Below are 140,772 nucleotides of genomic sequence, written 5' to 3' on the forward strand. Positions count from 1 at the left end.
CGCGATGTGGGCACAATTTGCTGGGGCAGAGTGCCGACGGTAACTTCTTTTTCTAGGTTCTAAAAACTGTTATGCATGTTATTGACGGTGGGCTGCATGCCTTTCAATAAATAAGGAGGCTAACAGTAATAGCTGAAAGTTAACTACTATGTTAAACAGCCTACTAGTTAGCACGTGTTAGCTGTATTGTGACGCGCTATGCCACTGACAATAAATGGTAGGCCAAGAAAAGCGCCCTTTTAACTCAAAAAGCCTATTTTTACGAATTTCTGAGCAGTTTAGGAGAAGCGCTCAGTATATCCGGAACCTTGTGACGCTGAAGAGGTACCAAAGATTATTAGGCGTCCAAAATCGGATCCCTCTTTTGGCTATGGCAACATAAATGGTAGAGCTATTAAAGCTTCTTCAGCAGCCCTTTGAGGTCATTAGCACATATATGAAGTCACGTTCTAGTAACCAGTGTTCTTTTATATATGAAAATGGCATGAATTATTTTGCTGCTTAAATCGGACCAGCAAATGGCTGTTATAAATAAATACCGCTACTTGCGCTTATAACGGTTTCTTGTGCGCTTGTTGTGCACATTATTTTGTTACAAAAGCAACACTACGCGAGTCGCCGAGCCATTTCGCGGAGCTGAAGAAAGGCCATACTGCGCATGCGCGAGGAGCAGTGACGTCACACGGCGCACAGCTGGCGCGTCGCCGCCGTCGCTGCGCGGGTGACTCAGAGATGCCGCCGCCGCGCTCGCCAGTTGCGCATGCGCAGTAGCGGCGCATAGCTAGCGTGCCGGGGCCGCCGCCGCTGCCGCGCGCTCTCCATCGCCTCTCTCTCTCCTCGTTGCTTTCGCAATCCTCCAGGTTTAGCCAGAGCTAAACCACTGCCAATTTTTTAAATGCCTGTTGAGTGTTTTTCGCAACGTAAGATACATAATAACAACTACTGAGGTTTCCAAAAGCATAAACCAGCCAAAGACCCACTTTTGTGGACGAGAGACAGACTGGCTAAAAACTCAGAGGAACAGAAACTAGCCATACGCATCTCTTTATGCTCTAAGAAGAACTTCGATTCCTTTAAACACAAATTCTACTGAAGAAAATATAAATTTAGATCATTAAAAGCAGATCACTGCGATTAAGAAATACATAACTCTGGAATCGTCCTTAAGTTCGTGAAATTACTGGTGTACGTTTAATCTTCGCATTTATGAAATACGGGGGGGCCTAAGGTTTCAATAGTGAATCCGCCCCTTTTTTGTTGTACAATAACGTTTTGTTTGTTTTTTTTGTAATTCCATTCGAACAAGAGCTCATATTACATGCGAATAGCACAAATGTATTTTCATCTCAAGAAAACTCCTAAGGCCTGTAATGAGAGTGTATGAAGCTCTTGCTTCTTTTGCCGCTTGTTCTGAGCATTGTATCGGGTGCTTGGGCCCCGTCAGGCAGAGTGCATCTGCCTTTTGCCCCTGTATCCGAGACCTTGTTGTCTAAATAAATAAAGATCTATCTATCTATAAACGCATGATTGTAGAAGCATGGCAATTGACGAACGCTTATCAGCTGCTGTTAAATTCATTGAAAGTATACAGGTGTTATTTTATGATCGTAACAAACTAATTAATTAAGGAGTGTTTTATTATCAGCTTCGAGTGAAACTGTTTGGAAGAAAAAAAATCAAAAACTTCTAGCGGTCATTTTCTATGCCCATCCTTGTTGTAGAGAACATGTAGCTAATTTAAAAACAACGCTCTCTAGATGCCTTGGTATTATCAACGAATATTGACGGCAGTTGCACGTCTGGTTCAAGATACTCTTTGCATATTGAATCGTTTCGCGTATTGAGCATTGTTTGTTAGATTCTGATTTGTTGTGGTGCACCAGACTCACTAGTGTTTACTGTAGAAGAAAACGGCGATGGATCTTTTTTTTCCGAATTCAAAGCTACACATTGCCTTAGTTCTTAAACTCTTAAGTATTTTGATTACAAAACGCGAGTTTACACAGATTTTCTCTCTTGTTTGCAAAAAAATAAACATAATACTCTATTCTTTAAAATGCCAAATTCAAAAAACAATACTCTTAGATATACACGATATGTCGCTCATCGGCACTAAGTACGCTACACTATCTCTCTTTTCATTAATAAACTCCCATTCACATACATCGTATGCCTGGGTTTTATGTCTTTGTTCATTTATTAATGTTATTCTGCTTTACCTTCTTTCAGTTGCTGGTACATGATATTTTTATGATGCTGCCTTATTCAGCATGTTTTTTTTTTCATTACTGAAGTGAGTAATTTTCTTTACAACAGACGCATTGATTCTTGCTTCATACTGCTGCATTCATTCATTCTGTAAACATTGCCCTACAGTTTTACTGTCGTAGTGTTGGTGCTGTTTTTACTCCAAGTCTAGGCGAATGCCAGGTAAGCGTATCTCCCAGTTCCAAACCAGCTTGACATTCATTCTCTTGGCCGTTTTAACACCTTCTCAGACGACCCCGCTATCTAGTGGGCCGAATATCCAGTCTCGTTTAGTCCGGCTACCTGCATGTCAAGGTCCTGGCTTCCCGCGTCACGGCAACGCACGATCAAGGCTTCCCTAAAGCCGGGCACTCAATTTTACAATCTCAAAATCAAAGGCCTGAAATCCAAATAGCGGCCTCGGTGAACGGGGGCAGTAGATCCATCAAGCATAGGTCACTGCTGCGTTATCTTCCAGCGTTGAGCCGCGCTGTATATAAAGTGTGTGATCACGGAATAATTTAATAATTTCGTGACTGCTGCACGATAACGGTCGCCATTTATAATATAAGCGTGGCTCATTATGAATATTCCGAAAGAACAATAGACGTGCAAGGATAGCACTGCACTGCAATCTTTCTTGCTGCATCTGAAAGTAATGTATACTGCATTTCTAATTTTTTCGCATAAAAATCAAGACAGCGAATGTCGCCACACTGAATACCAGCTTCACCCTATTTATATCTAATACATCTGCACGATTTGCACGATCGAATGCAAGGTTCTTTACCATGGCTCTTCGCGGCCGTTGCTGAAGGGAAAAAACGCAATACGATTTAAAAGGGGTTTCAAATTAGCTATTTTAGCGAGAGAAATAAAAAATCACATCGCCCTATCGCTATCCGCTTTATACGACGGTGGCGTTGTGCTGACAACCGCCGTTTTTCAGATATCGCCAAGCATTAGAGAGTATTGCCAGTGTAGTATATATTAAACGCTTTTTACCGAGCGGGAAATTACTAACGTATACAAGGGGCGAGGCCTCAATGCACCATCGTCTAGTTGCCGTAGCTTTATTGAAAACAAGTGGTTTCGTTTAGGTTTGGTTTACAGGGTTTAACGTCCCAAAGCTACTCAGGCTATGAGGGATGTCGTACTGGACCTGGGGATCTGACTAACGTGCACTGGCAGCGCAAATTCAGCATTTCACCTCCATCAAAATGCGGCCGTCGAGGCCGGGGTCGAACCCGCATCTTACGGGTCAGCAGCCAAGCACCGTAACCACTGAGCCACAGCGGCGGCTTAGTTCTTTCGTTTAAACATCGTCGTGTTATTAGACGTGTAGATATTACGAGCAACGAGCTGCTTCCAAGGCGAGGAAAGCTGTAGTTGCGGGCTTTCCAGGAAAACAACATGAGACAAGCTATCCTTTCGGATTAACAGCTAGAACCTATTTAATGCATGACACGTGGTCAACAAATGTTACTTTGTTTCTTACATGCGTGGTATGACGAAATGCTGAAGTATGGATGATCAGATGAGGGGGAAAATTGCTCAAGATTAATAGCACGGCACCCGTAAACATTGATACAAGCATTCCATTGCTTCAGAGTGGTAATCTGAGTCATTTAATTGTAAAAAAACCTTCAGAAGATCTAGAAAACCGAATGGCTGATCACGGCTGGGAAACTACGTGAGCTGATAAGACTAATTTACTTTCCCAATTTTAATTTGCGGTACAAAAGTTGGCTACAGTCCTAAAACATACAATATGAGAAAAAAAAAGCCGCTGCATTAGAAGAAAAGGAGCGTGAAGTAAGACATACTCCTGAAAGAAAGCTCAGAGAACAGGCATCATTTTGGCACTAAAAAGTCTTAATAATCCCCATAGAATGAGCTGAAAGCAACCAGAAGAGGTCAGCACACACTCGGAGTTGCTAAGCAAATCGTGACGAAATTTTTTCCTGGTTGTTCTTGCCTTGTTGTTTGTGCAAATAAATTTATTACATCGTTTAAATAGTTATTTCGTAGAACATAATTCTCACAGTTCTTATATTCACCGTGATGTTTAAGATATTATGAGGTGACCTCCTACTTGAGCATATTACTAACGAAACCACTTCATTAATGAGTGTTTTTTTTTTACAATGGGTCCCTTAACTAGTGTGCACTTTAAAGAAGCCAACACTCGCAAATCGTCTGCCCTAATTATTATACACAGAAAATGCCAGTCTTTTCTTCTGTTTTTATTCCTATCAGATCTGAAAGCTTTGGATGGGGCTGTCATCGGAACAGAATGCAGTTTACAAAGATTTAATGATGACCTCCTGAGATGAGACTAATTTTTCGCCTCTCACTGCACCGCTCAAAAAGAACGCTGAAGTGCGTTTAAGAAAAAGTCGTTCTCATTGAAAAAAAAATCAAGCCACGCCCAAGATTCGGTCATAGTTAATTGATTAATTTTTTTTCGAAATCGGCCAGGAAAAATAAAGATTCGACGGCAAAAAATGGGCACAAGACTGCAATAAACATAACAGTGGCTTTGTTGTCTCATGACGTCGACAGCACAGACCTGTTATTATGTTCTTCAACCACGCGAAACGACTGCACTTAAAATGATCAGCTGAAAGATACACACTGTAATCTGATAACAAAAGGTAACAGTGCTTTCAGCTAGGAATTCTCATATTGTAATAACATTCGTTACTATATGAAATAGTTAACTTCAACCACATCTGCTCGCTATAGGACCAAGGCGCCAATGTAATTGTCTGTTCCCCATGATTTCCGCGCTGCCCTTGTTGTCTCGTCTAGACCTCGTCTCCTTGAGCTGCTATTTATTTGTTCAAGCCATGATTTCCCTTTGTGTTCTGTAGGGTATGGTAGCCTTTATCATTGACCTGCCCGTTTAGTCAGAAGCTATGACCTACTGTCGCCCTCAACATCTTTCAGCAATGTTGTCGCACTTCCAGCACTCTTTCTCTCAAGTATGGTGGCATTTTTTCTCTCCTTTTAGGTGCCACACATGTTGCTCTAACAGTCTGCGACGCTGTCTCCACATAGAGCACCTGGAAGGTCCTCAGCCTGTAGCCTCAGGTGCAGTCGTTCGGCCTCTGCGGTACGGTACACTACGGCTGCTGCCGTAAGCACGGCTCAAAGTCCTTGATGGGAACAAGACTGAGGTTAGCGCGGTGGGCAAGAGAGGGCGTAACGAGGTTTTCCTGGTCTCGTTCAGTAGATGTGCGGGGTTCGTCCTCGTAGACACTGCTCATGCGGGCCAAAGCCCCCATCTTTAGGAAATAAGCGCACGTCTCCAGTCGGTCCCACGCTGAAGACCTGCGCACAACGACTTACGTCAAATTGAATTTTTACTTTCCAAAACCTGGTAGTTACATTAGACAATACAGCATCGTTATTTACTTATTGCACATTTATTGTTCACTTGCCATCAACAGACCGCTGTGCTTCTGCGTTTTTTCGCATTGAGCAGCATAGCACTCTATGGATGAATTAAAATAGCTGCCATAATTCGCTTAAGTACTACGCTCTAGGTAAAGTTCCCACAGAAGACATCAGCACATTTCGCGCAAGTAGTGTTTGAAGAAGACAGCACCTTCCTACAGCAATGGCTAATACGTTGGCCACTTCACCGCATTAGCCATTGTCTCATACAAGCTTTGTAAAATGCTCAATCGCTCCAATCGTGCCCTCGCACAAAACAGTGCTGTAACAATTATTCAGCCCGCATTGCCTTCCAAACAACAGGGGAGTGACCCATGGAGTGATCTTCATTTTCTGGACCTCAAGGTTGTCTTACACACGAGAGAAGCACGCTCAAGTGCTGCTGAAGCCTTACTAATAATATGTAGAGTGTCGTATGTACAGGTGCCCACAAAAATTTACCGAACATGGAAACCATGAAAAAGTTTTCTTTGAACGCTGCCTAGAGGCGAGGCCAAATATTAACGGTTGAACTCTCCAGGTTGCGGAGAGAAATGCAGAGCGCAGTAGTCATTCTGCGCCCTCATGTTCCCGCGTATTCAGAATATTTGCGGGAACTTGTGCCTTTGAAGAAGTCTGTGCGTTGCTTCATGGAAAGCGGTCGCAAGCTTCTTCCAGACCCAGCAAAAAGGCTACGTCTAAGAATCATTGCTGCAATCTTTTTTAACGTTGTCCGGCTCTCATGATGCTTTTCTGCCGTGAACATTACAACACCTCGCGCCCTTAACGAAAAGAAGGCGAGCCACCGAGAACAACGACATAAAAAAATTTTCACTTCTTATTGTTACCAACTAAACGCTTTTCATTGCGTGCACTCAAGTGGTCGTCTTTCAGTGGACCCTTGTAATTCACACTCGCCCACAGAAGCTATATTATCACAGCGTCCTACAATTCTTCCCGGATCCCCTTATATCCAATTAGACGACGGGGCAATGGGCTGGCAGCCGTTGCGGCCCAGCTAAGTTGGACGTTTCAAGTTGGACGCTTCAAGAGAAGTTTGCTGCTGCAAAACTCGTAGTCCTAGTAGTGCAAAACAAATGAGAACTACAAGTATTGCCGAAACGATGGCAAGTTTGGTTACGCGTAGACTCAAGGATGCTTTGCGTTGCAGCAGGTGTTGTTGGTGTATCAGCTCTAATATGCCGAGCTGCCCGATCTCTGTGAGAAACAACGCTATAAAGCACTCCGGATTAATTGTGACCACCTGCGGTTATTTAACATGCATGGATACGCACAGCTTAGGGACGTTCTCACATTTCACCTCCAGCGAAAAGCTGCCGTCGCAGCTAGAAATCGATCCTGCTGCCTCAAGCTCGACAGAAGAAAGCCTCAGCCGCTGCACAACCACGACGAGTGATGCAAACGAAGATGTCACAAAAATTTTCCTTTATGGGAGTTTCTTAAGTCTACTGACTTCTACGACTGGCATCGTGTTGCGCTGAGCCCAGCTGTTGCTCGCGCAGTGTGCATGCGCACAAACGCTCTTGCGACTGTGCTTGTGGTGAGCGGAGTAAGAATAAATCTATCTCAAACACGTACACTTACGCGTCAAGTCCATCGTCCGCTTGGATGTCGCGGGCAGTGGGTGGAGGGACGTGGCCAAACACGTCTCCGGGCTGGCTAGAGAGCTGAAGCATCCTCTTCATCAAGCCCTTTGCTTCCACAGCTACGTCGTCACGTGTCCACAACACGAGCCGTGTTAACTGGGCGTATTGTGGGGCCCATTCCAACATCATGGCACGTGTCGAAGAGAGGCGGTGTGCCTCAACGGCCATGTCCAAGTGTTGGTTCGCCTCACTCTGCAATGGGTGAAAGAGATTGTAATGTGATCTGTACAAGGCTTGTGTTAACCAAAACCAAGATGTGCGTGAGACATCATGAGCTGGCGCACGTCAGGCATTTTTGGTGGTTGCGCCGAAGTATGCACACCGTTAAGAACGCCCTCAATTCACTTGTAATAACCAAGCGTCTCCGTAAGAGAAGTTTTTCATCGTAGCGAAAGCCCTCTGTTTTAGCCACAAAAAAATACCACAAAGCTTGTTAGCTTTACTCCTGTAAGAGATGGATAGATCATGAAAAACCTAAGCCCTTGGGGTGTGCCGCGGCTGTTCGCGCAGCCGCCAACAAATAAAGAAAACACCGACATAGATAATCATAAAGAGCTACAACACTGGTAGCTAGGGACCCCATAACCGCAGTATGCAGCACAAGAGATAAAAGGCACAAGCGTGCATGAACCAGACACAAGCGTTGATTTGCCGTCGTTGAAGCTTCAGTATGAACATTTATTAACTGCATTTCAATTCAATTCAATTCAATTCACTTTATTCACCAGATATTTCTGCATGGTTTCCTGGATAAAAGCTGCTCACGCGGCTTGACGAAGTCCAGGAAACCAATACAAGGCAAAGCGCACAGCCTGTGACAACTAGTTTTAAGCCATCAGTAACTATAAATGATAATATAACAATAAATGGTAAAAACACAAAGCATATAACAGAGGCAGTAAAGTAAGAATGTCATGAAACTCCTAGCTGTACAGAGAGAAAAAAAACGAAAAAAAAAACGTAAGAACAAAGAGACAACTGAAGATGGCAGATGTTCAATCAACGAAGCAAACACAAGTAGCACACTGAGCCAAACAACACAGCAAATAATAATAACAATGGTATTAATAGCACACAAGTATTTACAACGTTACAAAGTAGTTCCGTAGTTCCTTTCTTTTATAGCCAGTGGTGTTTTGAAATGCGTTTAAGGTACATGGAACGTTATGAGCTACAGACTGTAATTTACAGTTGGTACGAAAAAATGGTACGGCCCATACATCCTGATTTCGTGTGTGCATTAAAGCATGGCGTAATTCTAAGCAGGACAAAGTAGATAAATTATTTTTTCATGGGTAACGGAAAAATACATTAGTTGAAGAAGTCGAAACTGGTATAGGTTATCTACGCGGATGATGGAATGTGCTTGGAAGGCGTTGTTTATTGGACTCGATTTTTCGGATTTGCAACATGACGCAGAATTCTCTTCTGTATTATGAACAATTTGTTCATGTTAGTCTTTGTAGTTGTTGCCCATACTAAACTGCAGTAATTTAAATGTGATTGGAACAATGCATACCTATTTTCCCTCCACCCAGTATCAGACCTTGCCAGAAAGGAAAGTATTATTGGTGGTTGCCGAATACTGAAATCTCCGTAAACAGAGCGCACTTTCGAAGAACAGTAACGAATGGGCAGTTAGAAAGGAGTGTCAGTGTACTGGCCCTCTGAAATATTTCATAAAAATTAAGTGATCACTGTGATGTGCACACCACACTGTCGAGGGACTTTTGGAACGCGGCAGTGGTGCGTCGGACATCGGAGCGCCGTGCGTGCCAGCCCCGCGTTGCGCGTGTGCGCGTGCGAGTGGTGTGCGCGAGGCAGGCACGAGGAGCGTAGAGCTACGTGTCAGCAAACCGAGGTGTTGAGGAAGACACCGCAGCACAAGTCTAGTCGTTCCAGCGTGGAAGTGGCAGCGGTCGGACGTTGGGTTCGAGCTGCCAATGACTTCCCTTGGATCACCGTCGCAAAACCTTTTAACCTCATTCAACCGTAGAGGTGGCAGCCGTCAGACTTCGGGTCTGTGCTGCCGTGGACCTCCCTTGAATCAACGACGCCGGCCTACTGCGATCGCCACTTTGCTGCCACGGTTTCCTTGGATAGGCTGCACAAGCCTACGGTGTTTACGGAACGCCATCGACAGGACACGGCTACAGTTCTCCTGCTGCAGCTGCCCAGTTCTTGGCGGCGACTGACAAGAGTTCGTCAGCGCCTCCCGTGTCATCTCCGTTCCTCATCTCCTGGCTCTCTACCACCGCCTCCCTGAACGCAACGCCAGCGACGCATCGCAACTCGCCAACCCGCGTCTGTGCTATACCTGCAAGGCATGTCCGCACCACCTGGGACGCTGTGTAGCCGGTGAACTCTCTCCTTTTTATCTGTTGTGTTTTACGCGTGCTAGTGTGTGTTTTCCTTGTGTTTTCGTTCTTTTCATTGGCTCCTTTCCTTTAAAATATAAACACGGCTTCGTTTTGTTTTGTTTAATTCGTTTCTTTTCTTTCTTCGAACCTGCACGCGAAAGCGTTCCCCTTCAGCAGTTGGGGACGCGTCCACCCGATTCGCGACAATCACATATAGCTGCAGTGTTCAGCAGCTGTGTAATTCGGCCGCTGAGTACTGGCTGGCAGGCAATTTCGCATGCAACCGAGATCGAGTTCGCAGTATTGAGCCCATGCAGAAAACATTCTGTAAGGGACAGTCTGCCGCAGTCCACGAAGATTTCATGTTCCACCTTAACATGTTGGTTATGTGTGCATAATTGACGTTTGTGCACCTAGTCTGTTATGAAAATGTATGACCTGTGTCATACGGTGATTATATATACATACATACATATATATATAGAGAGAGAGGTTGCGAGAGCATGAAGTGCTTGACTGCTTACAGGAGACTGCTTACTCCTGAAGAAGATCGGTCTTCCGATCGAAACGTCGAGTCGAACAAGTTTCCTTTAACGAAGCGTATACTTCGCAATATATATATATTGCGGGACGAAAGAGGGGGCACACAGGGCAGCGTTCGTCCTATATATATATATATATATATATATATATATATATATATATATATATATATATATATATATATATATATATATATATATATATATATATATATATATATATATATATATAGGACGAACGCTGCCCTGTGTGCCCCCTCTTTCGTCCCCGTCTTTTGCGGTGTTGCCCTCAAGCACACCGGGCCCTCAAGAAAGTTTGCAGCCTTCCTGCCTCGGCTGCCGTTTTCTGCAGGAAGAGAGTAAATCTAATTTACAAAAAAAAAAATTGGGCATTGGCTTAGCTCTGGTTAAGCCTGGATATAAAAGCGAAAAGCTGCAGTTATGCTTGGTTTGACGTCATGGTTGTCGCAGTTCGCGCACAATGCACTGGGAGCACCACGATAACGGTGGAGGCGTTCGGACGTCCACATACTGCCTGTGCGCAGGCGGAGGAGGAGATGCTAATCGGCGCGCGCGGTTAAAATTCAGGGGGCATTTTGGGTCTCTGAAGTGCTGCAAGGCGGAAGCGTCTCCTGGCGCACTTTTTTTTTCATGTTTTATTTTTTCCCATTTTTTTGTTCTTTTTCCTATCTTTATTAGTTTTTTATATTTTATTTCTCATATTTTCTTTTTTTCATTTAATTTTTATTTTCGTTTCGTTCATTATTTTCTCTATTTTTCCTATTTTATTTTTCATTTTATTTTTATACTTGTTTCTTTTCCTGTTATTGTTTTTTAATCTTCCTTTACGTACTTTTATTAGTTTTTTTACTTTTTTTCTTATTTCTACTTTTTCATTCCTTTTATTTTATTTATGAAACCCATGCATTCGCTAGATGCGCCGTTATTCATGCTCAAACCCTGAGCCTTCGTGGCGAAGTGGTAGCGTATGCGCTTCAAATGCCGAAGGCCATGGCTCGACGCAGTTTCCTTTCTTTAAGTAGTGACGAGTCGGCGGCGACAGCTGCGGCCACCTGCGCCGTGCGTGACGTCACTCGGTTCGCGCATGCGCAGAAGTGGCAAATCTGGGCTCCAGCTCATGCGAAGCGCGGTGTTGACTATAGTCGGATACAACTTAAGAACGAAGCGGCTTTTCCCCGTCAAAGGACCCCCCTCCAGCCAATGGCGTCGGCCGATTCCTATGACTCTGCTAGTGTGACAAAGCAGGGAGTGGCAGATGAAAGGGGATAGTCCCCTCCCTCCATAGTGGGGGACAGAACCCTCTCTCCGTTGTGGCACCGCTCCCTGCATTGTGACCCTAGGAAGGTCATGAGAATAGGCCGACGCCATTGGCTGGAAGGGGGTTCTTTGAAGGGTATATGCTTGGGCTTGTTGGCAATGCTCCCTGCATTGTCACATTAGCAGGGTCATGAGAATCGGCCGACGCCATTGGCTGGAAACAATGCAAGAGCGGGGGCTAGTTGGTGCTTCATACTGATCAATTCGCACTACAAGAAACACACACACGGAAACACAAACGACGAAGCGCTTCGTCCGTTTGTGTTTCCCTGTGTATGTTCCTTGTAGTGGTTTGGCTGGAAGGAAGTGCAGGAAAATCCGCTTCGTTCTTAAGTTGTATCCGATTATAGCCTAGTGAAGCTTTTCGCTTCAAAAGCACCGGAGGAATCATCCTGGACTTCCTTACCAGAAGCATCTCGGTCATCTCTTTTCTCTTGGCATCAATCTTTGGTGGTGCCGTGAGGAAGAAGATGAGCCGGAAAGCTCCGGGAGGGTAGCGCGTGGCATTTCCCCACCCCTGGCGGATACGCCGCCGCCGGGCGGTGTTCTCTGGTCGGGTGGAGACCAGCGCCAGGAAAGGACCGTAGAAGGGCACCACTGCCTTATGGGGCCACCAGTGAAGCTCGAGCGGGTGCGACAGCACGGCGGCCAGCGCGTACGAGGCGGCCTGCAGGTCTTCCTTCGGGTTCAAACCTCGAGGAGCGCGCCACACGAGTGCACGCCCTCCCCGTTCAGCGGAGTCGCACGGGGCCACGCAGTGCACCAGCTCGCCGGCCATCACCCCGGAGGTCACGTGTCGCTCAAAGGTAGTAACGCTAGCTTGAAGCACAAGACAGGGTAGAAGGCCGAAAGGTTTGGTGTTAGGTTTAGTTTATGGGGTTTAACGTCCCAAAGCGACTAAGGCTATGAGGGACGCCGTAGTGGAGGGCTCCGGAAATTTCGACCACCTGGGGTTCTTTAACGTGCACTGACATCGCACAGTACGCGAGCCTCTAGAATTTCTCCTCCAAAGAAATTCAACCGCCGCGGCCGGGATCGAACCCGCGCCTTTCGGGTCAGCAGCCGAGCACCATAACCACTGAGCCACCGCGGCGGGGGAAGGCCGAAAGAAGCCATTCACAAAGTGGAAGTAAAACCGACCACATTTCTACCAAATACGTCCGGAATTGATTCTAGACCCTTTGCAAATGACTTCATTCTGTTCACAAATGTCAGCAATGCTGCCGGGCAAGAATGCTTGTAATCAAATCTGAATGTTGTCCTTGAGCGGTGCAACCTGTGGGTTAACGAAATAGTGCCAAATCTACTCTTCGAATTACAAATAAAAAGGTGTCATGCAATTTCAGTAGCATAACACCTATTCGCCGGTGCAGGTGAATAGATATAAATATTTCCGCGCCGCCATAAAAAATCTGCTTTCATGGTTCAAATCCCATACGAGGGGGTACCCAAAAGAAACTACTTTTTTGAATCGCACAGCTTCTGTGGTACCGCGTTTTGCCGCCAGGAGCGCATAGAACAAACATTTCAGAGTCAGTAAGCCGAGTGCCGTCGCTGAAGGAGGTCATACTAGTTTAGGCAGAGTTTTAGAGTGACGACTGTTTTGTGTGAGTGTCGTTTTTGCAATGGCTGATTTTCGTGAACAGCGTGCGCCGGTGAAATTCTGATTTTTTCTCGGAAAAAGTGGAACGGAAACTCTTGAAATATTCAGAAAGGCGTTCAAGGACGATGCTATGGGGACAACTCAAGTGTTCCTGTATTAAGTCCTGAATCAAAGCAACAGTCATGCCAATGGAAAACTTCAAATTCACCTCGCCTCAAGAAAGCTCGTCAGGTGAAACCAAACCTCGAAACAATGCTGATTTGTTTTTTCGAGGTGAGAGGAGTCGTCCATTCAGAATTTGTTCCGCAGGGTCAGATAGTTAACCAGGCTTTCTGCTTGGATGTTTTGAAAAGATTGGGTAACAGTGTTCGGTGGAAGTGGCCTCATTTGTGGCAGACGGGTGACTGGTTTTTCCACCATGACAATGCCCCTGCTCACACAGCCTTGTCTCTACGAAAAATTCGGACCAAAAATGGCATGACCTCTGTTCCTCAACCCTCATACTCACCCGACCTTGCCACGTGCTACTTTCTTTGTTTCGTAGAATGAAAAGACAGGTGAATGGAAAGCGTTTCGCTGATGTTGCTGAGGTGAAGAAAAAAACGACGGAGGGACTGCAAAGCATCACAAAAGATGAATTTAAGCAATGTTTTGAAAAATGGAATGAAAGATTGGACAAACGTATCATTGTAAGTGGAGAGTACTTTGAACGATATTGAAGGTCTGTGCTGAAAATGTGAACAAATAAGTTCAAACGAAAATAAGTCCGGTTTCCTTTGGGTACACCCTCGTAAACGATATTTGCTCGTCTGCGTCAAGGTGTCTTCTTTTCAAACTCCAATTAGGAGAGGCTCCGTTCTAATTTAAACTGCTTACCTTCACCTGCCTTATTCGTCCAAAACTAAAGTTTGCTTGAGTTAAATCGGATATATTTCTAAAGAAGGATGGTCCAGTGAAAGCCTATCCGCGCCATCTTCAACCCTCATCTTAGCTCTATGTCTCCTTCTCTTCTGATAATTACCAATAGCATATGCACTTTAAAAAACAGGGGAGCAGTAGTAAGGCTTAATTTTTTTCCTCAGTGCACTTCAGCCAGTTTAGTACAAGTCCTGCGCCCAACCTAAGCTTCCGGTTCGCATAACAGACTCACTGTAGCCATACCCATAATCTTGTCCCATACTTTGCGCGCACCAATCAATTCAAATGCTTAATTTTCCGCAAGCAATGCTACCCTGGAATTAATTGCATGGAGATGTTTTTTAACCCGTGATGCCGCTGCTTTAGAAGTGTTTTATCTTATGTGTGTGGTTAGTGTTGTCGGCGAATCCTATTCCTGTTTGTATTCATTGATTGTTACCACAGAGAGTTGAAGTGCAATGATTGTTTCTTTTTTTGCGAATATTTTACCCCTGCGTAGTCTGAATAACTGCAGCGTGTGTAAATAAATAAAAATAAATCTTCCGTGTAACTAAATAGTGCCCCAGAGCAGAGCTAGTCCATTTCTTCGAACGCAACCAACTATGTACTCGTCTGTTAAACTGCCACATGATATTCAAAGAAATCAACTCACTCATCTCTAGGCTTACATGCAAGCACCGAAAACTATTCAGCGCTGCTGCGCCAAACAGTGAACAGTTCTAGGCAAAGCTATCCTAGATTCGTGGATGTGCTTAGAAGAAACGAACCGTTTTTCTTGCTGTTGCGAGAGCTTGCATCAATTAGCTTAGTTAAAAGGACACATAATAGTGTTTGCATAGCAATGAATTATAAGACGGGCTTTTCAGTAGCGTTTGTTTCTGGCAGGTGAGCACGTTTGAGGAAAAGGGAGACTCAGAAGTGTACCTGGCAACCGACAGTGAACGCGTCAGATCGTTCTACCCACATGCAGCTTCGAGGTTTACAACTACAGGGCTGAAGCAGAAATTAAATATCTATATGAATTGATTAGCTGCCCTCTGTTTGTGAAATGGAGAGCGACAGGCATAAATAACGTCATGCCTATGACGTGGAACGCGTTTCAACCTTGGAAGATTATCAGCTGGACGCCCCACTCCAGCTGTAGTGTACAGTGTGTTGTGTGCGCGCGCTCTCCTTCCTTTAGATTATGCACATCCCACGCGCCCGACCTGTACATATGCTAATTTGTAAATTGAATACTTGTATATGGTACCTCTGTCCCCATATCCTTTTTGCCTGACCCCTCACCTCATTCATTTCATTTCTCCAGTCTGCCTGCCATCCCTCTATTTCCGCTGCCCCAGCTCAGGTGCTTCCCGTCGTTGTGGCAGATGCCGCGGCTAGCACAAATCTTTTCCTTACTTTTATTGCGAAAGCAATACTAGGTGCACTTTCAGCCCGTCGCGTAGCAAGGCCAATAGCTACCATATTAGTATATTGGATTTGATTGGATTGGATTGAATTGGATTGAATTGGATTGAATTGGAATGGATTGGATTGTATAACCGATGCATCCCCACAAGTCTAACCACAAGCACCACCACCAGCTACACTATCAGCTGAACCATGGTGTAGCTACGGATATTGCTTTCGCAATTACCGGGCTTAACCAAGCTAAGCCTCAGCCATTTTTTTATTATTCTTGAATAAACCACTACTACTATACGTGCAGATATTCATAAAACAAAACAAAGTGAAGAAGAGATGAGGCAAAAAGAAGAGGGGGAGGGCAGTAGGCTTAGCGAACGTTTCGACAAGAGGATAAGCGACGAGGTTCTGCCCTCAACTCTTGTTCAATTTGCGTTGTGTTGTTAGAATCCCATCTTGCTGCCCTGCTGTTTCCCATGCACTGCAAGTGTTAATAGGGAGTTTCATTTCTGAACCACAACTTTGCACTTTCATGTTACAAAGACCTATATCCCTGCAATTCTCAGGCATTGAAAACCTCGGATAAATGTTAACTTCCAAGGTTTCGTCGATACTGATACCTTCATTGCTAAAATGTAAAAAAATCTCAGCTTTTTAAGGGTGACACTGAGGAGAATTTGAAGTTGGCTTGTATCGACAGAATACCAGCTCCTGATTACAAAAACGCTACTCATACTGACAACAAAGGTCTTGTAACGTAGAAAAGAGCAAGAATCAAAATGCAGGTATCGCCGCCACAAGCCAAACTCGCAAGTACAAACGTGATGACGTCATAGGACAAAACAGTGTTGCTAGAACCGATGGTTCTAGTAACACTGGAACACGAGGAGCTACGAATCACTGAGGCGCAGCCAAAGCATGCATAATTCTCCTTCACGTCGCCAGATGGCGCCACGTATCCGGCAGCTACGCACGCGCCTGCAGCATCGGGACCAATCAGCGCCTGCTCATTGGCTGTGGGCGGGCTCCCGGTATTCCGCTAACGGCATGGCTAACGGTAACAAGGTACACGTTATGCTAAAGGTGTTTATTTGCGAGAACTTCGCTGACGACTTAGAGAACAGGATCCATCGTAACGCTGGCAAAATGCCGGTGCAAACGTGAGCGAAGCGACGGTAGCGACGGCCGCAATAGCCGATAGATGCCTTCAACGTGCGGCCGGCGGTAGCTTTCATTTCGGCTGCTGCTAGGCCGCTCTGCTGGCCATCAGAAATCACGGAGTCTGCGTTGCGTCATGTGCACGTCATGTTTCACGTCACTTAGTCCTGTGTCGTCATAGGAGAATCCCAAGTTTGAATCTGAGCGGCGGGAAAAATCTTTTCAACTTCGAATCCAAATTTCTTAGAAATAAATGCATCTTTCGCGGCCGGCCAAGTGGCAACGAAGCCATGAAATGCCGAACTATTGGATTTTGCTATAAAAAAATATTAATAGAGCTCTCCTCACTATCCCTTTAAGGAAAAGATCATTAGGATATGAATGAATTTGGCCAACATTTTGATGGTTTTTTAAAGCCTAAGGCCGACAAAGCTCGACACTAATATGCAGGTACACAAAGCAAATCAAAATAATAATTCAAAACTGCTCCGTCACTTGCCAATGCAGCATTACAACCCCATTAATTTTAGGCTGCTGTGACGTTACGGTTATCTTTGCATGAGTGTCTTTCAGCGGGCATCCATCTTTGGAAGCTAGCACATCGACCTTTCTTTGTGATAAATATTTTTGTACATGACCGCTTCTGCAATCATGTTAGCAATTTACCTACTTCAGAGCGCCAAATTTAAAATTAACGACACTTTTGCCTTCTTTATCATAGGTGACACGTTGTTCATTACAGAGATATGCCGAATGTTTTTCAGCAGGGCCGCGAACCACGTGATGCATAACAAGTTAGTGCATGCACACCTGCACGGCTCACATATAAAAAGTTAATTGCTACATACTAGAAAACGTAAGCGACCCATAACACAAACACTACTGGGAATGTCGCGTTAGCAAGTAGATATATCGCGAAGAAACGAAAAAGAACAGCGATTGGAAAGGAAGAAACATTAAGTATGAAACATGAAAATTGAAATGACAAACTGTGGGAGCAGTTTTAACCATTGCAAAGCACTCGATAAATACTTACGATTGGTGCGTGGTGTTGCGGATGGATAATGTCCACCACCCGGGTTCCTAGGCACGCCATGTTTCTTGTCGATGTGAACGGATGACTTCTTCGTGACGCAAACGATGATCGCTAGTAGCGCTAGTGAGCACAGGCTGACGAAGCACGTCTTCCTGCAGCACTGCACAGTCGGCGACTGAGTTAGTCTACGGATTGAATAGAGAACGCCTCCTCAAAAAATGTTCTAGCACAGACCTACTGCAAGATTGGTGCCATCGGCATCAAAGGTGCACACGCAAAAAAAAAAAATTCCAACGCAAACCAGCAATATGATTTGTTTCAATGAAGTAAGCAGATGCCTTGTAGCACGTTTCAGTCGCGCGGCATTGAATGGCACATATTTTATTATGATTTTGTATGTTGTTCGTGTAGCCGCTCGGCATTTTTACCCTGAATCCAGTGACGTCACGGAGCACTTGTCCCAATTACTCTGACGTCATGGTTGTACAGAGGAACAATCAGTACTTGGCGGAGACGCCGACGTCACCGGAATGTCGTTGCCCAGGTTCGCAGGTCGACCCTGGGGTCGACAGCTGGCGCCGACTGAGACCGAAAATGCATGTATATCATCGTTTGCAAATAATTATTCAAGCAACTCACTGGCGCTTTTGGCTAATTTCCATGGTTACTACGCCCGCCGGCCTCTTTCAAGACAAAAATCAAATGAACACCAAAAAAAATTTGTCTCTACCCCTTTAACCCTAACACTACACAATGCCTAAACGTTCCTGCACCACGTGGTACAGTGGAGGCCATCAATCACACGCATTGTATATGACGTCACATAGAATTACGTCATCAACCACTTCGAGCATCTGCTCTTGGAGTTTCTGCTCTGTGAGCATCAGATGCATGGTATCGTAAGCACAAACGCAGATACGTTTGCGTTCAAAAATGCCACGGAGCAGATGTGTTTGTGCTCACAACACTGCACCTTCTCAAACTGATCGTTCTGGGCGCAGCCATATTCAGGATTCCGATTGGCGAATTTCACAGAGGTAGCTTAGTGCACATGCGCAGCACAGTCCATTAAGAACGTGCGCTCTATCAAGTTGTAAAGAGTGAAAAGGTCTGTAGCAAGTCAATCAGTATGCGCGCTGTAAATGCCGTTCAGCAATGCCGTTCAGCAATGAGCTTTCCACCTGCTTGTGCACATTCACGCAGCTTCCATCACTACACGTTAGCACAACAGTGCGTAAAGTTTCCGAGTTTTTTTTTGTAGCATATTGGAGTAAGTTCGCTGAGGGAAGTACATTTCTCAAGCGCACCGTGACGGAGGCATCGCGGAATGCACGTATCGGTAACCTGACGTCATCCGATACTATAGTCAGGAACGCGATTCCCGATGCGATTGCGACTCACGTCGCCGATCCTAGTGCGACTGAGTCTCCATGTCGTACCGATCCTTGGCCTATGTGTATCCTTGGCCTATGTGTTCGGGTAGAGTCTAAATACTCTACTCGAACAGTTTTAAATTGGTTTGTACCTAAGACCCGCAAATTACGGGTATCAAATGCTGAACTTCACTCTCCCACATTTATTAAATAAGAAATCCTTATAAATGTATACCTAAATAATGCCAACAACTGTTATATGTCTTGTGTGTTTCTACGTTTTTTTTTTTCTCTGAAAGTGCCCTCGTATTGTTTCTTTCGTTTGTTTTGTTAACGTGAACAAGTGTATCACTGCCAAGCTTCTGTAGGGTGCGCCGGGCTCGTCAAGCGTTGCCACTGGCTTTTTGCCGGTGCACCCAACATCGCCATGATGTTAAATAAATATATTCTGATTCTGATTCTGATTCTACCAGAAGAGACTAAAGAGACCAACGTAATTTCGGTTCTAGGAATCATGCTGATGCACCACTGATTTTGAAGGAACAAAAGAGAGCTTGACATCCCTGGTGCTAAAGTTCAAGTTATCCCGGATGAGGTTAACAAAGAGGATTGAGCTTAAGTTAAGGACAACGCAGCGAGCTATGGAAAGAAAAATGATAGGTATAACGCTATGACATCGGAAGCGGGCAAAGTGGGTGAGGGAACGAACGCAGGTTATAATGACATCCTAGTTGAAATCAAGAGGAAGAAATGGACTTGGGCCGGGCATATAATGCGAAAGCAAGATAATCGCTGGTCCTTAAGGATAAAGGAGTGGATTCCAAGAGAAGGCAAGCGTAGAAGGGGGCAGCAGAAAGTTAGGTGGAGGCATGAGATTAAGAAGTTTGCGGGGATACGGTGTCCGCAACTGGCAAAGAACAGGGTTAATTGGAGAGACTTGGGAAAGGCCTTTGCCCCGCAGTGGTCGTAGTCAGGCTGATGATGATGATGATCCCAGATGAAAAACGCGTCGTTGCGCCTTACGCAGGGAGTGAACTTAAACTTCTCTGTATTTAAGATGATTTGCCGACCCCTGAAGCTAACATAAGGCTAGCAGCTCGACTCAAAGTGTATTTATAAAAATTGTAGACAAAAATTTTTAGTCAAGACTCAGTGAAACTTTTTAGAAACTGTAGCTTCTAATGTCATGTGTGTGGCAAATTCGAAGAAACTTTATAAATATGCCAAAAGAATGTGTGGAATAACAAAGATATACCTGCAGAAAACATATGTGGATCGCCGAGCCCTGAATATTTTTTAAGGGCCGGTAAATTCCTCGCAGAGTCATCCACGACCGCAGAAGCAATAGTGGGCAGTGCGCTCTTCGACACCGAGGTACGTAAGCGGAAGGTTGAGAACCATTCTCTTTTCCTTGAGCCAACCGTGGAGTGAAAAGAATCTTGTTTTTCTGCGCACATCTTATGGCTCGACAACATGCAAAACGTTTTCAGCGTCAATCGAAAAAAAAAACGACGAAATGCAGTCTAATCTGCTGCGGCTAAATTGGTCTGCTGCAAACTGCATTTTGTTCAGGAGAAAGCAAATACAAACACGTGTATAATTGCACCTCGCGCACGGTGCATGCCCGTAGCGCGCAGCGATAACCCGAGCTAGCAGTAACGGATATGAGGACAGGAGAATCAAGAGGACACAAGAGGATCATTCGAGAGCACGCGCACGTTCTTGGCGCGCCGCCAGAAAAAGGGCTCGAAACACGCATCTTCGCTGTTCACACATCATCTTAATTAGTCCCTCAATATGTCATGCATGTATAATTCGAAGCTTAATATTATATATTTAGAGAGTGGTAACACTGTACTTTATCAAGATACTAATTACGGCCACTTTTCTCACTTTCTTCTATCTATGATGAGGGTTCAAAACGAGAACACTTTTCGAAATTTCTGCTCTAGAACTGCGGACAAGAAAGCTCGTGGAGCGGCCCTTTAATGCATTTGGAAATAAAAGCGTTCTTGGGAGAACTGAAAGGCAACCGCAGCCTTGTGGCGCGGCGGGGGTGACCTCTCCCTCTCCCATCCGCCTTGACCGCCTTTGCGGCGCCGACAAAATTCGAGAAAGCGCTGGAAGACAATGCGCCTTTATCCGAGCATCACAGCGCACCCTTCTCCTCCCCTCATCCCTTCTCCGCTTTTAAAACTTTCCAAATTAACGTCCCGACTTTGTACAGTGGAGAGCAGGATATGCGAGCTCAGAGTTAGCGACGGAAAAACGTTGCGCAGTCCAAAAAAATAAAGGGAGCACAGCGTACTTCCGAGACGCTCTTTGCATGGTTCGTGCTGAGAGCTAGACAGACCGCGGCATTTACATCCTCTTTATGAAGCTGCTATAAATAAAATATGAATTTTCTCGAACACAGTGGCAGTGAATCAATTACTTGTTCATTCTTCACGCTTATATTGCGAGCATTGTTGGCGCGAGTTGTGCAGAGGCCACCAGTCGTCTGTCCTCCGCGACAACGTTGTCCCTTTCATAAATTAACGCGAAAAAGGAGCCTTCTATCCCGACGTCCACCGCCAAATAAATAACGCACTAAAGAGAAGGTAAAGAACGTCTTTACTTGGTCCTCTGTTAGTCACTACGCCATGTTTTTAATTTATTTTGAGATTCATAATTACGTTATCACTAAGATGCTGTAAAGCCATAATACTGCTGAAGCTATCCAATAAAAGTGGATCATTCTTGCGGAGGATTAAGACAATGCGAAATGTGATTAAGGCAATGCATTAAGGCAATGTGAAAGCATTTGATAATTCAGTTTTTTCGCTTTCTTTCCATCTTTCTTTCTTTCGTTCTTTCTTTCTCTCTCTCTCTCTCTCTCTCTTTCCTTCTTCCTTTCTTTCTTTCTCTCTTTATTTTTTCTTTCTTTCTTTCTTTCTTTCTTATTTTGCAACCGGCCCCGCTGGCTCAGTGATTACAGCGCTCGTCTACCGAGCCAGAGTTCCCGGGTTCGAACCCGACCACGCCGGCCGCGTTTCGATGGAGGCAGAACGCAAAAGCCGCCCGTGTGCTGTGCGATGTCAGAGCACGTTAAAGATTCCCAGGTGGTCGAAATTATTGCGGAGCTCTCCATTATAGCATCTTTTCCTCTTTCTTCTTCCACTCCCATCTTCCTCTCTACCCTTACGGCGCGGCTCGGGTGTTCTCCACAATGTGAGAATTACTGCGCCATTTGCTTTCCTCAAATACCAGTTTCCCAAATTTCAGTATCAATGCCACATGGCATACCTCATCCAACGTAAAGTTCTATATACTTTTTGTAAACACAGTTCACGAACTATGTTGAAATTTTATGTTCATCTATGAATACGGACGCCCATAACTGATTAAAGAAATGTATTGACAATAAGTGAGCGTAAATTTCCTGAAAAAAGAAATGTATTTTGAGGGTTCAATCCTGAAAAGCGGCGAAAAAAATGCGAATACAGCTCCCGTAGTGCGTGTGCAACCCTGCGAATCGTTGCGATGCGATCATAATCAAAGCACGAAACTTTTCTTCTGAAAAGCAGGGCAGCATTTCTCATGAAGCATTCATCATGAACATACAGCAAGGCAGAACCCATTCGTTTAACTAGGCAAAGAGCTCAACGCTCCACTTATCCCAACGGGCATCAAAAGACGGCAGCGGAGCCTACACGCCCAGTTCTTCCTTCCCCTTGATGAGCGCTTCCATCTCGTAGATTAATGGCGCGGAGCGCCTCTCGCGCGGCTTCCCTACTTTGCACGCTCTTCAAATAGGTTGACACAGATGACGATGTCTTGGCGCCTCTTGACTTGCCCGGGAAACTTAGTCGCTGCCTTCTGCATTTGTCTTTGTCGTGTAGACGCCATCGCCGGCAGGGTTTATGTTTTTCGAGCGCAAAATTTATTTTTGGCTTTCCTTATCGCTTTATTTTCATTTATAAAGGCTCCACTTCGTCGTACTTTTACGGGATGTTTCACGCTCTCAGCCCTCACTGAAGCAAGAACACCTTTTTTTATCATTTTCTTAGTGCTCTCCCTCGTTCCGCTTGCTTGGTTTTCCCGCCTTCTTTCTCTCTTTTTTACGCTTTTTTTTGTTCCTGACACAACAGATGATTCTTCTCGTCGCCTTCAGTCAACACACTACTACTCCTCCTGTTTCCACTACCCTCGTTTAGTTTCGCATAAAATGTACCGCCGTTAAATAAGGTGGTATTAAGAGGGAATGCATGGTGTCCTAAACGCCAAAAGTTATTCAAAAACCATCTCACTTGTTTTTCACGGCCACAAATTGTGTTGTACGGCCCGAACGGGGAGCGGCACATAATGTGAATATAACCGCAAATGCATGTCGTATCATATATCATATAGAAGGAAGTACCCCGTTCACCATACATTCTGGTATTTGCCGCGCCGCAAAGGTATCATAGAACTACAAAAAATAAACTGCTGTATAAGCTTATATTTTTAGGCCGCCACCTTATGTTAGACTAAGCATTTTTTCCCTCACCGAAATTTTCTGAGACATTCGACGTACGTTTAACGTCAAAATCATATGGGAGTAGTTCTGTGTGCTCGGACGTATCTGGCTGCTAGGCATCATACGGTTTCATGCTAAGTAAGCAGCTCTCATACAGCTTATAATCATATGCGCACCGTGTTAAGTATGATGCAATATACGCTAAGGGGTACTCCCCACAAGAAATTCCTTCAGGGCGTTCTAAGTAGCGAAGTTTAAGTATTTCAGCTATGAGGAATCGATTCTCCACAATTCCATAAAACCCCTAAAAAACTAAAGAAACTGTTCTCTGATTACAAAAAATGGCTGTGGCTTAGCATGGTTAAGCCCGGTAATTGCGAAAGCAATATCCGTAGCTACGCCATGCTTCAGTTGGTAGTGTAGCTGGTGGTGGTGCTTGTGGTTAGACTTGTAGTGATGCATCGGTTATACAATCCAACCCAATACAATACAATACAATACAATACAATGCAATGCAATACAATATGCTAATATGGTAGCTACCGGCCTCGCTACACGACGGGCTGAAAGTGCAAGTAGTATTGCTTTCGCAATAAAACGCGTGTCTCTGACATCAAACGCGTGCGATACTGCAGCAATGATCCTGACACTACTTGTGATAGCACAGCAGTAGGTCTTTTCGAGAAATTTCTGGAAAGAAAACCAAAAGGCTTCATACTGAAAACCTAATCCGTGGAAGACTACTTTAAGTGAGCGGCCAGAGAGCCCGAAATGTTGTTTGCTTGCAGCAGACCCGGGCGTCAACGGATCGATTAGCAGTCCCCTCACCACGAACTGTTCGCGTCGACTCGCCCTGAGGAGCCGAATCGCTCTGCGCTAGGTTCCTTCGCTTCAAGTGGGCCTCCATCTCGTCGGGTGTTGAGCATGTCACGTGGAACATAGACCGTAGTGCCGAACTCCGATTCGTTTCGTTGCGTTCGTGCAGTCAGGGGCCAGTGCAGATCCCAACCATTCCGGGGCAGGGCTCTAGAGCTGGACGACCACTGTCAACTGACTTTCTCCGTGTTTTGGTGGCATCCATTAGCTGATTGCGCCGCCTTGTTTTGGGGCATGCGGTTCGCACTCGTAAAGGTGATAAACACGTCTTGCGACGCGCACTTTCGGGCCTCATCTCGTAAACTCTCTGCACTTCAGAGAACCAGCATAGCGAATCCAAAAAGCACCAGTGGTCTGAGATGGCGAGCTAAGCCAAACAAAAAAAAATGTAGCACATCATAGATAATTACAGCAAACAGCAAAATCACTGCCGAGCTCATAATCGACGGATGGTAAGTTATAGCACGGTTTGTGTCTCATTAAACGAAAGCTTGTTAATTATGCAACGCGCGTTTTCCATGCAACCACAGTGAACAACACAAGGGGTAACAACACAAGGGGGTCCTATGTAAATAAGTCAAACTCAGCTTCTTCAAGATTATTACGGACCTAACTGATAACTACTACTGTTAGAAACTGCCGCACCTTGCTTTCAAATGACACTGATTATGTCAGCACATGGATTCAAAGGAGTTTGGCGCTAACGCGAACGCCTAGCCATGTTGAATTTTATTATTCGCTAACTGTTGAACAAGGGTCTTAAATGACAGTTTCAAAACTATTTCCCCTCGAACGGTGCTTACGTTTCTTGACAGGCTTTTTGGGAATACTATATGCCTGCAGAAGCAGGCTGTAGTGTTGGGAGAAAGTGTTGCATATCACGCACTATTGCGTGGCTCACTACTCTTGCGATTATACATAGAATAGAACAAACTGGCATGCCTTAAAATAAAAGTGGTCAGCCCATCGACTGCCTAAGCTGCAGGCGCTGCTGAAAAATGGCACGAAAATGGAATGGTACCCAATTTTGCTTCCCGCAGTACCTTTGATATAATAATATCGGGACGTTCAATATTCAAAATTCGTTTGAGTAATTTGGCCCCTAAGAGGCGTTTATAACTATACGAACGTATTTGCCTGTGAACTGGCCTTTTTCTGTGGCAAAACTTTCGTCACCGTAAAAAAAAAAAAAAAAACACATTTTTTTTTCGCATCGTATCTCCTATTCTCTATTTCCCAGTATAAGGGGTGTTCCACCGAACATTTAAAAATTTTTTAAAGATAGGCTTTTTGATTTAGTTAAGCGCTTTTTTCGACACAGCATTGTCAGCGGTGTAGCACGTCAGAACACACGTAAGAAGTGCTAACTAGCAGGATGATTAACTAACATTGAATAGTTAACTTCGTAACTATTACTATTAGTCTCCTTATTTATCTAGAGGAGTGTAGCCCACCGTAGGTAATATCCATATCAGTTTTTTAGAACTTCGAAAACGCGGTTAGCCTCGGCGCTGCGGCCCATGAAATTTTGGCTATTTCTATGCGTTACGTTCACTGAAGAGGTCGCTTTGCCTGCAAGTTTCTCGAAAGCACATGTATTTTGGCGCGATGCAGATAAAATTTAGCATGTCCTAGATTTATTCTTACATACTACACGCTGACAATGCTATGGCGAAAAAAGCGCTCTTCTAAATCAAAAAGCCCATTTTTTGTTGCGAAAGCAACACTACGCGAGTCGCCGAGCCATTTCGCGGAGCTGACGAAAGGCCATACTGCGCATGCGCGAGAAGCAGTGACGTCACACAGCGCACAGCTGGCGCGCCGCCGCCGTCGCTGCGCGGGTGACTCAGAGGGGCCGCCGCCACGCTCGCCAGTTGCGCATGCGCAGTAGCGGACGCGAGCACGCGTCCTTTAGTCTCTTCCCTCGAGGCTCGCTTTCCCTCCCCAGAGCCCAATGTCCTCTCCTCTTACACTGTAGTCGGATACAACTCAAGAACACGGGGGCTTTTTCCCGTCAAAGCTAATGGCGTAGGCCGATTCTCATGACCCTGCTAGAGTGTCAAAGCACGGAGTGGTAGATGACAGAGGGTAATTCCTTCCCTCTCTGGTCGGGGTTAGACCAGTTAATCTCGGTGGTGATGGTTAGACCACCTCTCCCTTGTGGCACCGCCATGTCACGATAGCAGGACCAGGAGAATGGGCCGACGCCATTGGCTGGAAGGGGCTCCTTTGACGGGGGAAAAGCCGCCGCGTTCTTGAGCTGTATCCACCTATAGTCATCGTTCTTGCCTTCTCGCTTTGCTTCCCATTCTCGGAAGTTCAGCACCTCTTCAATTATTTATTCGCTTCCTCACACTTTATTCCTTAAAAAACAAGGCGCGAGAATTATCCGTACAACCATCAAGCAGCTGGCAAGAGCTGTCCCCGTATGAACTTTGCCTCCTATAAATTGTGAACGTTCGAAATAAACATTGGTTGTGGTTTAGCTCTGGTTAAACCTGGAGTGACGCGATAGGTACAGCTGGCCGAGTGGAACTCACTCAGTCGAACTGCAGAGTCAGTCTTTCGCCTCTGCGTTTCGCTGGACGTTCCTTCATCTTAATTCATCCCTGGACGTGGATTCACTCTCACCCCGACGCCTGCAGCTGCTCCACACCACGTGACCAACCACGCGACCAGCCACGGCGCCGCCACGCTGAAGGCTCGAAATGCTAGCGTAAAGTAGGCGCGCCGCGCACACCAGCTGCGGTATGACGTCAATCCGCGCATGCGCACAGCTGGCGGAGCGGTGGTGCCACGGCTCAGCGTGAAACCTCGCTGACCTCTTGAAGCGGCTGGCGCAGTGTAGCTATCGCTACAAAACAGATTAAATATAGCCAGTGTCATGAGCGCCGGTACCATGAGGACGGCCATGAGACACGGCGTAGTCTTCTTTCTTGTGCTTGCTCGGACAACCAGGTGACGCAAACATCGTTCTAGTGTACGCGGCCAGGCCCTGACATGCGGAAGCAGCTAGTTCCTTTAGGTTATCATTGCCCTACATGAGTTCATTCAGCTCTTCATCTATGGATTCATGCGATGGATGCATCATTTTAATGCGAAAGCATTATATAGGTCATCGGCCACCCGATGTCCTAATTTCTTTCTAGAGTGTGGGGAATTGCACCGACGACCTTCAGAATGCCAGGCGATCACACAACCCGTAGGCCACAAAACCGCATCGCCTCTTGGCGAACAAAGTTAAACCCAGTATATGTGTTGCCTTACGAACGTATGCTAACGAGTACCTATGATAATAGATAGGAAGAGAAAATTTTTGTATTAAAAAAGTAAAAAGAAATAAAAAATAACAACAAAACCTCGCCTTCGTGGAAAACTCGCGAAAAACTCGCCTTTTGCAGAAAAAAATTGCCACATATTTCGAATTTCTCATGACGCACCATACTCTTCAGGACCCCAAGCGCACGTAGTGCACGTGCGTCGATGCGTGGTTGCCCTGCATGTTTCCTGGTGCAACGCCAGCCCTCCTTCAGCCACGCCCGATACCTGGACACCATACCCGTGGCCCAAAGGGGGTGCCGACGGCGGCCTCCTTGGAGGGAAGCAAAACAGCAACGTAAGTAAGGTACAGCATCTTGAACAGACCCTGAAGATAACTGCACCTAATTTATTATGTGGCTCTTTCCCGGTAAGGTCACGTTCATCCACCAAGCAAAAGGCTCATTTTTTGCTGAGGCAATTGCCCTTACAAATTTTTCCTCCATTTCACTCAAACTCGCCTCGTCGTGACCGAAATTAACTCCGTGATGCCCGCTTAAAATGAATGGTGCTGAAGCCTAGCCTCCTAAAATATGCGAAAGAAAACACCTGTGCTTTAGTTCTTTTGCTTTTCTGTCCAGCAAAAGCTCCATTTTTTATATAAACTTGCGTATTTGTCGTCACATTGCTGCAGTCTGACGGACCCCCTCACGGACGTGGACGAGCCAGCCTCGACATACACCGACTGTCATTTCTTGGGTGTTTGGGTGTTTTCAGGCACTCTGTATCTGGTTTGAGGTGATTAGTGCTCTTCCAAAGCATTTTTGCGGTTGCCGACAGGTGGAAGCAGGGGCACTAAAGGGCCATTTTTGTACTATTTTCGAAAAAAAAAATTGTCCACTTAGGGGTGAAGTGTAGTGTAGCATAGCTGGCATGCACTGCGCGCAGCGGCTGCAGAAGAGCCGTTCAGTACCTCTGAAAAATGTCCTCAAACAAAGTGTGCGAGTCTGCTAGCACTGACGAGTACCTTTCAGTACTGCACTCCATTACGTATTTGTAATAAGAACCACTACAAGGCTATGTACCTCGGTGCTATTAAATAGGTGAGAGAGGCTAAGGAACGTCTGACAGTGACGCTTTTTTAACGACGTTGAAATATTTAGTAATGCTCCCATACCTTGACGAGTGTGCAACTATATACACCACAGACTGTAAGCTTATGGGCTGGAGTAACATATCTTGACTAGAAGCATCTCTGGCACAATTCCTTTAATAACTCATTCGCAAAATTTAGGTAACCCAAGAAATGAAAAAAAAAATCAAATTAGCCTGCTCAATTGACCACTCTTCAGGTGTAAAATGCTTAATGTCCTCGATAAGCAAGAAGCATTGAATAATGCAGTTAGAGTGTAGAAGCTTGGGCATGTTGCTTGAACATGGACATAACTGACGCAGCACGAAACACGAGAACAAGACGAGCACACCGACACAGCGCTACATCCGTATGTTCATCTTGTCATCGTCTTTCGCGCTGCGTCGATAATAATAATGCATCACTCACATTTACTACTTTACTTATGGCAAACAGTGTCCTTGCCGTTAGTTCATTTCACCGCTGTATCATACCATCGATCACTGGCCATCACTGTATGGCTTCGGTCAAACTATGGTTCAATGTAGATGATTTTCGAACTTGAATAAAATAAAAGTGTCAATAGTTGTTCATCAAGCGGCTGAAACAAGTGTCTTCCGAGCTCTGTGGTGCGAATAAAGCAAACACGCGATTGCTTGGTGCACCACTCTTTTCACTCAATTTTTTCTCTGGTTTTTCGTTACGAAGTTGCGCCAACTCCCTTCTGCCATACTTCTGGACTTGGTTGTTTTAATGCTTGAACTGATACATAATGCGCGCGTCCGTGTGCATGAATCGAAGACAGCGTAGTTCAATCTCAAAGCCCCCGCACACGCCTCCGATGAAGGACATTCAGTCTCATGCTTGCCTCGAAGACGGAAATCATTTGCGAAATGCGTCAGATTACGTATTGAGCGGGTTTGGTTACATTCGCCTGATATGATTGGGCGTGCCATGGAAGGCCGCTAAAATGCATCAACAACACTTACCTGAAGGCGGCAGAATAAAAAATTCGCTCACAAGAAGAGGGGCGATCCACCAGGTTTCCAGGTCAGCGAAAGGAGAAACTTCATTCATATACAATTACTGTTCTTTCGTTGCCTGAGCGGCCAACATACGCCTACTTCTTATTCTTCTTCTTCGTCCTCTTTATAATGGCACATACCCACGTGGGGGGATTGGCCAAGGTATAGTGGTACAAATAAGGAAATTTCCATAGGATTACGACAAAATATCGGAACCAAGCATGAATTTTGAAAAATAGATTCATGAAAAACGACAGGAGAATATTTGAAGTGAAATAACAAAGAACATTTTGGCGAAAAGAAAAGAAAGAAAACTCCAAGGCTTTTAAAGGAGTTAGCAAATCAACCTACCAGTTGCAATTATGTAATCATGGAGATTCCCACAAATTGAACCCAATGCAAATCCTTTGGCGCTCGCACCGAACGATAATAACACTGGCAGAGATAACGGGAGCCCTAACCTGCCTGGAGAGAGGGACCTCCAGGTAAATCTTTCTCTGAAGTGCGAACTTTGGACAGTAGAGAAGGAAATGGTCCACAGATTCAACGTCCCCGCATGAGTCACATAGGTTTGTCGGTGACCACCCACATCTGCATAGGTATAAGTTTAAACTGGGAATCCTGCACCGCAGTCGCGTCATTGATACCTCACACTGCCTGGTTTTACACGAACGGACGTTCCATTTATACGCTAAGTGCTGATAATCAGTAGTATTTAGTAAGGGATCGCGTAACCTGGCTGATATGTGTTGGAACCGCTGAAACCTGGAGATCGCCAGTAGACTGAAATTCGGGACGGGATGCGTTACTGATCCGTCAAGAGCTGACCTTGCTGAATAATCAGGCACCTCGTTTGAACGAATGCCTGCATGACCAGGAACCCAGACAAAGCGGACCTCCTTTAAAGTGGACGGGACAAAAAAATCGCAGGAAACGGCACAAAAAAATATTTCTGGGAAGTTTCAAGGGAGACTAAAACTGACAAACAATCAGCCAGCATGATAATGTGAGATACATGACACGGAATTTTGTGCCGAGCCATTCCAAGAGCCAAAAATTCTGCAAAAATAATAGGGATATAATCTGGGATGCGGACAGAATAGCTCCATGCCAAATCCTGCGAAAAGATGCCAACTGCAGCTTTTTGGCAGCTGACGGAGGCATCGGTAGAAAGCACCACATGATGGGGGAATTGCGCTATATGACCAGAAAGAATACCTATATGAGACACTTCTTCTTTCTCTTCTTCCTCTTGATTCCCTGGGAAGAAGAAACAATTTAGGTTTAGGTTTTATAGTTTCAATCATTTCACTGTTGAACTTCGCCGCCTCATGCCCTTTTTTTCCGCGCTTATAATATATGATTTTCCTCCGCATTCACCACCTTGGCCATTCATTCCGCGTGGGTATGTGCCATGTTTACTGAGGTAAACAACAACTCCTTTTACTCCAACACAAATGGTGTAAGGTGCAATTAAATAAAGCAAGATGTCGTGAAGCGACCATTTCGGAAACGTGCTCGAACAAAAAAGGTTCGTAGGTAATGTAGCCGCTTTTAACTGCGCATGGCTTTTAATTTTTGAACGCGGTTGATGGACCCAGTGAGGACTAGTACATGAAAATATCGGAGAAATGTTCACAACTTCGAACATTTCGCCGTTACGGGCCCCCATTTCACATAAATGTTAAACATAAAATTATTTCATAGAATTATTCTTGCTGTATAAATGACATTATTGCAGTGAACCAATTTTTTAACATAACCCAGCAATAATCTGCGTAACTTATTCCAGAACTAACCACAACCTTCCAAATAGCACGATTCCAAATCATACCGTCTCCTGCTGACATGGCAGCCCGCACGGTAAAAGTTTCGGTTGTTTTGCGTGGAGGTTTGGCTTTTGCCGTGAGGTATCTTACAGCAGGCTTCCTGCACCTCTGAGAAGGTGATATTTCGCTTTCAGAAATGTTTGTAAATGCGGATACTGTAACACAACACGGATTTGATATTTCTTTGCAAACGTAAACGCAGTACTTATATTTTTGCAGTGTGTACCAAGTTATGAGCCACACATTGTAAAAAAGAGAATAGGGCATGGCCTTCTTTACTTTTTATTTTAATTTTGTAGTTTTTATTATTATAAAATTCATCAAAACATAAGAAAAAAGGTCCAGCATTGTAGTGTTACATGAACATTTTCCAGCCGAAAGGACAAGCCAACTCACAAAACGCGACGCTGTGCGGTATATGGCCTTGTATTTCGCAGGCTTCACATATTTTGGGCGGCCAGTATTCCTGAAAAGGCTTGAGCGGCTGTAAATACTCCGAAAATTGAAATGAAAATTGTTTTTTGAGGAAAGGAAATGATGCAGTAGCTGTCTCACATATCTCAGCGGACACTCGAACCGCGCCGTAAGGGAAGGAATAAAGGAGAAGTGAAAGAAGAAAGAGGTGCCAGAAGTGGTAATGGTGAAAAACTTTATTATTGGCGGAGCCCTTATAGTTCCCAATTTCATAGGTGGGCTGGCTCCTGGTCGTGGGAGGTGGCCGGCAGCCCGTGTCTGACGAAGACCTTCTCCGCCCACTGCACCAGCCTCAGTTGCGAGGCCGCTAGAGACCACGACCTCCAATCCCTCCACGACCGCGAGGGCCCATTGGGCCGGCGGTTGCAGTTGTCGGCAGATGTACATAATGTGGTCGAATTTGGCTCTAACCCGCCGCGGTGGCTCAGTGGTTACGGCGCTCGGCTGCTGACCCGAAAGACGCGGCTTCGATCCCGGCCGCGGCGGCCGAATTTCGATGAAGGCGAAATTCTAGATGCCCGTGTGCTGTGCGATGTCAGTGCACGTTAAAGTACCCCAGGTGGTCGAAATTTCCTGAGCCCTTCATTACGGCGTCCCTCATAGCCTGAGTTGCTTCGGGACGTTAAACCCCAACAAACCAAACCAATTTGGCTCTCGGTGCCCCACAGAGGCTCTCGGGGCCCCACATTCGGGGGTGTGAGTAGAAGGTAAGAAAAACGCAAGGAGTGCTGGGGAGGGAAAGATGCGAGCCTGGAGTTGTCGCCAGGTCATCTGCTGTTGTTTTGTCTGCGATAGGATATACCGCGCACTCGGGAGTCAGAGGTGGCGGAGTGGAGGTCTCCGGTAATCATTTCGACCACCTGGGGATCCTTAATGTGCACTGACGTCGCACAGCATACGGGCGCCTATTGCGTTTCGCCTCTATCGCGAAATGCGCCCATCTGCTGTGCGACATCAGTGTATTACAGTATCAATCACCGCGCGGATGAGGTCGCGCGAACTGCTCACGACGACGGCGATTTTGTGTCGATCCCCATTTCGAGATCAGACGCAGCGAGCAGGCTTCGCGCACTTGCGCGGGACACCACGCTTGCCGCGTGGAATTCCGGCCAATTTTGCAATTCCCGTTTAAAATCCTTGGACCCAGATCTGAAGCTCCGGCTACCATCAGGCCTACCACGACGAGAAGAAACTTTGCTTGGTGTAGCTTTCACCAACCACTACTCATTCTTAATAGGTATGTCTGATAGCCCTGCATGTGCCATCTGCGGGCATGACGAGACTATAACCCACATTCTTTGTGGCTGCCCTGCCTACACCATCGAAAGGCAGTCTCTCAGCCGTGCACTGGAGCGCCTAGATCCACGCCCACTCACGGAAATGAAGATTCTCGGCCACTGGCCGCGGCGGTCGTCGGCGGAGAAGGCCTGCAAGGCACTGCTCCGCTTCTTGAGAACTTCTGGCTTGCACGATAAGCTGTGATTTCAACGAACAGTGACTTTTTAGAGTGACTTCAATTTTCTGTTACTCCCCTTTCTCTATCTTTTTTTTATCCCCTCACTCCTCCCCCCCCCCCCCCCCCGTGTAGGGTATCAAACCGATTATTCTTTCGGTTAACCTCCCTGCCTTTCCTCTTCTACATCCTCCTCCTCCTACAGTATATTTGTATTTCACTTTCAAAGAACAAGCAGAAAACTAAACACCCTAGTCCGTACAGCACATCATTTAAATTATTTTGAAATAAACGCATGTTATATTCCAAGTACCCCAGGAGCCCGCCTAGACCGCAATCAGCGCACTGAGATATCCGAACCAAATAGTGCGGGCTAAACTTTCATTGCACGGCTGAAGACCTAAGCACTTTGAGATCCCAGAAATGAATGATAGCACAGTAACGTACCTCAGTCACCGAAGCTTACAACCATACGACGGCGGTGTTTCAGAAGCTTCTGACGCCTTTTTCCATCCGCTGTTGCCTACTGCAAACCCAAATTGAAGGCGTGCATCGTTAAAATAATAAAAAAAACTATTCAGCCTCGGTCAAATTGCTTTCACTGCACTGTTTGGTGAAAGAATGAGTGCCCTGATCTAGTGCAGTGCAGCGGTGCTGCGCCGGGTGCTAGAATTTCAGTCAACCATAATCTCCTACAATGTGTGTATGATTCGTTGCTACAAGCGTGTCGTGCCGGTAACATTTTTATGAACCATATGCGTAATTGATTAAGCGCTGCAGTGAAAATGACATTTTACTAGAAATGATATTCGTCGTTGCCACGCTGTCGTTACCAGAAGTCGTTTCGCAAGCACTTTCTGGGCCTCCCGAAATGCCTGTTTTGGCCCGCAGAAAAATTAGCTGCAAGAGATCAAGATTATAGCCTTTGGGTGGGCCTTTTGAATTGAACTGAATTGAATTGAAATTTATTCCACAACAAAAAGATGCTGCGAGGAGGACAGGAGAAAAGCTGTGTGAACAGCTTGAAAAGCCCTGACCCCATAACACACGGGGTAGGATAGAAACGTGCGGCAAGAGAACACAGTCGGATATGGCAACATCGTTGAAAAAGTTAGTATAAAATAGGCAAGAAGAACTAGAAAATCATATCACAACATTATACAAACAATAAACGCAGTTCTTTTGGTGTTATATCTGATATGTCAATGTTAGCATCCTTTATCATGTGATTCAGAAGTGTAGGCAATTTAAATTTTATCATTTGATTTCCATAATTGGTTCTGCATTTTGGAACATACCACATCTCAGGATGGCGCACATTATAAGCAGAAATGTTTTTCTCTAGCCTTGCTAGGCTAGTGATGGCATCATTATTTTTTATTAAACTGAGTTTATATAAGCGGCACAGTCTGTGATTGTTCATCGATGAAACTTGTATTATGTGGTACTTCTTGAATAGGCCTGCTGTGTGGAAGCGATATGGAACTTTACAGGCGAGGCGTAAAGCCCTTTTTTGCAAGACAGTAAGTTTGCTAATGTTTCCAGCTGTTGTTGTTGCCCATACAGAAAACGCGTAATTTAATGAAGAGGAAAATAAAGAGTTATATATGAGCATGTTAACAGGTATGGGAAAATTGTAGCAGTAACGGCGCATAACGCCAGCTGTCCTGGATAGCTTACCAACGATATAGTTTACGTGATCATCCCATGTCATGTTTTCAGAGAAATACACGCCCAGTGATTTAAAGCTCTTTACCACTTCAATTTCAGTGTTATTTAAAAAAATAGAAGGTCGCTGGACATGTGTGTGTCGGGGGTGAAATAAAATAGCCTTCGTTTTATTAATGTTTAGCTTTAGGCAGTTAATTTCTGCCCAGGCATTAATCTCGGACAACGTTCTATTCGCTCGGATACCTAGATCAACACACGATTTGCCTGAAAAGAATAAACTTGTGTCGTCAGCATAGATTATATAATGTGCCGTTGCATCAACGCGAACTATCTCGTTAATATAAAGAATGAAAAGAAATGGTCCCAGGATGCTTCCCTGTGGGACACCTGTTTTGATTGACTTTGATGTGGAATGTTTTCCTTCAATGACGACAAACTGAGTACGGTATTGTAAGTAAGACGCAATTAATTGATGCGAAATGCCTCTTATGCCATAGTGATCGAGTTTTTGAAGGAGAATTTCATGATTAATGAGGTCAAAGGCTTTGGAAAAGTCCAGAAACAGCCCAAGTACCATATTTTTACATTCAAAGTTTTCGAGAATGAACTCCTTTTGGGCCAGCAGTGCGAGTTCCGTAGATTTGTTCCTGCGGAAGCCAAACTGAGCAGACGTTATTAAGTTGTAGCGTTCAGTGAAAGAGGTCAAGCGTTTCAGAATTATTTTCTCTAAACCTTTGGAGAATACAGGTAAAACGGATATGGGGCGCTAGTTTGACATGTCATTTCTATTTCCCTTCTTAAACACAACTGTCACTTTTGCTCGCTGCATTTTTGAGGAAAGCATCCTGTGGACAAACACATATTAAAAATGTGGGTAAGACAAGGTGCTAATACATCAATGGCAAATTTTACAGGTTTCACTTGAATATCGTCCGCGTCAGCAGCTCTACTATTACTTAGGGTTAAAAATGTCGCTACAAGCTCACTATTAGTGACTGGGTCTAAAAATATAGTTGGATTACTTCGCTCCTTCATATATCTTAAATCAGGGTTTCTACTGGTAGCACCACCGATTGATAAAAAGAAGACATTAAATGCGTCAGCTAACTTAGTGCCTTGAAGTTCTATCCCATCTTTTACGATTGTGGTTACCGCTTCTGAATCATTACCAAATACAGTGTTTAGTGCCTTCCAAACGTTGTTTGTGCGTCCTTGTGTTGCTTCGAACAGGTTAGAGTAATATTGCTTTTTTGCATTACGAAGATGTTTTGTGACTGAATTCCTGTACTTCTTAAACACTTTGAGGGCTTCAATAGACTTACTCTCTATCTGGAAGCATCTGGAAGCACCTCTACGCACTCTAGGCTGCTTACTGTTTTCTCCTTGCTTTTTCATACCAACCTGTTCGTTCCCGTCTCATCAAATCTCACTGGGTGATCTGAGCACCGCGGCTGCGGGCCTGCCGCTTTGCAGTAATAAACGTGTGAAGCTTGTGAGATTTCACGAAATTTAGTCGATACAGAACGCCTAATTCTGCTATCGCATCCATAGAGAATGAATGTTTCATTACTGCCCAATGGATAACCTCTTCTATTGGGGGAACGTTAATTTCTTCACCCAACTGGTCTGCTGTTGTCTTGGAGCGAGTAGATTTTGAAAAACACCTTAAGCCTACGCCGGCAAATCACTGCTGGTTGCGAATGAAATAGATTTTTGAGAGCTCGAAATCGACAAAAATACTGAAATATTTCGTTTAATTTGTCGATGATTGTTGAGACGTAGAACTGCGTACTGTAAACGACTTATTTTTCGCGAGTTGAACACTTCGCGAAATCGGCTAAAGTTGCATTTGAAGAATATCCTCCGGTTAGTGCAAAGCAGATGTGGGTTCGACAGTCGTAAAAAAAAGTAGTGGAAAATAGCAGAACAAAGCGCTCTCCTTACACGAGCGCATACGGCAAGCTATTCAACCACAGAACCGGGGGGGGGAGGGGGGGGTTAAATCGAATTCGCAGCGTACGTGAGCATACAGAGTTAGGTCTTGGCACAAGGTGTGCGGCTAAGGTAGAAGTGCTAAATGAAGAAGCAGTTAAAGAACACAAAGGATGGAAGGGCGAATGGAAAACAACATTATTGAGAGAGAATGTCTGGCGCTAATCGGAACAAAGGCCTCCTGCCTGTCCTCGCCCAGCGTGCCCTTGATATCAATGGGAGCGAGCCGAACCGGATTAACGAGGTTCTGCGGCTGTGCTAGTCCGACAGTGAACGAGGTTGAATAAATGAAGCATACTGAGTGTCGTAGGGTAAGCAAAATGCCGATATCAATGTCCGTTTGTCTCAAGGGTCAGCAAAAGCTTGGACTTTTGTTTCTGTCTATTTTTTTTTTCTAGAAAGCCCTTCGAGCGGCCGCAGGGAGATGCAAGGGCAAGCGATGTTTGCATTCGTCCAAAAGGGGGCTTCTACTGATCGGTTTTCCTTCTCGGTGAGCTTCTCACTGGAGGACTTGATATGGTGGCCGCAATTGTACCTGCTCTTCAGCGCGTATACAGGCTGTGCAGCTGCCGTTCCACGGGTGTCTAGTATTTTCGAGCAACACTTTCAAGCTAATAATAGACCTCTTTAACCAAGTGGATGTGTTAAAGCCAGAAGTGAAGTTTTCTGTCTTTTTCCAGGAACCAGCCATTCACTCTATGATGTTTCAAGCCTACAGTTTGGGCGGATTTATTGCGGTATTATGGTGGCTGTGGTTAATCCGTTAATCGGTGGGCTCTCTTACCAGTAACCGCTACTCGTTCGCACGCGCTCCTATTTTATACCAGCGGAAATTACCGAAGCATTCAACCTAGATTTAGAAGGTGTGGAGGCCTTATATCCTGTTTCTTACTGTTGACCTCCAATCCATGACACGGATATGTCTGCATGTGCGTTGCGAATGAATTTGTTGGTTGAGAATAGCGTTGAGCATTGTTATGTTAAACAATGTGCGATAATACCGAGTTTTCCAGCATCTCTTAAGAGTGAAACCTGCAAACATCGAATTGAGTTTGATCAGTAAGGTGACACTCTGGGCACCAATATGCCCAGACTGCCACCTTGGTGAACCATCCCTCGTCTGTATTTGCGCTGTGACTTTCCATTCTCGTCTGTATTTGCGCTGTACATTTCCCTCATGAGTTTGATCCTTCGATACTATTCGAGATGTCATCAAAAGTTATGGTTGTCAATGAGAAATCAAAATATTCTGCACAGGCCTAAGCATTCCCGAGAACGCAGGCAAAAAGTTTGTGAGCTGAAGTCGGGAAATTCATTTTAATTTTACGGTTTTCCTCCCTGCTCTCTTTCTGGGCTTCTGCGCCTTCGAAACCATGCAACAACTTAGGACACATATTAAATTTAAAACAATGCAAAAGAATACTTTATTCCTGATCATTTCTTGAAAAAGTGCCCACGTAAAGCTTGATGAGTACTGTAGTGATTTCTACCTAGTTTTAGGCTACGAAAGTGCGTGTATAAAAAAGAATCCCTAAAATACGCGCATGTTTATTACTGCACGCGCGGTTCACGAGGTTAAACTGCATTTGAATGAAGAAAATACCTGTTTGCGGTAGCGAGTGTTTTGTGTGACCGACATTAGGTTGTGCAGAAGTGCTGAGGTTTCGAACGCTTCATTACAGGTCGCTCCAAAAATACAAGGGAACAAAGTTAAAGCGTTCAACTAATTATTACTGTGTAATTATTTCCTGCAAGCACGTTTTGTTTTGTGTGCGTGTGTTTTAGAGCAAAAGCGCTAATACGCCCACCAACACCGACCAAGAATCTTGTCATCTGGTGGCTGTGTGCATCACAGCGACCCTGGTGGTTGTGATGGTAACAGCCACCTGCCAGTGCAGTGGCGCACCTCTTAACCGCTGCGCCTATGCGCTGGTAGTGGTATATGGGGACTCGCCGCGATCTATGACTGTTAAGTAGAGAATGACCAATTCAGCATACATGGGCATTAACCCACTAAAGATATCATATCGTACCCCTAAGGCAGAGCTTAAGTGCCCCCTCCAATTGAAGCCGCCGCGGTGGCTCAGTGGTTATGGTGCTCGGCTGCTGATCCGAAGGACGAGGGTTCGATCCCTGCCGCGGCGGTTGAATTTCTTTGGAGGAGAAATTCTAGAGGCCCGTGTACTGTGCGATGTCAGTGCACGTCAAAGATGCCCAGGTGGTCGAAATTTCCGGAGCCCTCCACTACGGTGTCTCTCATAGCCTTAGTCGCTTTGGGAAGTTAAACCCCATAAACCAACCAAACCAAACCAACCCTCCAATTGAAGAATGAGCACCTGCTTTCGCACGTCTACTCGGTTTAACGACGTTAAATCACTACTAATTTTTCTAACTAGTTTTCTCCTTCTTGCATGATATCCAAGACGCATTTTCAACTTTAGTAAAGAAAATACCCAAAATTAATTTTTCCGTGTGCGAATCGATTTTTCCCTTTGATATTAGAAGGAGCTGTACGTCTGCGCCGGCTAATGAGTGAGTGAAACGAGGAAGCGATGCAGAAGCACGACGCATTTATAGTGCAGTATCCCTATAGGGCTGAAGTGTTCGTGGAGGCCTTCTAGGGGTGGACCGAACAAGTTGTTTGGCGTAGAGGTTCTGTTATGTCTGGACACGTGTTAGACACATGTTCAGTGAGTCTGTTTACGTTAACTTCTGTGAAATGAATCTCTGATTGCTTATGCAGGCCGGTTGTCTGGCAGCTTGGGGACCGAGCTATTGCCGTTGTGTCTCGTTAGGGTGAAGAATAAGCATTTGCTGGAAAATTTTCAGCGCAAAAAGAAGAAATACACAAGAAGAAACAAAGCCCTGCACAAGCGCTGTGGCGCTGTGCTTGCTAAAAATGTGTTCCCAATAAACCGGCTCTGCATAGTAGGCGCAAATAGAATTGTTTGCCGTATTCAACTGCTGTACTCTAGATGAATCGCTGCGCGTTTGGAGAGGTACGCTATGAATTATTAATATGAATTGTTTTAAGCGCTGCTCTCGATGTATTCTGTCAAGAGGTTGTGAGCGAAAATTTTACAGAACGCGAAAATTGTCCACAATTTCGATTTTCATCAGTAGCCGAAAGGCACTCCTACCCAAAAGGGCATAATCCACAAGAAATATGTGGGTGGGGTAATGGGTGCCCCGACAATGTGGCACTTCAGATGTACCTATTCCTGTCGCCTGCATTCCATGACATGGGTGAAAGGCTTCGAAATATTCCCCAGTGGTCGTCTTTCTTTTCGGCATCTGGAGATAGGCTTGGCGCGGCGTCTCTGCCATTTTCGTGTGGATAGTCCGCAGCGCACGTGGTTGCGGGGAAGAAGGGAAAAAAAGGTGCAGATCTTCTGTCCTACAATCTGACTGTTCAGATTACAGAACAGAGCAGGAGGTTCCAGTTGGGCTCATTCCACCTCTGCTGTAGAAGTGAAGATTGGAACCGGTCCAAGGTCCTCTTTCGATGGGCTTGTTAACAGGACGGCGGAAGCGCTCTGTGTATTAAAGTACGTTCGAGGTTTCATACCCGGATTAATCGCAGAGTTATGCATGAAATAATTTGAAGTCATTTATTTGTGCTTTCAAGTTTATCGCCGTCAGAGTTTTTTCCAGGGGAGCGAGGAAAATTTCGGTACTTGGAGTTTCTTAAGCAACTTCTTGCTACGCCATATTTATTTGCAGATGTCGGCGCTACGAAGAGATCATAAGTTTCACACTTCTCGCACCTTTGGCCATTGTGCCTTCAGCTTTAAAAAATTCAGCAGGAGTACAGAAGCGGCTACACCTTAGGAAGGCTCATTCCTCGCCAACTTCCCCGTTCAAGAGGTTCATTAGCGTCGTCACACACTGTCACTGAAGTGCGCGACGAACGGTGGGTTTTCCAGGACTAGTTTGAGCTGCTGGCATGAAGTCATTAGTTGCAATAAAAAGCTATTCTAGACATCGGCAACTATCTTGAGTTGTCAAGCACCATGCGTCAGAGCAGAAAAAGCTGTCAGCGAGTCCGACTCATTGACTCACTCTACACCCAGATTTACCGCCAGCAGCGGGGCACCCACGCCCATCCTGTTTTGAACAAGAAGCAGCTCTTTATTTAGCCAGCATAAGGGAGGACTCAGAGATCTAGTCACCATATTTTTGCACCGTTAGCTCTTATTAGACCTTGCCCCTGTTGCATGGTGCAGGGCGTCCACAGATAAACAAAATATGTGGTTCAAAGTGGCTCGAACCCATTTACACGAGCGAAAGCTCGGTTAAGAGTAGTCTCCGCTGTCTAAAATGAAATGGCAAGGACGAGGGTCAAGGCCCAGTACGGTACCCAATCGTGATAGTCATAGGCGGTGGCTGAGTAATAAAGAAAAAAATAAGGCGGTGGCTGAGTAGTTAGGGCACTCGGCTGCTGGCCCGAAAGACGCGGGTTCGATCCCGGCCGCGGCGGTCGAATTTCGATGGAGGCGAAATTCTAGAGGCCCGTGTACTGCGCGATGTCAGTGCACGGTAAAGAACCCTTTGTGGTCGAAATTTCCGCGGCCCTTCACTACGGCGTCTCTCACAGCCTGATTTGCTCTGGGACGTTAAATACTCATAAACCATACCAAACCGACCCAAACCTCAGGCCACGACTTCCACCCAGAATTCCTCGTCATCTGGAAACACTTTATCACCGACTTCGCCTGAACACCGCATTCACAAACGGTTTGCGATACCGTTTCTGTCAAATGAACAGTCCGCTTTTTGATAACTGCGGCTCGATCGAAACTGTGGAACATATACTGATTGAGTGTCCTGCATATACTGACGAGCGTACTTACTACGAACATTCCATAGAGAACTTTCCCCAGTGCCTCCAACAATGTACAGTATTTTATGTCCCTTAGCCTGCTGAGTGGTTAGGGCACTCGGCTGCTGGCCCGAAAGACGCGGGTTCGATCCCGGCCGCGGCGGTCGAATTTCGATGGAGGCGAAATTCTAAAGGCCCGTGTACTGCGCGATGTCAGTGCACGGTAAAGAACCCTTTGTGCTCGAAATTTCCGCGGCCCTTCACTACGGCGTCTCTCACAGCCTGAGTTGCTCTGGGACGTTAAATACTCATAAACCATACCAAACCGACCCAAACCTCAGGCCACGACTTCCACCCAGAATTCCTCGTCATCTGGAAACACTTTATCACCGACTTCGCCTGAACACCGCATTTACAAACGGTTTGCGATACCGTTTCTGTCAAATGAACAGTCCGCTTTTTGATAACTGCGGCTCGATCGAAACTGTGGAACATATCCTGTGGAACATATCCATGTCCTGCATATACTGACGAGCGTACTTACTACGAACATTCCATAGAGAACTTTCCCCAGTGCCTCCAACAATGTACAGTATTTTATGTCCCTTAGCCTGCCCTAGGAAACAGAGACATGCAATGAACTTTTTGTTTGCATATTTAAAGGACGTTGGACATCTTGACAAGCTCTAATTTCACCTTGCATGTTATTCTCAGCCATTCTTCACGCAGCGAACTTTGTTAGCTCATATGTCGGGTTATGCACTTCATCATTTATTATGTAACATCATTGCTGGTCAGTGCACCTTAGTACGCATTTAATGAACGAGTTTTATCTTCTATTTTTATTTTACCTTTTCAGCACGGCTCTCCTTCCGTCTTTATCTCCCAAATTCCCTTCCCCACCGATTTTAAGACACCGGCCAATTTTTTTTTTATTAAAGGGCTTTTCTCTCTCGCTCTCTTCGTCATTCCGCTTGTGTATTATATACAGCAAAAACTTAGCCCCCACAAAAGTGCGACGCTGTTGCTTCATTTGTGCTGCGTGTGTTTGGGCGTCTGTTAACTCCAGGTCTGGCTTGAAAGCCTCAAAAGGGATGCTGCAGCCTGATTTCTTCCTTCCGTTAGCCTACAGAAACCAGTGCTTCTTCTCCCCCTATGAAAATAAGCGGATAAGCACGTTTGCCATATTTTTCTCCCCATATAAGTAGCAGTCTTAAAGTGACACTGAGAGTAACACTTAAAGTGTTACTTTGGCGCAGCCTTTTACACAACAAATAATAATATATCGCGGGTCACGCTGCCTAAATGCTGCAACTGATGCGGCGAGCGCTACTTCTAGACTTCTATGTGCAAGATGACACCGCGGGTATGATTTACCTGAAAAGATTGTGGCTCCTCCGCTCCGAGACTAGGTCCCTGATAAATGTGACCGTACACCGAAGAAACTTGGCGCTTCATCTTGAACTGCAACGGAATTAATTTTAATCTGAAAAACACTTCATGGTTAAGCTTATAAATAAGTCAGTAGACAGTCCTGTGGGCGCCAGTGAGCCTGCGGACGATTCCCGCTTTCTTCAACTGCTAAAAGAGCGAAAACAGCACAACAAAAAGCTACCTCAGCTCATGGAAAAACCTCATCACTGCGATCAAGTCTTTTCAAACAGCCCTTTTTAACAAAGTGCTGCATCGCATAGATGTCGTTTATAAACTTACAGGGAGCAACACGCCGACTGTGTATTCGATCGCCACTTAGGGCTTACTATGATTATTTCGACAGATTTGTGTGCACCATGGCAGTATAGGTGCCGCGAAGTACCAACCTTTATTGCTTCAGCACTAGATATTGGTCGCCCTGTACTATTTGGGAGCAGCACGTCTCTGGTACACTTCCGGTATGCGTCCGTGGTGCCATCCATAGTCAGGTTTTCGTTTTTGCGGAGCATGTGTGACATACTTCCCTGGTTTGTTGTCATGCCCGTCCAGCAGTTTTCCTTGCAGGCACAAATACTGCGAATTCTGTGGGTGATAAACACTAGGAATGAGTCTGGCAGATACCAAAAAAAGACAGTCATTTTTTTTTAAGTGAGATTATTGTTGCTTTATTTTCTGAGCTGTGAAGTCTGCAGATAGTTTCACTGCAGTAACACAAGATAGAAGGCTTCAAAATGTCTTCGAATATACATGATGGAGATTTTGACTAGCAGTTTCTGCATTCAGCACTACAGGTCTTCCGTTTTTTAGTAGGTTCCTTATATAAAGAAGAGTGTAGTGATTGTTACATTGCAGTCCGGGAGGTTCCAGTTGTCAGAGTTCTTGTTGAAAATGATGCTTATCCACGACAACCTAGTAAGATAGACAGGAGCCCCTACTCTGCTGATAAGAGTGGGTCAATTCTGCTACATAAGAGAAAGCTTGGTGGGGCGTCTGGTAAGAGGCGCTCGTATTTGGCTGCGCCGTCACTCCTGCTGTACTGGGGTCCGTGTGCCGGACACTCCCCATCACCTCCCCCCGTCCCCCACCGCCACATTATTTTACAAGCGCATGCATGCGCCACATGCGTAACAATTGCCTGTTTCGTGGCGCTGCACTAGCGGGTTGCCTATGTCTGCCGCGCCGCTAGTCGCCACGCAATTTCGTTTCTCGCCCGTTCCGACAGGTGGCACGTCAGAATGGTTATTTTTAAAGCCCTCAATGAATTGCTTCATTGAGGGGCTTTAGTTATTTTTCCAGTTGAGAAATGAAATTTTTATTTAAACAAATGCGGCGAATTTATAGGTTTTACCGCTAAGTTTGACGGATTGCTTAAATTATATAACAGGAAAAAGCCGAGCAAGTTTCACGGATTCCTTAAAGAAATATAACGGAAAAAAGCCGAGCGTGGAGGCAGCTATCACCACCCGGTTTGAAAGAGGACGCTCCTAACCTACGTCCATCAATATGCAAGGAGGATACACGAGCACAAAGCCACGTCGGTGAGGCACAAAGGGAGCGCAGAAAGTAAAGCGCATCGCTGAGCGTCAGACGAGCGCTGGGCGTTCGTGTCGCAAAATTGTGCATGCCGAATGCATTGCGGCACGCCAGAGTCGGCGCTCCTCTCTATCCTACTGCGTGAACTAAACAGTCTGCAGTATGAACCAGGCTTTCAATGTCTCATATAACCTTTCCTTTCCAAAAAGAATGTGAAGTATATCTTCTTGCTTCTTTAGGGAAGCAGGCTTGACCGAGCTGACTATTAATCGCAGAGATCTAATGCCACGTGCAAATGGTTTGGTTTGGTTTGGTTTGGTTTGGTTTATGGGGTTTAACGTCCCAAAGCGACTGAGGCTATGAGAGACGCCGTAGTGAAGGGCTCCGGAAATTTCTACCACCTGGGGTTCTTTAACGTGCACTGACATCGCACAGCACACGGGCCTCTAGAATTTCTCCTCCAAAGAAATTCCAGCCGCCGCGGCCGGGATCGAACCCGCGTCTTTCGGGTCAGCAGCCGAGCACCATAACCGCTGAGCCACCGCGGCGGCCCCCACATGCGAACGTTCAGCTGCTGTTGAGGCTTTCGGTTTTCTGTATGTGGTTCGTGTTTGAAAAAAAAATATGCAGTAATGCTAATTGGATATTCGTGGCCGCTGCGGAAAGGGCAGAATTTTATACTACGCGTAAAGGACAAAGGTTAAAAAAATATGTATAAGGAATATACCCTGCGTGTCAGTGTCTGCCTCACCAGGCAACGAAGGCTATCTCAGCATTAGCCTGTCTGCCGTTTGCGAAGCGTCTGAACATCCTTCGGTAGATGTCAAAGAAATTCTCTGATTGTTCTAGCTGTTGCATTCTCCGACAAGAATATTTTGAGCATTTTTCAGGCGCGGAGCGGCATCTCATCTCTGTAACTTCTATCATTTCCCTTACTGTGCGTTATAGTGCGCTGTGAGAAATTTCGATTCATGAAAGGTTAATATGTTCCTTGTAAAAAGAGAAGGTGAATTGAAAATTATCACAATGCTGGCAGAAGAAGCTTGCATCAGTGAAAGGTTAAAGCATAAAAAAGTGATATAGAGCTTTAAGCAATGAACTCACATTTCGCAAAATATGCGGATGTCACACCACTGCTTTCTGTCCGTGCTTGCAGACCTTATGTACATAAGCAAATCCTGACATGCTTGAGCTACTTTTGACGCAGTAACGCAGCAACAATACTCAGCCCGACTAACCATAAAACCCTTGTCTACTGATCTGTAGTTCGTTCATTGTCAATTCGGTTATTATAGAATGATTGGTATCTAGTCCAGCCGACATTGTTATCTGTTCCAGATTCAATGAGCCCACGGACAGTGAGAGCACATTATTATAAATATTTCCTAGTTGAGCCAACGTGTCACAGGTACTTGTTAGAACTTTGAGCCTATTAGTACCATGTTGGCCCGAGCTCAGGTGTTAATTGCCAGCAGTTCAGCCCTACGCCGGCAAGTCGGCCATGTACGTTGTGCCAATGTCAGGACCAAGGTTCTGGTAGTGTGAGGGCATTGTCCAACCCTGAGCTCGCCCAGGCTCATTAGGAGTGTATGCTCAGCATATGCTCAGCTGATGTACGTAGTGATGACTGAAGGCCAAGCTTCCTTAGTCTCTTGGGTATAATCTGACTATTCCTGCAATTTACTTGGCCCACTGGAGCTGCAAAAGGCTTGAAGTTTTGCTTCTTGGTACAGACACACGCTACTTAATAAACAGCCAACACAGTTTGCCACTAAGCGCACGACAAAAGGTTTCACTTGGGGGCCAATACAGCCTTACGAAAGTTCCAAAAAATCAACAACGTCCACATCCGCCTTTAAAGTGCAGCTGCCATCGATTTGTCTTCTACACGATACTATGTTATTTCGTGCCTAGAGCTCACTGATATTTCGTAGAATGTCATAAGCACTGGAGCATGAACTACAACCAAGCGTTTCACTTTTAGCTGCCCTAATCACAAATCAGGCTCTAGAGCACCCCGCGATCACCTTGCTGAAACGGGGCTCCCGAATCTAATCAGCCCCCTATCACCACAGCTCACATTCCGAACAGGGATCATTCACGTCCAAATTCTACAACAGGTAAAAACGCTTTATTCGCGGGACAGTTTTTTGGCACATAGAACGAGGACAAAAACAAACCAAACGAAAACAGTCACAGCCTTCACTTGCCATCACAAGCAACGGCATTCTGCCACCAATAGCAGCCGCGTTCGTAAGACTATGACACCTCGCTGGAGACTTGGCAGCGGGCGGATCGGCTAAATATACAACACGCGGGGGCTGGGTGACAAGTTGAAAGACCTATTTGTCACGAGTGGATCGCGAGGAGTCTCTTGAATCACTCGAGGCAGTCCGTCACTAAGGAAAGCGCTGGCAACTTGATACGGCAGCGCAGACTTCTGCGCCCCTAACCCGCCGACGCAATCAAAACACCGCAAATAATTAGACCCTGCCAACACAGCTTGATAGAGTGGGGCTGCCCGCTTGTAAATACAATACGGTGGTCGACGTTATGCAAAAAACCTATATCCTAAATGAGATGTAAATGATGGACGGAGTATGACACAATCCCTAATACATCAAACTAGCCCAAGTCTACTGAAAGACAGTCCACTCTGGGAAGGCGCGAGTGAGCGTACAAGGTTAGCTCTCAAAAAAAATTGGCCGCCATTGCGACTGAAGTATGCAGCAAAACGAAAATAACCTTATTACACAGGCTGATCCAGAAAAAAAAATGCAATTTTTATGGCGCCAGAAGTATATAGGCAGTGGAGCGGTGCGATTTTCACAGAAACACGCAGAAAAAGAGGGAATATTTTAAACCGCAATTTTTTTTGCCAGAGTTCGTATATAATTCACCAACAGCGCCTCTGTTCTAACTACTGACAAGTGAAGCGCCACCTGTCAGTGGAAAATGTACGAATTCCGGCAATAAACTTTTTGTCACTCAAAAAAAAAAATCTGATGTCATTCTGAGCATATGAGTGAACATCACATCATGGTATTCTATGCTTTTCGGGTTACTGAATTTTTCCTTTCCTGTGAATTTTGAATCACCCTGTTGTTTTAGTTCCATTAAATAAAATTAATCCGTTCGAAATGAGCCCTCGCGGTTGGGACAAAAATTCGCGTTCTTGACATTTCAGCAAGATATACTAAGCTATTTGTGCATGTGGCCGTGATTGTCCTAAAATTTAATGGAGTCAGAACTCGGTCTGAGAATGACGTTACCAAAAGCATAGGTGAACGGCAGCACAATATTTAAATTACCATCACTTCGTGCTATGTGTCTCCTAATGCCACAGCTAACGTGTCATTATGTGTATCCCCCGATAGGGTAGGCAATACTCAACACCGTTGTAATGCGCATCCCAAGGACATACCTCAAAGCTCGTGTGTCAAGGCGTAAATTAAGTACAAACCAATGCGCTTTAGCTTTCATTAGTTTCATATGTTCAGTGGATTCAAAGGGCGTCGATGTAGGATGACATGATTTGAAAGGACATGAAGGTTTCACTGCCAGGCTGCAGTATGAAACGTGAACTGCAATTGCGCGGCAGCTCGCATAGTTGCTAAAAGTAGACGCTCCGATGAGGGAGAACGCAGCCTGTCCAGAACATTGCTACCGTCACTTCGATGAAAATGCCAAGACATACAAAGAGCGACACCGGACATTGCACAAAAGGAGAAGAAAACAAAAGTCGCACCCAAGCATTGAAAAAAAAAAAAAACAAGATATCAAGGCCATCTGGCCACTGTCAGAGAAGCAGTACAGTCTGAGTCAAACTAGTGCACAACGCCCGAGCAGTGCGCAGAAAACAGTAAATATACTACATTAGCAGCTCATGTTTTTTCAGGTACGTGCTCATTCCCGCTTGGCTTGTAGGTCTGCATGGCTCGACCTTAGCACAAGCGTGCTTAGGTCAAGAAGCTGAGGCAAGGTGTGTTTGTATTGACAGGGCAGTACACTGGTCGAGCGGCCTGCACATATTTCACCCCAACTGCACAGCATATTTTGAATTATGAAGGTAGCCATTAGCTAGCAACAGTACTGAAACTAAGGCAGAACTGCAATGTACCCTTACGTCCACAATTGTTTCATTGTCCAGTTCCGAACCGAACCACCTTTGATTAGTGCAGCAGTTGGTCATGCTTTAGCACGCAGAGAACATCAGACTGATTTCCATTGAACGCAATAACCGCTATGGCACAGCACCTGCGGAGAACGCGTAACGAGTATTTCGCAGTATCACAACCTTGCACAGATATAACGGCAAGGCAATAATAAACAGTACAATACACTTTCATTGTGCCTGTAGCAAAGATCTCTCTAACGTTTTTCACGTACGAAAATTTAACATCGCCGCAAGTCGGTCTCTGCGGCAGTCGGTACAAGGCCACCAAGTATTCGCTGCCTTCAAAGTCAAAGTTAACACTCAGCAAAACGAACCTTACTTCGCAACCATTCATTCGCTGGTTATCACGATCAGGAGCACTATTTGAAAACATGTTTCAAATTCCGCCTTGTCCGTGACGCAAACTCCAGACAGTCAGTGAAGTCGCTGCAGATACGCTCTTCTGCTACACGTCAATATTCAAATTGCAAACAGCACTCGGATACGCCATAACGTTCCTTTTTTTTTCCTTTTATGTGCCTACAAGTGGCCATTATGCAAGGTCCCAGAAAAGGTGCCACGTGATTTCAAAAATGGGAGTAATATCATTCATTCCTATAGGCGCCCCCATAGATATACGTTAGAACGAGTAGCGCAGGCCAGGAGAATAGTGCAATACTCTGATCCTGGGGGCTCTACACCGAAAGCCCAGGTGGAGTCGCACTGAAGACACTGAGAAACTTGTGGCGACAGCCACAATACAACTCTAGCCTCAATCTAAACGCATGACGTTGTGTTTACAACCGCAGAAACTTCCCACCACAAGGCAAGTGGAATGGTTTTCAGAGCCTGTGGCCCCTCGACCGGTTAATTACTGTGCACCAACCCAATGCTGCATCTGACGTCATTTTCAAGGTGCTTTCTCTCTCATGAGCAAGACGAGCGCCCATTTGGCGTCAAAGTGAGCGAAGAAAATCAGTCCCGGCCGTAGATGCCCCAGTAGATGAGCGCGTGCAGAAGGAACGCCGCGGGGAAGAGCAGCCGGGCGACCCAGTCGACGAACACGGGCTTTGGCCACCTGCCGGTGCCTTTCTTGTGGCCGGCCGTGCAGGCGACGATGAGGGCGGTCTCCACCAGGCCCAGAAAGACGAACAGGATGCTGACGATCATCCACACGTTCATGGCCACCACGTAGGAGACGCCCGGCATGCTCGCCTGGTACTGGGCGGTGACCAAGCTGAGCAGTGACGTGACGCTGAGCGTGACGCGGGCGGGCAGTGCCTCGCAGGGCATCCAGAAGGCGGCGAACGACATGAACACGATGATGGTGCTGGGTGCGTACTTGTTGATGAGGTAAAAGCCCGCGCGACGACGCAGTTCCACGCGGCCGTACAGGCAGCTGAATGTGCCTGCGAGGAGGAAAGGAACAGCAGGTGGGTGGGTTCTCCGAGCACACATAATTCAAGATGTAGCCAGAGCAAACGGTTTTGTTTGTTAGCCGCCAGTGTCCAAGCAACATATGCCCCTGGAAGGCTCTACGATAAATATACGCAGAAAAGTGCATGAGGGTAAAAAAATTCATATACCTAATTACTTTTTGCGTTGCCAACGCGACAGCATTATAACTTCTTGATGCCTTTACAGGAAGTTCCGGAAATTCCAGAGTAGAGACATCATGTCCGGGGTGAGGATGTCGCTTCCTCCAGCCTGTGGGAATTATTCCCTCTGGTGACGTCACTCCTTCCAGCCAGTGGCAGAATTTTATGACCCCCCCTCCCCCCCAAATTTCTTTCGCGATGAGGCTTTAATGATATCACATTTATAGCGCTCTCCTGGGCTAACATTCCATAAACGTGAACTATGGCAAGTACAAATCAAGTCACCGCTGCCTAGAGGAAAAGAAGTTAACCAGCAAGTCACTTCGAAAAGTGGCGAATCTAGTTGAATAGCCGCGTTTCAGAGTCATTGCTTAAATACAAGAGCAGACACGAGGAGATTCAATCCTCTCTCAGACAGCACGGCGGTAACAGACAACAAAGGAATCTCCTGCCAGATTTTCCTTTCTTTCATACGCAGCCAATTTTTTCCATTCTACAGCCTTGACTTCTTCTGTATTCAGTTCTGCATCGCTAGCAATAAAAATCAATTTTACACGTCGGCAACTCGGCCTCGCCGTGTACACTTCGTCAAATAGCGCAACAGCCGTGATGCACCGACATTTCAAGTGCCTCAAATCTAAAATCTATTCACACAACGGACAACTTATCGCTGCTATACGCGGATGGGATCGGTAGCAATGTGCACTAGGACATGAGAAGCTCACAGGTAAGCGCTGGAAAATGAAACAATCTAAAATATTCACCAATTAACTACAGTTAACCTTAAACTATACTGAGTCCGACAAAATAAAAAGATATCCACCGGTCTCCACCAATTAAAATATGGTGGTACCGGTCATGCGAAAATACTCGAAAACTCTCCGTTCAGAAGTGCATCAGCGCTATTGTATTGAGTCAAAGCGATAATCTGATGTAAAAATTAATAGCGATTGCAATTAAACAAAAATCTACAACCTGTTTTGCCGCCTTTCAGGTCGCAAATGCCAGCGGAAGCGCGCAGAATACGTGTGATCAAGCGTTCGACACCATCTGCGGAGGTAGTAGCGCTATAAGTTCTTGTATTGCGAATAAAAAACCTCTCGATGGCGACTGTGTTTGTCGTGTAGGTCCTACACTGTTGCTTTCAGATTTTTAATCACGGCCAAGCTCACAGTCCCTCAACACGATTGCGAATTTAGCAGGGCACGCGACGCTGTTATAAGCGAATTTATAACCGCCCCAAGGACATAATGTGAACAAACTGGAGCGAAGCGCTGCTGTGATCAACTTAATTACAAAAAACATTTTTTGTATAACAACGAAAATAGCCTGCGGCAAGATTACGGTTAACAAAAGCAAGATAATGCCACAGGCTTGCAAAGTTCGGCAACGCATTAAACTAATTACATGGCACCCTATTACATGAACTAATAGGGGCGAAGGCGCTAACGTCATGAATGTCAATGATTAGATGCTTCATTTCGGAAACCTCCATGTCGAGCTATTGCATAGGTCCTCTGGGGCATAAGGTGCATGCCTGTTTGAGAAATTCGTGGGCTCAGCAAAGCGGACGCAACCAAATGCCTCTCAGAATGACAGCCCCGGTATGTTCACTCACCAACGTCAAAAGACTTTGTGCAGTCACCGTGGCCGACGTAGATGGCCTTGAATTGCGACAGCGACAGGTTCTTGGTGATGCGGAAAGATGTCCAGATGAGGGTCATCTGCTCTCTAGGGTGGACCACTGTGTGAGACCAAAGGAGCACGACAACCGTTAGTGCGTGAGCGTAAGGGAGACGAAAGGAAGTTTCCCAAATTACGGCTTCCAACACAACAGACCGCGTGTAACGTGCGCAAATCAATCCGTGTGAGCTAGCAAGCGCTGAATGTGCTTCACGAACTGCTCTGGCCATGAAGGCGCTTTGACGGTGTACACGCGATGTTAAAATGTCTTCGATCTACGTGGTTTGCTTCTCTGTCGTATATTGGGGCACTTACGGCATCCTTGAAGGCAAAGAGGACTTGAAAGCTGGGGACGAGGGCATTGCTCAGCTTGCAGATATTTGTAGCTTTAGAGGCACCGTATGTGTTTCATTGCGCGACTAAAAAAACAAATAATGTGGCCTAAAAACTGGTCGTGACGCAGTGGAATCGTCCCCGTCTCGCACGCCGCAGTTCCGGGTTTGGTTCCCGTGTGGTTATGGTGCTCGGCTGCTGACCCGAAAGACGCGGGTTCGATCCCGGCCGCGGCGGTTGAATTTCTTTGGAGGAGAAATTCTAGAGGCCCGTGTACTGTGCGATGTCAGTGCACGTTAAAGAACCCCAGGTGGTCGAAATTTCCGGAGCCCTCCACTACGGCGTCTCTCATAGCCTGAGTCGCTTTGGGACGTTAAAACCCCATAAACCTAACCTAGACCCAAACTTTCTTTTTTCATTTTCTTTATTGACAGTTCATGCCTTTTTGGATTATAGATTGGATTATGGACTGAATTTTGGATTATGGTTTGGCTTGTTGAATTATGGATTGGATAATGGATTGGCATGTTGAATGGCTATAGGGATTGGTGAATGCGCGACACATCCTGTGCACGCCACTCATGAGCCATAAAAGGCTTCCGTCCGAAAATTATCAACTCGAACTTGTTCTGAAATCCACGACAGTCCACTTACAATTCTCCAAAGCTTATGAAACGTCCTCCTCTAACAATTCTACGAAAAGCACAAAACATAATATCTGTGCTACATCATAATTCAGAAGCTCGGTAATAAGTGAATGCGCTTCCTGACTGTTCACCATAAAATGGCCGTCTTGTCAACCCAAGAAGAGAGCACGAGGTCAAGTATAACCACATTCTCTCCAAACTATATAACCCAGTAAGCGCATGCTCGGTGTATAACCACGACGGCAATACAACTCTGACAACAAGACATGTACTATCACGATCAAAAGTTTGCAGGCCGGGGGGTGTGCTAGGTAAAAGTTTTATTGGAAACAATACCGAGTAGCGTGGTATTCTTATGATCGGATAGATGATCCACATCCCTTGATACTTTCAGACACTGCAGGCCGCTGGGTTATGTGGCTGCGCAGAATTTTTCTCTTTTTTTTGGTATACTCGTGCCCATAAGCTTTTGGTGGAGATCGTGCATCTCTGAATCCCGTCGTGTAGCCAGCTGTCCTTAACATTCAGTTCATCATTGGCAAACAGCTGAAAAAAGTTGTGTGATGCGATAACCGCATACAGTTTGTCCTGCAAATGTAATGCAAACGTCATTCGTGTTTGCAAATTCATACATTTGGCACAACTGTCATACAATATCATACAAATTGCATGAAATTTGTGAGACAAAGTCTGTGTGAGATAATTGCATCATACAACATTTTTTCAGCAGGGAGCTGTCCTCTCCGCAGGCATGTTCGGCTGCCTGTACGGTCGCCTGAAACTACGAGGGGCATAGCCATATGCTTCCTGCTTCCAAGCACAGCCAACTAGCATTTCTGTGTGAAATGGCATCGACTGGAGATCGATTGTTGTGTGCCATTTCTTCAAAAATATTTTTGTTCCACACTTCCAGCAGCGGTATGTTAAAGCGCTGGGCGAAGTGGCTGTTACCGCCCACTTTTTCGATCGCTGCAAAACGCCGATGCGTGGGTTCGCATTTATATAGCCTGCACGCTTTCGCAAACGCCTCATACACAAGAAAGGCTACAAATCATAAAGTAGAAAAAAAATTATTTTCAGAAAGAAGTCGCCAAGCTTTCTGAACGCTGTTCACAGACATTCGGCTGCGCAAAGTTAAGCGTAAGGACGAAAGACCCATTATCGGTGTTAGACAGACATGTAGCCAGGAATTTTTTTCTTGGGAAGGCACGAGATAATTTCTTTTAGCTGCCGGAGGGGGGGTGTTGAGCTTGATTTCGAAGAATAGGGTGGGGGGGGGGCATATCCAAACCTGTCATGGCAGTACTGCTGAAGAGTGCTGAAAAAATAATGCACCAGGTACCAAGCCTACCAAGCCTCGAACCACTAACAACGGCCAACAAGTCTGCGAGGCAACAACGTAATTGCGTTGTGCTTATTAAGGCAGGTTGTGCTTATTAAGGCAACTGAATTGCGTTGTGCTTAGTAAGGCACTTGTTAATCATCATCGTTCGTCCACTTATGTCTACTGCAGGATGAAGGTCGTCCCGTCGACGCCCATTTAACCTTGTATCGTGACAGCTGCGGCCACATTATACCTGAAAATTCCTAACCGCATCTATATGCACATGACACTCTGCCGCCCCCTGCTACGCCTTTCTTGTCTTGGAATCCACTCCGTCACCCTATAGAACCATTGTATGGCTCTCCGCCTTATATGCCCAGCCGGTGTCCATTTCCTATTTTATTTTAGCTAGGATAGCATAACCTCACGTTCTTTCCCAAGCCCACTCTGCTCTCTCCTTCGTCTATATATACTGGTGAATATTAGTTACTGGTAATAGACTTTTAAGGCGGAAGCCTTTAATGTCTCATCGTTGTAAGCAGCAGTTGTCGACAGAAAATGTCACGCTTTTCAATTGGTGGAAACGGTCGTGACGTCACAGTGCGCGAATTTCAAACGGGGCCAATTGTACTTTGGCTAGTAACCATGCAACCACTTGAAGGGATCGTATAGTGATGCTCCAATTAAGTGGGACTGAGCTTAGTTAATTGCTTAATTGCCCAATTAGCCTAATTAGCTTTACTACTCAGGCCATATAAATAAATAAAACAGATTAAGAAATTAGTCGAGCTCAGGAATCGAACCCCGGTCTTCGGCGTGAGAGACGAGCATGCTATCCACTCCACCATGCCAGCTCGATGGTTTGGAATGAACAAAGGCGCGTCTAGTGAATACGGTGTCTTCACTCACTCTCATCCTCCTCCATTCCCTTCCCGCGAGGTTTAGGTGTCCACCGACAAATGAGAGACAGATACATTTCCTTTCCTCAAAAACAAATTTACTGACGAGCGAGGCGTAGAACCGAATGGGCGATGGCGTTCTATGGACTCCTTGGCAGCGTTGCAAGACGCTGTCGTGTTCCACTCTTAGGGGCAATAGTGACCACACTTTAGGTCAAAAAAGTGCTCCCCCTGAATTTTGTGAGACAGTTACTGCGTAATTTCCTTTCCTCAAATACAATTTTCATTTTCTTCATTACGGCTCCTCTATCTTCTTTCACTCCCACTTCCTCCCTTCCTCTTCGGTGCGGTTCAGGAGTCCACCGAGATGACAGAGAATTACTGCGCCATTTCCTTTCCTCAAAAAGCGTTGCGTTCAAAGGGCAAGGCATCGCGCTGAACGGGTGGTGTTCCGTGGTGTTCCGGCAGCGCTACAACGCGCTGTCGCGTTCCACTCCTAAAGGCGAAGCTTAAGCGTAATTAATTAGCAGTTAATTAGTATACAGGCATTAATCAGTAATTAACCATTAATTAGTGATTTGTCATCACTTAGTAATTAGTAGTCAATTATATGTGACACCACCGGTGCCACAGAAACAGCGAAGGTGGTGCGGAAAACGCTTCCGCCTCTACCCACTTTAGACAGTCAAAGTGCCCCCTGAATTTTTTACGTACCGCAGCAACATTGTGGGCTTTGCTGACCGGCTTAGTAGAGTGTTCCGGCTTAATTTTGACCACCAAAGTTTTCTTCAAGAACACGTAAAAATTCCTACATAGACGTTATTGCATTCCGCCACCACAGAAATATGAACATCACGGCCGTGATTGCACGAATCTTCGAACTTGTGCACAGCAGCTGTACGCAACTGGAGATGTTTTCTTAGAAGTACTATAGCAAACCGCCGGTAGCAGTAGCGTCCAGCATCAGCGGAAAATCCCGACAGCTATACCACACTCAACCATCGGTTATCTTGTCTTCGCACTACATACGCCCTGTCAATGCCCATTTGTTCTTAACCTGGCCTAGAGAATCATTAACTCATATTTCTTCCCTAAGTCAAGCAGTTCTTCTTCTGTCTCTTAACACTACCCGTATCATCTTCCTTTCGATAGCTCACTGTGCCAACCCCAATTTAAATTCCAACTTTTTTCGTTAGCCTCCATGTATCTGCTCCGCACGACATTTTGACGGTTTAAGCGCGTTACTGAATTTTTTTTTTTTGCCGACTATTTGCCTATATGAAACCCGCGGGAAGAAGTTGGATGCTCGCTAACTAAAAAGGCAGTATTTAGGAACACTGTGAAAGCACATGCCCTACTCTCTTGTGGAGGTTTTCACAATATTTTGCATACAGAGATATAACCTAGCCCCATCAACTGCAGCGATCGAGCAGGACTTCGCTGTCCGGAAAGCGCGTGCGGCAAACTAATCCCAGTAGCACACGCCAGCAACCAGAACGCAACACCGGCTGTCGTTTCTGGCGCAGCATCAGTCACCTGACAGATAACATCTTCACCCTCTTTTCCTAGTTTTCTGAGAGACGGCCTTCAGAGCAATCTAATAATAAGCAATCTAATAAGAGGCCCTTGTACTGTGCGATGTCAGTGCACGTTAAAGAACCCCAGGTGGTCGAAATTCCCGGAGCCCTCCACTACGGCGTCTCTCATAGCCTGAGTCGCTTTGGGACGTTAAACCCCATAAACCAACCAAATAAACCAAACCATCATGTTCCGCGACAGCAGTGACCAACTCAGAGCAAGGAGTGATTGACACAGTGACGCCCTCTTGTAGAGCGCGGGGGGGGGGGGGGGGGGGGGGGAAGGGGGGGGACATTTAAGCTCCGCCTTAAGGGTATGATGTGATAGCGTAGTGGCTTAATTCCTATATATACAAAAGGTCATTCTCTATGTCACATTCATAGATCGCTGAGAGTCCTCATACCCCTCCTGGCTCAGTGGTGCAGTGGTTATGCGATGCGTCACTGCCCTGCTCGACAGCAGGCGCTCCCCAGCGCTGGGCCTTGCGTGGCCCAAGCTGCCCTTCCCGAGCGACCAATCATTAACTGCCACCTGCCACAGTGGGCAGATTACTCACTATCCGGCGGCAGGTTGGGATGATGCCACAAGGCCACGTGACATAGGTCTAGGTGGCCCACCTGCCTCCTAGGTTGCTCTCTGGGGACCACCTGCCAGAGCCATGCCCGTGATTATTCGCTCACAAATCCGACGCCGACAACGCCTGCACCCGATTTTCTAGATAACGGGGCTTTTAACTCTATCGCTTTAAAACTTTTGCCGCTTCCTAGGCTCTTGACGCATGCGTTCTGAGCTTTCCTAATATCCGCATTCTATGGTGTACGGCAAGTCGAGAAAAGTAGCGCAGAGAACCATTAGTTAAGAGTTGGCTTCTGCAGCTATATTGTGCAACGTTAACGAAGTAACAGCTACAGATTTGACATAAACGCTTTCACTTACGGCTGCTGAGCTGCATGTCACACAGTTGGTTGTCGTGCGGGAACCTGGTGAGATCCATGTTGCATGCAAGCTTCAGCGACACTCGGGCCGCCATAAAGAGATCGCCAGACGGCTTGAGTGTGATGTACGCGTAGGGAAAAATCACGCGGTCCAGGCGTCCGTCGGCGGAGTTCTTGAAGTAGACCTCGGGCGTCCAAATGTCCGGGTGCCATCGGGGGTCGACCACTATCTTCTCTGAGACGCGGTTGCTGAGCCGCCAGTCATGCCACTGCTCGTGCAGGAAGACGTCCACTTCGACGAACTGCAACGAAGGGCAATGCGCATGAAACATGACGAAAACCCTCGCTCTTCAGGCGCACCCAAGTGTGGTAGTAACAAGAGTGAGAGTTGTCGACGCTTGTGTTAATATTCAACCGACATCCGGGACTTCCTGCAACTAGCCGGGTTGTAATAAGGAAGCAGATTGCCCACTGGCAGCCATACGGCTACAAAGGAAAGCTATACAGCTTCCATATAAACCTCGTAGTTAAAGAAAAATTCGCCCTGGTCCTGGGTTCGAAACCGGGACTACTGCTTCATCGGAGCAGTCGCTTTACCAACTGGGCTAACCGGGACGGCTAGCATGTGGTAGGGCGAGAGCGAATTGATCAATAATTCGAAGATGTTTCACGGGGGTTTAACGTCCCAAAGCGACTAAGGTTATGAAAGACGCAGTAGTGAAGGGCTCCAGAAATTCCAACCACCTGGGGTTCTTTAATGTGCACTGATATCGCATACACGAGCCTCTAGATTTCACCTCCATCGAAATTAGACCGCCGCTGCCGAAATCGAAGCCGCGTCTTTCGGGTCAGCAGCTGAGCGCCATAACTACCGAGTCACCGGGGCGGAATCGCTCTAAGTGGGAACATTGTTGGGAACACTGAGAACAGAGGGAACATTGCTTGAATTGACTGCGTCTCACCTGGCGTCCTTCGTCCACCGAGCGGATGTTGAGGACTGATACGGATATGTTCACAGCGACAGGGCGATCTGGACAAAAAGGAAGATCATCTTTAGTGAGCTTATCTGCATAAGGGTTCAACATTTCCTCGCACAGCAAATGTTGCAATGATGATAACGTACTGCGCATAGCTAACAGTGTTTTCGTAGCACTGTTGCGGCCAACCAAGAACACCGCTCTTTAAACGCCTGTCATAAAACTTCGTAAAACATCGCAGTACGCAGTGAATGAAAACTACATCTTCCTAATTCTTCACACCTTCGTTATGTTACATAGGTTACATAGGTTTAAGCCCCGGAGCAGGAATGTTTCTCCGCTAGTGGAGACTAGACGAAGCTTCGCAGCTTCCCTTTACAGCTGTAGCGGGTGTGGGCGGGGAATGTTAAAGTTCGCAAGTCTAATGCGAAGTAAAATCCTGGAATCATGTCAAGCATTAGTATGTTTGAGGCGTGTCCAGTACAGCGATTTCCGCCATGTGTGAATGAGTGGCGGTGGACTTAAATTTTTTATGCTTTCAGGACGACCGTTTTTAAACTAACAGCATCGCCTACATGCCGATAGCGACCAGTAAGAGCGAATCAATAAAATGAAGCTATTATCCAGTCCTAAGACGGCACCGGCCAAAGCATTCGTTCCCTCCGTATGAAACTATCTGTCAAAGGGTGAAAAATACCCATGAAGCTTGCACTGCTTAGGAGACAATTCACTCCTATGTGCGCGTAATTATGCATGCTCAGGGAATACTAGAGCTGCCTTTTTCCTGATTGTTAAGTGGCTCTTCAATGATAGTGTCTTAGTGTTACGTAGGATAAGTTTAGTGCTTTATCGGCAAGGAGACTGTTTTGAGCACTTCACATCAAATACTTCCTCTTCTCTTGAGAAAGTACATATTTTTAAGGACTTCAAGGCTAAGATTTCAACTGTTCCTTTACTTTTAAGCTCCGTTCGTATCTGGCCATGACCTCCTTTTCTCTTCAGCTTCGTTACTAAATAGGCTACTACAGTGTAGCTTAGGAACCCGTTTGTATGCGAATATGTACGTCGCATGTATGCAACCAGTAAACGAATACAGTAGTACTGACAATCCAGCAATACAATCAACAGTAAACAACGCTGGACGCTTTATAAATGAGCACAGCAGAAGCGGGGTTGCAAGAGGCGTTTGAGCTGTACAAGTCTGAGGAACAGAATGTGTAACGTTTACATCGTTCGATGTTGAGCTGAACACAGATATCTGAGACGGAGAACGTACCTCCTACAGTAGGAGGCCTCATGACGTCATAGTCCCCATCAACCAGGTCGCTGAGCTTCACTGGTGGCCTGAAAAATAAAGAACTGGGATGCACACAACTGCGGATAGACTTCAAATCAAACATCCCTAATTTGCACCATTGTGCCCGTAATGAGATCTCCGCTACATGTATTTAATGCTCCGTTCTATTCACATACCACTTGGCCGTAGAATAAGGGAATTTCATTTTTTTCCCCGCTTACGTCAGCTCAAAGGAGACGAATTAGTGGGTACAGCTGTTTACAAAAGTGTTGGCCTCGCCTGTAATTTCCAGTAATACTATAGTATGTTTTCTTTTATTAACGGCTCTTCCCTCTCTCCTTCAAGCGCGAAATACAGGTGAACATTGCAATAGCCCCTAGTTTCTTTAGTACAGAAAATGTACCATGCAAATCACGAGGATGCAAACTGACCCCCTACACCCTCCCTCCACCACCACCACCACGAACCATCCGCTCATAAGGTTACCCAGTAAACCATTCGGGATATCCTGTTTGGTACGCCACGGGCACATAAAAACGTGACGTCATTTTCATCTCATGAAACGAAAATGACGAAGAAGTTGGAATGTGCTATCCGCGTCAAATGAAATGCGAGGAGAGCAGAGCACGTGGCCAAAGGCCCAGTTTACGCTCTGTCTGTCCTTTTTAGAGACCGGCACGCTCATCCGGTGTGAGAAAGTTTTTCTTGTTTTCTTTGACGTTCGTTTTCTTGCTTTGCCACAGGAGCGCCGCTTTCACACTTTCCACCGACCGCAACTCGATCGGTGTTTTTCCCTGCTGGCATCGCACACGCTGATAACAAACACAGTGATGATGGAAGTCAGAGCTCCGCAGGCCAGGAAGCCAAGAGCGCTCGCTTCACCTACGCGGGCCACAGCCACTGCCGCCAGCGAAACCGCGCTGAGAAAGTTGCGATCGGTGGAAAGTACGAATGCGGCCCTCCAGTGGTAAAACTAGAAGAACAGCGCCAAAAAAAAACGGAAGCGAACCGATCGCAGACCGGATGACTGCGCCTATCTTTGATGGCGACAGGCAGACGACGTAAACTAAACCTTTCTCCACGCGCTCCGCCGCTCGCATTTCATATGACGCCGATAGTAGTCCCCCCCCCTCTTCAGTGAACCGTAACAGACAAAAATTCTGCGAAGTCAACAAGCAGGCAGCTTCAGTGGCCTTTTCGAGGCGGATGCCACATGCAGTTCTGATTCAGCCGCGCAGAGAAGGCGTGCGCAGTCACCTTCCCGCCGGCCAACCGAGACCTTGCGCTGACGTCACAACAGTGGGTCATTGCCGCGCAGCTGAAAGTCTGAGGCGCGCGCGCGCGCTCGCTCTCACGCAGCTCGACCTTGCGCTTGCAGGCAGGCAGCAGTAATCGCCAGCGTGCGTAAACAAGGTATCAAGGAACGCGTCGCTATGCCGCCGGCCGCCGAAGCTACGCAACTTGGCAGCAGGCTCCTCAAAAAGGACCGCCGAGACGACCCAGCGGTTACCGCATGGACGGGCCTCTTTTCAAAGAGAACAATAAGGACCACTGTATCGAATTTATATTCATAACGAAATCCGATTTCTAGGCTTTTTAGTGCGTTTGCACTTATAGTAGCAATTCTCGGTGTTTGGGCGATTTCAGTCAGTCAGCCAGTCAAGCAGTCAGCCAGTCAAGCAGTCAGTCAGTCAGTCAGTAAAGCAGTCAAGCAGTCAAGCAGTCAAGCAGTCAGTCAAGCAGTCAAGCAGTCAAGCAGTCAAGCAGTCAAGCAGTCAAGCAGTCAAGTAGTCTGTCAGTCTGTCAGTCTGTCAGTCTGTCAGTCTGTCAGTCTGTGTCTGAAACCTGCCCACCGTGCCATGCGGCAGCCCATTTAATCGTGAGAGGCTGCTCGGGAAGAGCTACATGGGTCGCTACCCAACCCAAGCAAACCAAGTCCCACCGATAGCAATACCTGCCACAGCACCTGCCTTATGCCACTGCGCCACCGCTCACCTGGCCAGAGGGTGGCTTTGTTGCCAAGGTATAGCCGGTGAGCAGTGGCAAAAGGCAGGTGCTGTGGCAGGTATTGCCGTGTCCTCCTTTCACTTTTGGATGAAAGAACAGACACACCAACCACCCCCTTAACTTAGCAGGGCAGAGGCATCAGCAAAACACATCATGAAGCGCTCACATCCCTATTTGTCCCAGTTACCCAAATTGACTGACATTTTCTGTGACTTTGTTGACACTCTGATGATTGGAAGAAGACGGCGCGCTGTGATATAGGTTCAGAGATCTGCCAGCAAACTGCTGCTAATGTCATCGAAGCTTGCCTGTGAAAACGGCCGATGTAGGCGATGCATGTATTCGATTCTTTCCATCTCTTCTACCTTATCGAAGCTAGATTTTAGTTCAAGCTGCCTCTTTTTCATCAGAACGCGATAGCAAAAAGATGTAGGCCGACTTCAGTTTCTTCTTAGAGGCTTTAATGAGGTCATTTAGCGAAGTTGTCAACGACGGCTGTCATAAAGGTAATGAATTTCCAGTTAAAACATTGTTCACACTGCGTTTTGTGACATTTTTATGTGTATTTTGACTCAGTAGTCATAGTGGGACACGCTCATTCATACAAGATCTTTTGTCTTCTAATGCTGTACTATATAATCCTAATTTAGTACCAAGCTTTTTCTCTCATCGGCTGCAGGTAGTCTTTTACAGCTTAACTCACTCTGTTGCATCAGAGTTCCGAAAGGCTCTGACCGCTACTTTTTTTTTACATTTTTCATTTACATAAACGATGTTTTTAAATTACAACCAAGTTAGGTCGGCCTGCAGGCAGCGTCTACTTTTTATTCCGTTTATGGAGCTGGTATTGAGAGCAGGTTGACGTACAGTATGAAGCAACATAGAGGGGAACAGTTTATTAGCGTGCATTCAAAGATCGCTCCGAAAAGATAAATGCCAAGCATAATCTTTTTTTCTCAAGGTGACTTTCTTCTAAACCGATAATGCCTTCTCAGTCAAGTGCAGAAATAAAAAACCCGTTCTGTTCTTGAGTGCTAACCAACTGTTCTCTTTTAGCTTTTCTTTGCTGTACAAACGGAAAGGCTTTAGCTATTTCAATATTGGAGAGCGATGGCTTCGTGATAACCGGACAAAAAGATTTCTTTTTGCTGGTTTGACCAGTAGATTTATTTCAATGCCGCAAGCAGAATTCTATAGCCGCATTGATGCCTAATTGACGCAACAGCAGTGAAAGGAAAAGTGGAGCCGGAAGCAAGATTCCGCATGCGATGGCCGAGTGCTTGGATTGCTGACCATAGTCCATAAATATAAATGCCACGTCGCAACGGCGGTGGCCCGGCACTTGCGCGACGTGTCTGATATCGGAATACGCAAAACACTCGTGCAAAAAAAAAATGCAATGTTTTATCGCTAGCGCGGCCACGTCTATTCTACTTGAGAATGGAGCGACAAACTGCCCCTAAAAGCAGTCCTCTCAGCCAGTAGCATTGAGCTATTATCACGGCGTCGCCCTCAATCTTGCAGGTGCCATTGCCGAAATTACAAGCTATAGCAAGTGCAAGACTGTTGACCGCGACGTCATGATAACCGGTCGCAGCCGTTAGTTGAAGGGTCTCTTTCATTGAGATTGCATTTGCCGTACAGTTCCTGAGTTCTATGCATGGCTTGCACCGACGTGGGAGACATGCTTGAGACTAGCGCCCTGGTGAAAACCTGCTTGTTTTGACAATCAGCTTATCGCTACTTGATCTGGCCAACACTGTAGAAGCTACAGTCCTTGCTACGTCACGTGCAATGCATCCGTAGTGAATGTTACCGAGTGATGCCATCATTGTTTCTGGATATAACACAGCCGTCTTTGTCGGATGGGTCTTCATCCTCTGAACTCGGCAGGCAGCGCGTTTTTAGCACCCAGACAGCAATGTACCCTCGGAACGCCGCATATTTCCTTTCTGCTCGCCAACAACAATGTTTTTGAGATACCAGGGCAGGAAGATGGAGAGCTACAGCAGGCAAGCAGCCTAAAGAACCTCTTAGAAAGCAGGTCCCTCAAGACAACGCAGCTCCTTTAATCTTAGAACGGCCAACTCTGGTCGGTCCTTGCCTCTACTTTTGCACTCCGTTATCGCGAAATCTGAACGCACTTCGGAGAAGGACCCACTGTGTCACCTCATTTTCGTACCTGTCTCCGGTGCCGCTTCGGAGAAGGACCCGTGTCCCGACCGGCGCCAGCAAAACCTACCCTGCGTATACAAAGGCGCCGGTTCGCCCACTGACCCGGTATCCGGTGCTCTTTCGACGCCTGCGGTATTTCCGGGCGGTCCGCATTTAGCGCTGTCGCGCCGCGGTCCGAGAAGACACAGTCGCGGTCGCCCAAGCGACGCGTCGACGGCGAGGAGGGCGCAGGCACCGAACGCGGGCCAGGACTGCGGTCCCTCGTGCGGTTTTTCTCCCCCGCAGACACGCGCAGGCCGAGCTTGGCTGCGGCCGGGTTAAACGAAAGCGACAGTTTTCCACTCCTCCTTGGGTTCCTGGCGGCCCTCACCTGCCTCTTTCTCAGGCCCAGGGGTCTTTGCATCGCGTTCTATCTTTGCCTCCTCTTCCCTCCGATCCTGCTTTGGCGCCGAGTGTTTGGCCGGCGCGGCAGCAAGTGCCTGCTTCAAGAGGCGCTGCACTTTTCTAAGAAGTGCTTGTGTTTACAAATTCGCTCGAAAGTCGTGAGGGCACAGTGGACATTGAAGAGGGTAGCCCTTCAAGCAGGAGTGAAACAAGGTGACGAAATGTGAGAAGTGCTTGCCACTCTTTGCAGGGGGGATCGCCTCCCAAACTCTTCTTGGCGGTCCAGAAGTGGATCGCAAAGTAACTTTTGTTTTTTCTTTCTTCTTACAGTGTTACACTGGCAGCTGTCGCTGGCGACGACTGACGTCCTAACCAGAAAGATTTCCTCAACACAGCAACACAGCAGGAGTTTGAAAGTGATGAAGCCAGCGGAGGAAAGCCAAGCGAAAAAGCAAATAAAAAGCCGCGAAATGTCGGTGCTGTTACGATAGGAATTGCTGCTATTTCGCATCCTTGAGAGGAACACGAGGATGGCCTAATTCAGTACAGCACGAAACACTTGGCTGTATAAAGCGATTTAGTTTTGCTCAATAGTACTTGTTTTCTCGAAAAAGGGCACGAATGACAAAGAAGCAACACTAGATGATACAAAGCGCAAAAGGGACAGGACGAACGAAGAAACGACACGGACAAGGCGCTTTTCTTCGTTTCTTCGTTCGTCGTTTCCCTTCTGCGCTTTGTATCATCTAGTCATGTAACAACTCGCCCACCAATCGATTCTTCTGAAAGAAGCAACGGACAGACAGTACGGGTGCTGTATTTATGGGATCCTTCTTCGCCGTCCCCCTGCTTTCTCACGCAGTTCTTAAAAGACCTAGTACCGTGAACCAACTTTCCCCCCACAAGGCTTTTGATAGAGCGCATCAGTTAAGATGAGTGTTCGGAGAAAGAACTTCCTTTCTATATCAGGCTTTGACCTTGAACTGCAACCAGAACACGAAATTTAAGCGCTTCTGAAAGCCTGCCTGTAAAGGAGTAAAGGTACCCAAATTTCAAGTTTGTATCTCTAGCTTAGAAAAGCAGAGACTCAGTCTCTAATCGCTCAAAACAACATGCAGTTCTCGGAAAGACCTTCCAGATATTTTAGCGTGATAGCGTTCATGGTTCCGTTCAGCGGAAACCCGACGTCACCGTCGTCGGCGGTGGCGTGAGTGAAAATTCCCCGAGAAGCAACATAGGTGAGCCACCAAGGAAAGTTTGCTCAGGAAGAGGATCCTGGGTCTCACAAGCTACACCGTAGCAGCATCTGTCATCGCAGTGCACTGGGGCATCGCTTTACCACTGCACCGCTGCGCCAGGAGCGGTATGAGGAATCCCAGTGATCTATGAATGGAAATTAGTGAACGACCAATTCCGCATATATGGGTGTTAACCTATTAATGCTATCACGCCATACTCAAGTGCCCCCTCCAGTTTCTTTATTGAGTGAACTTGTTGCCTGAAAAGTAACTTGGTGACGGCGAGAGAAATACCCTGCTCTGTACAGTTGCAACCAGAAGCGTAGCTCGAGGCCAATCTTGTGGAGATAAAAGTCGGTCCGGCGGGCTGTAGTATGTCGCAATGAACTGTCGTCATCGTTGACAAGTATAGCGACTAAGTGCCTACACAGCTTCTTGCGCGTTCTGAGGACATTTTATTCTTGATAATACCTCGCGATCGTCAGCAATTTGCGAACGAGTTGGTTGGGTTGCGGAATATAAGTAGCTCTAAAGAGAACTTCCTAGCCTAGCATACACGCGAAATGCTATTCTGAACCCAAAACCGACCAGAAACTCTTCCTGTGAGCATGCAGTTTTCCTAAAACAAAAAACACGATTTCGAAATGCGCCTTAGAAGAGCCAATAATCTCAACGTTTCACAACTTTAAGCACACGTACATGCTATGTGCACATAAGTAGGTCATAAATTCTTCAGACGTACTATCGCGCTGAGCTTTTCGCTGTAATTGTATGCTCTGCGTTCTATAAGTTTCAGTCTGCGCAATGACGTGCGTGGTACAGCCGCCATGCTCAGCGCGGCAATAATTTTTTTTTATCCTTTCACAAACAACGACGAACAGCGCAACGATAGTGACCTTTAGCCACGGCTCGCCAGTAAAAGGAAGTTGTCGGCAAGGAGATAAAGAAGTCATAATTTGGCAATCTCCTAAGTGGAGTGCGGCGCTGAGGCTATATATGCATGGCGTCCACTTTACTTATCATGACTCAACATCGTAAGAAAAGTTATGTGTTTGCGAGACTATACCCGTCCACAGCGCTGGAATACATATTGGAGGCCTTTCTGGTCCATTATTCAAGAGACAAGAGCTCGAACCAGAGACAAGGACGCAAAGCAGAATGGACAGCTGCGACAGCTACACTCCAACTCGGTCGAAGTTAAAACTCGTTTTAACTTCGAAGTTAAAACAACGGTCGAAGTTAAAACAACGACCGAGGACACTTCGTCATTGAACGGGGCGTGAAACTGCCGTTCAGAAAACGAACTAAATAAACTTTTCCTTTCTTTTTTAGTCGCTTTATGGCACACGAGCTTTCACTTATTCCACAGCTCAAGACACCACAAAACTTCACATCCTACTAACGAGTAAGCACAGAGGCAAAAAAAAAAAGTAGAGAACACTTCAGCTCTGCTTTAAAGGAGTATCGACACCTAACTTTTGGGTGTGTGTTTTGTTGTTTGTAATGATATGCAAGGCATTACTATGCATAGACTGCCGCGTGGTGTTCTCCTACGAACACTAAATAATTTATAATCGAAATAATTTCTTGTGCTGTCTCGGTTTCGGTTTCAACATTGCGTTTATATGTCACGTGAGGCATGAAAAAACTGCAATGTAATCGTTCTTCCTACATTCATTGTCTTTCCGGCTCTTTAGGAAGGCTGGCTTCAGCACTGCACGGAGTTAAAACGAGGAAGCAGCTATTACATCAACGTTTTTCTATGTCTCACGTGACGTATGACGCCATTTTTACGACACAGCCATGGTTCGGATGTTGATACCGAAACAGCATGACAGAAAAATTCGATTATAAATTATTTACCGGTCGTAGACGAATACCACATGATGATTCACGCATAGTAGTGTCTGCTTCATTGTGAGAAGAAAACCTGCCACCAAAATTAGGTGTCTATACTCTTTTAAGGGTATGACTCGATATTGTGATGGGTTAAAGGCCAGAAAACGAACGTCTTAATTCTGAGCTTTACTTAGATGTGTCGTCACCACGCTTGAATAATTGAATATGAAAAGCGGAAAGCAAGGCGTCCACATACAATCGGTTTCGAGACATTTCGCATTACCTGCTGCCTTTAGACAATGAGCCTGTTGTTAAACTTAATTAATCAGTAGCAACTTCGAACCCCAAGTTATTTTCATACATCCTCTGTTTAGCGCTATGCTACCCTCACGTAGCTGGGCGCATGTAACCTGTTCGGAGCTGTGCGATGATTTTAAAATACGTCCGATTCAGGCGCAGCGCTGACTTGACTTCTTTCCGTACGCATCGCACAAAAGCCAGCACAGCACACACCATTCGCGATTCTCATTTCAATAATCCTCGGTAATATGGCACACTGCCTAACGAAGAGTGCGAGACGACGACTGCCAGAGTACAAATACGGGGACTCAAGGCTGGCTGTCGTTACCCAGTGCAGAACAGAACGGCTTTCAAGGGCATCCAGGCGCCGAGCTGACGCAGTAATGTGGAACGCTATGGTGGCGTGAAGATCGGCGCCCGCCTACCTGCACGGCAAGAATACAAAGGAGCCGGGCAGCGCTTCGCTACAGTTATCATCGAGGGCACCCTGCCATGGCCGGCACGCATTGCTCTGTTGAAAGAAGAAACAGGCGCCTCGATTGCGGAATCAATTGGGTCCCATTGCTTGCAGGAGTTCTTCACCTCAGCACTGGTTCCTCGCACACGTGGTACTGCACTTTTATTTTTGCAAGCCCAGAATTTTATTCTACTGCATTTGAGGCGAATACCACCAAGGCTTCTTGGCCATCGACCATTGTTCTTAGAGAGTTAAATTTTTTCACGGGGTCATTCTCCTCGCAATGCGGGAAAATTGAACCGAAGCCGAAGAAATCCAATGGATCCAAGAAAGCCGAATAGAGGCAGCCACCCAGCTTAACCGTCAAAAATCGTTAAACAAGTTATCGCTCACTTCGCCAAGTGTCAGCGTACTAACGGTCGCATGAACGCGTGTGGCGCATCCTTTATGCAAGTTCTCTGATAGCCTCCATCCAGCATTCGCCAACAATGTGAAGCGCGCCAAGCAGGCACCCGCTTGCATCGCCCACGGCAACGTGCCAGCTGGTGAAGAATCAGTGAAGTGCCCTCCAGAGGGGCCGAAAGGCCAAGGAGAAAATGGCGTGTCTGGGAAGAGAGATAATTTTTTTAATGTGAGGAAGGGATTAGAGCTCGTCCGGAATAACACGCATCTAGCCCGCTAGACCGCACCAGGGCGGCGGGGATGCAGAACAGACAGAGTGAAGATGAAAGATGATGGTGGGAGGAAACAGTGAGTTGTACTCACTATGCCGAAGGCCAAGTGCGCACAGCATTCACGTCATAAACGCGTTTTCAAATGCGGGTGTGTCTCCGTTCCGAGACGGGTGTTCTGGCCTCTGTTGAATGAAAATTACATCCCCACTCTCGCTACACGAGCTTGCCCAATATCTCTCCGGGCGCCTCAGAGAGACTCCTCTTATAAGAGGCGACAGCCCAGATGTTGACTATTCCTAATTCTGCTATCCTTTTATCTGCGTGCTAAGGAGCACGGGCGGAGAACGTGTAAGATTGCTTCTGGTGGGCTTCTCAACACGGCTGTCTTCCCGGCTAATTTCTCGTACGTGAAGATAGCGGGCCTTTTATGCCCCTCCCGGCGAAAGAGAGTTTCTTGGCTTCGACTAAAAAATAATGTAAACGGCGGCGCCTAATGTCCCGAAGCGAAAGATTGGCTATGAGGGACGCCACAGTGGAGGGCTCTGGATAAGGTTAGAACGCCTGCGGTTCTCTAACGTGCGCCGACATCGCACCGCACTTGTCTTCAGGGGAAGCTGCTAATGGAAGCCAACGTCGCATCTGTAGAGATGATCTTGCCGACAGCTTGGATCCCTATAAAGCATAGTCATTAATAATAATCTAAATAATAATTGGTTTTCACGAAAGGAAACATGCAGGCACTGTCTCGTTCAGTGGGGACACATTAACAGCACGGTGAAGGAAAGAATCGCACAGCACGCGGGCGTCTTTTCCGCCTTCAATGAAACGCTGCCATCGTGTCCTAATCCCCTGTGCCGTTTATGGAATGATAGTTTTGATGGAGACCAAACGCAAAGGCGCCCGTGTTCAGTGCGATATCAGAGCACGTTAAAGATCCCCAGCCGGTCGAAACTAATCTGGAGACCTACGTAGCACCTATTTCTCTCTCTCTTTCTTCTTTCATGCCCACCTTCCTACCTTCCCTCACGGCGCGGTTGGTGTCCACTTAGAAGTGAGATAGTTACTGTTAAGCTAGAAGCCTACGGCGCCAGTAGCTCCTTTCCCACCTTTCACCAGTAACTGCCGTGTCCGTTGGAAAGTCTGGAGGGGCTAGGAATGGTGACAGTGCGTCTTCAATAAACACGTTTTGTGTGTCGAGAAGTTGGAACTGCTGCCCCAACCGGCAACGTGTCGCCGGACGAGTGGACGAAGACGTGAAGTGCCCAGCATTCGATCAGACCAGCCGGCCATTCCGACGCTTTACGAAGGAAAAACCTAACTGTCACTGCGCCTACATTTCCTCGAAGATTTTTATTTTTTTTTTTTTTGCTCAGTTACTATTGCGGGCTAGTTGGTTAGCCACGACTGGTTTTAAATCACCAAGCTTGAAAGAAAAAGCAATGTAAATAGAAGTGCTGTTTTTGTGTTATATGAGCAGTCATTTCAGTGTTGCCTTTCCTTGCTGCGGCTCTAAAATTTGTGGGGTTTTGTTTAGTTAGCCGCAAGCACACAGCACCATATTTTTCAGTTTCCCACAACGAACTTGTTAGCAAATTACTGACGATGTAGAGTCAAGGATTAAAGCCTCCAGAACGCGCGGAAAGCTCTCTAGGCAAGCAGTTGCCACGTTTACCAAACAAAAAAGAGCAAGACGCTGAGGCAGCGTTTGGGTTAGCAATTTCAAACAAATATTGCGACATTAGCCATCTTCGCTACATCCGGTACAATTTTTTTCATTACACCTGGGTTTCTTTTATTTGTGTCAACGTATACAGCGCAAGAAGAAAAACTGTTTGACACCACTTCGAATGTCCTACGCCAATTAGTTTGGCCGTAATGAACGTTTGAAGTTCAGTAAGTCACGGTTTGGGGAACCAAAGGCCGTCGGTGCGAATCCCTATAATAAGCTACGCTTTGATTCGACTAGTAATCGTATGCTCCGTAACGCGCTGAATCGTTTGGTGCCACTCCGAACATTCTACGCCAATTAGATGGTCCACAATATGTGTACCAATGGTACCACCCACTTGTCCCGCTTGAATCGCCTTGTGTTTCATACTAACGCGTCCTTGAGTAGTGCGAGTATCTAAATGAAGGCACTTCACTGCGACATAATAGAGCACTCCAGACCGACTTTCACGTCTCCAAAGATTGGTCTCGAGCCGCCCTTCAGGTTGGAACGACTGTCCAGAACGGGTGTTGTTACTGCCGCCAGCAAGCTACTTTCGAGGGCACAAGTTTGCTCACTGAAAAAAACATATTCGAGTTATCGCCCGGCTAACTTGTTTTCCTGATGTCAACGCAACGAGACAATAATTCAGTATTCAGCGATAAGTTGGTGTTTACAAAGTGGGTTGCGACGGATATTGCGTGCGAGCACATTCATGAGTTAGTATGCAACAAGATCACAGCCTTACTTTCACGACATAAAGCAATGAAATAAGCTAACAATATACGATATGCTCACGGTAAATAAGTCGAGTCTACCGCTCCCATTGTGCCACATCGGAAAAACAATATCGGCTTATACTCGCGAAACTGCAGTATCCACGATATCCTGCTCTTTGTCACGAAGGACGACGTCTAATGAGCGGCGGACAATGTCCAGAACGCATTCGACCATCCACTTTTTTTTTCTTTTTCTGTTCCAGGGTGCTATGAGCGGAATGTTGCCGGTATAAAACCTGCCTCCAACAGCAAAAGGAGCTCGTCTGGACAGCACTGGAACGAAACAAGCCAAAGCCAGTTTTCTCGCTTTCGTAAGAAAGACGTGAAACAGACGCAGCGCAAAGACAACAGCGAAGGCTACGCTGTACCTCGAACTGAACGTTATTAGAAGGAAAAAAAAGAGAGGCTGTACCATCAAATCCCTACTTCGCGCACGCACTCAGTCATGTTTAAAGTTTTATTCATGTATCTCCATTATTTTCTTTCTTTTGTCCTTTGTTGTCGGCGTATCTCGCTGCCTCGTTAAACGCATATTAGTTCTGGCTTCCTTCACTCCCCATGATCTCTTTTCTGTCTGCGTTAAGCGTTATCCTCGCTTTCTTCTGGTGGAATAGTTAGAGAGCGGAGGTTGAGAAAGAGCTGAAAGTAGCTGGCGTGTCGTGCTGAACCACCGTGTTTATGCCGCGTCCCTTTGTCTCGGGCTGCAATTAAAAGCGCGGCGGGAGAGTTAACTGTCCGCGCGCACGGTGCGGGACTTTCCGGCGACTGCCTACCAAACAGGTCGGGCGACCTTCAGCATAACTATAGTATAGAGGGGACACCTACGACCGTAGAATCTGAGGGAGAAGGTGGGCTAAGAGGCGTTATTGTGAATGTCCTTTGCACGCTGGAAAGCTCAACGTTAAACATATGCTCGCTTGCCTTGAAGGAATCCCTCCATTTTCACTTGTTGTGCCCTAAACGAGCACCTGTCGTGAGCTCGATCTGCAGATGCGTGCTCTTTAGACACACTCTGCAATTTCGGCGACTAGAGTACGCATAAATAACTAATGACGTCGACGCGAAAAGGAAAGTTGACCCTACTCTGAGCAGAGGCGTGTTCTTACTGGTCTCGAGAGTACGGGACCTTATCAAGCGCACGCTACGACGCGAAGCCTTGATCTTGTAATCCGAGGCAGAGTTTGAAAAGCTGTTTCAAGCATTTGTTGTGCGCCTTTGCAACCGCGAAAGCTAGTCGATGCCCCTCATGCGCTGCGGGCACACCCCTAAAAGGATTCGGCAATTTGTTGCTCACTAATGCACCCCGCACTTAGTAGGAAGCGGCCTCCGAGATACCTGTATAGAGAACTACCGTAACACTTATGTAATACGCAAGTGGCCTAACGTCATTTTCGGGCAAAGCGGTGTACAGAAAGAGGCAGGTGAAACACTATCAAGAAAGAAAACGAAGCTTTCAAACAAAACCAGGGGAAGAAACGTGGCGAAGAGTGCTGCAGCCGTTGCAGCAGCACTATTGAGGCGGATATTTTTCGTTCCAGAGGGCAAGCGATGGTCTGTGAACACGCTGCGCGTAACGATTCGAGATGCGATTACTCTTTTGCGAAAGTGTAGAGGTCGATAAAACAGCAATTTACAGCTCCGCTTTCCACCATTCTCGTCACACGGTGAAGCATCGCCACTTCCGCCTCTTTTTAAGGTGTAACACTTCGCCTTGCGTACTGGTCACAATTTCAAAGCTCCAGAAGTTACGCCCCAACGTCATTTATGTAGCAAAGGCCAAGAAGCGGTCCACCGCGCCCTTTCTGAGAAATACTTGTGGCCACGTTTGTGATGTCTCTGCTACAAAGTTGCAGAAAGCGGAATGCGGAAGGACGTACAGCCGCCAGCGCTGTTAAAGAGAACACGGGAGCAGGTGTTGCGAAGGGTGATCTCAATCCCGCAGCTATCCTTAAACTTTCAATTCCGAAGTGATGAAAACCACAAGAAAAAGTTATAATCCCTAAACTGAAGGTATCAAAAAAGAAATGTGGTAGGTGTATTCAGAAAACCGGATGCCTACATAAAATGATCGAATTATGGTAATTTCTTAACCTCTAATAATAATGACAAAACTGTTCAGAAATATTAAGGCCCAGACAGTAAATTAACAGCAAAACTCAAAACTTTTCCATCCCCTGCCAATCTAATAGTACATCCGGGTCACATTCTTAGAATCTGAATCGTATGTGGTGCGTCGCGCATTACAGGGCTAGAAATCGTAGGCTCCACCATCTTCGTTTGCGCGTCATCTGTGTTAGCAGAATGGCACGCTTCACACTTAAGTGGACGTTCGGCGCAGACTACCGTTATTAATCGAAATCATTACTTGGCTTTGTCGACAATTTTGTGTCCGCGAAACGTGTCGGCAGGGATTTCTTCATTCGTGTGAGAGTTAAGCAAAAAACAATGATTGGGTGTGATAGAGGATGATGTGAGTATGATGCACGTCAAATTTGGTCGATGTGGAGCAATAGACGATATGCGAAATTGCTTGGCGGTCTGGCAACAACGCGCCCACAACTTCCGGTTTCCATCTTGGCGCGGTCGAGATCGTCGGGCTGGTGCATCGTTTGCTATGCGTACTTTCTTCTTGCGAGTGGAATTTCAACAGGCAAGCTTCAGCTGCTGCGTTGTTTTCACAGCTGATCTTTGACCAAATGTAGGTGCTTTCAATAAGCGCCAGCTTACTCCTACCGCGTCCTCAGCTTCGCTTGAAGTCTGGCGCTGATGATCGCAATAATCGGCACTCGAAAGTGGGTTGGAAAGTCGAACCGTGACCGTGTGCTGTTGTCGTTTTAATGCTCGCATTAAAGCACCAGTTCAAGCATCACGCATTATCATGGCTATTTTATTCCCAGGTGGACGCGAATTCATCTGGTAGGGTAGCGAGCGGTTATTTTGCGGTGAGTGCGCACGTGTGTTGACAAACTTCTGTGACAGTGCGAACTTTCGTTCGCGCCGACGCCAGGAGCTTCGTGCATTGCAGTATAATCACACAAGACCCTCGACCAGCTGCGTAATTCGATTCCTTTACTATAATGTGCAATGCGCACCCGCGGTTTTCAACGTCACCGTTTCAGAGCCCGGCGTCGGTTGATTTTCGCCACAATTCGTTGAAACCGCGTCCTGCTTAAGACGCAGTGAGTCGATATTAACAAGAGGAAAGTAGGCATGCACATATAATTCAAAATATTGTAAGCAAAGACGCAGCTTTTTTTTTTTTTTTTCAGATAAGCACTGAGCCACCGCGGCGGCTTGATTAGAGAAAGATGCTACAGCTGTAGGTGCATGCACGGACTCGATACGCTGGTCAAGCTGTGTGTGCAGGGGCGAAATTAGCATGTCCGGTTGCTTCCGAAACTTAATTAGCTTACTCCCAAACTTGGAAAAATGGCTTTGTTGCAAAGCAAGCTGTTGGATCGAACTTGCCACAACGATAATAAAATCTGATGGCCTGAAGCGTTTTCAGAACACTGTTGCACGTACTTTCTAGCTTAGAAGTGCGTCCCTCCTTCATAATAAAGTAGCTATATTATTCGCTTCTTTTTTTTAGATTTTCGTCGCCGCAGATATCGAAGGTATAGGAATCCTCAAGAAATAAAGCATTCGCACCTCAGTTTTTATACCTAGGGTGTATTGCTTCACAAAGACTCCTTAACGCGGATAACATATGCGTATGGTCCAGAGAGTTTGCTCGCCCTTCTAAAACTAATTGAACACGGGAAAAACTTAACTGAACACGTAGCAAACTATAGCAGTAATCGGCATATTGTTCTTCGAGTGAACTTATTTCGCCACAGCACGAGCGATTGGCCCGCTCAAAAAAATTACCTTCTCTATTACGTTGTTCAAGTATGTGTCTATATATATTCACGCCCGACCGGAGAGTTGATAAATGCACGAAATCGGCTTCTAATTTTGATCAGGGACAACAAAGGCTGTGGTCCTTATCTTAATTTAAACGCAACTCACCTCGAGAGATTTGTCAAAAATCAGCGCAGAAAGCGAAAGCTGCGCACTGATCCGCGTGCTGACACATGATACCTCGCATGGCGTTTTGTGTTACTAAAACGTTGGGACGGAGTAAAAAAAAATAGAAAAGCGTAAAGCTGGAAAGCACCTAGTTCTGGCACACATCGTAGTGTCTTTTCACAGTGGAGAGGGTAGCGCAACACTGCATCGGCATTTTACTTTTCAAACGAAGCGCAGCCGTTTTAACACAACGCTGGGCAGCGGTTTCGTTTTCTGTACCGTACCAACATGGAGGACTTAGTTCTCAGAGCGCCGAGAGATGGCGCTGCGCATTTCGCATATCGTCTATTAGTGAATTAAGTAGAGTGAAAAATCTCACTTAGACGTCAATATAGTATCGGATGTCGATATAGTGCGAGGATGTGAAAGCAGTAATAGGCGTCAAAATTGCGGGAGAAAGCGCAACTACGTCGCAGAGGATGATAAAATGTCGTACACCAAATTTGATTGATCTGGAGTAATTAATTAGAGGCCAAAAGGTCATTGAGACGACAAAATAGCCCCGGACGTGCATACAGTGCGGGGACGTGAAAATAGCGGTAGGAGTCAAAACTGGAAGCAGTAAAAAGAGAGGCAAAGAGTCAAAAAAGAAAAAAAGATGCAGAAACAGACGGAAACAGTCTAAAGTGAAGCAATTTGAGAGGCGACAAGTGTAAAGGATGCATGAATGCTTTCTCATTCTCCCAATGCGGGTCGGCGCAGGGATCTCTAATGTTTTTTTTTCTTTTTAGTTTTAAGTTGGAGGTACTGTTTTTTCAGACTATCGCACTTACGCCTACATTTTTAAACCCATCCGCGAGCGCTTCGTCAGCCCGCATCGGCGTACGCGTCCATATTTCTTGCACCTGTATATTTTTTTCTCTGCGGCAGCATGCCAAATAGTCGTTTGGTTTGGTTTGGTTTGGTTTATGGGGTTTAACGTCCCAAAGCGACTAAGGCTATGAGAGACGCTATAGTGGAGGGCTCCGGAAATTTCGACCACCTGTGGTTCTTTAACGTGCACTAACATCGCACAGTACACGGGCCTCTAGAATTACTCCTCCAAAGAAATTCAACCGCATCGGCCGGGATCGAGCCCGCGTCTTTCGGGTCAGCAGCCGAGCACCATAATCACTGAGCCACCGCGGCGGCCCCCAAATAGTCGTTTCAACCGCGGATTTGGTCGCAAACTGTCCAGAACGTACGCCGTAGCAAAATATCGGAACGCGACCGTCGACGCAACGTGATACATTTCTGATGAGTGTAGTTTGCAAAAACGTTTTTTTTTCTTTACTGAACCAGTTTCAAATTTATTCAATCAAACAACAGTTTTCCACAGTCTACACCAGCGCGTACGTTGCTTTTCGCGCCTCAAAAAAAAATTATTCAGCATAAGTGGCAAAAAAGAGAGAAATTTATGTTTCGTGTTGTCCCGTGCGCAGAAAATCGTTTTAAGCATGAAATGCTTTTAGCCCCCGTTGTCGGCAGTGTGGTGACGTCACGCCGAGACCGAGAGCCATCATCCGGGCACTGAAATCGAGTCATCCGGGCACTGAAATCGAGTCATCCGGGCACTGAAATCGAGTCATCCGGGCACTGAATTCCAGTCATCCGGGCTCTGAAACGAGAACATCCGGGCACCGTACGAGACTTAACGAGATTTAACGAGACTCTGTAAGCCCTCCTACGCGACCGGCATGCAAGCGCCGGTTGGTCTCCAAATGAGACAAAAAATAACTGCTGCCAGTGCCTTCTCAATGTTTATCAAGATATCAGTGGAGCTGTGGGTTTGATAATGCACGTAATTATAATTTCCGATTTCTAATAACGCGTGCACAAAGCACATAAATGCCACGTTACACTTCGTTGTAATACGTGATCCGGGGGAGAAGCGCTGCGTTCAAAGGGCAAGGCATCGCGCCGAACGGGTGGTGGCGTTCCTCCCTTCCTTTACGGTGCGGTTCGGGTGTCCACCGAGATGGCAGAGAATTACTGCGCCATTTCCTTTCCTCAAAAAACCTTGTGCTCAAATGGCAAGGTACGCGCTGAACGGGTGGTGGCGTTCCTCCCTTCCTGTACGGTGCGGTTCGGGTGTCCACCGAGGTGACATTAGGCCCGTAAACATTTCATGCTTACTCTACTCTCGTTTACGGGAGAGGCAGAGATTTTTTTATACGTTCAATGTATGTGGAAAAGACGCTGGCATCCTTAGAACCTGCTGCTAATCTTCACGTCAGGTCACATCGAGCTGTGTTATATCGACACAATAAGTTTTACGTCGTGAATACGAGTCAGTTGTTCCACAAATACTAGAGGGAAAAATAAACGGAAAATTACTATGCGCATACGTGTCATGACACGCACGCACTATAGAGCGCAAAACATATGGCAGAGAGAGAAATGCGAATTATTTTTCTACCTTAAACATCGCGAAGCACTCGTCTCTTGCCTTTTTATATGTACTTGCGAGTGTGTTCACAAGCTTTCCAGCAAAATTAACGCCACCTCACGCATGAGACTTTCACCTACCGCGTTTGAAATCTAGAGGAGCAACGGCAAATATATACACAGGCGAGACATTTAATACTTGGGCCGTGTTTGTCCCTTGTAAAGACGGAGTAGAACTGGTGAGCTCTCTGACCGTCGTAGAGAACGTGGGCACACTGGTTTGAACCCAAAATAAACATTCACGAAGAGATGTATGCAGCGGAACTAACCGCTCCACAAAAAGACGTCGTGTGCTTTCACAATGAAACAGCAGTGCGGTTGTATTTTTAGAAGTTCAACAGGAGTCGAGTCAGTCCGGTTTGTATCGCAGAACAGGTGCTGCAAATACCACATGACTGAAAAGAACGCCACGTGTCTGTCTCGCTTATATACGAGTAAAATAAAGGCACTTGTTATGGTAGTAATTTTAGTACGCGTAGGGCACGTTCTGTTAAGTCTTATATAAAACGGTCCAACATAAGTCTACAAGCGTAAGTAAAGTTACTTCGCGTGAAAGTACAATGCCGGTAAAATTGTTCGAAGGTTTCTGCGTACTCAGCCAGCTTCGAAAACCGGCTGTAAGATCCGTGTGTTCTAATAAAGTGAGCCAAATGCAGTCTCTGATATTAATTCTCCCGGAAAATGCTGCGCACGAGAACGGCAAGCAACCGTCTAAGCGATGCGTGCAAAGGTACTTGTAGCCCCTTTTACGAATGGTGTGACAAGTTTAAACACCCTTATAGACAAGGGTGTAACTGTATACTAGATTCATAGTGTATGGTTGTTTGTGATAAATGCCCTTTCTCTGAAAGGTAGGCATGTGAGCTGCAGACGCCACAAACAACGTTTAAGGGTGTAAGACAATTTCGGTTGTATAGAGTTGGTGTCAGAAAGCAGGACCGATTTCTGAGAACTACTCGCAAAGTCCTGTGATTTTCCTGCGCCTAAGCTCTCGCGGAAATATTGTTACGTAAATGTAGGCACACAAGAAGTAGTCACTGAGGGATGCTGACAGCAGCTCACAGCAGCTCAATCGAACCACTGCCGGCCAACGGCGCACAGATCACACTTCGTCCTCTTCGCGCTCCGTGCACGAGCCCAGCACTGTCTTCTTCGTTGTCCACTGACACAACTCCCGGCGGCGAAAGCATCGTCCCGATGCTAAGTGGAAGACGGAGCAGGTGCACGGTATGGCTTGAGGCGAACCACGTGAACAACGTCAGTGGTAGGGGGGGTGGATGACGACGGAGGGTCGAGGGGGGCAATCTCATAAGTCACGTCGGTCACCTGACGGAGCACGCGATAAGGGCCCTTATACTGATGCAGGAGTTTTTCTGAAAGGCCGACACGGCGAGAGGGATACCAAACGAGGACGAGTGATCCTGGCGTGTAGTGTACTGGGCGATGTCGGCGGTCGTAAACTGACTTCTGGTAGGCCTGGGAGGCGGTGAGACGGTCGCGGGCGATTTCGCGGGCCGAGGTTGCTTGAGCGATGGCGTCACGTGCGTACTCCGTGGTCGAGGCCGAAGAAAGCGGCAGGAGTGTATCCAGTGGCAACGCAGGATGCCGGCCATACAAAAGATAGAAAGGCGAATAGCCCGTGGTGTCATGCCGCGATGAATTATAAGCAAATGTTACATAGGGCAAGGCAATGTCCCAATCACGATGGTCGGGTGCGACGTACATGGATAGCATGTCAGTGAGGGTCCTATTCAGGCGCTCGGTAAGCCCGTTCGTTTGAGAATGGTACGCTGTAGTGAGTTTATGCTGCGTGGAACAGGACCGGAGTATGTCGTCAACTACCCGGGACAAAAAGTAGCGGCCGCGGTCCGTCAGCAATTGGCGTGGGGCACCGTGATGAAGGATGACATTTTGCAACAGGAAATCGGCGACATCGGTGGCGCAACTGGTTGGTAAGGCACGTGTGATAGCGTACCGAGTGGCGTAGTCAGTCGCGACGGCGATCCAACGGTTGCCGGAACTGGACGTAGGAAAAGGTCCGAGGAGGTCTAGTCCGACACGATGAAAGGGTTCCAGAGGTACGTCGATAGGCTGCAGAAGGCCGGCAGGCAAAGTGGAGGGCCGCTTCCTTCGTTGACAGAGGTCACAGCTGGCAACGTAACGGCGAACACTACGGTAAAGGCCGGGCCAAAAGAAGCGGCGTCGGACCCGATCGTACGTGCGGGAGACACCGAGGTGTCCCGCGGTGGGCAGGTCGTGTAGTTCCGCGAGGACAGACGAGCGGAGACGCTGAGGAACGACGAGCAGGAGCGGAGGGCCGTCAGGGCGAAGGTTGCGGCGGTAGAGGATGTCATCCTGAAGGACAAAGAGTTCGAGCGAAGGATCGGGGTTGGCACAGATGAGGCGGTCAATAAGGGGACGCAAGGAGGAATCTTGCCGTTGCTCGGCCGCGATGTTAAGCAGATCAGAGATAGCGAATAAGCACGGGCCGAGGTCATTGTCTCCAGGATCTGGCGGCTCCACAGGGTGACGAGACAGGCAGTCAGCGTCTTGATGTAGGCGCCCGGACTTGTAAACAACGGTGTAAGAGTACTCTTGCAGGCGCAATTCCCAACGACCAAGCCGGCCTGTGGGGTCCTTCAGCGAAGAAAGCCAGCAAAGAGCGTGGTGGTCCGTCACAACTGAGAAAAGGCGGCCAAACAGGTAGGGTCGAAATTTAGCGACCGCCCAAACAAGGGCGAGGCACTCGCGCTCCGTTATGGAGTAATTGCGCTCGGCGGTGGAAAGAAGACGGCTGGCGTACGCAATGACACGGTCTTGACCTTGGTGACGTTGGGCGAGCACAGCGCCGATACCATATCCGCTGGCGTCTGTGCGAACTTCAGTGGGTGCCGACGGGTCGAAATGGGCCAATATAGGAGGGGAAGTGAGCAATTGGATTAAGGAAGAAAAGGCCTCTCCTTGGGCAGGGCCCCAGGTAAAAGGGCTGTCTTTCTTAAGGAGGTCGGTGAGGGGACGTGCGATGCCAGCAAAATTTTTGATGAAACGTCGGAAATAAGAGCACAGGCTTACAAAGCTGCGTACGTCCCTGGACGATTGCGGAAGAGGGAAGTCTTTGACAGCTTGAACTTTAGCAGGGTCCGGGCGGACACCCGAGGCATCGACCAGATGTCCAAGGATGGTCAGTTGGCGACGAGCGAATTGGCATTTCGACGAGTTGAGCTGCAGCCCGGCTTTACGGAAGACAGAAAGAATGCTCGTCAGTCGTTCGAGGTGCGTGGAAAATGAGGGCGAAAAAACCACGACGTCGTCTAGGTAACACAGGCATGTAACCCATTTAAATCCTCGAAGCAAGGAGTCCATCATTCTCTCGAAGGTAGCTGGCGCATTGCAGAGACCGAACGGCATAACTTTGAACTGATATAAGCCGTCTGGTGTGACGAATGCAGTCTTTTCACGGTCTTGGTCATCCACAGCAATTTGCCAATAGCCGGATCGAAGGTCGATGGAAGAGAAAAATTTGGCTCCGTGAAGGCAATCCAAAGCGTCGTCAATTCTGGGGAGAGGATACACGTCCTTTTTCATGATGCGGTTAAGGTGCCGGTAATCAACGCAAAAGCGCCAGCTCCCGTCTTTCTTTTTAACTAGAACAACTGGTGAGGCCCAAGGACTCGACGATGGCTCTATAATGTCTTTGGTAAGCATTTTGTCCACCTCCTGCTGAATGATGTTCCGTTCTGTACTGGAGGCCCTATACGGACGTCTGTGGATAGGAGCGGCGTCACCGGTGTTAATGCGATGCGTAACCACAGAGGTCCGAGCCAAAGGGCGGTTGTCGAAGTCAAAGATGTCGTGAAATGAGGAAAGAAGACACCTGAGGTCGTGAGTTTGTGCTGGTAAGAGGTCAGGGGCAATCATTTTTGCGTATTGGTCAGATGGTGGTACGTCGGACGCGGAGCATTTCGGCGAGGGAGGTTCACAGCCGGTGACAGCTGACACAACGCAGTCGGAAGCAGGGCACAGCGTGGCGAGCGACATGCCTTGGGGAAGCGGCTGAACGTGCGATGAAAAGTTGAGGATCGGAAGGGACACTCTATTGGCAAACATAGTGACCACTGTATGTGCGAGGGCAACACTCCGTGCGAGAGTTACATCAAGGGCTGGAGTAACGATGTATTGGCCATCGGGAACTGGTGGGACGGAAGAGAATGATACGTAAGTGACGGCTTCGGGGTTAAGGCGGACAAAATCCACGGTACATAGGCGATGGACAACTGGAGCCGGTGGATCCTCGTTAAAAGTTAGGGCGAGCTGAACGACACTTGTGGCGCAATCAATGAGGGCAGAATGTTCGGAAAGAAAGTCAAGGCCAAGGATGAGGTCATGAGGGCAGTGTTCGAGGACAGTGAAGAGAACCGAAGTATGGCGGCCGGCGATTGACACACAGGCTGTGCACATTCCAACGACAGCGGAAGTACCGCCATCGGCGAGACGAACAACAGCGGAGTGGGCAGGAGTGAGCACTTTCCTTAGGCGACGGCGTAGAGAGGCATTCATAACGGAGACGTGCGCTCCCGTGTCGATGAGAGCGGTAACAGGGATCCCGTCCACGTCTACGCTAAGTATATTCCGTCGGGCTTGTAGAGTCAAAGGAGGATTTCCAAGGTCGGTCGTCGGAGCAGCATCACCTCCAGACGCTGCAGCCATCAGTTTTCCGAACGGGATCGAGCATACGGGCCAGGAGATGATGGGCGTCGAGTTTGGGGCGACGGAGATCGACGACGGTAAGGAGACGACGAGCGGTTAGTTGGAGGGGCCTGAGCGTCGGAGCTTGCGAGCTGTGGTTCATGGGGCGACGACGAGCGGCGGGGATAGAAAGAATCAGGATAGCGGCGGTAGGTCGATGACGGACGGCTTCGGCAGTGTCGGGAGATGTGACCAACTCGGGAGCAGTTAAAACAGATGGGCCTGTCGTCAGGTGTTCTCCACTCATCCGGGTTGCGGCTGCGGCGAGTGTGGTACGGATGTCGGGTACCGAGCACGGGAGACACATTGCGAGCATCTGGGCAACTAATGGAGCATACAGGTCGGATCCCGAGATTGGCGAATTCTTGTCGGACAACAGCCTATATAAGGGATACTGCAGGGGCACTGTCCGGTACCGATAATTGGGAAATTGTGGGAGACACTGCCTCTAGTTCTCGGCGTACAAGTCGTGTCAGGCTGTCGGATGTTGGCAGGGAGCACGGTTGGGATGAGTCTACGCAGGACGACGTTGCCGCCGTGTTCGGCAACCGCGTGAACTGAGGGGAAATACGGCGGCTTTTCGCTTGTTCAAAGCGGCGGCATTCTTTTAAGATGGCGTCAACCGTTCCACAGTCCTTGTACACCAGCAAGTTAAACGCGTCGTCTGCAATTCCTTTGAGAACGTGACCTACTTTGTCACTCTCTGACATGGCGGAATCAACTTTCATGCAGAGGGCTAAAATGTCCTGAATATAAGACACATATGACTCTGTTGAGGATTGTGCGCGGCATGCAAGCTCCTTCTTCGCAGCCAGCTGACGTCCGAATGGCTTACCGAACAATTCGGTGAGCTTCTGCTTGCACAGGTCCCAACTGGTCAGTTCTTCCTCGTGTGTCTCGAACCAGACCCTTGCAGTGCCCGTCAAGTAGAAAATGACGTTGGCCAACTTCATCGTGGGATCCCACCGGTTGTGTGTGCTCACACGCTCGTACAGCGAGAGCCAGTCTTCAACGTCCACGCCATCGGTACCGCAGAATGTGCCCGGGTCTCGAGGGTGGGCTAGGACGACAGTCGGCGTGGCAGGCGCGTCGGTAGCTATCTCGACGGATCGGCTCGTCGGCTCGTCGGCTCGTCGGGTCAGCGGCATGGCGGCTCGTACCCCGCACCTCCACCAAGAGATGTTACGTAAATGTAGGCACACAAGAAGTAGTCACTGAGGGATGCTGACAGCAGCTCACAGTAGCTCAATCGAACCACTGCCGGCCAACGGCGCACAGATCACACTTCGTCCTCTTCGCGCTCCGTGCACGAGCCCAGCACTGTCTTCTTCGTTGTCCACTGACAATATTAAGGAGTTTGCAGGGATACAGTGGCCGCAGCTGGCAAAGGATGGGGCTAATTGGGGAGACATGGGAGAGGCATTTGCCCTGCAGTGGGCGTAGTAAGGCTGATGATGATGATGAAGCTCTCGTACTCCGCGGGCTACCACGTTTGACCACAAACAGGGTGAATATCTTCTTTACGCGTTACCAGTGTTGAGCATTCGGCTGCCGATATGCAGACGCAAGCTGTAACTTCCACGACGCCATTCGTAGTGGGAGAGGTTACTGCCTTCTGCGCCAGTCACCTCGTGTTGACAGCTCGTACTCCCCAGTTTTTATGCCATGCATCTCCTCGGTCTTCTAATGGCATCCGACCCATGCATATCAGCAATGACATGTTCCAATTGGTGATCCGAAGCAGCTCTCGGAATCCGCGAAGGAGCAAGATATGCGTAGCGATCCAATCAGACTCAGGATTTGAACCCAAATCACCTATTGAAACAAGGTCGTAAATTTTCGCGGAGCAAGAAAATTTACTCTGGATTGCTCATTGGAATACACTATACATCTGACCTGATTCAAATCTGTTTCACGTAGTTCCCCCAGCTTATCTGTTTGTTTGTTTTTTCCGAGCTGCAGAAATGCCTGCGCTACAGAACAGAATTTCTGAACAGGTCAACGAACTGGACTGCTGCCATAAGGAAAGAAATGCTTGAATGCCGTAAGTGAAATCCATGAAAGAAACAGTTCACCTGGTGCGCCTCATTTACGTACAGGAAGAAAAGCGCAAATCGTCGGCGCTCACAACGGTGTGCGCAGAACAGAACGAGAGCTGCTGCCGAGTGTTTTTCTTCTTAGTCCGCTTATTTCTCTTTGAGTGCTTGCTCTAGCGCCGACTCTGAATAAGCTACGTGAGAGGATCAGGCTCTTCGAAATTCTTAAAAACCGCCTACGGCGACATGTGTTGCACAAGGGATGAACAGCAACCCCGGACCACTGTGCTGCAAAACTGCCACCGAACCACTTTTTCACAGGCACAGCGCGATCGACTACTAAAAAGAAATATGAAACACCTTGATAAGAAAAGAATTTTTAAGAAACTTGAAAACGAAAAAAAAACTGTCAGATAGGCATGAGATGCCATATGTCTAGGGTCTCTCATCCGTATCTTGTAGTCCTTATGTAACAGCAAACTTGTTTTATATGCTTGGCTAAAATCGGAAGATGTGCTGATGGTGCGGCTAAAGTCAGCCACACGTGTACGCAAACTGTGGGAAAATTTATACGCTGTGCACACAACCTGATATATAAACATACGCCTGCGAGATACTAACAGAAATTTCATTGACATCACGGAACGCTCTCCAGCCCAGCACATCTCATGATTGTGAGTACGCCGTGTTCTTTGAGGTTACCTCTGCGATAAAAAGTGAATGGATATCACCCCACGTGACTCTCTGGAAACAGGTGAGAAGGAATTCTCCGTATAGTGCACATAGTGTACTTAATCCTTCATTGGTTTGGTTTGGTTTATGGGGCTTAACGTTCCAAAGCGACTAAGGCTATGAGAGACGCCGTAGTGGAGGGCTCCGGAAATTTCGACCACCTGGGGTTCTTTAACGTGCACTGACATCCCACAGTACACGAGCCTCTAGAATTTCTCCTCCAAAGAAATTCAACCGCCGCGGCCGGGATCGAACCCGCGTCTTTCGGGTCAGCAGCCGAGCACCATAACCGCTCAGCCACCGCGGCGGTGCCAATCCTTCATTGGTGTTGACAAAGAACTAGTGCTCTGAGAAATGGCGATCAGGCGCTTGCTAAAGTAGGTATAGGTTGTTACCCTCCGTCTGTATTTATTTTGTAGGTTTTACTTCTTGTTTTCTTTGTTCGATAGTTGTTCCTTTGCCTTCAGAGCTATATTTATACGTTTTCATTACATGGATATAAAGTTGAGTGACAGTCGGCGCTTGAGTTCATTTGTTTTTAGTCTTTTGCATTTGCCTCTGAACTGCGAAAGCCATTTAAGTGCCGTCATCAATTAGCGCAAGCGCACAGTATGCTGAACCAAGAAATAGATGGAGATATCGACGAAATTGATCCGAAATGCTTTTGTGCCGAAACTTGCGACCGAGAAATCGGACTCTATAAATAGAAGCAATGAACTCATCAATCAGGTATTTTTTTTCTTGTCTTGCGCTAGGTATTCATTACCGAGCCATAATTTCTCCTTCCCCACAATGAGGACTACTTACGGAGGGGAGAATTCATTTTTGCAATAGCAAAAGCATGGAAACAATCTCCTCATAGACCATGCAGCTTTCGCAGTCAAATTACAAGTAATTTGTGAAGCTAGAGTCGCTAATTACTTGTAATTAGGCATCCCAGTTTAAAGTCGCCAACAGTAGCTGTTCTATTTCTCGCACTGCCGTCCCTGTTATTTTCGCCACTTCTAGCAGCTGCATTTCTTTCATCTAATATCACCCCGCTCCTCTTGCAAAAAAAAAAAAATTGTTAGAATCTAAAGCTGTTGAATGTGCTCACCGGATACAAACTGAAATTAATTATTAAATCAATATTTGACTTCGTGTGTCTATAATGAAGTGAATAAAGCAACGATTAATTGAATTGATTGCCCGGTGAAATAAAGAAAATTAATTAATATGCGATCGAATAAGCAAGTGAGCTAAAATGGGAGAAAAAGAATTAAGAAAAAGAACAAAAGAAAGCACAAATGAATAAAAGACGAACAGAGTTATCGCCTGAATGAATGAATTATAATCTAGCAGAACTTTTTTCTAGGCTAGTTGGTCCATTCTGACATTAGTGAGAACAGCGCTAAAGAAGAAGCCCGAAGGCGAAACGAGGAAGTGACAGGAAAGAGCAGCGCTCAGTTGTCAGTCAGTTGTCAGTCAGCGCTGTCAGTCAGTCAGAGCAGTTATCAGTCAGCGCTCTTTCCTGTCACTTCCTCGTTTCGCCTTCGGGCTTCTTCTTTAGCGCTGTTTTCACTAATGTCAGAATGAATTATTGGGGTTTAACGTCCCATAGCGACTCAGGCTATGAGGGACGCCGTAGTGAAGGGCTCCGGAAATTTCTACCACCTGGGGTTCTTTAACGTACACTGACATCGCACAGCACACGGGCGCCTCTTGCGTTCCGCCTCCATCGAAATTCGACCGCCGCGGCCGGGATCGAACTCGCGTCTTTTGGTTCAGCAGCCGGGCACCATAACCACTAAGCCACAACGGCGGCAAAAATGAATGAATGAGTAAATGAATGAGTAAATGAATGAGTAAATGAATGAATGAATGAATGAATGAATGAATGAATGAATGAATGAATGAATGAATGAATGAATGAATGAATGAATGAATGAATGAATGAATGAATGAATGTCTTCCTTGCTATGGTGACGACTTCCGATTTGGTGGTCGTTCTTCCAGCGGGTCAACAGAATCGTGCTCCTGTCGGTGGATGCAACATCGTCCTTCACCTCGAGCGTGTTTCGCCCACCTGTCGGCTGCCGGTACAAGCGCCGTCGGCAAAGTGGCCCGACGGGTTTCCAGACGCGCGTCATAAAGCCTCCTTGCCGACGCAGAGCACGCACGCGTTTCGTATGCGCGCGTCGCCCCGGATGAGCGTTTCCACGAGCTCGCGTCAGCGCTTCTATATCCGGAAGTTAATCGCGGTCATATTCCGCGAACGCATAGAACAGACCGTGAGAAATGGACGCGACCCAACGATCCCGCTTCGTCTTGGCACGCACTGCTCGACGGAACCGGATGTAACAACTTTGTTCAAGAGGCTCATTCGTTTCATTACGTCATCCATTATTAGTAGTCAGCTCTTCTAGAAGCAGCCAATGAGTCACACATTCAGCAGCAACGGGGGAGCGAAATTGATAACCATGAAGAATACTACAATTGGTACCACCAAACCTTTCAAGCAAATCTTCCTTGAGGCTACTAAGGTTTACCTAACATTGAAATTCAGGACGATGTTTTGTTACGAAGGATAGGCTTCACCACACTCGTGAACTAAAATGTACTGCGGAAGCTTGCGCCATGCAGCAAGTTTTTCATTTATTCACGAGTCCTAGAATCCCGACAAGAACGTATTTTCGTAAAAATGAAAACTTTCACCAGACAAAGTGCCGTTTCACATCCTACGAGCGAAGCGAAAAAATTCCTAACAGTCGCCAATGTCGTGGTGCGATTTTCGGAAAGCGCTTTCGCATGGAACGCATACCAAGCGAATTCAGTCGTAGAGGCATGCAGGTCTGCTCGGTATGTTTGCACAGGCGACGGACGTGCGGCGCAGACCAAACAAACTGCCAGCGTTTGTCGCTCCGATGCATCCTCCGACAGAGTTGTCACGTGATTGCACGTGACACGACGCCACGATTCTACCACGTCGTCGGTCGCAAACCGGTCACACTGACGCGCCGATTGAATTCCAACGGGACGGAAAACTATCGCAAGCCGTTTGCTCTCTCCAGTCGCGGACCGATGGAAATCACAGCGTGCGAAACGAGCCGAATTCCCAGCAAACCGTCACTAACCTGACCCGAACTTGCCTGGACAATCTAACCATTTGTCGCAAAAGACAACCAATGATTTACGACCTCGATCGCCTACTGAAACGAATGATATATGAACGACTAGGAAGATAAGCAATTTAAAATAGCCGCCTCCTGCGACTGGACTCGATGTGATATTCATTTTATTCATAAAAACTTATGCCTCATACACGAGACATAACAGGAGTGGGTACAGATTTTAATACAAAGGAAAAAAACAAAAGCACGAATAACGACAGTATTAAACAGATCAACGAGCAATATTAGCCATTAGCGTAGCGAAGCATCCAAGTTTTCAATGCAGGTGAAAAAAAAAAAATAAGAAGGGAATTGTTTTCAGTCTTGGTCAAATGTTTAGGGGAATCCCCCAAGGTGGAGTAGATTTGTAATAAGGGAGTAATTACTCAGTGACATCCACCCGAGCGCAGCCGTACGGCTACAAAGGAAAGCTATACATCTTTCTCAGAAACCTCGTAGTTGTCTCGTAGTAGTCTATATGGCAAGAAAGGAACAATGTTTACTAGGCGGTTCCAACCTTTCCTAACGTTACCAGTTTTGTGCCTTTTTAATACCCTGTACAAATTTCGAGCTAGCTTCACCGATTGATTTTTACTGACCTTAGAAAAGCCGGCGACGCTCGCTACTAGCCGAAATGAGCAAAAAGCATTAGCATGCGTCTCGCCTCCGTTGTAATCGGCTTCTCACGTGACGCTGTCGTTGCTTTCTAAGCAGCATCACTGCAAGCGACTTGCGCGCAGAGGCTTCGAGCGTACGTACGGGGATACGTACCGCGCTCACTAAATGTGGCAGCCGTCAGCACGACAGCTTCCCCGCAGCAAGACCGTGGCGTGTTTACAACCGAAGGCATCTCTCACGGCACGCACAGAGCACAGTGAAAGGACTTCGATACTTCGCAGCCGGGCTATGGCTCTTGCGAGATCGTGGTAAGAGCAGCAGCGCAAAAGCGGGCCGTAGAAAGGGCACGATACAACACGCACACTCTTTAGCAAATCATGTTGATTTTGAGCAAGCGAGACAGACTTGCTTATATATATATAGCAAACAAGGGAAAGGGGAATGAGGGGCTCGTTATAAATATAAGCGAAGCCAACAGCAACAGAAACGAAGGGACACAGGGGATTTTTAATTATTTTTTTTTTATTTTGTGCTGTTGTTCGATTTAGAATAATACTAAATATGTTATCGCTTAAAGCTAATTGATTCTGCTTTTCTTTCTTCTGTTTTTCTTCTGCTTTTCTAATCAATTAGCTTTAAGCGATAACATGTTTAGTATTATTCTAAATCGAACAACAGCACAAAATAAAAAATATATAATTAAAAATCCCCTGTGTCCCTTCGTTTCTGTGGCTGTTGGCTTCTCTCATATATATATATATATATATATATATATATATATATATATATATATATATATATATATATATATATAAGCAATAATAAGTAGCAAGGCTACACCTAAAACTATATATGAAGACGTTGAAAAATTCGAAGAGAAACTTTGGAAATTATCGAGAAAGCGACGTTTCGTGCTAAGGTGTGAGCATTTCTCTATAGTTTCCGCCTGTGCCGAGTTCAACACGATTACAATAATCGAGAGTGAGTGCTTCGATTGCGGAGTGGTGCAAAAGACCCCTGAGTGCATTTGAATGCTGTCTCATGTGATAATATTGCTGCCTTTGTGTTTTTTTTTTCGCGCCATTTGAGTTCGTATTTGCGCGCTCACCTTTCTTGAATAAACTTCAATTACTAGTTATCGCCTGTCCTTGTAATTCTTTTCCTTCGTCCATCTGTTCCCATTCGCGCTTTTTTCCGCACTGCACCGTGGACAAGTTTGCTGACACATTTGCAGGAAGACACGTCGTCGTACGTCAGCAACTAACCTAACATTGCCGAGGTGGCATGCAGACATAAATGAAGCGAGCGTCGGCGCTTTCCGTTATCACGTCTGCTGTTGTTGCTGCTGAGAGTGCATTCTAGAAGAACATGCATCAAATAACGCGCGCGAAGACAAGAAAATTTAAGAAACAAAACATTCTTTCCCAATTAAATTTCGTAAACGGCAAGAGGCGTGATGCACCTCAGATTTCTGCGACTATAACAAGTTCTTATCGCCCCAGCACGGATTCGGTATATGAATAGTACGTGTTTCTGAATACCTCCCTCCATTCAATGCAGGCACACTTATTCCTTTGTCTCGTCTTCAACAATCACTTTCCCGTGTTTCTTCCTGTCGAGATCTGACCGGAAAACGTTCATTTCAATTCGCGAGACGTTGACATCCTTAGCGTGTGTTTCCCGAGTGACTTACTCCGCTATCGTCACCTAAGCGTGTCCGTGCAAAACTAAAATGAGCAAGAAAGAAGAGGAACCACTGCCGGCTTTCCCGTCGGGACAACAACAGCCACTCCCAGCTGCGAAAACCGGATCTTGACGCACCGCGCGGCAAAGCGAGTAAAGCGTGTGCAAGCGACTGCGAAGACGCACCGACGGGCGTCTGCACGCAGTCCTTGCACTCTCGCCAAGGCATGCCCTGCTGAGCTGGTAACAGGGCGCCCGCCAGAACAGAGGTGGCAAAGTTTGTAAGACGAAAAGGCTGCCTCATACATGCATGTCTCATACACGAGACATGGCAGGAGTCGGTACAAGTTTCAGTTCAAAGAAGCAAAGCAGAAGTACAGTCTTTGTCAAAAGTAACCAGGCTGCATGGTTTGCTTCTAGCTTCTGTAGTAGAGCCCTTGTGACTTTCCTAAATATCAAAAGTGGTTGGAAGGTAAGAAGACCCCCAGTCTTTACCTTTAACGAACATTTCAGCTTCAAGGAAGCTGTAAGGGCTCCGCTGCACGAGCTAGAAGCAAACCATGCAGCCTGGTTACTTTTGACAAAGACTACAAATAACTAGAGAGTACTAAACAGATCAGCAAGCGATATAGTATAGTTGACCCAATCTTCAACTGTTGGCGAAAAAAAAGAAAGAAAATTTTGAGAACTATATGGCACGAAAGTAACAAAGTAACTCCTTTTGATGGGTTGGTCCTCTCGTAATGGCGACTGCTTCATTCACAAAAAGGACAGCAGTCGACACGCGTCAACGGCGACGCGGAAGTCACCAGAAGCTCCTGCGTCGACTGCTGGCACAATGTCAGTTCGTTTCATTGCCCCCGGCCAAGAAAACAAAAAACGACGACGAGAAAGACTAACCACAAGCGGTTCTCAGCGATAACAATAGAAACGTCAACATGTTACTAGTCGTATCTAAGACGTGCCTGTAATCTGCATCCCTGTAGTTCGATCTACAAGGTTTCACCATTGGGCGAGAGCAGTGCAGTATTATGGTATACAGCGTTTGAAAGTGAAGAACTGAGAAGGCTATTATATTCTCAAAACGATCTTTGTTTCTTCTGCTTCTTTCCCTCCCTCTTTCAGAAACTTAAAAAGTCGTCTGACCTTCAAAACCGAGCCATCGTGCGCCGTCTAGAAATGCTGCACGTGCATTACGCTCTCTCCGCTATATTCCACGGCGCATTTTCAAGCGTATATTTTTTTAAGTTATTCGGCTTTTGTGTGCTAAATCTACACGTTCGGTCACGTAGAACGCAGTTTAGTGCAGCGCTTGCGATCAATTCTGAATGTAATATTAAGAAACCAAGAAAACGAAAAGAAAAACAACCGAACCAGACAAACAGACTAGAAAACCACCTCCCAGCGTCACTGCAGCACAGTTTTCCTTTAACGGGCTGCGAAATCTCGCCACACTGGATCGTTCTGTGTTTCAGTCGAGCCCAATCCAAAGTTCAACAGTGAGAGCGAGGTTTCGAACGCACCCGGCTTTACTGTAGGCAGCGAGACGAATGGCACAGCCCATGCGCATGCAAGTGCTGCTAGGCTGAAGCTCATCATCTTCACCGATATCGACAGAGCAGACTAAGATGCCGGCTTCTCAACAAACCCCAGCGGAAAGCAGGACAAAATCAACCATGTGGACACCGTTTTCCCCCTCACCTGGAGTCCTGTGCCGCGGCCGAGCCCAGGAGGCAGGCGACGAAGAGGAGCCGGAGCAGAAGCGCGCCGAAGGCGAGCGTATCCATGCTGGTGGCAGCGGCTCCCCACGCGCAGTCGCAGCTACGGCGACGGCGGTCGGACTGGCTTCGCTCCAGCCGGAGGCGAGCAGCCTCGCACGCTGACTCAACCGGTGCGTCGAGACTGTGCGCGCGCACCACCAAAGAGCACTGGCGAGCGAGAGCGCGAAGGTCGATCGCCTTCGCGTCGCGCGCGGTAAAGCGCACGCGCACGCTTTCTCCCGAGGGAGTGCACCCGAGTTGTGTTATCCGGGCACGGCGCGGGAAGGGACGTGCCGGCACACGGGCGAAGTTATGCGGCTGAAAGAGCCCAGTGCGGTACAACGCCGAGATTGTGGCACCCACGGCACGTTGTTGGGGGGTGGAGCGTCACGGATGCGCTTCACCATGAGGGTCAAGGCAGAGGGCGCTGCAGTGTCAAGGTTATGAGGGAAAAAAAAAAAGAAAAGCGAGATACTGATAGAGTGTTTTTGCGAGGAAAAAAATTATGAACGAAATAAACGCTAGATCTCGGCGGTGCGTCTAAAGAGGGAATAGAGAAAAAGGAAAGAATCGCGTTTATTATCTCAAAGGAAACGCGGCACTGACTGAGTCTGGGATGGCCGGATGCTGTTAGGGCGTAGAGCTGCAGAGAAAAGTTTCCAAGACGCCGCCAGTGCTTGCTTTTTGTCCATACGAGGAAGGGAGTCGCAAAAAATTTTTCAATTTTCTTCAGTGCCCACGACCGCAAGCAGGCGTGAGAATCAAGCGGCTTCGGAAGACTCACAGATTATTGGAAGAAAGTAAATGTACATAAGTTTAGCCTGTATAAAATAGAAGTTAATAAAAAGTTTATGCCATGTTAAAGAACTTATGGGAAACAGCAAGAAATACAGCGGTCGGGAGGGCGGAAAAAACAAAAAGGCGGCATCGTAGGACTTCGGCTTATATGGTTAAGCAGGCACTTTCGTGAATCCATCACAGAGAGGAAGCTTTCAAGCGTCTACCCAACCAATGAGCTTTTCATTGCATCGTGTCGACTTGTGGCGAACTTGGTTATATGCAGCGCTAAGGACGATGACGGGAGAGAAGTGAAAATATATATCGTTCTTTTTCCTAGTGTGTCAACTAATTTATTGAGAACGTGGAGATCGCACGCAAAAGGAAGATGGCGCATATTATCGAACAGCAAGGAAACATCGCATTTCTAGCAGTTAATAATGCCCCGAAGGATCGACACGTTGGCTGCCTTAAACATTTCCCTGTGGGAAAAAAAAAAACTAGGCACACACCACAGAAAGAAAAGCAGAGCCGGACGCAAAGCTGCAAGTTGAAACGTTTCGTTTGTTCTTGCGGCGTGTGGGTATGTTTTTCCTTAGTATGGCCGTCGCTATCAACTAACCGTAGCTCACGCTCTCGCGCACATCATCGGCATGAAACAAGGCAACGGCTCCCACGGGGTGGTTTACACGCCCCAACCACTCTAGGCAAGTACCTCACGTAGAGCGTTGCGCAAGTGAACACCACACTGTGACGGAGCAACCAGAGGTTACTGAAAGTAACCGCTACATATTTGCATTGCGCGCCACCTCTGCACTTCATTAGCAAAGCTTCGTTATTAGCGCAACTCAGTCATTACCATGTGCGTCAAACGATACAGACGTAATTACTGGAAGCAGAAGCGAAGGGAGTGAAACTGGCTAAGAACTGCATCATAACAAATATGGCCGCCGTATTCAGCCCGAAATGTAAGCAACGCGATCCTGCATGCTGAAAACGCAGTAAATGAGTAGCTCCTTAACAGGACCAGTAGCGTCATTCCCTAACTGGGCACAATGCATTTAGTTTTTACTTTGCGGAGGTGCTCTCGTGACGGAATGCAAAAAAAAAACAATGCTTGTTAATGAAAAAGTAGCTGCGGTTTAACTACTTCTGAACCTGGCTAGAGAGTGAAAGCTAGGTCGTTTCGGGCAACTATACGCTGCTTGGCGCCTATAACGTTGAGCGCGTTCCAGACACTGAATAGACAGCTCATCACCCTGCCACGCTGGCCGGTGGCAGTTAGTGGCTGATCGCGAGAGTTTGCTCACCCGATAAACGCTGCGGCCTATTGCTGCAGTGCCGCGTGTTTGCCACAATGCTGTCAGCGCTAGCGCACGCAGCCCACATCTCTATCTCATCACCCCACGTTCCTATAAGCGCGATTCAGGTGTCCACTGACCCAGGGAGCCAGTTATGCACACTTCCTTTTCTTAAAGTGATCGGGGAGTAAAACGTTGTCAACGTCAACGCCAATGAACTCAACGCCGACGGCCTATGGCTTCAGAGCCGCGTTTCTGCCGCAAAGTTGTCAATGCCAAGTCATGCAGCGCACATTGTCACTACCGCCACGTAGCTTAAAGTCGGACTGAGGAGTCCACTGTCCCACGGGGCGGGGCAGGGGGGGGGTGGGGAGTTATGCGCCTTTCCTTGGTTTCGAAGTTCCCGATTTTCATCGGTTTCGTAGCTTAAAGCGCTACCAAGGTGTCCACCCAGTTCTGCGCCTTTCCTTAGCTCTATCTGAAGGTCAAATGAAGAAATCTCCAGGCACGGTGACCGCAGCTTTACCTAGCGTAGCGAAGCTTTCGGTTCAAAAATCACAGGGAAACCTAATTTCATCCATGTCCAACATTCAGAAACAGAAATTTTGAATACTGAAAAATTGTACGATAATGTTACAAATTATTGAAGTTAATGGTGCGTTCTTCTGATGTGTGGCAAACTCTTTCTTTTAAAGTGTTTCTACCGATTGCATCAAGCAGTTAGGTAAGTCTGCCATAGAAAACCAATGGGAAACGCTTTTGACGATAGCAAAAACGTTGATAGCAAAAAAAAATGCTACTGTCGTTGGCTGGTCTGCGGATATACTGATTGTACTTAAATCTTACATTGTAAGGAAAAATTACGTTCATAAACTGTTACCCGCTCGAAAATGCTTTTTGTTCAGAACTGTGGGGTCCGATATGCTGGCAGTGCGACAGCAATAAAAATTGATGGCTTTACCAGAAGTGAACTCATTTGCGATGTGGTGACCTCACTTCTCTGTAGCCAACGGGAATGTTCCAATCTGGTGACATTACTTCCGGTCTGGTGACGTAACTTCCCTCTAGCCGATGGGAGTGCTCCAATCTGGTGACGTCAGTTACCTCCAGCCAATCGACGAATTTTATGACCAACGACGCATTTTTGCCTGAAGAGGCTACCAATGTTATCGCATTACAAGTAAGACATGCAGCTGTGCACTCAAGTGGTCCGACAACCGGAAATGCATGCATAGGTGGTACCGTGCGGTCGCGAGTTGGAGGTTTGATGTATCGTATCCAGAAAAGGGAAGTAAAAAGGGCAAATTAAACATGTCTGCAGAGGCAATCATACGCAGCCATGCCGTGAACACAAAGAATGATGGAGACTAACAGCGCGGTTCTGAGCTGGCTCGGCAGCATATGTGAGGTATATTTTTACCTGTCAAAGCAAACTCTGCTTGCGTTACGAGGCAAGCTGTCGTGAAGGGCTCCGGACTGACTTCGACCTATCGGGGTTCTTGAACGTGTCACTGGACGTGAGTGTTTTTGCGTTCTGCCCACATCGAAATACGTCCGCCGTGGTCGGGATGGAACCCGCGACCTTAGTGTTCAGCAGCCGAACACCACAGGCATGAAGAACTGATCTACAACGACGGGTCAGTCACATTTGTTCCGGGCTTCATGTGGCAGGTGTGTCTTAAAATTTCAGCATGAGTATTTATTTATAAGCCAGGAGTTGTAATGGGTTGGATCGGCTGAGGTAAGTGGGTGTTTGAGCAGCGCGGTGTTTTATGCGCGGCTGATATTGCGTGTACCAGGTCAGATGGCGAGACAGACGGAGTTTTCAGTTTTTCAATACATTCACTCCTTCGGGATAGGAGGAAACCTTAGGATAGGAGGAAAGAACACTGTCACAAAGGTGACTGAACAATATAAATAGGTATCGACAACCCTATATAACCTAATTATTTGGTACCTTCCTGGCATCCCCCTCAATATATACGAGACAACCAGCTAAAGAGTATCACAATAAAATTTTATGGCATTAAATAGTTTAAAATCTCTATTTTTGCTCCAAACGCTGGGTCAAAATGCCACATTGCACGGGCAAAAACGGAACGCCCTTACAGAATCAAGATATTAAGCTGCTTTGCAGTGAATGCGCTATAAGTTGGCTGCATGGGAATGCACAGTATTTCTACAAACCGGCACCGTTTTTTTTTTTTTTTCAATAGTACACTATAGACTCAGCAATGCTACATACAGGCTTTGCGTGGTGCTTGTATATGCGATTACTTTCAACTTCCTTGCCTTCGCAGCATCCTCCCTGTCGGACAGACATGCAATTTGGTTCGTTTCGCAGTAACTTAACATGAGATTACCAGTGTGATTGTAGGGCGTCTTTAGGGAGGACAACACGCATAGTGAAAGCAATGTTGCATAATGTTTTCCATAGCTTTCTTCGTGTCTTCGTTGCGCCCGGGAATCAATGCTTTCTTTTTGGACGCTCAGACCGTCCGAACGAGCGATAAAACAATAAGAGCACTATCGCTTGCTCAAGACCTACAGAAGACCACAATGACGCGTTCTGCCTCATGGGCACCTTGCTACTGAAGTAATGCCCTGCTTAGAACGTCAGGTGAAAAGATTTATAAGCTCGTCACGTGATAAGAATAATAGCCGACTGTAATTAACAATTACTAACGTTAATATAGCATGCTTCGTCAGTTCTGCTCTACAGTTTTCGAAAAATGCTCAGTAAAGTGGAAACTTTGAGACGGTTGGGCCATGGCAAAGAACTGTATACAGTTGAGCCCACTTATAACGAACTTGATCGTCACGCGGCATTTGTTCGTTGTATCCAAAGTTCGTAGAAAGTGGACCACCTATAATACGGGCAAAAAGAGCAAGCGAGACGAAAGTTAACTTTATTTTTGAAAAAAGTCCGTGATGCATGTCTGCTTCTTCAAAGCTGATCGCATCACTGCCGTTTCTAATTTTTCCAGCGTGGTAATATGTTCATCGCCAAGGTCTCTGCTGCACACGAGTTCCTTAAGCGACGCGATGTAACCGATCGCGGTTGAAGTTCACAGCAACCGGCGGTAGAGCAGCATCCTCGTCATCGTTCACGTCGGTCTCTGGGCAGTCAGAAAGAATCGACGGCGCAATGCCCTCAGCGCGGGGTGGCAACGGAGCAACAAATCACGTGGATGCATCACAGCGACGCGGGCGGCGCCACTTTCTCTTTCGTCACCGCCCGCGCGCGCTTTTTAGTTTTAATTTTTCAACGCGCGCTTTTTCTTTTTTACTTTATTTTACCCGCAAAGGAGCGCCGGGGGACGCTTTGTGCGCTCTGTGTTCGCGTCTTGTCAGGGGAACACAAAGTGCGCGAAATTCGCCTGCCGCGGGTTCGCAGTCGAGCGAAACCGCGCCAAACACCGCCGGCTCGGTCAACTACGGGGGCCCGACAGCTTCGCGTTCGCTCTAACCGAGTGTTGAGGCCACAACAGTTCGTTCTATGTGAGACACTGTGCCATTGCCCCAATATATATTTTGACGGTAGCACCGCCCTCGTTCGTACTAAGCGAGCGTTCGTTATATCTGCGGCTGTTATAAGTGGGCTCGACTGTACGCGGTAAGTACAAACAGCGCAGGGGTGACTCTTTTTACTTCGTTCCGCCCCCTGCACTCTTCCTTGCTTACTTCTTTGGCGTACCATTGTTTGCATCTCCGGTGGAGTAGGGTACACGGTACCTGCGCAATAAACGAAGTGGTTGTTTCGGAAAACAAAGAGAAAAACAAAGATACAAACGAAGTCCACCGCGTTTCAGTTTCTGTGGCGTCGCAATGAATAAGATGGATTATTCTGACTGCCTCGAGGAGCTGGCACTTTAATGATAATCGAAGTGAAGAAAAGTTATTCAGTACTGAATACCTTGTTCACATCTATTAGTTTGTGAGGAAGAACATTTGTGAAAGCTGGTGTGGGCGCAATCCTTTCCCCTATGCCCTTTGTTTCCACTGCCTCATGCACGCATAGTACTCTGCGATGATCGTCACATACGGAGGACCTAGAGATATATGTGTCGAAAGGCGTGTTCTGTAAAAATAGCTCAGCAAAATGGCCATGGTCGCGGCAGGAACGTTCTGCAGGTGGCTGTGAGTTCGTTGCTTTGATGACCAGCCGCTGAGGCTTAATTTCCATTCAGAAGAAGTACAAAAATTCTCCTGTAATGGTGTCTCGATGTTTACACACAGCTAGTCGAAAGCAATTCAGACAGATCCTTTTACCGCGGCTCATAGCCAACGTGTGTAGCCTTCACGCATATAACAACAATTAAAAAACTGCGTATTGGCACGAACTTTATTCTGAATGAAAAAGCAAGAGTCAAATTGTTAGTGGAAGCAGTCCAGCAAAAATGCACAAAATGACTCCAGCAAAATATTCAAACGGGCGCTCAAATACAATACAGTTGAACCTCCTTATGATGAAGCTGAAGGGGCCCGGATAGCCATAGCCCTTCGTCATAGCCATAGTTGATGTTGACTGAGATTCCAGGGAGAATCGTCATTTTTTCGTTATATCTATTACTTCGTCGTAAACCGTTTCGTTATAATGAGGCTCGTCTGTACTGGCGTAGTTATACGAACGGCTAAAGTTTCAGCAAACCTGCTGCTCAGCAGTCATGCTGGAGCCGTCCGCAAACACAGTAAAAGCCCACAAGCTGCATTGTTCTTATCCTCACATAGCTAACAATGCTCCGTTTCTCCGTTGTTTTCTGTACCTCATTGTTTCAGTGCCACTCTTTGCACTACGCCTGCAGTCATAAACTAACTTACCATTGTTCTTTCTTCAGCAAATCTTGATAGCGATGAGCATCCCAACACGCTGCATGTTGAGCCTGTACAAACGACGCCCAGACCAATGTCAAACTGCAATGGTTATACAAAGAATTCAATCATTGTCAAGCTGCAATGGCTATACAAAGTATTCAATAAATTGAAAAAATAAAGCGGAACACTCAGGCAGAACATTGGGCTGAAATAGAAGTTCGGGTTGATGTAGTCGGCAAAGAGTCAACCCAAGATGGTGTGAGAAACAAAAAGTAGAAAAAAAGGCCTTCCTTCGTGTTTAGTGTTCGTAGCGTTTTGCAGTACATGAAGATGAATGCTAGCACTCTGACCAAGCTTTATTTAACCAAAGTCGAAGCAGAAATTTCTTCATTTCCTACAACACCAAAAGGTACACCCCTGGCAAGTATAGTACATACAAAGACTGGATTTTAACCAGAGCACCTCTGTCACGGGTTGTCTTTTGCGATAAGCCGCCGCAGCCGGCGTTAAATAGTCATTAGCAAAGCTTAAGTGCCCGGCAAACACCGAAAAGTCATGGGCTCATCCTTGTGAATGGACTGCCTTTTGGAGTGTGGCTACGTCAAAAGACCAAGGTTCCTCAAGTGGCTTTGCACACCCGGGTCTCTACCTGACTCGTTTATGCTCGTAACCTTCGTGTTGCAGCTGTTGTTTGCGCAGCTAGCAGCCCGTTTAGCGCCGAGTTCGTGCGAGCATGATGGGCCACGCGACGACCAAGGAAAAGAAAGGCCACGTTTCGCCACGAGAGGTAGAAGAAAAACAATGCCTCATTCGACGTTTCATCTGCTCTGCCTAGAGACCGAACGGGGCGCTTTACCCGAGAGAGAGAGAGAAGTAGTGTGGCAACGTCGTTACGCAAACTCGATCGCGACGGGCTACTTGAATTATGGGACGATAGTTCTTCTTGGATAGCCAGTCTTGCCCAGTTGGTGACCTACTGCAAGAACAGAGCCTATTGTAAGTATAAATGGAAAAAAATAAGCACTCAAAATCAAAGCAAGAAGCAGTTTAACGTAGTCATATTAAATCGAGATTTTTTGGTCGCTTATTGTACTATTTTATCACTTGAACTGATCATTGCCGCATACGCCTGTGAGCATACAGCCCCTACTTGCCAAAAAAACGAGCGTTCCGATCATAGATTTGATGCAGCACCAATTTCCAATTACGAAATTATTTACCTGTCCTCGCGTTTCGACTTACAGGAAAGCTATCCCTACGCCGAAATCCGATGGGATCTCAGTGGAAAAACTCTTCTTGTTTTGATAATTCGATGTGCTTTGAAGAACTTCCTTGAGGCAGGTGCTCGAGAGAGACAGAGAAATAGTTTAATCAGCCAAGTCGGGTGTAATCTGCTGTCCTGCTATGGACTGGCGGAACCCTGACTCGTGTTGTTGCGAGTGTTGTTGCAGGAGCTCAGTAATATAATGTGTTGCTGTGGTTGCATTGGTGCCAGAATGCAAGTCATATGCTCTCTTGACTCTTTCTGTAGAATTTTTTGAAGGCAGGCATAGCGGTAGTTGTATATATAGCCCGCCCTGCCAGAAAAAAAAAAAGAAAGAAAGATACGGTCGGTACAAGTTTGGCATGGGTGAGGCAAATGGTGCAGGCGCAGTCCAATTATTTGGCCTCGACATATTCTACGCACATTTGGCAATACGGCTGTCTAGGATGCCGTTTGAGGCCAAGTAATGCCACATAATTTAATAGATTTGTTTCCCCGCTTGCGTATGTGTGCTGCATCTCTTCATGAAAATAAATAAGAGGCAAGCAAGCATAATATCACGTCATTTAAAGAACTCTTCCAGCTTGGTGCTTGCATAATACACCTCGTCATTAAAATAAGGAAGAGAGTAACAGGCATCTGTCTATCGGTCTTATTATAAGATAGATAGCTCGCCTGATTTTTTGCCATGGATGGTGCGAAATAAATTCGCAACCCAGTACCACAGCGACGCTTCTCACAGTCCACAGCCCAGTGTCTGGGCGTAATATTATACAAGAAAAGACGACAAGCCGCATTATGTAAATTTTGCGCACGTACCCTTGCTCGCAATATGCGGCTTCTTTGTGCAGTGAAAACACTCCACGCCTAGTTCCGCCTGTCTCTTGTCTCGTGCTTCCTCGTCACCCGCACACGTGCGATTCCTGCGGTGTTGGCTCCTGCTTCTCATAAATCATCGAGGACTGAAGTAATCAGCGATGCAATCAAGTCTCTGTCAACGCCTGCCTTGCCGCCGCCCGGGAAGCGGGTTCACACATCGCGGCCGGCACAGCCTGCTGGCGTCACAGCTTATTTGCCAATGTAGGCCGATAAGAAATTAGGAAGCTGACCTAGAGGGCGCACCGCACCTTCCGAGGAAAAGTGAAGAAGCGTTGCACACCTAATTTCTAGTTTGGAAAGCATAAATATGAAGTTGAAAGCACCACACGGGATTCGAACTGGCAATCACATTAGTGTAATAGCGGTGCTAATTCACGGCGCCACATCACTTTTTGACGTTTATTGCAAAAACTCAAAAGCAGACCTGCTGCTCTACAGTTGGTGTTATCCACGGTGGTAAGCTGTCTGATTTTGGGCCGCTGCTGACGCTGGCCCTACCAGCTGCCGCTAGCTGACGGGCGTCCGAATCTGTACACAACACAATGGTGTTGATCTCCCTATCAAAACAGCCATTCCCACAGCGGTGTGTCAGTGGCTGTGCACTCTGCCACTGAGCCCCATTTAGACGGTGGCACAATTCGAAAATCTCCAGAGTGCTCAGGCTTTCGAGGTAAATCTGCAGAATACAAGGACAACGGCCCATATTTTCTTTACGAGCATGGTCCGAGAGCTTAGCTCTGAATACATGCACTGTATAAATTGCTCTCCAATTTTCGTGCAGTGAATGACACGACCGATGCGAATGACACACAGGTAATTTATGCTGAACGGCCAGTCGCCTGCAGAATCACTGCACTCATCTAGCGATGAACAAAACCGGTCACAAAAAACTGCTTTTTCGGCAATTTTCGCGCAAGTCCTGAGCTTCTTTCCATGTCGATCAAACATCTTTCTCGCATCGAAGATGCGCCAAGAAGGGAGGGTCGCTTGGTAGGTCGATTTCCGTGATCGTGGGTGCCAGTCACGGAAGGAAAGGTAATCATCTCTGGAGGGTTGCCACTGCCGGTGGCAGATTGATCTATGACGGTGTATAGGCGCCACTGTGATAGGTTGGCGGTTGGAACGCGTTCCATCTCCCGCTGAGTGCATGTCGCAAGGCACCTCCATGGGCTGCCGCGTACATAGAGCTTCGCCATATGGTCTACGCACGTCTATATACGCATGGATTGAGTTAGTGCAGTCGTGTGGTTTCTACTTCCGCAGGATGGCACTACTCGTCTGTGAAGAAAAAAGAACGGCGTTCTCTCTCGCAAAAACTGTTACGCACATTCATCAGAAAACATTTCATAAAGTCAAACTCTGAAGTCTACGACGCCAGGCCGAAATTATCATTTTCTAGAAAATGCAATTACCTCGGTATTCCGGTAGTTACCTAAATACTGCATAAATTGTCTTTAATAATGAACTACCCTCCTCTATCATCGCTAGGCACTAAACCCGCGTCGGCATGTCGCGAGCGACGATGGTCTTTCCTGTACCTCACTGCAGACAGCGGCTCTCCTCCAGCCTACTTTCATAGAAACTTTATGTTCGCTTTTAAAACATATAGCCTTGAGCATGTTCATTAGCGAAGCTCTCTGTCGTGGAGTCTAGGGTGGCTCAATGTACGTGCGCCGCTCACCAGATTACGTGCAAGAGGGCGGTCTAGAGACAAGCAAGGTGCGTGCTCTCGAGAAAGAGGAAACGACTGTATGCCATTAAACATCGCCTGGTAATGTATCAGATGTGGTTGGTCACGGCAGCCGGTTCCACGGGAAAGGCTGTCGAAGTTGAGCAGGCGGGTGTGCAGAATCTTCTCGTAGTGTCCATATGGCATCAAGGCTGCCAGACCACAGGGCCTCGCTACCAAACGTGCTTTAAATAAAATTTAAAGTAGACGCTGCTAAAGTCAGTGTATCGAAGCGACCCGCATATGAAAGTCTCTTAATTTAAGCAAAGCGTAATAAATATTGGCTAAATAGATATTATAGTCTCCAAAAATACAACTTAATCACACCTTCTTGGGACGAATCGTTGAGAGTGTCTTCGCCCACAAGCTAGCGTGTGGACCTACAACTACAAAGCATAATTGAAAACCTATAAAGCAAGACTGCTTCACCGCCAGCGGCCTTCAGGCTCGTATTGCCTCTTTTCTACCTGCATAAATAATCCCTCCTAAATAATCCTCCTCCTCGTAATAACAGTCGTGGTAAATAATCTTCCCCTTTCCGAGGCTGCTTGCCTCTTCATCCGCTATGAAAGCCTCGGAGAAGCGGTTTAACTGACGCAACTTGGGTGAACGGGATGAGGACAAAGCAGATAAAACAATATACAAGTACGGTACGCACCCGAACGTAAGATGTGAAAAGGATCGGTGATTTCTCTCTTCGTCTTGCCTTTGGCACATGCCGGAATCGTGGTGTTGCTGAACAACGGCTGGCACCCTGCAACGCTTTCGTTGATCTGCAAGGTATAGTCCTCGGTATTTGCGCACCGGTAGCTTGGGTTTGCGTAACTTGTTACTGGCGCCTCTCCCCCTTTGTCCGGAGTACAAGCGTCCGCATGTTGTAAGAAAGCTGTACAAGAAGACCTGTAACGCCGCCAACAGAAAGAGAGGCGTACCTCTGACACATTTCCCTCCTTCTTGGTCAATATCAAGTATGCAATTTCCAGTTTGCAAGGAGCAGAGAAAAGTACAATCACATCATATCGCCTGATTTTCTTGACTTGCGTATGAAATTTTATGCTTACACAGCATAACTTGTACTGGACCACTTGCAAGTGGTTCAACAGAAGTGCCAATGACTGGATCTGTTTTAGACCGTTCCCGTTCGTGGGTTGAACCGCATCGCCGCCATCGGTGCGATTGAGCAAAACCATAAATAAATAAAAATAAACATTGCCGCCACAAGGGTTCAAACCTGCGGTGCCGCAAACAGATCAGCTTTGCTGGCCAGTGCACGGGAGCACCATGCTTTCGCCACAGCCGATAACACCTCGTGTTAAACTGCAACACACTCTCGTGTCGGGCATTGCACATCGTTGTCTTCATCAACCTGTACTAGTCTGGAACTAATATCGTCGCCAGACATGCCGACGATCCAGCAAAGCAAAACAATGAGCGTACAGGACTGAGAGCACTAGGCTAACGCCGCAGCCGCTCACGCCTCGTGTTAAACTGATGATGATGATGATGATGATGATGTCCTCAGGCTTAATGGCACATACCCCAAGGTAGATATACCATGGTAGCGAAGGCTCCATAGACGCCCATTGGTCCAAACAATGGCGGCTCATGGGAGCACCCCAGCGCCACTATTTTGGGGGGCAACCTACGTATGAGTGACGTTGAATGACGTCACGCATACGTGTATTTTGGCGCGAATTATAAAGTGGCCTTTTTATAGAACCCGCATTTTCGAGCCGGTATCACTTCAAGGTTGCCTTTCAGTGCGCACCAACCTTTGCCAGTCAAATGTGCTCGAGTTCCTGCTAGTTATGGCCTTGTTAATGTGCAATTGGGAACCCAATGAAAGTGACTGGCAAAGAAGGTAGCATAGAAAGGCTGCAACACTTTCAGACGCTGGCTAAGCATGCATGATTCGTAGTGGAAACCTTGGTGAAAATACCGGTGCTAGTACTGTTGAGTATATCAAGGTATGATGCACAAAGCACAGGCTCAAGTGCACAGTTTGCAATACAGTGTACAGCAATGGTTTTCATATTCATGGTTTATTACAGCAACCAAAGAAATACAGTGATAAAGCACACCAACAAAAAATGCGCGTCACAGGCAGCTCAAGCAGTAGTTTTTTTAAGCTGGCTATTTATCTCAATGGTCACCGTGCTGATAGGAAAAAGCCCTGAAGTTCCACGAACGTTGCCAGGTAGGAAATTGAAAAAGTATAGAAAACAATGCTACGACAGCTTCCATTGAGGCAAACATGACATAAGTAGGCGCATCAACACATTGACCATGCAGCACACAGGGATTACTCTTCACATTTCATGTCTTCAACTGAAAGAATATAGCAGCTATGTATACACCTGCATGACAATATTAAAAACAAGTTTTAGCATCAACAAATCTGCTCAACGCTAGAGCATTACACCATACATAGGGCCTGCGCACAACCTCTAGACCGCCTTCTTGTCGCTAACCGAAGAAATTTGAAGCAATTCTAATCAAACTAAAATATACATGAAGTGCAGTTTAAAGAGAAGTGCAAGGACATTCAATACAGCCACTCCTTCCTCGAGTAGGCACAGCATAGAGACGCAGCCATCCTGGCCGCAGATACACAAACAGTTCGAAGTGCTTGGATGAAACCCTCAGGTCTCGCAGCTGGCACGGCGTCTTCTCCAGGCTGAGGTTGCGGCAGAACTGCACCCACGTTTTGCACCTGGACATGATGCAGCGTCCACGTTATACAACTGCACCCAAAGGAATATCATATACTCCAAACGTCAATACGCCAAGATTCCTTTCACTTAAATGCAGTACGTTATAACTATGCCAGAAAATTCTCGCGCCAAGCCTCCGCGCCTCAGAGTGCGGTTACGCTCGCCTGATACTACGCGGCTAGCTGTTTTTCTATGCTCAAAGAGTGACGAGAGCGATGCAGCGAAATGAGATTAAAACTACATTGACGGTAATGTATACGTATAACGGCAATAACTACTGCTGGCCGAATTCAGTTAAGGCACAGTCAATGCGGCGCACATACACATGGTTGAGTTTCGATACTGTCAGTTTGCGAGGGGATCCTCAAAATGGCTTCACGGTGCTGCAAAACCCATTAATGTCATGCTCAGAGCTGTTAGGCAGCGCAGTTGGTTTTAAATTGACCATGCGGCAAGTAGAGGGCACGTGGTTGCTCATGAGAGCCCGGTATCAATTTCACGTTGGTGAGAGTTGGCTGCACGAAACTAGCTATAAATAAGACAAATGATTTGTATCTTTTGCACATCTTATGACTGCAAGTGCTTGCCCTGCAATTTACTAAAATATCCCGATAACATGAAGCCAAGTGCGTATGAAACAGTTACAGCTACAATAGGCGCGGAAAGGCCGACAAAAGCATATCTAGAGCAGACGATAACGGCAAAAGCTCACCTGCGAAAGTCCAGAGGGAAGCGGTGTAGTCTTGGTAGGACACCCACGGTACAACCCACGCTGTCACAATGTGCCACGGAGCAAGGCTTCTTCACATGCCGCAACCTCATCTTGAAATGCAGAGCTAAGCGCTTGAAACGATGAGCGCGAAGCCTCGGGAAAAGGTTTCGCACTGGCCGTACACCGAAGGAAACGCTGCAGCGGTGCAGCGGGGTGCAGATCTTGCCAAACGGTGACAGAGAAGCGACGAGAAAGGACGACAAAAACTTATTAAAGGGGCCATTTTGAGACCGGCGAGCTTAATTTGCACGCTTTCCAAGGCGCGCCATAGCAGGCAGCTGGAGATAAGAAATCGCTTCGTAAGCTGCGGCCGGGTACCGTAACAAGGCCTGCAAAGTCGCGCAGCAAATGCACCGCACACTCATCAACCGAGGGCGCAACAAGAGCGTTGCAAAAAATTACAAAATTCAGCGCAATGTTTTGCAGAAATATTTTACCTATTTTATAAACGTGGCAATAAAATATTCATTTCTTTTTGTTGTTTTGTAGCATTTTTATCTGTGCTTTTGAATTTCACTATATAAGTGTTTCGGCCGCCCAAAGTGGCTGTGCTGCAGTCGCGCTAAACCGTTTTTGGGCCCAGCCTTCGCCACCATTCTACATCCACCTTGCATACCCACGCACTCTCGCGCTGTGCATTGCACACCGTCGTCTTCTATTAATACTGCTATCGAACTAATATACACACTCTCGCGCGCTGTGCATTTCACAACGTTGTCTTCTTCAACTATTACTACTATCGAACTTATATCGTCGCCAAACGTGCCGACGACCCAGCAAAGCAAAACAATGAGCCTACAGAGCCTGAAACACCGACATAGTTGCGCTCAAATTTCGCATTAGGAAGAATCGTAATCGCCCTTAGAACTTCTTCCAACGCTAGCGATGACGTCGGTGGGGTAGCTTATGTTCTTAGAGCGTTTCGCTTGTTTTTGAGAACTGCTCTCGATGTGATATACAGGCAGGTTTTTTCCAGTGCTACGTGATTGAGACCGGCAACAATTCCGTGCCTCACCAACATTGAGTCAGCGCTCACAAACTTATCGAGGCGGGCTTCTTCTGGTGCGTCGACTGTATAGTACCACGTATGACGCCTATAAAATCCGAGAGTAAACATGCAAAGGCCAAAGAACGAAACGCTATTGTATTACGGCACTTCACCGGCAAATTTAAGGCCCTTGCCAGCTACCATGCAGCTACCCCTGGTGGTGCGAGCTTTTCCAGCTACCTCAGGTTCCTGGTTTAATTCAGACCTTTGGACTCGGTATAGAACAGAAAACGCTTAACACTGACTCATCACTGTTACTGTATGGCGGAGCGTTCAGCCTGTGACAAGAAAGAGGTCTGCATTCGTCGAGCTGTAAGTGTGTGCTTCAATACGTGTAGACCCGAACTTCGTTTATCCAACCCAGGGTGGTAAAGACCGCTGAGAACAAGCGCGACGGAACATCTTATGCAAGTACCGTCTGTGCGAAAAGAAACTAGGCCTCATGGTTTGCTTCTCACTCGTGCAGCAGAGAACTTATGGCATCCGCCAAGCTTTCAATCCGTGTAAGATAAAGAGAACCGTTATCCTCATCTTTAGAGAGATTTTGATCACCAGGGAGCCGTAAGAGTGAGCCTCACTGTTCCAACTACCATACCAATAAACCAATTAGCACATAGCAGTACCCTTGGGAAAACCATGCAGCCCGGTAACTTTTCGCAAAGATAATAGCTGTTTTCAGAGCATATAATTGCCTATTGAAACGGGCTGCCGTCGAGTTCAAGTACAATTCAAGGAGTGCGATGAAGTTGTCAATGCTAATCCGCGTAGTACTCGGACATCTTTCAAAATGACTGAGGGCGGACCACCGTATCCTCTCCCTGCCGTCAATCACTGCTTACGGATTCATCACTGCGGCCATCGACTACCTCACCTTTTACGCAGAGGCAATAGCTCTTCCCTAGCAATGAAAGCAGCGCTGAAGTAGCGAGGTTTTTTGTCGAGAACATTGAGGTGCTAAGCGGAGCCTCCGAAGCTCGCTTTTCTACACAGGTTGCAAACAAAATTTGCGAGTGATCTTACGCAAAGAATGCTCATAGAGTCACGCAAGCCACAGAAGACCGACTGCTTACCATCTGCGGACTAATAGCCGGAGGGAGCGCTTATGCGTGAACGAGGCAACATCATACATGTTTGCAATGTACAAGTCCTACTTCTGGTCCAGTCGCAAGGTGCCTGTTCAGCGCAGCAACTTCGAGAAATGTGACACCAACTAGCTCACCAAAACACGCTTTGAAAATGCAACTAAAGGCTAAAAGGTTTGTTTTTGCAGCGCCAGCACATTCGAATGAAAAAAAGAAAGTTAGCAGTCGATTTGATGAATCCAGCGAAGTGGAAATGAGATAGCGTCTGTGATTTTGCTTAAATGCTTTAAGGTACCACCAACATGAAAATCGTCTAGAGGCTGTGAAACGTGTTTTGCGGCTACTGCGATCACTGCTTCAGTGTCTCCTTTCCTGACTCCAACACACATCGTGCATTTACTCAGTTACGCGCAGCAAGCATATTTGGATGCGAATGTATGCGGAAATATTGGCGATTTTCCCGTAATCGACGCCACGCTACGGCGGCACCACGAACTAGTCTTCCTTCACACTATTATTATTATTCCTTCATGTTATTTGAATACTATTCACCTTGATTCTGTCACAGCATATAAGTATCTAGTCGTTCATATCAGACGAAGCTTAACATGGCGTACCAATATCGAATATGTGACCAATAACGCCAATCGCATGTTATGATATTTACGTCGCAACTTTCCGCCGCTCCATCGTCCCTAAAACTTTTACTTTATAAATCCACACTACGTCCTAAGCTTGAATACGCAGCATCCGTGCGGGACCCTACACACGAAGACCTTATAACTTTTCGCGAACTTATCCAAAATAATTCTGTTCGCTTCATCCTTTCTAATTATAACTATACTGCAAGTATCAGAGTCGTGGAAGCTCACCTTTCCCTCCTATCCTTACAATCTCGCCGTAAAATCAGTCGCTTAACTCTTTTGACATGGTATATCACCACGTCACGCTGCATGAAGATTTCATTTCACCACCCGAGTACATTTCCCGCCGCATTGATCATCGTCACAAAGTAGGGATTGCAAAATGTCATACCAAAGCCTGTTTTCAGTCTCACTTCCCACGGACTTCCGTCGAGTGGAACCGCCTCCCCCCGATAGTGCAGCCACTGAAGATAACCCACGTTTTCGCGTTACACTAACTTTGCATGTTCAGGAGAAAGCTCAATTTGTGTTCCAATAATATTCACTGTATTGCATTCATTGTTTCGTTTTACCGTATGTGACCCACTTCCCTCTGTAATGCCCCTGGCCTTGAGGGTGCAATAAATAAATAAATAAATAAATAAATAAGAAGGATCGGCCGCACGCGGAAGCATTTGTTTGCTCCTTCGCGAGTGCTTCGTCGGCGCATTCATACGTTGTTATCCTAGCCTTCTTAAAAATATTACGAGAGTTTCACGACATAGACACCACAAACTGAGGTCGCTCATCGATCCTGTCCGCAGAGAACTCGTCCCTACGCCGTGCGGTCTGCTGTTGCTGCGTAGCAAACACTATCGGATGTCGTACTCGGAATGTCGTGACAAAAAAAAGAAAGAAAATAAACTCGCCAGCACTGCTGCGTGTATTTTTTTTTTATGTCAAGGAGACTGAAAAGCCAGGAGATATAATTCGATTGCTTTATTGCTAGCATCCCGAAGTAAAGGCAGCTTTGGGTGCAGAAACTTCGGATTGGCACACCACTCCCAACAACGATGGCCGTGTGTTCCCAGCATTTTCAGGGAGACGACTTCTTTCTTCCAGATAAGGACTCCGTGCCATTATAGCTTCCTTTGGTTTTAATAAAACTATTACGGTCATAATAGTGGCCGATTGTTGTAATTGCTGCCGCGATGCAACCGTAATGCAAGCAAAATTGTACCTTGTCTTAACCCAAGCTGCAGTTAAAGCGCTGGAGTTATATTATCTCCTCTCTGCGTTTTATGTTTCCGCATTTGTGTCTGTTCATTCTATACGCTCGTGTTTCCCGGTACGCAAAATCGAACTTCAAAGCGAAGAGACTGAAGCGGCGACGGACGAGCCCAGTAAAGATCACAGGTTCTTCCGTCTTCCTTATTGCACCAGGGGTGCACCGCCAGGGACGGTTTATCTAACTCGAAGACTGAAGCTCTTCGCACCAGCGGTGCCCCGTCAGAGACGGTCTCTCGATGAGTAGAGATGCAGGGATCAAGGGAAACTTAGATTTATATACAGATATTTACAGTAGATACAGAAGTTCAGGCACTAGAGACCAAACAACAAAAAGGTGGATCTGGCTAATACTAGGGGAGGCCCCTACTCGGCGTTGCCGAAGATGCGTTGCATCTGACCTTAGCGCAGAACCCCGATTCCGGCTCCGGGGTCCGGTTTTAAAGACCTAAAGGCCCAGCCCACATTTCGTAGCAACCAATCATATTGTGCTCTCAACATGATTGGTTCTTCAAGAGCCTGGCCAGCCCTCCAGCTGCCGTAAAGTAGAGCACTCTCTCCACCACAAAATAAAAACAAACACAAATAGACATCCGTGCCAGCACATGTGCGAATCAGTACCGCGGGTGGGGGGACACCCGTATACATGCCGGCGCGTTCGCGAGCGGCCGCGTTCCATGAAAGGAGACGCTTCGCTTTGAGCACCCCCAGCCGCGTCCCGATGACCCCCGCGAACGCTACCGAACCCTTACACGCCCTTCCCAAGATTCTACAAAGGGCTCAAATGCCACTTTTAGAATTATAACAAAGGGATCGGTACGGGTCACAAAACCACCCTGTGGGTGACATACCGCAGCTACACAAACACTGGCACGAACAAAACCAAAAACAAAAAAAATGCACACGGGCACCAACACAACACAAGCAAATTGCACACTCAAGTACACGCGGTGATACGCTTGCTGTGCGCCGTAAAACGGAGTCCAAGTTGACAGGCTACTCAGTTCACTTGCATGCACACCCGTGTCCTGCTCGACACACACACACACCGACACTCGCAACTGGAGCGTTCACTAACACTCGTACGATGTCCTTAAGTGGCCACGTGAGCCTCCTTAGTCGCACCGAGCGTCCTTGTGTGCGTTCGAGCCACTACGCGTCTCAACACAACGCCTAACTGCCACTCGGCTCTTTAGGCTGGTGCCACAGCAGGGCAAGAATTCAAAAATGCTGCCCTCCAGGATCGAAAACAACGTCCTGATCCTCGATAAGTGAAAATCTCTGACCATGCGACGCACTTGAGAGCACTCTCTCTCCGGCGCACCAGTACGACACGCGTGGTGCGTAAAGAGCATAGTCCCTGGCCCGTCCAAATATAGCAGTACAGTCAGTCTCGCTACACTTGATATGCCGACCTCTAGCACGGAACATACTGTTCCTCGCGTCGACTTTCAGCGTGAAAGCCACGCACCTGCCTCCTGCCACTCCACCTCGCCCGGGGCCATCTGCACCTTTACTGCACGAGCAAACTTTGAAACCGCCGCTCCGTGCTTGATCAGCGCCCGCTGGCCCCGTGGCATAGTCTGACTCCAAGGCTCCTTGAGCTCCCTGACAGTCACTTGACCCGGGCTTGCCTTGCGGCAAGTCGCCACACATTTCCGGGTCCTCAACTGACCTGGTCGGGCACACACCGGGTGCGTTCATCTGCGCGGCGTTCTGCCCGGTCGGCCCAACAGGCCTACCTCCGCTCTTTGCCTCGGATGAAGGGCTCTTGCCACCAGAAACGCTACGGGGCACTTCATGCTCCATACCCGACACAGTGTGCGGTTGCGGCAACGCCAGATTTTCACTGGCTGTTACTAGCTCCGCGTCAGAGGTCACAATCTTAGAGCCTACAGGAATTCCACCGCTGTCCTGTTTGTTATCGGACACCTTGGTCACGATTGGCCCTAGATCACTAGAATTGGGCTGCTCCTGTTCTTTGCTAGCCGCCCGCGGTGGCGGAAAAGCTGTGGTATTTCCGCGTCCTTCAGGAATCCTGTTTTCACTTCCTGAACCTTTCGCGGCGTTTCCTAAGAAAGATGCGTTCCCGCATACCGGCTGATTGCTTTCAGCGTCTTCACTGCTTTTTCCCTGATCTGTGCATGACAAGCATAATCCTTTGTCTTCCAGCACAGGCTGCCTCACCTCTCGCGACTCGGAGCAGTTCTCCCTGGTTAGTTCACTAGCTTTCCTAGACGCCTTGAGCTCAGCGAGCTCCAGCGCTAGCTGCTGGCGCTTTGCTTCTAATTCATCCAAGACGCACTTAACATCCTGTGCTTTCTCCTCGCACAGCGGCGCCTTTCCTCTATTCACTTTCGCAAGTTCGGCCCGAAAGTACGCTAAACGCGCCTTCGCTAATTCAACTCGGTACTTCACATCAAGTGAGGGCAGGCTTGGATAGCTCTCCATACCGCCTTCCGTACCCCTCAGCTGTCCTATCGGCTCGAACACAGGGACGTGAACAATGCGACCAAGGAAACTCACGGTTTCGATGCGTCGATCCGCATTGCCAGCTCCTTGGCGTCGGAGTCCACCTCCTCTTTCACCGCACGCTGCGATGAGCTGTCGCACGCCGCTGGTCCGCCGCCGGTAATCGTCGAGTTCCCGACGCGCTGCTTCCTTGACCGGACGCAGTCCCGCGTCGCTGGACTACTGCCGTGGTCCTTGCGTCCAAGCCGCCGTGTCTCCGCAGGTCCGTTCACGAACGCTGACCTGTCGCCTTGTCACCTTTCTCCCTGCCTTGTCTTCTTCCTGCGCCGTCTTCCGATGGCCGCAGGATCCTGTCGACTGCGCCAGTAAAGATCACAGGTTCTTCCGTCTTCCTTATTGCACCAGGGGTGCACCGCCAGGGACGGTTTATCTAACTCGAAGACTGAAGCTCTTCGCACCAGCGGTGCCCCGTCAGAGACGGTCTCTCGATGAGTAGAGATGCAGGGATCAAGGGAAACTTAGATTTATATACAGATATTTACAGTAGATACAGAAGTTCAGGCACTAGAGACCAAACAACAAAAAGGTGGATCTGGCTAATACTAGGGGAGGCCCCTACTCGGCGTTGCCGAAGATGCGTTGCATCTGACCTTAGCGCAGAACCCCGATTGTTGTTGTTGTTGTTGTGACTGAGAGAAGGATGAAAAGGAAATTGCACGGGCCTGCTACTGGCTCTAGCCAAGCCACCACCGCTGCCAACGTGCAGATAGAGGAGAGGTAAGAGATCAGAGGAAAGAGAAAAAGGCAAGAACAGACGCGCGTCGCAGCAACAACTGCGTCCGCCGGAGCGGACGCTACTGAAAAAAATCAGATAAGCGGCCGAAGCCGCGCTCGCCGAAGCGAGATCAGATACTCATGAGCACAAGCAACCCCGATTCCGGCTCCGGGGTCCGGTTTTAAAGACCTAAAGGCCCAGCCCACATTTCGTAGCAACCAATCATATTGTGCTCTCAACATGATTGGTTCTTCAAGAGCCTGGCCAGCCCTCCAGCTGCCGTAAAGTAGAGCACTCTCTCCACCACAAAATAAAAACAAACACAAATAGACATCCGTGCCAGCACATGTGCGAATCAGTACCGCGGGTGGGGGGACACCCGTATACATGCCGGCGCGTTCGCGAGCGGCCGCGTTCCATGAAAGGAGACGCTTCGCTTTGAGCACCCCCAGCCGCGTCCCGATGACCCCCGCGAACGCTACCGAACCCTTACAAGCCCACTTGAGAAAGTATGAGCCACCAGTCAAGAAAAAATAAAGCGGCAAGGCAGATCGAGTTTACTCGCCGGTAAGTGGTAGGTTTACACGCTAGACCCGATCGGTAAATTGCACTTTATCCCTTTCGGGCCTGAGAATTGGATTACCGGCAAGTGAAAGGAGGAACCGAGGTATCCCACACCGGCTGCAGAGTTGGATGTTCCCTGTCTGCTGTGGACTTGAGCAGGGATAAAGGCTTCAAGAACACGAATTTTGCAGGAAGTGGGACTAAAGGCGACAAGGGAAAGGATTTCTCCAAGTAGCTCACCGACAGTAATAAGAGCAAGAGTCTTCTCCGGTGCCTGCATAAAAACAGCTTTCATGATTTTCTTTCGTATACAGCGAATCCAAATCACAGATTTGTGGTAAGTGTGCGAAATAAAAAAAAAAAAGAACAGGAGCCTCAGTCTACTACCCGCACCGTCCTGCCTCCGAGGGCGCGCTCCGACTCGATGCATGGTATCCGACTGATGCATGGAGACCCTGCATGGTATCGAGTTCAAGACGCAACTTACAGACATGAGTAGACAGGTATCGGAGCGCTCGAGCGGTCGTCTGCAGATCAAACGAAAGAAAATTTTGCAGCAGGTACTGGTTTTCATGGTCGGTGCGTGCGCTGAAGCGAAGCTGCATAGAAATTAGAGCAAGGCACCAGCACATTGCTGTTAACATAGCACTTGCGCGCTATGATTGGTCCACAGCACACCGCTCCAGCGTTCTAAACAAGTCTGCTCCCGAATGTACTACATAATATGTTGATTGCCCGATTGAAGTAATGGCCATATATAAGTGCTACTGGGGTTCAGCTAGCTGAATTGAAATCCGAGCGCAAGACGTTCGAAGGCGAAACCACCGCAAACCGTTTTAGCTCTCAGCGTTATGCAAGGAATTCGCAAAGCCTGGCTTACGTGCAACATTGCAGCGGTAAACCCGAGACGTGCTTCCATTTTCCTGACTTATCCGCCGTATAAGAACTCAGTGCTGGCGGTTTTGATATCACTAAAGCGTCCTGTAGGAGAGCGATGACCGTGTGCGGTTCCGCTCGCACGGCGGATGTTTGCCGACACAGGCCGACGACTTGCAATTTTTCATCGGTTATGGGCTTTACACCGACTAATACAAAGTGCTAAGCTAGAACTAGGCGCTCACCTTCAATGAAAAAGCGTGACTCAATCGTGCAATCAAGGAAATTTGTTAATGCGCCCAGGCTCATCACTGACGGAATCTTCTTCGCGGTTGCCATCTTGGCTTGGCTGCGGCTCCGCCTAAATTTAGTGAAAATTGCCAATTTCCATCGTGATTGTAGCACAGAGCTCAGCACACAGTCTCCTGCGTTATCTTGTGCCGTTCACTAGCCACCAGCTCTACCACCAGCCTAAATGCACTCCTAAATGCACTCTTAAATACACTCCTTACTCCTGCCCGTTCTTATCAGTACCGTATCCGAGACTGCACCGCTTGCCCGAATTGTCACGAACCCGAAGCTAATTTGGAGCATCGCCTTCTCTCCGGGTCGTTTTTCGCCCGGCATGTGCATTCCGCTTCTGTTCGTCATCGTTCTTGCGCTCCCGAGTTTTACGGTCAATCGGTCTTGCGAGGTGAAATTCGGTCACATCTAACGAAGACATATTGTGTTTAACTGCAAATTTTACAAGAGGTCGTGGTCAGCGACTACGCAACGCGCTGCCAGTCAGCACACACGAAAGGGTTGCCAGACGTTTATATCCCGCTTGAGGGTGTACCATCAGCACTAATTAAACGCGAACAAGAGAACTGAAATGTCAACACAGAAACATCAGTATATCAGCTCCTGGATAGAAAAGACAGACGTTACTGATTCGCATATCTAAAGCAATCTTCGCGCCTCAGACTTGAAATTAATTTGTGCTAGTACTGAGTTTCTCCAGCTTAAGATGATCTAATTTTGCAGTTCGTGTTTCAATTTTTTTTTTTTTTTTTGGGGGGGGGAGGAGTTCATTGACGCGGATAATACGGCACGGGAGACGTGGATAAGAGCAGAAAAAGACAGTGACCGCATCACGCATGGGACGGGGTGTCTTTTGTTGTTGTTGTTCTGTTTGTGTAGCCGTATGTGTGGGCATTTCTGTAAAGTTTTCTGAAGTATTCCATAGCATTTATCGTGAAACAGTAATAAAGAACTTGAACCTTGTTTCTTTGCGGAATACTTCTAGTTTTGCTAAACACCGTAGCTACAATATGCCTGCCAAACCTTTATTATTAACGCTCTTGCCTTTTATATATCACTGATAATAATTCCAGGATAGCCCTAGAAGGTATCCTCAGGCCATTAGCTGTTAATCTTTACATTTATGACATCACAAGAATGAAGGATGCTCTGAAATAATTATTTATATTTCTGATGGTAGCCTATTTCTTATTTCTTCTAGCCCTAGTGAGCTAGAAGTTTGCGCCAACAGTGCCTGACCTACATGAGTGGAGCACACTCAACTCAACTGACCATATAACTCAGACAGTGTTCTTTCGAGAGAAAAGTAAAAACGCCGAAATTAATGATGACCTTGTTAAACTTACCTCGACAATTGAACTTGCTCAGCGCAAAAAGATTCTTTTTGTAATAACGTGCACACTCTTCTCAGAGCCGCGCTTTTACTTCGTGATTTGTGCAGGGTGCGGCCCTCGCACGGAAGTGAGATTTTACAACTGTTTTTCAGCTATATTCCATAAAAATAATTTTATTCTGACATACAACCTCACGCTATATCTCGCGGCTAGTTACCGAAGTCTTCTAGACTCTTCACACCCTTCGTGAATAAAGTCATCTTCGGTTCCATCCATTGCGTTCGAAATTCCTGTGACTTTATAAAAACTCTTAACAACAATTTCCGGAGACATCGCACACCACGAATTCAAAATCCACGACCAGACAAGCTGAAGGGATGCTCTTCATAGCCGCCCTGTGGTTAGCCACCGCCTACCATGGCGGGTACAGGCCCCATGAATCTGCTTTAAATGGCTGATTTTAAACAATGGTGCGTGCTGGAAGGTTGTAATAGTGGTGGTAATAATAAGATGGTAATCAGTAGGTAGGTGTAGTCATCTATGAGCTCCCCGCGGAGCATGGCGCACAAGAAAATATATACACAAATAAAACGCAGCTGCTCTACACGGATATTTTTTTTTTTATATCGGCGGCTAAGTTAGCGGGATTGGCCCATACTGGAGGGTGGCCCTTAGCCGAGTGTGTGCCGTATTTGATGCGCACCTACAAGGAACAATAACATCGAATTCGTTTCCAAAAAGCTTGCTAGTGTTCTTAGCATATTTAAATAAAAATTACGCTTTAATTACCATCGAGCACGTACAATCTATCGCAAATTAAGCATTTTAAACCAGTTTGGGGTGTACTAACGCCGCAATTAACACAACTGTCTTGTTATTTCAAAAGAAAGCTGCGTGGCCAATTGCTCAGGAACCGCGCCTTGCTCACACAGAACCACTTTTTAAGAGCCTTCGGATAAGTACCACAAATTCCATTCGCAGTGAATTTAAGCAATAGACAGGAATCAAAAAACAAGGCAACAATTTAATTCTGCCGATATCAAACCCTACAAGAAAAAGGAACCATAACAATACATGGTATAAGGAAGCAGGGCGCGTCCCGAAAACGCAAACTATTTTCGATTACCGCCGCTACTCAACTCGTTTTACCGTAATACACCTGATTTGTCAGTTATCAGCATCTACACATTTGTATAGACAACCTTTCATGCTGTTTCCTGCGTGCCCTTGCAAAATTTTATCACTTTTGTAGCTTACTACAACTTACCTTGTTAATAACTCTCATGTCTGTTTCACGTTACTACTGCATATTCATGCGTTAAATTGTCTCGGACTGAGCTGGTAAGCGTTATTTTTCTACTTAGTATTTACCGCAGCAATTCCAATATCATTTTTGATAGATCTGTGATTTACAGGGAACATAGCCCTTGTCAAACCCCATTGTTCCGGCTTTTTGGCTACGTTCCTGAAATTGCGTAAGGTAACGTCGAATAATCTGTCTGTCTGTCTGTCCGTCCGTCCGTCCGTCTGTCCGAACGTGGCCATAAGCCTTTCATTTTGTGGACTTGGAAATACCACATTATTACGAAAGGCAGTTGTAGTCTGTTGAGGCAGGCTTCCTGCTGTGAGACCATCTAGTAGTGCTCCGCGAAGAGGCACACGGTAAACAGTTGAAGTTTTTGCATAACACTCCCGTAAATCTATGTTCAGTCGTTCCTATACCCTTCATCGGCAGCCAGCGAGCTAATTGGCTCTCGTGCTGGTAGCACAATGGCAAACCTTGGACATTGTTTCAGCATTCCAACGGCACACAGTGGATTTCCTGGTTGGCATCCGGCCGCCAAAATTTCGACCTTCCCCCTTCTCTCTTGAAACTCCTCGATGAGCCTCATGTAACAATTCGTCAGTCTGCCGTGTGCCTGTTTGGGAGCTACTAACCGATCAACCCACAGCAAGAATCAATATCTTCAGCGCACTGCCCGCTTTTTGTAGTAGTGTGCCATTTCCAGTTATTCACCACCAGAACCTGAGCGCATCCCTTCAACTATGTACCTGCAGGCACAGAATAGTCCATCACTTTCGGTCAACCACTGACTTTGCCACACTAGTCGCTGGCAAAGACAAGCTTTGCTTATAGATTATTCAGCGTCTGTCACCGTTCGCTACAATGATCGAAGCAACCGACTAAGTGCATCGTAGTTGAGCATCATTTCAAGTAGCTCGTATTTGCTGGCTCTCAGCAGAAATCTGCACGGTGTCCATACGGGATGTCTAGGGACCCTGTCGTACGTAGAAGGTCATATAATGAACGATAGTTGGATATAGACGTCAGCTCTCTACTGAAAAGGAAGTCGCGGAAATGCGTGACTCCTTACACCAGGGCTACGGCTTCAGGCTCGGTATAAAAGTATCTTCTTTTTGTTGTGAATCTCATTCGAGACCAACATCCGATCAGTCTATTCTCATCTCTTATGCGATGAAAAACCGCGGTGCCAACAACACCGTGAGCTGAAGCGTCACGTTCCAAAAGCAAAACGAGATTCAGATCGAAGTAAAAGCACGATAGCTGGTCACAACGAGTTTCTAGCGTGCTGAAGTGCTGCCGCTTTCTTTTCACTCCGCACTCAATTGTCTTGTTTTGCAGAAGGTTGTGCAATGGTGCAAGTAGCGTCGACAGGTATGGCAAAAGGTAGGGGTAGAAGCTTATCATGCCTGCGCCGATAAACGAGTGAAACTTTATTACTTATAGAAGTGAGAGTGTCATTCGATTGACGTCTATGTCTTTTTTTTTTAACTAGACGTGAGCCGCTTGCACCAGTATAGTTCAGTTCAGTTACTGCTTGCTCGCCGAAGCCACGTATTGTCTTGTACCGATAGCCATGTGTGGACGGCGAGTGAAGAACACACGAACTATTTTAATGTACGAACTCTGGAGGCGCGTACTTCACGTACGTCATGGCTTGGAAGACGAATGACGGTGATAGTCGCCCATGTTGCTGGGTAACATCTTTTTGGTGGCTACATGACACATATATATCGGCCCATAACATGATGCTATTCTCCCTGAAACGCTGCAGCAGCACTTCAGATTCTCATCATGACACCTTTTGTCTACTCGAGCACATAGACTATGAGTGTCCGCACTCCGGACAAGCTTTGCAGCTTACTCAACCTTCCGTTCAAAAAGGCCTGCCCTAACGCGGCGCCATATGGTAACCCATAATAAGAAGAACCATATCCAACATTCTAGGGCAAAAATTTTGAATATTGGAAAATTGTAAGGTACTGTTATGGAAATATTGAAGGTAATGAACCAGTCTTCCTATGTGTAGCAAAATCTTTCTTTTAAACTTTTCCATCACTCGAATCAAGTAGTTAAGACTGCCATATAAAACCGACGGGGAACGCTTTTGAAGACAGCAAGAACGTTAATAGCAGAAAAAAAAGAAAGCAGCCCTGTCGACGTGAAACCTGCGGAAATATTGATTGTTATAGTAAAATCTTACAATATATGAAAAAATTGCGTTCATAAACTGTTTCCCGTACAAAAATGGTTTTGTCCAGAATTATTGGGTATGGTTCATTGAGCATGTTAATGGCTGAATGACTGCCGGCTTCCGGTAGCCTTCGTCAAGCAGGGCCTGGTTTCAGGCGCCTGGAAGATTTGAAATGCTCTACAGCTGCCTCCACGAAGACATATGGTGTAATGACTGGCAACACGCACTTCTCAACCTAACGCCCTCGGTTTAATGCGCGGACGAGAATACCAGAAGCGTGGGGGCTCGCTATGATGCGAAACAAACGAAACATAAGAAAGTATTACTATCAATCGTTATCTCTAAGAGAAAGAAAGTAAATTGGGGATAATTTTAGATGGGGGGTAACTTGACTCTACCAACCCAACTGCGGTGGCGGAAGTCACTCCACGTATTGAAGGTAGTTATATTCGGTTCAATCAGGCTAACCTATACAGCGTTGGCCAGCGCCAAACCCATTTACAGTGACGGAGGTGGTAAGTCCTCATAATACTGCAAGTGCCTAGTGTAATGCGGTAGGTGGTGAAACACTGCATATCTGTGATAACCTTTTTATGCTACCTATGCCATTAAGGCGGGAAGAACCGAGGCCCTCGTATTGCAATTACCACGCATGAATGGGAGACAGAAGGTACTCGTTTAGTACGATACAAAAACAGTCGACATTCTTTTCAACCGAATAAAACATTAGGAAGTATTAGTACCTTTTTTTTCTTCTGAATGAGAGAAACCAATTTCTTGACATTTCATCTAATTATATCTTATCTAAGCTGCTATAAGAAAACAAAGCAATAATATTAATAATTCCCACATATTCTTTGGTTTCAAAAACTAAATGGTCCTTCCAGGTTTGCACTGAATCTTATTTAGCTTCTAACTGTCTGCTAATCCACATGGCACTATCCTTCTTTAAGAACAGAACAATGGGTACAACTGACTCAGACCATATAGCTTGAGACCAGCTGCTAGCAACTAAGCTCCTGCGACACCATTTTCCGAGCATGCAAAGGAACCTTCCTTGCATGGCTAAACTTTGGTGTGCGTTGCACTTCGCATACGTGTTATGTGCTGACGGTCTTTAATGAATCCAGTGCCTTCGGCGAAAATATTGGCGCAACGGTTCAATAGTGCCACAACAGATGTCGGGACCAAGTTTCCATTGCTTGCTTGGGCCTTTACATGCAACACAATGACATATCTTGAGCCTCAAAGTCTTTTTATATATCCCGTTTGCAAAGGCTACGGCTTTTCCAGTCTAGTACCACTAAGCTGCATTCTGCACCTTCAGTAGCACTGCAAGAAGCTGGCATATCAGCGCATCGAGTACTGGCAGCTCTCAGTGAAATCATAACAAGTTCGTTTCGGCCTTTCAATGCTTTGACCACCAGTGACCGTGTCTTTTTAAATCGGTCCTGAAATGCGGAGAAACGAACACCCAGTATCCGCATGCATCTCTATGTCAACGCCGTTCCACACGATGCTCTTCAGAATGGGTGGCACATAGGCAATTTATTGCGTAGTAATCAATGGCAGAATTTGAGATGCTGTTTTCGGAGATTAATGCCGTATTTTGGAACGGATGCCCGACAAGATTACCTTAACTAGGGCTCAGATCTGAAAATTGGTCTTTATTTAGGCAGCGAGAACTGGTCTTGTGACCGTATAGACTGTGCATGAAATTCAATGACCAGCGAGCAAATCTTAACAGTACTAGTGTTGCTTCCGTGCATGAAATGCGCGCTTCTCTGCAGGTAGTTCACTCCGATGAGCTAACCTGCAAACGCTTGCTCGTTCGGAGTCCCATGTGAATCGAGTTTCTCACTTTCTGCAAGCAGCGCAAGAGCGTCTGATCCTTTAGGCGAAAGATCATCCTTCACGTATTTGTGCAAGTTTCTGTACCAGACTCGCACGAACGATACGATCAAAAACCATTCTCTCCTGCACAAATGAGAGGTTGTAGTCTTGCTTTATTTGTTGCATAGCTGCAATGCATTTTCCTTGACAGCAGTTGAACTGGAAATTTTCATCTCCTAACTCCGGCACGTAACGGGACACGGCGCCCACGGAGGCGTCTGGCACGCAGATGCCACAGATGCAAACGACACAGCTAGATGCCGGAAGGGAGGAACGGCATGAGTTATTTAGAGCCGGACGAGCTCACGTGCTTCTGGGCGCATTGCACTTTTGTTTGAATTTTTGCAACTCTGTATTTGTGTCCATACTTACTTGTATTCTAAGTATTTGCACATTTTTATTTCTATTCAATTATGCATAATGCTGCGAAGCGTTCTGTTCTATAATTGTTGCATATTTGCATGAAAAGTCGAACACAGTTGTCAAAAATAAAACAAAAATAGTAATTTACACCTGAGGTCTGTCATAATTCAGTAATAGGTTATTTTTTTCATTGGTATCTATACATTTTTGCGGCCCTCGTCGCCTTGACAGATCTACCATCCGGCTCTGTGGTCGAAAAGTTTGGAGACCCTATCTATATCACTGGACGGCAGATTGCAGAAGCGGTTGAGGGTAGTCAATGAGTCATTGCTGCTTTGTAAACTTGATTTAATGGCACTAGTTCCCCGCGCAAGACATCGACTGTCCTTAATCCAAGGGCGGCTGTGAGCAATGGCTTCTTTATGCCCTCTGTGACCCCGTTTGTCTCAAGGTACTTGCGCTTCCACTTTCGCAAGGTAAGCCGGCCATACATCTTTCTCTTCGCCGAAGTCCGGTGACTAGTGATTCATGGTTTCTGGTAGCTCGTACACCTGCCGCTGCTGTCGTCGTGTGCTCTATGGTTCTCTTGATTCAGTGCAGCTCGTGGCCAGTGGCCACACCGTCAAGTTAGCATGCCCGGCAGCCTTTACAGGAAAGTGAGAGACGGTCAGGGTTAATTGGAGAGATATGGGAGAGGCCTTTTCCCTGCAGTGGGCATGCATAATCGGGCGATGATTATTAAGAGACACGGTCACCGTTGGCCTGAGAATATGTAGCAGAGGAGGAGTGGTAGAAAGAAGAAAGGGGTTCGGTGTATGACATGGGAGATGCTCGGGTTTTCTCTATAACTCGGCTGTCAGTAGGCTAAGTGGAGGTGTATGGGAGCCGCGCATCCGCTATGAGGGACGCCGTAGGGGAGTGTGCCAGATTCATTTCAGCAACGTATTTCTGCAGGCAAGAAATCGAAAAGTTTCTCATAAAGTAACAAAGCCCGCCGCTAGATGACGTCATCGATGGCAAAGAGATGCCGCCATGAGGACGGAGAAAGAAAGAGCGTTAAACGACAGGTTAAAAACGCGGAAGTTAAAAATTGGGTAAATTCAATGGAAAAGAAACATAGTGTAGGACTATATCGATACCGGAAAAGGCAGATCAGGAAAGAATTTTTCTATGATAACTCAAGAAGCAGCGCCCTACTTTTTGAAGCTAGGTCAGGGTGTCTTAGAACGCGCAGCTACGAAAAGAAATTTAACGAAGAAGATGACACATGTGCGGTGTGTGGTAGATCTGTGGAAACAATTCAACACCTCATACTCAAATGTGATGGTATCCATCCGGATGTCGATTCAGGCTCAGTCACTCTTCCGGAGGCTCTAGGGTTTAAAGATAACAATGGTCTTGTAAATAAATCAGCAGTGGAAGTTAGCAAAAAGCGATTGGAGGATTGGTGGCTGAAAAGCAGAGATGTGACATAAGGTTAGAAGTGTAGGAAACAGTAGGTAAATAAGATGACGAATCTTAATTAGAATTGACGACACAGTTTAACAAAAAAAATTGGAGGCTTATCAAGGTTAAGCCCAGTGGATGCGAAGCATGTCCTTAGCGTTTCGAGGCGTCTTGACCGCATAAACGCCGGGCGCAGAGACGCTGGCGCGGGTGCGGGCACAGAGACTGACGCGACAGCGGCTGCGCGCCGCCTCATCCCTGGCGTGACGTCACATATCACGTGATGCAGCGATGGTGGCGCCGCCGCCGCGTCGCGCGCGACGGCGCGAACCGAAGCGTGGAGGCCTCCGCCGGGCGACGTCCGACGGCGCGATATGAGGCCCCATCTGCAGCCGGTGTGACGTTATCACGTGACGTCATGTCACGTGACCTACTTGAAGGTCAATGGTGGCCACCGCCGGGCGTCGCGCGAAGGCCCGAAACCTACGTTAATATGTTTCGCATAATAAAGAAAGAAAAGCTGAGAATGGTGGCCATTGCCACCACCCCGTTTCAAAGGGGGCGCTCCTGTCCATCCATCCATCCATCCATCCATCCATCCATCCATCCATCCAGATGCCGCGGTAATGATACATAGGGTATTAAGGACGTACAAGTAGGAAGTACTGAGAGGCATTTGCAAAGGAATAATTGTGCCAGAGCTTGCTTTCGGGATTGCGATTTTGTGCCTAAGGAACAAAGACTAGAAATAAACCAGAGATATTATAAGATTAGCACTAGGTGCCCACGGCAAAACCACCAACGAGTCATTTCAGGGGGATATGTGCTTGGCATCGTTCGAAGTACGGGAAGCACGGAGTGAAATGTTATATGAAGAACGTCTGAAGAAATTGGACGATAACAGATGGGCAGCAAAGATATTTTAATACTTATATAGAAAGAGCGTTGACTCACAGTGGCGGAAAAAAACTAGGACACTAACCAGTAAGTATGCTAAACACGAGGACGGAGAAAGAAAGAGCATTAAACGACAGGTTAAAAACGCAGAAGGTAAAAATTTGATTAATTAAATGAAAAAGAAGCATAGTGTAGAACTAAATCGATACTGGAAAAGGCAGATCAGGAAGGAATCGCAGAAATACAACCCTACTCTCTGAAGCTAGATCAGGATGCCTTAAAACGCGAAGCTACAAAAAGAAATTTAACCAAGATGATGACACATGGCGGCGTGTGGTAAATCTCTAGAAATAATTGAACATCTTAAACTTGAATGCGGTTATATCCATCCCGATATCGATGCAGGCAGAGTCACTCTTTCTGAAACCCTAGGGTTTATAGATAACAATGGTCAGGTGAATGAATCTTTGATGGAAGTTAGCAAAAAGCGATTGGAGGATTGGTGGCTGAAAAGCAGAGATGTGGCATAAGGTTAGAATTGCACGATTAAGATGTATTTAAAGAAATTACGAATTCATGGGCCCATTTAACTCACATTTAAAGGAATATAAAGAAAACAGCCCAGCATGACGGCAAGTTTCAAAGGGTGCGCTCCTATCTTCCATCCATCCATCCAAGGCGAAGAAATGCCGCCATCATGAATTATAGAGCATACAACAGGTATGAACTACTGTATTACTATATGAAGTACTGTAAGTAAGGTATTTGGAAAGGAACAATACCAGCCGTGGTGGCTGAATGGTTAGAGCGCTCCGCTACTCAGCCGGAGTTCCCCGGTTCGAACCCGGCCGCTGCGGCCGCGTTTCGATGGAGGCGAAACGCAAAAGGCGCCCGTGTGCTGTGCGATGTCAGTGCACGTTAAAGATCCCCAGGTGGTCGACATTAATCCGGCACCTCTTTCTTCCTTTATTCTCTCACTCCCTCCTTTATCCCTTCCCTTACGGCGTGGTTCGGGTGCCCACCGAGATATGTAAGACAGTTACTGCGTTATTTTCTTGCCTCAAAAACCAGATTTCAATTTTCAAAGAAACAATTGTGCCTAGGCTTACTTTGGGGAACGAAGTTCGGTACCTAAGGGAACAATTTCAGACGAGACTATAAATAAGCCACGGAGCATTTGCCAGGTTAGCCTAAGGTGCTGCGGCAAAACGATAAACGATGCATTACAGATGCATTACAAAGGCATTACAGTCAAGACACTTCATTTAGCAAGAATATTTCCACAGCAGGCTGCTTTAATAGCCTCACTATCGCATGAGAAACAATCTCAGTCTAGCCTGCAAAGAACATTACACTACAATTCGTCACACGATAAGGAAGCAAGAAAATATTGCAGAAGTGCAGTTAAATGACTGCCTAACATGACAGTGCTATCACCGCAGCCGTGGCTTAGTGGTCTGGTCGTCTGCCTCGGCTGAGGGAGGTGGCAGGTTCGAAACCCACCGACGGATACCCACCGGATGGGTACAGGCGCTCCCCGACCTGGCGAGCGGTTTGTTCATGGAGTGCAATCCAGGGGGAGGCTCCGTAGAACCCGCTTTGTCCTTCGGGCACGTACCCTGTTTCGAACAGCCGCCTGCAAAAGTGGTTCGATATGCGTACCCGCGCTGTTTGCGTGGTTGTGTATTTCCTGTCCAGGTGATCGCTCCAGCCGTCAGCGGCGGCCGAAGCGAATGGGTGTTGGTGTATGAGTGACGGGAGGATTGGTCGTCATCGCGGAGCCTCTTTTTGTTGCCTTTTTTTGCAGCGAAAGCTCTTAAAGGCACACTGAGGAGAGCTCCATCTAATTTTTGTGCGTAATTAAAACTCCATCCTGTGCCTCTTTCATGCTATGCTGGAATTTTTCCGGCATCAGAAGCCGCATTTATGGCATTTACAGGTTCTTGTGCCACGACTCCAATTCACAACATTTACGTAGAAAATGGTTCCATGATCACCATTTCGAAGTCAACTGCGTTGTATCCTAACCTCTGGGATGCGATCGTAGAAAACCGTGGCGAAAAACTGCACCCTACTTCCAAAATAATCCGGTGATGGCGTCACATGCGTTCCATATTTTGCCCTTTTCAAGTTTATAGGGAGCCTAGCATAAAGTTGATTTGCGCGATTAAAGCGCCGCACTCTTCCCCTAGCGGCGCAGTTCTGCGGCACTGATCGGGCGGGAAGGCGCCTCGGCGCATCGACTGCGTTGCTCATACACGTTGCTCCCCTCTTCTCTGGGCCGCAGAGAGCGCACACAGACGGCGCACGGGTGGTGTGTACGCCGATGGTGTTCTTTAATGGGCAGTGTTAGGTACGACTGAAGCAGCGTTGCCGCTGCTAAAAGCCGCCTTGCTTGTGTCGCTGGCTTTGCTGACATGACGAATTCGCTTACAGACTTGTGCTCCCTGTAGGAACTCTAGGCAGGTGACAGAAATCGTATAATGCAGGTTAAATATCCGCACAGCAAGCTGAGGAGCGAAAGGAGTAATTATAAAACAATAGGAATTCTATGAATTGTAGCCATAGTAGTGACTGCGCTTGCAATCCCTATAATATGTGCACTTAGTCGGACAGCGCAGTGTATACGTTGACAACTCGTACAACTGCAAAGGCAAAGTGGCACACGTCATTCGCCATATAAATTAGCGCTGTGACGTAGACACGCGGTAGCAGTGTGCCTCTTCAGATTAAAGGCCCTGTACTTTGTTTACCACGGCGCGGCGGCGCAATACCGTGTTACCCGATCGAAGCACAGTTAAGCTGTGGCCTGGTTGTTGTCTTTGACGTTAACGCCTCAAGGCTGCACGTATAGTTAGCCCGGAACCCTCAAATACGGTTTGCCCAAAGAGATTTTTGAACGCCTGATATGGTAAATACGCTAATTACGGTATTTACGATGACATGCAAAAGTAGTTTGGCAAGCGCAGCAAAGGTAGGAACGCCATCGCTTTACTGTATCTGTCCTGCTCGCCGTACAGCCGTAGTAAAACTCTCCGATTCAAAGCTCCTGAGATTCATTAAAGCGAACCTACGTCAAGAAAAGCGTTTTCGTATTTCTTCAGAAACTAACTGCGGCAAGATTCAATTCCGCGACTTTGGAGTGAGCAGTCTAGAGCGAAAGCCATTGAAACACCCCGGAAAGGGGGAAAAAATTAACAGGGACACCAGATTTCAGTATGGTCTGTCAATGTGACATCCCGCACACCAATGGGAATGCTCCGGTCTGTTAGCTTCACTTCCCTTCAGCCAAAAGGAATGATCCGAGGTCTAGTGAAGTCAGTGGAGAATTTCAGGACCGACGTCGCATTTTGGGCCCACGGGGTTTCTAATGCTTTAGTATTAAAAAGTAACAGAAAAATGTGACCCGCACACACGCCTGAGATAACGGAGATAACAATGGTCACGTTAATGAATCTGCTTTAGAAGTTAGCAAAAAGCGATTGAAGACTCGTGGCTCGAAAGCAGAGGTCACATAACGCTTGTAAAACTGGTCTGTAGACAGTCTATAGACTTCTTATAGACTCCATTGCCATCCTATAGATATTTCTCTTTTTCTATTCGCAGTCTATAGACGCTCTATACACGAAAGTCTACTAAAATTGTACCACCATAATATACAGATTGTCTATAGACTGTCTATTAGATTTGTATTGCCTACAGATAATTCTCTAGGCTTTGTCTATAGACTGTCTATAGACCTTATAGACAAAAGTCTATCGACTGCCCCATGAAATTTTCGTAAGGGAGGTTTAAAAGTTTCGGAATAAATATTACAGTCAAAGAAAATGGCGAATTTATACATTTATTTATTAACACCGCTCACGAAATATAAGTATAAAAAAGCCGGGCATGGTAGCGTCTGCCACTACCCAGTTTCAAAGGGGACGCTATTATCTTCCATCCATCCACATACATACATACATACATACATATACATACATACATAAATACATACATACATACATACATACATGCATACATACGTACATGCATGCATACATACATATATACATACATACATACATACATACATACATACATACATACATACATACATACATACATACATCCGTCCGTCCGTCCGTCCGTCCGTCCATCCATCCATCTATCCATTCATCAATACCTCCTATCCAGTCCCATCCCAGAGCAAGCTGTGGCCGCTCTATCCCAGCAAATGTCCTGGTCTCATTTGACAACCTGACTCTGGCGTCCACGGTTGCAATTTCCTTCCCGAGGAATCCACTCAGTAACCCGCAGCCACCCTTCGAGATTATCCGCGATCGGTTCTCTGCATTACACATCTTGTCCAGGTCCATCCCTTCCTTTGTGTCGCCGTTAGTCTATTAACGCCACTTTGATTTACAATCCACTCTGCTCTCTTTCTGTCCCTTGGAGTTACCCGTTTCACTTCCATTTCCAATACTAGCCCCGTTGCTCTGCTTTACTTAACTTTACCAAGCTATTCTCTCATACTACCATGCAACGTGCCAGGTCTGGGTGCGTGCCTTTGGGATGCCCCAACCGAAAGTGGTTGACTGGATTGCTTTTGATAACAAAAAGAACCTTTAATGGGTATTTGGCAGTTTCATTCATTCATTCATTCATTCATTTATTTATTTGTCTTTGTTGCATTAAAAATGTACGCAAACTCTGCCCGGACCCATAGCCAACGGCTAGTAACGGGTCCAATGGAAAAAAAGGTATACAAACATGCAGGCAACAATATACCAAAATAAAGACAGTAAGTTAGTATAAAGAATGCTAGACATCACTCTCAACACTTGTAAGAGCATCAACAAAAGAAATACATATATTACAGATTATATAAACTAAAAACTTACAGATCAAACAAAACGCGTAGAACTTATACAAAAATTAAGGCATCACAAAAAGCGAGGGGAAAATAGCTGTTAAGTATTTACAAAGCATCACAAGGGTACAACACACGAGAACAGGATAAAATGATTTCAGTGCACACTTTTTAATCACAAACATCCTTAGAATAGACGCAAATGTACAAATCTATAAATAAATCAAGGTATCAGGATTCGGCTACATGCAAATAATATCTGGCAAATATCTAAGACGACTATTAAAAAATGAAAGTATGAGCTCAAAGTGTGTCATTCTTTTTAAGGTAATAATTTTTTATTCTAATGGAGAAGTTGTAGGCAGTCTTTAGGTCATGTGGTAGATTATTCCAAACTTTTACGCCCGTAAACTCCAGGAGACGCTCTCCATATACATTTCTTTTCACTGGCAAGTTAAAATTGCCGTACGTGCAGCTCCGTGTTGGAAGTGTCGGGATGTTAAATATTGATATATCAAACGGGAGGTTGTTTGTTATTAACGACGATCTATTCATTTGTCGCCAGTTATCACCTCGAGCGGAAAATAAAAAATATAACGAAAATTTAGGTGGCAGGGTTCCTGAAAAAAAGTGAACCTGTCCGTCTTCTTTTGTTATGTTTTTTTTTAGTTTTTTTTTATTAACGCACGATATAGAAGTGAGGGCGGAGGCCTATCTGGAGTCTTCATCTTACTGTCTGCTTCTTTTATCACGTAATTTTGGATGCGGCAGCATTAGAAGCCCCATGGAGCCTAAATGTGTCGTCGGTCAAAAATTCGCTCATTGGCTGGAAAGAAGTGACGTCACTTCCGACAACGGCATCACCACCTCCTAATGCTGTCGCATTTCCAACACTACTAAACTAGGTGTCCCACTGAATTCTTTGTTCAGCATACATTTTTACCACACATGTGACACCCATAGCCGAAAGCTTGTCGGAGGTCTAAACTCAAAAGGCAGTTAAAACAGGAAATCATAGGAATGTCTTTTTCGTCGTTCTGCAGGGTCCGAATCAGTGCGTCGGTGACCATAAGTAAAGTAAGCTAGGAGAGTTGGTCTTGTTGCACGAATAAAAAGTAGCGCGAAAGTCGAGAAGCAAGACACGTGTCATGCTGCCTTGTGGATTTCTGTGTCATGACATGCATTTCTGCGTCATACTGCCTACCAAAACCTTGTGCACTTCTTCGTATCGTCCCTAATCATATGCGCTGTTTTTAAATACAATAACCAGAAGTGCGAGCTTCCGGTAGTCTTTAACCTGGAACGCGGAGTCTCCCAAGCAGTTAGTTGCCCTTTTGTGTCGCAAGTGCGCGACTGACGACGGCCCCTACCGCGAGAAGAGCGCAGACAGCCTTCGTCGCGCGCACACCCGTCCGCCCTTGAAAGTGCGCATGAGAAGCAGGTCAATGGGAGAAACCGGCCGGGGTTCGAGGCCTCCGTAGAGTGCGCCATGTTCACGGGAATCGTGCGCAGAAAGAAAGCCACCGTGCGCGCACAACCTTGGTGACGCGAGGCAGTTTGACGGCGAGGGCAGCACGACGCACTCATCCGCCGCGCCAGAGAGAGTGAGAGTTCATCGGTGTGGCAAAGGTGCTCGCACGCCTGCACGTGTCAACATGATGGACAATTCTCCGGAATCCGGTTGTTGCGTGCAGAGTGCGGCACCAGTCGCAGCGTTGCATTCTGTTCACCCTCGGAGTTATCGCCTGAGTGCGCGCGCTCACGTGACACGACGACTAAAGGCACGAAGCTTGTAAACTCGTCACTAAGGCCTGCCGATAGCGGCTTAGTATAGGGGTTAGTAGCGGTGGTTGCGCTTCCTAATTGGTTTGGAAATGTGACGGTCTGGGATAGTTCGTAGTTCATTGTATACTGGATCAGTCTACAGGCTGGCACGAAACACACGCGTGCTTCGTTTTGTATGCCCTGTGGTGTTTACCGCGTATGTTTGCAACGCGATTCCTTGATGCGCACGCTATCCTCTCTTCCTTGGCGCCGTTTTGACGATCCAAGCGAGGCGGTTAATACTGTTGCTCCGTTGGTGCACCTGTCCCTGTAACTCTGGTTGCACAATCACGTGCGTTCACAGCAGTGAGGTGCGGAAGTTTTGTAGAGTTGCAGAATACGAAGAGATTCGACTTTCGTTGCGCGCAGCACTGACAGTCTATTGCTTTCTTTTCTTTGTTTCCTTTTTTCTGAAAAGCCACGCAGCCGAGCTAGCCAGAGTGCTTTGCTGCTGAGCACGAAATCACGGTTTCTGTGTCCGGACGCAGGAACACTCGTCCATTCAGGCTCCGGTGCCCATGAAGGAGTCATGTAGACGAAGCTCTCCAGTTCGGGACGTACACCCCCCGTCAAAAGTATACGACCGATGGGTTTTGCTTCTAAAGACTGCTGCATGCCTCATTATGCATCCTCAGCGACCGTAACCTCTCGAAAGAGGAATGAATGGCTTTGAGTCCTCACTCCTCCAAAGCTTTGGACTGCTAGATGGGCTAGGGAGCTCCGCTAAACAGCTTAGAAACAAACCCGTTGGGCTGTACCTCACAGGCCATGTGCAGTTTCTGCAGGTAAAAAGTACGTTAGATTTTCCGAGCAGCTTTATCACCAAGATACATGCCCAAGTCGACTTGGGGCATGATAAATCATATACGAATAGAGAATAAGCTTGAGTTAATATCAGCGGAAATAGATAGCGGTCAGGACTCTGGATACATTCGTCGAGAACACGTAATCGACGGTCTGCTACGGTAACGGAGTCGATAACAAAAAAAATTAAAACATATATGGGTTGTCCAAGCTAAAATTGATCAATTTAAGAGTAACCAAAGTGTTTTTCCGGGTTGAGATCAAGTGAATGTTGCTATAGGAGTTACGTAAAGTTCCGGCTAGTATTTTTCTCGTTCCACCTACTTTAATAATTAGTCGACGTCGACTTAACCTTTTGAGTACTGCTTTATACGTATACGCTCACGTGTGAACTGGAATGTTTTCGAGCGCCATGAAAATGATCCGATCCAGGTACTCCCGACTAGGCAGCCTTCGCTTAGCCCTTTTTATTTGGTAAAAATTAAAGCCTGCGAAATTTCACAAAAATACCAAGGGATGGCCAGAGGCCATAAATCAACTCATTGCAATCAGTCATCTCGTCTCTTCTTCGGCAGGCCGACACGTAATTTGCCAGAATGCGGTAGTCGCGGTTAATGTAGGAAAGGCATAACTGGGGATTAGTGCGTTGCACTGGACGCCAACAGGCTGATGATGGTGAAGATGGAAACGCGCACGTATCAAATACCATAATTGACATCTATGACTCCCGATTCTTCGCTGCTCCACCGAGTGGGTACATGCCATCTGTTGTTAGGTGAACGATGACAATTACATATTCGATGTACCATCAAACGAAAGCGTATTTCAACTCGTCTCAAAGTATCGGAAGCATCTCTGCCGCGATCATTCCGAAGGATGCCTCAAATGACTGAAAGTTTATGCGACTTCAGCGGGTTCTGCACGGCATCTAGCCGAGACCATGACAATGACAGGGAGCTATGGAAAGAAAAATGACAAATGTAACGTTAAGAGACCGGAAGCGGGCACAGTGGGTGAGGGAACAATCGCCGGTTAATGACATCATAGTCGAAATCAAGAGGAAGAAGTGGGCTTGGGTAGAGCATGTAAGCGAAGGCAAGATAACCGCTGGTCCTTAAGGGTGACGGAGTGGATTCCAAGAGACGGCATGCGTAGCAGGGGCCGGCAGAAAGTTAGGTGGGCGGACGAGATTAAGAAGTTTGCGGGAATACGGTGGCAGCAGCTGGCAAAGGGCAGGGTTAATGGAGAGACATGGGAGAGGCCTTTGCCCTGCAGTGGGTGCGGTCAGGCTGACGATGATGATGATGACAACTTGACTAAACGTAGGTGGCATTGACGGCACCTTCGCCGCTGCGCTTTCGGCTGCTCGATCTAGCGCACTGCCGTTGTGCCCGGTAGGTTGCTCCAAATCGGAGGTGGTGGTAGTGGTGAAAACTTTTATTTCGTGAAAGAGTTTGGGAGCCACAGAGTGGCCTCGCTACATGCTCGGCGTCCCTAGTCCGGGACACCGCATGACGAGGCCCCGTCTCTCGCCCGTTTCACCAGAGCCCTTTGGGACTCAAGCGAGGAGCAGTCGAGGAGGGCAGTCTCCCATGCCTCTCTGGAAGGGGTAGGGGAAGGGGGGATTTTGAGTACATGCCCACACCATGTGGAAGATATCACAGGTCTCCCCACAGTGCGGGCATCGCCCATTCGTGTTAGGATCGTAATGTTTTATGATTGCAGGACAGAGTAGAGTACCTGTCTGCAGGCGCCTTAAAGTTCGCTCCTCCGTCTTACTCAGACCCCTTTGCAGGGGCCGGGAAAAGGCGGTGGTTGTCGCTATAATGCGTTATTATTTCCCTGAATCGCAGCAGCGGCTGGTTAGTCTCCGAGCCAGAAGAGCTGGGATGAGGAGCCCGGTGAATAAGCGTTCGGGCAGCCGCGTCAGCGGCCTCATTACCTCGTAAGCCCTTGTGGCCAGGAGCCCAAACGATTATTTTGGGTGTTGGATCAGTGGCAGTCCGTCTTAGAATACAAGCAGCTAAGGGGGAGATCTCCCCTGCCAAGTAATGATCACATGCTTTTCGGGAGTCCGTGATGATGATTCTCGAATTGACGTGGGCGGCAGCAAGCGCTATCGCTACTTCCTCGGCTCGCATTGAATTCGGGGCTCGAAAGGAGAGTCCATCAACGTGCTTTTCCTGGTGAACGACAGCGGCCGTGTAAAATCCCGTGGGCGATGGCCCTGCTACGTCTACATAATATACACCGGGTCGGGAGTCGTGTTGTCTCTCAAGAGCCCGAGCCCGCACTTGTCGTCTGTTTTCGTGCATGTCGGTGTCCATGTTACGGGGGGCGGGGAGACCCAGAGCATATGGCGCCACAGTACTGGGATACGCTCCGCCTCCTCTGGAGTGCAGTCGTGTTGGATGTGTAAGCGGTTTAGCAGGCGGCGCCAAGGGCCGTCTGTATGAGCCGCGTGTATTGGTTCACGAGGTGGGCCTCCCGCAGCTCCTGGTAGGAGTTTAGCACACCCAATGCCTTGAGTTTGACATTAGAGGTAGCCACCGGGAGATCCAGGACTCGCTTAGTTGCCTTGCGGATGATGGCATCCATTCGCGCCTCGTCTTGCTTAGTAGTGCGGAGATATGGCACGGCGTAGAGGATCCGGCTAGTCACGAAGGCATAGACGAGCCGAAGCGCGTCCCTGCCTCGCAGACCACCCCGCTTGTTGGAAACTCGGCGGATCATGCGCCCTACCTGTTCGCCTACTCTCTTGAGTTTCACAATAATGGAGTCCGGTCTGAGTCTGTGGTGAATGAAAAGGCCCAGAATACGGAGCTCCTCCACCTCTCTAATACGACCTCATGACAGAGAGATGTGTATTGCTGTCCTATCCTTTGGGTTCGCTCTGACATGCAGAAGCTCTGATTTCGCTGGAGCACATTGGAGCCCACAGTCAACAGCATACGCATCGATTATGAAAGCGGCCTGCTGAAGGCGGTCCTCCATGTCCCCAAGGCTCCCCTGAGTAGTCCATATTGTAATATCGTCTGCATATAACGCGTGCTGAATGCCTTCCACCCGGGCCAGTTGGCTTGGGAGGCGCATCATAGCTATGTTAAACAGGAGCGGTGATAGCACCGCTCCCTGAGGGGTACCCCGTGTTACCATCTTGTAAGGGCCGTATTCCTCGTCCTCAATCCGAAGAAAGGCCTGGCGATTAGTCAAGAAATCTCTTACATACGCGTACGCCCTAGCCCCACAATCGGTAGAACTCAAGTTGCTCCAAATCGGAGCGCTCTGAGGCACTCTTGCTTGGAAATGATAACGCTCCCGATATGATATCTGCCGAAATGTAATCGCGTGATACCGGCCGTTTCCGCCACAGACCGCACTCACTCGGGCTGCGCGTGTCACGTGCACGCACATGCAGAACAGTGCTGCAATGGTGATTTTGTTTTTTGTTTTTTTCTTTTTAATCTAGCGTTGCTACGCCACAGAAATTGCCGGTAGTCCCAGTAATAGCCACCTCAACCACGCACGGGCATGAGCGGTATTGTCAGTTTCCGGTGGTCTCACCGCTTTGAAAATTCGGCGACCATTCGACTGATACTCCCTTCCTGCTGCTTAGACGGACATTCGGTAGGAATCTGGCAGCTAGCCCCGATTCAGAGCAAGGACTGAAACGACAAGTCGAAACTAGTGCAGCAAGTCTGGAGATCGAGGTCATTTTTTTAATAGTTTGTCATCAATTTGCCTGAGTTGCTTTGGGGCGTTAAACCCCACTAAACCAAACCAAACCAAGACTGCTTACGGGTGAGAATGTGAAAGCATTACTAGCTGTCACTGGTTGCATTGACAGTTTGACACCCACCCGAACACACACGCACCTATGACACTACCCGGAACAACGCTGTACTAGGAACGGCTGCATCAAAATTTTGATATGAAAATTGGTTTTTGAGTTAAGGAAACGGCACAGCAACTGTCTCACAACTATGGGAATTCCCTACTGCCACTACTTTTCGTGTTGCTTGCCCCCAAGGCTTGGGCCTATCATGTTTGTTCATCATCTTTGTCACTCTGGATATTTCACCCGCATCACATTATTGCGCAGCGAAAAAGCTGCCCTGAAGTTTGCCTTTGCACGTGTGAGCGAGAGAAAGGGCACTTGTGACGTGTCCTTTCTCTCGCTCCACCTGCTCAGTGCATCTCTTGTTGTCTATTAAACCAATCATACATACTATAAGAATTCTTAAAATAACTGTGAATGAACTTGCCTGAAATTTGTATTTTTCTGGATGTATAAACCAGAGGAAAAGGTCCAACAGAATGGGACACTTTTATTGCTCATGATTTTGGGTATATATGAAATGCGGTTAAGCAAAATGGTGGTTTGAGCTAGTTGGTACATCTTTAAAATTTCACCAGCGCTGCGACTAGGAACACGAACAGAGAAGGAAGACAAGGACAAGCGCTGCTTGAAGCGCTTGTCCTTGTCTTCCTTCTCTGTTCGTGTTCCTAGTCGCAGCGCTGGTGAAATTTTAAAGGGGTTAAGCATGCCAATGCTATTCACTGCCTGCTTACAGGAGGCGCTCCAAGGCCTAGATTGGGAACAGTTGGGGATAAGAGTTAATGGCGAATACCTAAGTAATTTGCAATTCGCTGATGACATTGCCATGTTAAGTCACCCAGGAGATGAGCTTCAAAGCATGATCAATGAGTTAGACAGGCAGAGCAGAACGCTAGGTCTTAAAATTAACATGCAGAAAACCAAAGTAATATTCAGCAGTCTAGCAAGAGAACAGCAGTTCGCAGTAGATGGCGCGATGCTGGAAGTAGTAAGAGAATACGTTTACTTAGGGCAGGTGGTGGCTGCTAATCTGGATCATGAGAGGGAAATAACTAGAAGAATAAGAATGGGGTGGAGTGCGTACGGCAGGCTCTCTCAGATCATGAATGCCAGTTTACCAATATCCCTCAAGAGGAATGCATGCAACAGCTGTATCCTATCGGTACTCACCTACGGGGCAGAAACGTGGAGGTTAACGAAAAGGGTTCAGCTTAAGTGAATTAGAACACAGCGAGCTATGGAAAGAAAATGCTAGGTGCAACGTTAAGAGACCAGAAGCGGGCAGAGTGGGTGAAGAAACAAATGCTAGTTATTGAAATACTAGTCGAAATCAAGAGGAAGAAATGGGCTTGGGCAGGGCATATAATGCAAAGGCAAGCAAAGGGAACGCAAATGTAGCAGGAGGCACCAGAAAGTTAGGTGGGCGGATGAGATTAAAAAGTTTGCCAGGTTTCGGTGGCTGCAGCTGGCAAAGGACAAGGATGATTGGAGAGGCATGAGAGAGGCCTTTGCCCAGCAGTGGGCGTAGTCAGGCTGATGACGAAGGCTTCCTTATGTAAAATTTCTAGCTTGCGGATTTGGGGATGGAAAGGAGGTGTCGGCCCCTGCCTGCCCTCCCCATAAATCAGCCCCTGCATCTTCCGCAACAACTTCAAAAGCGCAAGCTTTGCACTTTTCAGGAGTATTTACAATCTTGGCGACCTATGTCGCAAGGGTCTCCAGAAGACTCCAGAAGAGTGTCTCTGGGTCGTTGCTAGCGCCTGGATTTTTCATGATGACTAGCTCAGCTTTCCGCCCTGTTGCAACTTATCTCCAGAAGACTCAGAACGCACGACACACAGTAGACTATAACAGCTGATACATACTGCACCAATTCTTCATACTCGGGCGCAAAAATTGGGGCTCCCTTTCAGGCTGAGTCAAGCGGTCTCGCTCTGCCTGGTAAACCAAGATTCACCTTGGGCATTTTTAGGGGGGAAAAAAACGCCATTTTTTCTACACCCATGAGGTACAAAACATTACTTTTGTGAATGTTTTGTGTTTGAAAAATGTAGAAATCCTAAAAAAAAACGCTGCTTAACTCGCCACTAAGGTGACCAGCTAGTTCTAAGCACAAGACAATGTTTGCCTTTAGTGACCCCCACTGCACTTCTGGATTTGTAGAGACTATTCTTCCATATTTGTGGTACTGTAGAGGTCATGAGGCTCTGCATGGTCACCTAGAGGGCACTGAAAACAGCACTGAAATCAAGGAGCTACAGTGCATATTCACCACTCCACCCACTGTGAAAAACCTCGCAGCAGTCACCATCTCTACCAAGCATTCTGCCAATTATGTTGCCTAGATTTATCACAGCACTCTTGAAGATTAAGCAGCAGTTTGGGAGGAGCTTCTCGATATAAGCAGCACTGGCATTTCAGAAGGCAGAAACGAATTTCTGGGTTTACTTGCTGTTCAGACAGAATGCCGGACATGCGAACCTTAGAAATAACAGCAAGGGAATGAGCGCTCTCAAGAATTAACCATCAGAGAATAAGTGTGCTCATGGAGTAGGGGTACAATAAACACATGCATGTAAGCACACCCAGGAAACGTCATGCTTCAAATCTAAAATTACTGCAATGGATTTCTAATCTGTAGTTTCAATCTAAATTCTGTGAAGACACACAATAGTATGCCACATAGGGGCCGTCAACCAAGCTTCAAGAGACAGCATGATCTATGGTAACATAAAAAGCCTTAGCCCCACTTTTCAACAAAATGCCATCACAGTAGTGGAACATGACAAAGGGCATTTTATATTCCTCTCAAGTGCTTAAAGGGACACTGAAGATAACAACATGGAGGCGAAATATATTTTTTAGCGTGAGGCATTGAAATTTGGCATGCTTTTGTTAAGTCTGCTGAATGCTTGAATACAAAATTTCACTGAAATATCTTTAGTTCCAGCATTTTTATGTGCTCATTTGCTATGCCGAAGCTTTACCCAAAGGAATGCTTGATGCAGTGATATTCTCCAAATATTTTCACAGCCACACAGTATTCTGCACAGAATGTTATATCCAAGCTTGGATAATGCACTCATTACTGTCGTGTAAAATTAGTGATGGAATAAAAAAAATTGTCAAGTAATCCAACAATAGAGCAACATTACTGCAGAGAAAATTTTTCAAGGAACAGGGTGCAACAAACCATATGAAAATCCGTGAAGCCATTGTTATGCTCTCTGTAGGTAGGGCAGTGAAGTCATAATACACTTTTGAGAAAACTGACATTTTCAGAGATTTCAGCCAGCTTTCTTTTAGTCGTTTGCAAGCTATTTTTGTGGAAAATTTGAAAGAACGTGATTAAAATGACCATGGTATGAAATCATTTTCGAAAATTGTACTTTCGAGATTTGAAAGCCACGCCCACCCCCTGAATGAAAATAAATTCTATTGCTCCA

At 46.8% G+C, this 140,772-nt stretch overlaps 3 protein-coding genes and 1 long non-coding RNA gene across 4 annotated transcripts; all 4 read right to left on the reverse strand.

Annotated features, from left to right (window-relative positions):
- Nucleotides 1-5,375: 5,375 nt before the first annotated feature.
- LOC149359302 (uncharacterized) lies at nt 5,376-28,021 on the reverse strand. The gene is made up of 5 exons (XM_089567634.1): nt 27,857-28,021; nt 17,715-17,877; nt 12,002-12,375; nt 7,294-7,547; nt 5,376-5,583 (listed from the first exon to the last, which is right to left on the reverse strand). Exons 1-5 carry the CDS (start codon nt 28,019-28,021, stop codon nt 5,376-5,378), a joined length of 1,164 nt encoding a protein of 387 aa, XP_089423760.1.
- A 19,175-nt stretch (nt 28,022-47,196) lies between these two features.
- LOC149359303 (glycine receptor subunit alphaZ1-like) lies at nt 47,197-93,455 on the reverse strand. Its single transcript, XM_089571564.1, has 6 exons — nt 93,239-93,455; nt 60,494-60,561; nt 59,203-59,270; nt 58,242-58,542; nt 52,460-52,585; nt 47,197-50,652 (listed from the first exon to the last, which is right to left on the reverse strand). Exons 1-6 carry the CDS (start codon nt 93,322-93,324, stop codon nt 50,219-50,221), a joined length of 1,083 nt encoding a protein of 360 aa, XP_089427690.1. The 5' UTR covers nt 93,325-93,455; the 3' UTR covers nt 47,197-50,218.
- On the reverse strand, nt 83,030-84,573 carry LOC149359304 (uncharacterized). The gene has a single exon (XM_089569018.1). It carries the CDS (start codon nt 84,465-84,467, stop codon nt 83,700-83,702), a length of 768 nt encoding a protein of 255 aa, XP_089425144.1. The 5' UTR covers nt 84,468-84,573; the 3' UTR covers nt 83,030-83,699.
- Nucleotides 93,456-98,239: 4,784 nt separating the features above from the next.
- On the reverse strand, nt 98,240-104,940 carry LOC149359305 (uncharacterized). Its single transcript, XR_016288267.1, has 3 exons — nt 104,721-104,940; nt 100,197-100,258; nt 98,240-98,494 (listed from the first exon to the last, which is right to left on the reverse strand). It is a non-coding gene; the product is annotated as an uncharacterized LOC149359305 (long non-coding RNA).
- Nucleotides 104,941-140,772: the final 35,832 nt, after the last annotated feature.

This window comes from Amblyomma mixtum, chromosome 2, assembly GCF_055824585.1.
Source record: "Amblyomma mixtum isolate Tamu chromosome 2, ASM5582458v1, whole genome shotgun sequence".
NCBI classification, from domain to species: Eukaryota; Metazoa; Arthropoda; class Arachnida; order Ixodida; family Ixodidae; genus Amblyomma; species Amblyomma mixtum.

Excerpts from the sequence above, each read along its gene's own strand:
- LOC149359304 (XM_089569018.1), bottom strand. The coding sequence starts at position 84,467 with ATGCCGCTGACCCGACGAGCCGACGAGCCGACGAGCCGATCCGTCGAG.
- LOC149359302 (XM_089567634.1), bottom strand. The coding sequence starts at position 28,021 with ATGGTGTCCAGGTATCGGGCGTGGCTGAAGGAGGGCTGGCGTTGCACC. Across the intron at positions 17,878-27,856 it reads GCAATTTTTTTCTGCAAAAG|TGCTGCAGGAAGACGTGCTT; the intron begins GCGAGTTTTTCG and ends CCGACTGTGCAG. Across the intron at positions 12,376-17,714 it reads AACACCACGCACCAATCGTA|TGATGGCCGGCGAGCTGGTG; the intron begins AGTATTTATCGA and ends TGACCTCCGGGG.
- LOC149359303 (XM_089571564.1), bottom strand. The coding sequence starts at position 93,324 with ATGGATACGCTCGCCTTCGGCGCGCTTCTGCTCCGGCTCCTCTTCGTC. Across the intron at positions 52,586-58,241 it reads TGACATGCAGCTCAGCAGCC|TGGTCCACCCTAGAGAGCAG; the intron begins GTAAGTGAAAGC and ends GGTCTCACACAG. Across the intron at positions 50,653-52,459 it reads CACAAAGTCTTTTGACGTTG|GCACATTCAGCTGCCTGTAC; the intron begins GTGAGTGAACAT and ends TCCTCCTCGCAG.